The sequence below is a fragment of the Mobula hypostoma genome, chromosome 18 (genome assembly GCF_963921235.1).
Source record: "Mobula hypostoma chromosome 18, sMobHyp1.1, whole genome shotgun sequence".
Classification (NCBI taxonomy): domain Eukaryota; kingdom Metazoa; phylum Chordata; class Chondrichthyes; order Myliobatiformes; family Myliobatidae; genus Mobula; species Mobula hypostoma.
The window spans coordinates 34,211,665-34,323,756 of record NC_086114.1 but is presented as its reverse complement, the minus strand read 5'-3'; the positions used below and the strand labels follow the sequence as shown (position 1 = coordinate 34,323,756).

Genomic DNA, 112,092 nt, shown 5'->3' with positions numbered 1-112,092 from the left:
CTGTGCAATGGGATTTGCAATTTTAGTGGCATTAATTGAGCTGCTTTCAAAAATAACTCAAATTAAAAGAGGTTTGAAAAGTTGAATTTTTTGATTTGTTTTAGTTCATTCTGCTTATAACGTACCTCATATAACTTGGTTGAAATAAAGAATGAACATTGCAAACTCAATAATTTGGCTTGTTATTTTTCTCAGGAATAAAAATGACTCATGCACAGAATTAGTTGGAGTAATAACTGATTTTAATAATGCTAAGCATGGTTTAATAATCAATATCACTCAGGTGTCACATGAGCAACAGAAAGAAGTTTCTACAAATTCATAGTTATTCCTGCTGAACTATGAGGCAAAACTGGTAAAGATGATTTCCTCTGCATGACAATAGTCTTCCTTGACTTAATGTAGACACTTGAAAATTTAATACACATAGTAATTGAATTTGCCTACTTTCCTCAAGATTGTTCTACTGTCTAATTCCACACTGGATGGCCTAGCTGTCAAGTAATTTCCATTTTCATAGGTGGAGATGGGATAAGGAAGGGAGGCAGAGTTTCCATCAGCGATCCGAGAAAGTTGTGTTTCCTTGTATATTGCAGGCTTTGACATTCAATATAGTTTTATTTTCCAGGGTTCCTGATTACGTAGACTTAAAGTGCTTGTTTTTGATAGGAAGAATTATAGAATGGCCATGGCCAGAAGAAATATCCTGCAGCTGCTAGTGCCAATACAAATATGGGTTAAAGGTCAGTCCCAAACCTTGTGTCAGAATCTGAAAATGTCTGAGGCCTAGGGGATTTGACAACTGTTGCCAAGAGCACTGGATATATCTTTGAAGTCTGGATGGGGAAGAATGATGGAGAGTCCCAGTCTCTGATTCAGGGCTAATTCTTGATTGGGGAACTTATTGGATGGGACAGGATGCAAAGTTGAAATTCGGCCTGAATCACTGCTCATCGTCCTTCGGATGCCAGATATCCTAAGGCACTTAGTATATGGCTCACTAGAGTAAAATCAATATATTTAATTGGTCAACGTCCCATTACTAATAAATATTAAATTGTGAGAGAGTTGGAGATCAGTTTGGTTCGGAGATCACTTTAAAATTTCTATTATCGCATCCATTTTTAGTTACATACACTCCAGAATCAATGTCACCCAAACTTTAGAGGTTGAGGTACAGTATGCAGACAATGTCTCCACTTGCCCATGCTCAAGTACCAGACTCCAAGACATTGTTGAGCAAAGCATGCAAGGGGATAGACTTATACTCATGTACAGGGTCCTTTATCTGTATCTCTCTGCCCACTGACAATAAAGGTTTATAATGTAGACGGCATCCCTTATCTCAAGAACCATCTCTCAGCAAAGTCACATATCAATAATAAAATTCACTGTACCTTTAATGCACCAGAACTACCTTAGACAATCGAGGAAAATTGTATCTTGTGGTTTAATAGATAACACCTCTGCTCTCTTTTATGCTTCTGATTTCTGGACTATATACAGCAGGCATCTCAGTACACTGGAAAAATTCATTGAACTGATAAGTAAACGATGTCAACATCTCTCCAAGGCCATTGACCCTAGGACTGAGACACTTCTAATCTGGAATGGCCATGTCATTAACAAGGTTGACACCAGACTCCCAAAACGGATACTCTAATCTGAGCTCTATCATGGGAAGAGGTTATGAAACAACAGAGGGGAAAATTAAATGTATGCTCAAAACGACCTTGAAATACAACATTCCTCAGTGGGATTGGGAGCACAGAAGCCATGTATAAGTGGTGGAATGAACACAACACCTCACAATTTACCCACCTGCCTGCACCATCAACTATCCCTTGCCCAAGCAGTGGAGGACTTTGGAGTTCCAACCAGTTCTGAATTCATTAAATTGTAGCAGATCAAATAATCCTTTATTCCAAATGAATGCAGAAGAAGAGGTACTTTCTCTATCCTAACAAGGCACTTTTTCTCAACTTAAGAAGTATAATTCTTATGCCATCAAAGTGGTTTCATAATTATTGCCCATAATGGATATTTGAGGAAAACTGCCAGTTTTGCTAACCTTTGAATTAATCTGCTTTTACCCTCAGTGAGCACACTGAGAAATCTACTTTTACTCAATTTGCTCATTTCATCTATTAGTGCCAAGTTCAACCTTTGCAGTGATAGACTGTGTGAAATCATATTTTCATCATTTTAGAAGTTACGAATTCAAAACATCTTGTCTGAAGTGCACACAATGCAATCATACGATGTTTTACAAATATTCATTAACATCCAGAAATATTCCGCTATATTGTTCACAGAATTACAAGTATAGCCATGATCAAAATGTATTAATTTACAACTAACAACTAATAGGAAGTAGATTAACACGGTAGGTAAAGGGTAATTTTCATGAAAGAAAAGAAACATTCATTTATATTTGCTTTCTTTCCTCAAATTGGTCTTGCCTAAAGTCCTTCACACGAACACTACACTTTCAGTACAGGGAAAAGTGACATCCAATTTGTGAACAATAATATATATTTTTTAATGTCTGACAAATAGAAATTCTAGTCAGATTGTCATTAAACAACAATCAATCTTTATGTTACTTATATTGTAAAGAATTAATTTGAAAAAAGAATAAATTGTGGGATTTTGTTCAATGAATGTCAATATTTCAACTTACCCATTTAAATGTTGGTTGCCCTAAGTTAACAGACACTGATGGGGATCAATTTCCTGAACACTTGGAAAAACAGAATACAAACTACAACCATTAACCTTAAATAGAATGTCTGGCAATCAAATGCATACTTTGCATAATTGCAGTTTAACTCACAATGTTGATCAGTGAAACATTGGAGATAATAGGTTATTTGTGCTTTACATTTAATAGCCTAAAAGCCTCTTATGCAATGAAATCAGCTAAATTTAACTGAAAACTTGGATCTGCCTCTTTAAAACATGTCAGTAATATAATTGTCTTTTCATGTTACATTTTCGACGTGTTTCTACTCAGACTTCAGTCATTAAGACAAATGCTTTACTTATCCCGGATACTTTCATTTAGATTCAGGATCCTTGCATTCTTCTGCGATTTCCTCTCTTCCGCTACTTTTTGTCACAGGAGACTTGCTTCTATGAATCAGAAGAACTTCTGCACTTCCTATGCGATCTAAGAAATGGATAAATATTCCTTATAATTATATAATTGAGAGATATAATCATATAATTTATGCATGTCAAACATTTTTATGGTTTGCAACATTCTACTCCAGACAGGTGTCAAGCAAGATCACAATTGATCTAATTGGGTGGCACTCTGCCTTTTTGTCTAATGTTCATTTCCCAAGTTCAGCAGTAGAATCACTCAGTGTATTGTGGCACCATCATAAATAATTTGAAAAATGCACAAGTTTAGTTAATAATTAGGAGTTGATAAATTTATGTTTGTTATAATAAAAACATGCGGTTGAAGTAATTCAGTGGGTTAAACAGCATCTGCAGGGAAAATATGAACAGTGGATGTTTCAGTTTAAGGCTGTTCATCTGGTCTGAGAGAATAGAGGGGAGACAGTCAGCATAAAGGGGTGAGGACCCCTTTGTGGTGACTATCTCCCCTGCAACCACTTGTTTCTTTGCTCCAGATTCCAATACATATCTTCAGTGTGTTTTGTCTCCTTATATTTGTTATACATTTGGTGACTATTTTATCAGGTCCAGGAAGTATTTAACAGAGCGTCCTCTGAGTGTTTGTGGATTATGTAATATTGGATGTGTATCAAGAATTGACCTTCCTAGCTAATCCCTCAGAAGGAGGACGGCTTGCTTCCATTCCAGGTTTGTGAATTCTGAGATGGCTAATTAGGCCAACATAGGAGCTCCAGATTCTTCCACAGATGGGGCAGAGGTGGCCATGGGACAGGTAGGTGGTTTGTGAAATTGTGCTCCTTCTGTTGCTTACTGACGTCTTCTGTGTTTTCCCAATTCAAGGCCCCAATATCATCCCAAATGCTTTTTCTCTACTCTGAGTAATCATTGTCAAGAGATTCCTGGGATTTGTTGAGTATGTTGCTCTTTTTTAAAGAAGGTTTAAGCATAACTTTGAATTTTTTTCTCTCCAGCCGCTTGGTAACCTCTTCTGATGCCTGGAGTAGCCTGACAATTTTGGGATTCTGGTGAGAGGATACTGAATACATGGGCTGTCGAAATACCCAGTTGATCACTATTCAGGGTGTCGGTCTGGGAGAAGTCGAGACTTAAGATTCAATGTTATTTCTGGTACACAAGTGAAAAGGAGAAAAAAACAATTGTTACTCCAAATCTGGTGCAGCACCAAAAAAAATCACAATAAGGTAAAGAATATAATAACAAAAAACACAATAAATATAAATACATAAGATAGCTTAAATACATAGATTGATTGTATGCCCATAAAGTGACATTAGGCATAAGGGGTATCTGTTTATAAGGTGACTGACAGGAAATGATAAAGTAGTGGTGGTGGGGGGAGTGAAAAGGTGGATTAGTGGATGGAGGTGTTGATCAGCCCTACTGCTTTGGGAAAGTAACCATCTTTGAGTCTGGCAGCCCTTTTATGGATCTACATAGCCTCCTCCCTGTTAGGAAAAGTCCATGAGCAGGGTGGGTAGGATCCTTCATGATGTTACTGGCCCTTTTCCAGCACCTTTCCGTATATATGCCCATGATGGTGAGTGGACTGGTGCTGGTGATACATTGGGCAGGTTAGACCACCCATTGTCAATGAGATGATAAAAACACATACTGTAAGAAATGCTACTTAATGAAAGATTATACTACATGTCAGATACCAGGACTGCTCCCTCCCAAAGAAGAAAACATATGGACCCGTACAAGAAAAAGAACAATAAATTCAGAAATTAACAGGACAAAATTAATAGGGCAGACATCATCGGTGGAAAGGAAAACAGTTAATATTCAGATCCAAGTCTTTTCATCAGAAGTGAATTCTCTCTCCACAGATGTTGGCTGATCTGTTGTATGTTTCCAGTTTGTCTATTTTTATACATTGAGGAGTTCTGGTGACTAAACCAGAACAGACAGGAGAATCTGTGAAGTGGATTACATTTAATTGGATTGTTGATTAGTCAGGGCAGCTACTTACTTGGGACAACTTGTACAGAACGGAAAGAAATAGAGAAAATAGCTGGTATTCCCTTCATTTATTTGGGATGCTATGTCTCTTAGTTAGTATCAAGACTATTGATGAACAGTTCCCAACTAGTGTCAGTCATGTGCCGTAACGTGGCCATTAGACACAACATCATGCTTCAAGCAAGCAGTTTTTAAATAGCCTGAATTTCATGTGCTTCTGTTCAAAAAGCAATGGTTTTCTCACTGATAGTTGGCAAGAAAGAAACTGCAAGACAATTCAGAACCGTTTTGTTCACTGTGGTTTCAAGCATTTAGGCTTGGAGATGTCAGAAATGACTGGGAGTGAAAATGAAACAATATCATTACTTCAACAAGTTAGGAATTGTGAAGAATTTGAAGATATCGGCAAAAGGAAAGACAGGGAAAGTGCCATCAAGCTAATATAGGTGTTGAAAATTTTTATCAAAGGCAATGTGAAAAACTGTTAAATATCCTGCAATAGTGGGGGAGGGGGGAAGAGTGAGATTTAAAAACTAAATGTCTGGAGGGAGTGTTCTGTGAGTGGAAATTCAGAAAACTGAAGAGAAAGGACAATTATTAGCATAGTGTGACAAAATGAGTGGCAATAAATGGAGTCTCAGACAGGGACAATATGGACAAACATAAGAGTACAACTCTTTCCCAGGTTTCACCCCTGTGAATGGTTTGCAACACAAACAGTCTATAAGTCAGAAATTCAGCTGAAAGTCAGGTATTCATAAGCTGGTAAGGATCTGTATACGTAATTAGAATCAATGTAGGGAAAAAAGTATAAAAAATTGAAAGCACTGTTTAATGTGCAAAATATTTGCAAACAAAATAGATGAATTAATGGCACAAAAAGAATTAAATGATCGTGAAGTAATAAACATTGTGGTTATGGAAGGATGGGAATTAAGTATTCTAGACTACTTAACTTTCAGAAAGGATAGGCAAAATAGAAAATGAAGTAATATTACAGAATGTTATAACACAAGAGAGAGGAAGAGCCTTAGCTTAGAAAATCAAAAAGAGGAATAAGTTTGGCTAGAACAAGGCACAAACCGCATTGATGGAAGTTGTATGTACAATGAACTCCAAAGAGTGGTCATATTGCAGGCACAGAAAAAGACAGGAAATCTGAGGAGCCTGTAATAAAGGTCATGCAATAATTGTAAACTTCATATAGTCTGAGTAAATGAAGATGAAGAGTATAGGCAGTGAATTCATGGAGCACACATGAGATGGTTTTCTAGATCAGGAAAGTGAGAAACAAATAGATTATTTCAGATCTAGTATTGTGTTATGAAAAGGGGGTAGTGGAGACTCTGGCAGTTAAAGAGCATTAAGGGGACAGGGATCACAATATATGCATTGGAAATAATTTAGTTCTAGTGGTAACTGGTCTGATTTAGTTTAATCTGCATACATTGAAATATAAAGACAGGGGATGTGAGTTAACTATGATGGTTTGCAAAACTACATGAAGGATATAACAATAAACAAGCATCAAGCAATATTTGAGGAATTAGTACCTTGCTTCAAGATTAATTGATACTTTAAGGTAAAATATTCCATCCTCTTGTGGAATGAAGTCTGTTTAATGGACTGAAAACAATGTGGAAATGAATGGGCAATTTTTGGAATAGGAGGGTGCGTGTAGATGGGTGTGATAGTGTTCTGTGCTATTAAAACTGGAAGTAGGTAGCTTGAATGCTTGTTTTGTGTGGGCTTTCAGAATCAGTGCTTCTAACCACCTATTCTGTCCTTTCACAGTCATTCTGTTTGTTCTCCCACCCTTTCCCTCACTCTGCAGCAAATTTGATATTAACTTTCCTAGTTCTGATTAACACTGTGTCACTAGCTTCTTTTTGAGATAATAGCCAAATAATCAAAGCACAGAAGATGCACTTAGAATTAGCAATGAAGTGTAAATTTTGAATAATATTTTTGTCCAGCATTTGTTGCAGGAGAAATCAATCCTCTTGAATTCAGGTCACATTTATTTTCTTTACATCATCAAGTTTAATCTCCTGGGGATCTAAGAGAGTTATAAGGAAATATGATGGAATTCTTAGGTTACACTGACAACAGACTGGGCCGACAGAATTCTTTTGCCTGGACCGCACTTCCCAGCACTTTTTTATTCCAAATTTCCAGCATTTGCAGTGTTTTGTTTTTTGTTCGTTAAACTTCTTAAATATATCATAGCATGGCAAATACGAAATAAACTGAAAAAAACTGTCACTCTTTATTTTCCTCTTCTCACACTCTCATATTACCTTTTCTTCTTTTCTCCCTTATCCAATTCAGCCTGGAAAATAAATCTGCCTGTTTTATTGTGGTTGATTACCTCCTTTATGTTGTTCAGTACCTCTCTGATGGTGATTTGAATACATGAGTCAGTACAAAGGAGAGCTACATGCTCCTTCAGCATGCCAATAAATGCTCTCAACACTAAGTCTTTATAATGGAATCGAATAGTAATCAGCGTTTTACCAAACACAAAAAGAGTTAAAAGTTCAAATAATGTCAAGTATTAAAACTTGCACTTAAATGCAGAGCACATGATACCTGCAGTACAGTACTGCACAAGATAAGGGCAGTGAAGTTACTATGCCCACAAAAGGAGATTCAGTTTATTTAAACTTGCAAAATTGTTAAACCCTCGTGTTTAAAGAAGCTGATGCTCACCTGGTTGGTCTTCTTCAATATTTTCAGGCTTCTTTTTCAGATAATACCTGAATAAACAAAACACAAAGAATGCTTTTGCAGTCACAACAATGTGCATATTTTGATGACATTTTTGCCAGCACGTGTTACAGAAGAAATCCAGTCCTCTGGAAATTTTGTCACAAGTTTATTTTCTTTACATCATCAATTTTAATCCCTTGGGGAGTGGAGCTTGAGGAACACCACTAGTCACTGGCAGCCAACCAGAAAAAGGCCTCCTTTATTCCCACTCACTGCCACCTGCCTGTCAGCCATTCCTCTAACAATGCCTGTATCTTTCCTGTAACGCCATAGGGTTTTATTTTGTTAAGCAGCATCATGTGAGGCACCATATCAAATGCCTCCTGAAAATCCCAGTAAATGACATTCAATGCCTCTCCATTGTCCACCCTGCTTGTTACTTCCTCGAAGAATTCTAACAGATTTGTCAGGCAAGATTTTCCTTCACAGAAACCATGCTGACATTGACTTATTTTATCACTAGTCTCCAAACCTTGTCCTTAATAATGGACTCCAACACTTTCCCAACCACTGAGGTTAGGCTAACTTGCCTATAATTTCCTCTCTTTTGTCTTCTTCCCTTCTTAAAGAGTGGAGTGACATTTGCAATTTTCCAGTCCTCCAGGACCATGCCAGAATCAGGTGATTCTTGAAAGATCATGACCAATGCATCTGTTATCTCTTCAGCAACTTCTTTCAGGACTCTGGGATGTAGTCCATCTGGTCCAGGTGACTTACCCACCTTGAGACCTTTGAGTTTGCCTGGCACTTTTCCCTTTATAATAGCAGTAGCACTCACTCCTGCTCCCTGACACTTATGGACCTTTGGCACACTGCTAGTGTCTTCCACAATAAAGACTGAAGCAAACTATAACATCTGCAATTTCTTTGTCCCCCATTACTACCTCACCAGCATCATTTTCCAGTGGTCTAATATCAACTCTCACCTTTTTATTCCTTATATAGCTGAAAGAATTTCTCGTATCCTGCTTTATACTATCAGCTAGTTACATATTACATCTTTTCTCTTCTCATAGCTTTTTAGTTGCCTTTTGTTGGGTTTTAAAAGCTTCCTAATCATCCAAATTCCCACTCATTTAGGAGTGGGATTTAAGGACACTTAAGAGTTATTATTCTAAATGTAGAACTGACATATTGTGCTCAAGAACTAGCTTGTCTCTGCCAACTATGGGATTATCTGTCAATGTACAAAATTGCCCAGGTATTAATTGTTCACCAAAACTACAACAAGTGCAATCAGGCAAATTACTGCTCCACCAGTCTCACCTTGATTATCGGCCACATGATGGAAAACCAAGTTTAATTCTCATTCAACCATACATAAGTACCCATGAATACAGCCAAGTGAAACAACGTTAATCTGGGGCCAAGGTACAAAACACAATACCAACAATCAGACACAGAACAAGGCACAAATAGCATATACAAGGTAGCAAGTAAACATGCAGTCACACAAGTATGTGTGTGTGTGTGTGTGTGTGTGTGTGTGTGTGTGTGTGTGTGTGTGTGTGTGTGTGTGTGTATATACATACATACACACACATACAAAGTCCCTGGCAGCAGTGGAAGGAGGGTTCAGCCCCCAACCCAGCATGGATGCCGTGCTGCATTGCCTCCTGCATCTCGTCTGCTGGACTGCTGCAACAGGCAAGCCCAAGGCTTGAGGCCTAGACCTCACTAAAACTGAGGCTATGCAACTCTCCTGCTATCTCTCCCACCAACAAACAAGGGAAATGGACTTGGTGTATTTTAAATAACTAATATCCAACAGGGTCTTGTGATTACAAGAGAAACTTCCAGGATAATCACTTGCTGTTAGACTGCCTACTGCTTTCGTGCACTGACTCCGATGCCTCTCTGTAGCAAGCAGTAACATGGTCCACATCAAGTCCCGCTCTTTCAGCTACCCGGCCATTGAGCAGGATACTGATGCGGTGGACCTGCAGTGCTTGAAGTTCTTAATGTCCAGCGTTGTCTCACAATCATAAAAAAGACATTTCAAAAAGACGAAAGCACCTTTGGCTGGCCCCCAAGAGGCCAGAGAATCTGAACATGCCACCATCTTACCAGAAGTATACCGGAAAAATGATGTTCACTATACTGTGAAGTGGCACTTAGTCACCTATAGCCTATCAGGATTTTCAAGGGACCAAGGAACTGAATTTCAGAGGTGAGTTAGGAGTGACCGCCCTGAAGACTCAGCATTTGACAAAGTACGGCATTGAGGAGTTTTCGTAAAAAAGAAACTACTGGGCATCAAGGGAAAAAAGAGTACAAAAGTTGGAGAAGATTATGGTTATCAAAAATAAATTATCCAAGCCTCAAGAGATCACTGCAGGGATTCCTCATGGCAGTGTCATAAGCAGATCTCTCTTCAACTGCTTCAGCAGTGACCCTGCTTCCTTCATAAGGTCCTGAGTTCAGATGGTTGCAGATGCTCAGTTCCATTCTGCCTTCTCTGATAATGAAGAAGGGTGTGAATAACATTTGGGCATGGGACTGTAGATGGTAAATAATATACATAAAAATATAACAAGGACAAGCAGGTTTAAGGCATTTGGCCTTCGATCCAATTCCCCCATTGAACTGTATCATGGCTATTCTTCTAACTCATTTTCAAGTCCTTGCCGCATATACTTTGACATTCAGAAGACAATTACTGTTTAAAATGCCAGCAACAACTAAGCCTCCAGGATCCTACTGTTTAAAGAATTCCAAAAATTCATTACCCTCTGTAATTTCTCCTCTTTCTAGCCATAAATCAACACCCTAAATATTTTTAGGTGCTAAAGGACCTTTGAGAAACAAAAATATTAAACAATTACCATTTCCTTTCATTTCTGAGGCTCGCACTGTCAATATTCTGAGAGTGGACATTGACCAGAAGGCCAACTGAACCTTCATCCAAAACATGTTACAAAAGTGGTCATAGAGTATCTTGCAATGAATGACTTGTCTATTCAAATTCCAAAGCCTTTTTAGCAAATAAAAGGCACAAATCAGATGCATAATAGAGAACTTCAAAATGTTTCAACAACTCCTCAACCTCACCATCTTTCCAGTCAAAGTAGCCTGTTTGATTAGCATCCCATTCACCATGTTAATATATTATTTCTGTTACTTGTACATTGTGTTATAAAGGATTGCTTTTATATTTATTGGTTTTTCTCTTTGCTTTATTGTGTTCTTTATGCTTATTGTATTTTTTAAGTTGCATGGGATCCTGAGTAATAATCATTTTGTTCTTTACACTCACATACTGAAGTATGACAATACACAACCTAGAATAAATAAAGTTCAAAGTAAATTTATTATCAAAATACATATATGTCACCATATACAAACCTGAGATTCATTTTCTTATGTGCATACCCAAAAAATCTATAGAATAATAGGCACAAAAGGTTAATGATAGGGGTTTATGGCATTAAAAAAGTTGGGAACCTCTGACTTAGACAGCACGGTAACACATCCTTCATGCCTAACGAGCTCATGCTAGCTAATTACACCCATGTGATCAATTAACCTACTAACCCATGCATCTTTGGACTGTGGGAGGTAACCAGATCACCCAGAGGAAACCCACACAGTCATGGAGAGAATGTTCAATCTCCTTGCAGTTGGGCAAAGACATTCAGAAAGCATAGCACTGGAAGTACAAATGTTAAAGGGATGCGAGAAAAGGCAAAGCCACAGAGCGAATTTGAAAAATTATATTTTTTATTTATTTATTGGTTCATTGTCCCATATACCAAGGTGCAGTGGAAAAATATTGTTAGCAACTCATCCAGCCAGATCATTCCATACGTACACTGAGGTAGAAAAAGGAAACAAAAATGCAGAATGTGGTATTGTAGCTACAGAAAAAAATGTGGTGCAAGGAAACAAACGAAGAGAAGGACTGTGATGAGGTAGATTGGGAAATCAAGAAATCATCCTCGGCAAGACTTTGGTAACAGTGGGATAGAAGCTGTCTTTGAGTCTAGCAATACTACATGATTTGATTTGAACTATCCTTCTCACTTAGAATTATTTATCATTTTTATGGGACTGAGAAACTCATTAAGTAGGCAGGTTTATGTTCCACACAATCAATACTAGCTGTTTTTTCCCTTCAGTTGCATTTGTCTCATATATAATCAATGCTAATCACTTCAATAACTCTGAAATGGTTCCAGGTTCTCTGAGTAAGGAAATTCACTATAATTTTGATCCATTAGTAACTCACAGCTGTTAACTGCTTAAAACATGAGGGTAAATGGAGAATATTTTCTAAAAATTAATTAAAAGCATCAGAGAAAAATAAACAGAAATTACTAGAAATTCATTGCCAATTGGCAGTGCTAATCATGCTATATGGTAACAAAATCCATCGTACTATCCCTCTGAAATTCATTCCCTTGACTATATAGTGATTTTATCACTACAGACAGTAATGAATTTCTAGATAAAGCAACTGATAATAGACAAGATTGTTCTCTGTAATGGAATGTCCTCATTACCGAAGAGAACAATTTTAACATGTTTCAGTTAGGGTAATTCAGACCACCATTTTAAATCCAAAGTTTCACAAAAAAATATAGTTCTCTAATATACGTGATTGAACGTTTTTAAATTAGTTTATACATAGAGTTCTTAGATTAATGCAATCATCTATCATTCATACCTCTTATGTCTTTTTGTAGTAGAGGTTGACCTTCTGGAAAGCGAGGCTGAAGGACTGTGGTCTATTTGGGGTGTCAGTCGCACCTTTGTACTTTCAGCACATTGCTGGTATTCAGGGTAGCTACTTCCGAGAACCGACTGAACCATTCCCAGTACAAAATCTTTCTCTGTAAATAAATACTGCTCATAGAATCTTTGGCTTTATGCAGAAGCACACATCAATGAAAATAATTTCTCTCTCATACACAGATATTAAGGCCCCAAAATTCATGCTGTGGTAAAGCTTATTCAGATCAGTGGGAAGAGAAATGAAGACAGGATCATAATGCAAGACATGAAAAATGCTGGAGGAACTCAGCAGGCCAGGCAGCATCTGCGGAAAAGAGTACAGTTGATATTTCGGGCTGAGACCCTTCATCAGGACTGGATAAAAAGATGAGGAGTCAGAGTAAGAAAGTGGGGAGGGGGGAAGAAGAACCACAAGGTGATAGGTGAAACCAGGAGGGGGAAGGGGTGAAGAGAAGACCTGGGGAGTTGACTGGTGAAAGAGATACAGGGCTGGAGAAGGGAGGATCTGATAGGAGAGGACAGAAGGCCATGGAAGAAGAAAAAGGGGGAGCACCAGGGGGAGGTAGGGAGGTGAAGAACAGGTAAGGAGATAACGTGAGAAAGAGAAATGGGAATGGGGAATGATGGGGAGGGGGGAGCATTACCAGAGGTTTGAAAAATTGATGTTCATGCCATCAGGTTCCAGCATCTGCAGATTTTCTCTTGTTTATCATAATGTGAGATCCAGTTCTACAGTTTATGTACTTCTGTCATTTTAGCGAACCCTTTAAAATTCCAATGTTTGGGGCATGGGTAGATATCCAATGTTTGGGGCATGGGTAGATATTCCAATGTTTGGGGCATGAGTAGATATTCCACCTACTCCTTTGCATGTTTGACAAGCTCCTGAGCTTCCCTGTGAGTTTTCTGATAGACTCTTTCAAACCTTACACCACTGGAGAGTGGTCATAGGCTCCTGAAATTAATAGGTTTAATATGGTCCAGGTAATCAATCCTGAATTATTTAATTTCATGTTTACTATTTGTTGTGACATAATTTTCATCCAGCTCCAGGTTTGGCAAATAATTGAACAATAAAACTGAACTGAATAGTTGGGGACAGAAAATGACCAAAATGTTTCCAGCGATTTATTAAAATACTTAATGGAAAGGAATCTAATGCCTCAACCTGATATGGCATAGTTGTTACTCCAGTATTATATCCTAACAGAGAAACTGGCCCTTCAGCCCAAATGGCCCACATTGAATATGTTGCTCAGAAAGTTAGTCTCATCTGCCCGTATTTGGCCCATAACACTCTAAACACCTCCTCTCCATGTACTTATCTAGATGGCTTTTAAATGTTGATAATATTCCCACCTCAACCACTATTTCTAGCAGCTTATTCCAAATGTGCACCTCTCTTTGCGTAAAGAAGCTGCCCTGATATCTCTTTTGAATCTCTTACCTCTGGTCTTAAACCTATGCCCTCTTGTTTTTAGCACATCTCCCTGTGGAAAATTCTATGCGCTTTCTTTCTCTCTATGCCAATCAAGATCTAACATACCTCTATCAGGTCACTCCTTAATTTATTATGCGAAAGAGAGTTATATTCTAATCTACACCACCTCTCCTTGTAGTTCAAGCTTGCAAGTCCAGGAAACAACCTCCGAAATCTTTTCTGCACTCTTTCTAGTTTAATAACATCTTTCCTATAAAAGGGTGGTCAAAACTATGCACAATACTCATGCAGCCTCACTGACATCACAACTGCAACATAACTTCCCAACTCCTGTACTCATTGCCTTGACTGATAAAGGCCAGTGTACCAAATGCCTTCTTTATCACCTTATCTACTTGTGACACCACTGTGTAAGTCCTGTCCTGGTTTGATCATCCAAAATGCAACACTGCACACTTATGGGGATTGAAATCCATTTGCTGATCCTCAGCCCACATACCTAGATGATCAACATTTGCCTGCAATTTTTATAATGTTCTACACTATCTACAATGGCACCTATTTTGTGTGATCTGTAAACTTACTAACAATGCCTTGTGCACTCACATCCCAATTATTTTAATAAATTACAATCAAAAAAGTCTCAGCACCAACTCCTGCGGCACACCACTAGACATAGGGCTCCAATCTGAGGAAAAAACACCCTGACTATCACCCTCTGCTTCCTACTGCTGAGCCAATTATGAATCCACCCCACTATCTCTTTCTGGATCCCATGTAATCGAACCTTCCAGGCTAGCCTGCCATGAGGGAGCTTAGGACCATCAGACATAGGAGCAGAATTAGGCCATTCAGCCCATTGAGTCCTCGCTACCATTTCATCACGGCTGATGCTGGATCCCATTCAACCCCTCTCACAATATTACTTGATGCCCCGACCAATCAGGAATCTATCAGCTTCCACTCTGAATATGCCCACAGACTTGGTCACCACAGTCTGTGGCAGAGCATTCCACAGATTCACCACTCGTTGGCTAAAAAAGTCCTTTCTTACCTCTGTTCTAAAAGGTAAACAACCTTATCAATGACCTTGCTAAATCCCATATGGACAACAGCCACTGTGCTACCCTTATCTATCCTCTTGGTTACCTCTTTGAAGAACTCCAGGAGGTTTGACAAGTATGACTTCCTAAGCACAACGCAGTACAGACTGTGCTGAATCAGATCTTGTCTCTCCAAATGTTGAAAGGTCCAGTCACTCAAAATCCCCTTGAAAAACTTGCCCTCCACAGATGTTAGAATCATTGGCCTGTAGTTTCCTGGCTTGCTTTGCTACATTTTTTTAAACAATGGTACCACATCAGCATTCATCAGTCCCCTAGAACCTCACTGAACTCAAGTGAATCTTAAAGCCCCTGAACATGAGATTGGCAAGCTACAGTATTACTCTCTTAAAATGAGATTGATATAATATTATTCCCTTGTTAGTACTGTCCCCATCATAAAAGCAAGTTATATAAAAAAAAGTCCCAAACAGTCAATAAATAGCATCAATGATACAACAGGAGTAAAATTATACTTCTAACAAACATTTAAAAATGTCTAAGGAAGTGAGAAACAGAATGAAAGCAGTATGAGTTAATTGAAACTATGTTCCAGTCGCTCACGTACCTGAACACAGTGTGTGAGTAAATGATTCACAAAGGCTAAAGTTTTCCTCACCTCTTTGCCCTGCACAAAGCAACCACTGCTGGATGGCAGAGAATGAGTCAGTTTGTAGAAGCTGGCAAAGTAATTCCAGAACCTGAGTAGGAAAACAAATATCAGGGTCAGAGTGACATGATATTATCATGATAGATAAGGATGATAGTGAGAATCAATCCTTGGCAACATCTACAAGCACAAGTGAATTCACAGCCTTGTATATTGTGTCTTATAATTGACCAAAAATGCTTAAAGAAGTAGGGAGAATGTTGGAAAATCTTAATGCTCTTTTTTTAATCCAAGATTCCCTGCTGTGAAAGTAGCACACACACCAACACGAGACATGTACGCAGGAATGGGTAAACAGACATGCAGATTGAAGAGATGAGCTTGTTTACACACGCGATGCAGATCTAGTGCCATGCAACACTGGAACAGGAGAGCTAATGTATGCATGCGCAAATATACATGGATGCAAAGACATGCACGGTGGTAACAACAGACAACAACATTCTAGCCTGTCTCCGATCACATACCATCCAAAATGTAATCTTTAAGTGAAGTGCAGCTGTTGGGAGGCAAAACTGGACTGAACTGTATGCATACTTAGCTGCACAATTGTGGGAGTAGAGAGAGAGTAAAGCAGTGGGCTAAGTACACGTACTTGCGGTGTGCCAGTGGTGATTGTCAACAAGAAGGAGATGTTATTTCCTATCTGCATTGACTATCGTCTCCCAATGAGGAAGTCAAGGATCCACTTGCAGAGGGAAATACAGAGGCACAGAGGGAGGTGCATGTGCAGTATGTTGTTTTATCCTCAGAGTTATTTTGCTTGACGTTCTTCTATCTGAAATATGAATAAACTAATTGTTAGATTTTGTTCCTTAAAAAAGTTGAACTTACCAGTAACTCTTGGTCCTGGTAGGGTCCATTGTGTTTATTTCTCTCCTGGGTACCATTTTTAGATGATCGGTGACCCAGTGCAGGAGTACAGCTTGGAATTATCCGACCAGTCTGTGCAGAATATTGAGTCATTCTCCGTTCTTCTGTCTGACGAAATGAATGGGAACATTATCATTAATTCTCCTTCAGCGAAGAATACCTAGCTCTGTACCTTCCAAAAGCTGAGGCATATTTGTAAAACTCAAATGTTATTTCTATCTTTTGTATCCATTCTGCTTTAAGGTAAGTACGCATCCCTTTGAAATGGAACCAGCATACTCTGGCTATCAGAACATATGCCCCAATCATGCAAGCTATGAAGGAGCCATTGAAGATTTCTCCTCTTACCCTGGTCAGCATTCCAGACAGAGATCCTACTGGAAGACTTCAATACCAGTTGTGGAACAACATAATCTTATAGAAAGACATGATTGGCCAGGAGTGTGTAGACAATGCTGACACCCAAGGTGGGGGTTGGTGTTCCATGATAAACTCTCTGTGATGCTCCAATGTGGCAGTTTTGTCATATTCTTACACACGTTCCCCCAACCTGGAACACCGAACAATCGTGTGCCGACTATTAACATAACATAAAAAATAGGAGCAGGCGCGTAGACCATCTGGCCTTTCGAGCCTAATCATGATCCTGACCACAGTTCACATGTCACCATCTGCCAGCTGTAATCAGGCACCAAATAAGGAACAGTCGACCCCCATGCATATCAAATCATCGTCAGGGATGTCAATCAGACTTGTTTAACAAAATCTCGGCCCAATTACCATCAGCATATAGCTAATAACGCCAGTGAGAAGTGTAGAGGGCAGGCTGTTTTCTATAAAGTGTTGAGCTGTGTCTACAACTCTCTGCAGTTTCTTGCAGCACAGGCAGGGCAGTTGCCACATCAAGCTGTGATGCTTTTGGATAGGATGTTTTCTATGGTGCAATGATAAAAATTGGTGAGGGTTAAAGAGAATATTCTAAACCTCTTTTACCTCCTGAGGAAATGGAGGTGCTGGCAAGCTTCCATGGCATCTACACGGCAAGGTCTGATAAGCAGTAAGGCTTTTGATAGTGTTCCGTATGGTAAGCTCATCTGGAAGGGGAGCGAGCAAACTGGATACAAAATTGGTTATATAGTAGGAAACAGGGCATGACGATGGAAAAATGTTTCTCAGAGTGGAGATCTGTGCCTTGCGCTCTGGCCCAGTGATTGAAGCTGGGCCTGTCGTTGTCATCTACATTAGATATTTGGATGAGGATATATAAGGCACAGTTGGTACATTTACAAAGTAGACTAAAATAGGGGGTGTTGTGGACATCGAAGAAGAGTATTAAGAATTACAGCGGAATCTTGAGTGGCTGGGTGGATAAGAAAAGAAATGGCAAATGGAATTTAATTCAGTTCAGTGCAAAGTGTTACATTTTGGAAGGACGAATCAGAACTTGTGCCTCTTGTCTTCACCCTACCACCTCATGAGCCTCCACATTCAACACATCATTCTCCACACATTCTGCCAGCTACAACAGGATACTACCACCAAACACATCTTTACCTCCCCACCCCCTCACTGTTTTCCACAGGGATCACTCTCCTTGTGTTTCTCTTGTCCATTCGTCCATCCTAACTAATCTCTCTCCTGGCACATATCCCTGCAAATGTCTAAAATGATACGTTGCCCGTTTACCTCCTCTCTCACAGCCATTCAAGGCCCCAAACAGTCCTTCCAGGTGAGGCAGTACTTCACCTGCAAATTTCCTATCTCCATCTCGTTCCAAATGTCCATCCATGGCCTCCTCTTTTGCCATGATGAGGCCACTCTCAGGGTGGAGGATCAACATTTCCTATTGCATCTAGATAACCTCCAACTTGATAACATGAACATCAATTTCTCCTTCCAGTAACTTTTACCCTTCCCCTTCCCTCTTTCTCTATTTCCCAATCTGGCCTCTTATTTCTTCTCCTCACCTGCCTAGCACCTCTCACTGGTGCCCCTCCTTCTTCCCTGTCTCCCATGGTCCTCTCTTCTCTACTATCAGATTCCTTCTTCTCCAGCCCTTTACCTTTCCAATCACTTGGCCTCACCTATCACATTCTAGCTATCCTCCTTCCCCTCGCCCCACCTTTTCATTCTGACATCTTCCCCCTTCTTGTCCAGTCCTGAAGAAGGGTCTCGGTCCGAAACATTGACTGTTTATTCATTTTCACTGATGCTGCCTGACATGCTGAGTTCCTCCAGCATTTTGTGTGTGTTGCTCAAAGTTTATTATAACTGTTTTATACGATGTGAAATTTGTTGTTTTGTGGCTGATGTACAGTGCCATAACATAGGATTACTATAAATTACAAAAATAAAATTAATATTACAAAAAAAAAGAGGAATAATAAGGTAATGTTCATGGGTTCAGAAATCTGATGGCAGAGGGGAAGAAGTTGCTTCTAAATCATTGATTGTGTGTCTTCAGGCTCTTGTATTTCCTCCTTGATGGTAGCAATGAGAAGAGGGCATGTCCTGGACGGTGAGAGTTCTCAATGAGAGCACTTAAGGCACTGCCTGTTGAAGAAGTCCTTGATGGTGAGAATTTTTGAAGACCCTGCCCTGGAGTTAAACTCAGACTTTGGTGCTTTGCGGTGTTGGGACCTGCTCCTGGGAGCTCACGACTGGCCACTGTTCGATATCCCAAGGACATGGTCGAGAAAACGAGTGCATCTTCCGGGTTCCAAGGTTTTGCGGCCCTGGGGATGGGCTGATTCTAAGCCGGTGCCGCCAACTGAAGCATCATGAGAGAAAACGGAACATCGGGAACAGCCGATCAGCTGTTGGAGGGTCTCTCTCTCTCTCTCTCTCTTTCTCTCTCATTTGTTACCGATTCTCCAGGCGGAGAACTTCGAAAAAAAGTGGTGCAATAGACTTCTAACACCGTAAATCACCGAGTTGTTTTGTTATGTCTCCCCTCTTGCTGTGTAAGGGGACACCTCTTTTTTCCCTTTCTTAGGGAGAGAGAGAGCCCGATGTATGTCGAATTGTCAGGTAAGTGATTAGTTTTTGTTGTACACCAGATCATGGGCTTTACTGGGGGTCTTACTCTTGCATACTTGGTGGGTGGAGGGTGCTGATACTTTTTTGTGGAAGTGGGTGGGGGAGGGTTGTTGCTTTCCTACTGCTTATGCGTGGGAGGGGAGTGGGGGGGCTTTGGGGTTGTAACATTTTTACTGTCACTCATTCTGTGGACCACTCTTCTGTTTTCATGGATGTCAGTGAAAAAGAAGAATTTCAGGATATATTTTGCATCTGTTTCTCTGATATTAAATAGAACTATTGAACCATTGAACTATTGAATTGTGAGCATGATCGACCTGGCCGAGGTGACATCTCTCTGCAGCCTCTTGTGATCCTAACCATTGGTGCTTCAATACTGTTATGCAGCCAGCCAGACTTCTTTCCATGCACACAAGGTAGGATTTTTTTATTGAATAAAAGGGCACTGGGTACTGTTGCAGTACAGATGGGTCTTGGAGTACAGGTGCATAACTCCTTTAAAGGGCTTCACAGCTATATAAGGCTTTTTGCATGCTGACCTTAATTAGGCAGGGCAAAGAATTTAGAAACTTATAGGTTATGTTACAATTGTACAAGATATTGGTGGGGCCATCCCTGGAGCAATGTGTTCAGCCTTTGTCACATAATTATAGGAAGGATTTTATTAAACTGCGAAGAATGTAGAAAAAGACTTATAAAAGTATCACCAGGATCTCCAAGTTTGCGGATGACACGAAGCTGGGTGGCAGTGTTAGCTGTGAGGAGGATGCTAAGAGGATGCAGGATGACTTGGATAGGTTACGTGAGTGGCAAATTCATGGCAGATGCAATTTAATGTGGATAAATGTGAAGTTATCCACTTTGGTGGCAAAAATAGGAAAACAGATTATTATCTGAATGGTGGCCGATTAGGAAAAGGGGAGGTGCAACAAGACCTGGGTGTCATTATACACCAGTCATTGAAAGTGGGCATGCAGGTACAGCAGGCGGTGAAAAAGGCGAATGGTATGTTGGCATTTATAGCGAGAGGATTCAAGTACAGGAGCAGGGAGGTACTACTGCAGTTGTACAAGGCCTTGGTGAGACCACACCTGGAGTATTGTGTGCAGTTTTGGTCCCCTAATCTGAGGAAAGACATCTTTGCCATAGAGGGAGTACAAAGAAGGTTCACCAGATTGATTCCTGGGATGGCAGGACTTTCATATGAAGAAAGACTGGATGAATTGGGCTTGTACTCGTTGGAATTTAGAAGATTGAGGGGGGATCTGATTGAAACGTATAAGATCCTAAAGGGATTGGACAGGCTAGATGCAGGAAGATTGTTCCCGATGTTGGGGAAGTCCAGAACGAGGGGTCACAGTTTGAGGATAGAGGGGAAGCCTTTTAGGACCGAGATTAGGAAAAACTTCTTCACACAGAGAGTGGTGAATCTGTGGAATTCTCTGCCACAGGAAACTGTTGAGGCCAGTTCATTGGCTATATTTAAGAGGGAGTTAGATATGGCCCTTGTGGCTACGGGGGTCAGGGGGTATGGAGGGAAGGCTGGGGCGGGGTTCTGAGTTGGATGATCAGCCATGATCATAATAAATGGCGGTGCAGGCTCGAAGGGCCGAATGGCCTACTCCTGCACCTATTTTCTATGTTTCTATGTTTCTATTCAAGGGACTAAATTAGAGGGATAGACAAGTTGGGCCTTTAGTTTGGAGTGTAGGAGACTGAGGGCTAATCTCACAGAGGTATATAGAATCCGGAAGGGAATAGATAGGGTGAGCAGTCTTTTATCCAATGTCAGGGAATTCAAAACCAGAGGACATAATATTAAGGTTAGAGATGATAGACAAAAGGTTGAGGTGCAACCTTTTTACACAGAAAGTGGTAGATATAAGGAGCCAGCTGCCAGAAGAAGTGGTGGAGGCAGGTACATTAGATACATGTAAGAAGCACATGGACAGGTAAATGGATGACAAGAGTTTAAAGGGATTGGGGCTAAGCACTGAAAAATGGGATTATCTTGAATATAGATATTGGTTGGCATGGATATGTATTTGTTGGCATGGATATGGAAAGGCATTTTACTGTTCTGTAGATGGATCTCCTTAACTCAAACTATGAAAAGTGGAGAGAGGGAGAGAGAGAGAACTCTAGTTTTGCTGCTCATGGAAACAAACACACACACACACATATATATCAGACTTCTAAATTTAAAAATATTATGAGAGCTTATTCATATGTAGGGGGGGACTTGGAACTGGGAGAGCTGTATAGCCGGTGCCTGAAATCAATTAATGTTCAGGCGAAATTTGTGATAGTGGTATGCTGAGATCTTGTGAGAAGGTTTCTTCCAAGTCAGTTGCAAGCACCATCCTTTCTCTGTAATTGTGTCAAAATAATTAAAGCAATATATAGTTTAATCCTGATCTTAGAAGATTACTAGGCATTGAAATATTATCTATTAATTGAAAAGAAAAATATTCATTGATGTCTGCGCCTTACTCGGTAAATTAAATTATCTGATTTTCACATTGATAACTTGTAGTAAGTCTGACTGATCCTAGAACATTTTTCTTCCTTTACATTTGACCATCATCTCATATAATTATTTCCATAAAGTTGGTTTGTCAAACTGAATCTCTTCATTTCATTCAGAATGCAGTCCTTTAAAATATATAGGGCAATACTTGAAAGCTTTAAACACATGTTGAGAGCAGCAACTTGAAATGTCTTTCAGAAGTTTTATGCATATGCATTGAGATACAGTAACTGTTAAGTAGATTTCTTTTTATCAAGTAAAATCCTGGAAGAATGCAGCGGGTCAGGAATCAACCTATGGAACAAAATAAAGAGGATTGGGCCAATGGTTTCTGGATCAAATTAACACCTTTGAGGAGGAGTAAAAATTGCAATTTAAATCCCCAAATCTCTTCCTCACTGACTGTGCATCTCATAATTAATTGATAGGGAATAAAGTAATAAGGAACAAGCTTCATTATTTGGTATCACCCATGTGGGCTTCTCATTATGAAGACAAGAAGGTACCACAGGAGCTTTGTTGAAATTACCAGCTTGGGCCAACATAGAACTTCTCTTCCTTTTTAAAGATTTGAGCATATGAAGCTAATGTAATCTCTATAAGAACAATAAAATGTAACCATATTGCAAAGCTATTTAGCTAATGAAAGTTGTGCTGACCTTTTTTTGTTCAGGCGGTTCAGGTAGAAGGAAGCAAGCCTTAGAGGCAAATTCTCTCAGTTCTTCCCGCCAAGCTTCAGACAGTGGTGCTGGAAAAAAAAGGTCATTCTTACTACACTGACATGTGATAATCTCTGAATAAGTACTGCCAAGCTTATCTGAACATTGACAGATTTCCTAAAATTGAGATTTATTCAAAAGTATCCATACAAGATGATGAACTGGAGGAATACTTTAATCATTAAAGTGTGTTTTAAAAGCAGTGCTGAATATCTAATAACAGGCATTGAGGAATAATTGTAAATTACTGCAACAAATATTTTTAACACTTATTTGAAAGTAGTATAGCATCAAGACCAATAATACAAGTACAAAATCGGAACAAGCTTCCCTGCTGATATATGAGGCTACAATGACAATTTGAATTCGTGTCATTGTTCACTTGTCAAAGTGTTCTGCAAGAATGTCATCAAACAAAATTTGATGCTGAACTTAAAAAGATAATATTTTACCCAGTTATTGGAAGGTTAGTTAAAGAGGTGAGGTCAAGGACTTTTTTTAAAGAATGGAGGGTAGGGATGCTTATCATAGAATGGTTACAGCACAGAAGACCAATCTTTCTATCAAAGCAACTCTCTAGTTCCACCCTCTGGCCTTTCCTCCACGGTCTTTCAAAAATTTCTCCACTAGATAGCTATTCAATTCTCTTTCAAATCTGCCTCCACCACATCTGCAGGTAGGGCATTTCTGTTCCTACCACATGATATCTCACAATTCTCTCCTCTTGTTCTCAACCTCTCCAATAAAGGAAGTAATATCCTCCTTTCCACTCTGTCCAAAGCCACATCATTTTATCCAATTTTTTTCATCTGCCTTCTCTTCAAAAATACAGCCACTGTTTCTCTACTCTAGGCTTTTAATTTGTTCAGGGAAACATTCCGATAAATTTTTCTCTTAAGGCATTCACATCCTTTGTCATGAAGTGTGACAACCAGAATTGAACAGAATAATTCATCTGGGAATTGACCAGAGTTTGATTAAGATTTGGCATAACTTCACTACTTTTATATACTATGCCTCTATTGAAAAACCCCTGAAATGTGTAAACCCTACTAACCAAATATGATTAGTGTCCCTGTAATTTCCTTATTTATTTTCCTCAAAAAAATTACTCTCATCCTGTCCTGTTGACTTACTGTAAATTCAGTTAACTTTTTCAATCCCTCTATCCTGTTTATTTTTGATAGTCTTAACTATCTCCTCTTTCACCATTAATTCGAAAGTTCCCTTTTCCCTAAAGAAGATAGATGCAAAATATTCAGTTAACATTCCCTTTAGTCTCCATCTGTAAGTTTCCAATTATGTCCTAAAACGGCCCCACTCCTCCACGAATTCTCCATTTGCTATTTATATGCTGAAAAAAAAACTTATAGATTTCTCAATTACTTTGACAGCTAATCACTTCTCATACATCACCTTTGCCTGTTTTGGTTTTCACTTTCTGCTCAGATTCTTCTGCAATGGATCTGTTTTTGCTGTGATTGACAAATTTAACTCCTGTCATAAGTGGCCTTATACTAGTTTTATTTTTTGTTATGTATCAGATTTAGTTATTCTTCCCTTACACCTACCTGCTCAACTGGGACTGTGTGGACCTGAGCCAACCTTTAATTCATGATCCTCTCCACCTCAAAGATTATTACTAAACCAGTTTATATGATGGTAATTAACATCTCCCATATAGTTTGTGCACTTCTGTAACTTCCTACCATGTTTTCTCCTCTAGTTCTCTCCTGGTGGTCTAGTGAATATGCCCAGAAGTTCAATATTTTTGTCAACTGTTTCTTAGCTCTAAACATGTTTTGTCTTTGCTCTCTTTCCAATATCGTCCCTTTCAGATACTGTATTATTCTCTTGAATTAGTACTCTCCTTTTCGATCCATATTCTTCCTGACCACATTGCATCCTGAAATATTTAGCACCCAGTTATAGAAACAGAGCCACATAGAAAATGGGAGTAGAAATAGGCCATTTGGTCTTAAAGTGCTGCTGCATTATTCAGCATAATCAGAGATGATCATTCCCTGTCATACAGTGGATGATCATCTCACCCTTCTTTTCCAGTCGATGGTTTATTCATTTCTATAGATGCTGCCTGACCTGCTGAGTTCCCACAGCATTTTGTGTGTGTTGCTCTGGATTTCCATCTCCTACAGAGTTTCTTTTGTTTATCACCCACTCCTGCCTTCTTCCCCTGTCTCTTAAAGCCTTTGGCATTTAGAAATGTATCTTTCTAGAATACCTGAAATGTACTGTATTCTATGAGTGGAGAATTCTACTGATTCCTCATTCATGAGTGAAGAAATTTCTCCCAATTTATTTTCTAAATGACACATCCTGAATCATGAGGCTGATTCTGAATTCTCCCACCTTCGTGAATGTTCTACCTGTATTTCGTCTGTCTGGCGCTGTTAGAATGTTATAATTTTCTATGCCATCCTGGGTCATTCTTCTATACTACTGTGAATACTGGCCTAACAAACCCAGTCTCTCCTCATAGTGTTTGTCTAGCTATCCCAAGAATCAGTCTGTAAAAGCTTGCTGTACTTGCTCATTGGCAGAACATCTTTCCTCAGATAAGAAGAGAAAAAAGAAAGAGATCTCACGGGGCTCTGTTTAATCACAACAAGACATCTTTACTCTTAGACTTGAAAACCTTTTCAATAAAGGTCAGCATGCCTGTTGCCCTTCTAACTACTTTCTGTATCTGTACATTTGCTTTTAATGACTGCAGTAAGAGGAAAATCAGGTATCATTGCTCCTTATTGTATCTCAATCGATCATCATTTCGATCATTAATCTTTCTCTTCTGAGGACCAAAGTTGAATATCGCATATTATTTGCCCACTGTCTAAACTTGCTTAGTTTATTTTGCAGCCACTTTGCACACTTGTCACAGCTTGCATTCGCATCCAGTTCTACCAGTCTTTGAATCGAGTTTCTAGCTGCAAAGTGCAGAACTGTGAGTAATTCCCAGCAGTGCTAATGGAGTGAAAATGAGCCAATATTACAATTGACTGACCTGTGGCAGGAATGGCCACTTCTAATGGAAATAGAGGAAATAAGTTAGCTGCAGTTGTAGAATGTGATATGGTGTTTGCAAAGCTTAAATATTTTCAACAGAAGATAACATCCATCTACATTTGGCTTTTTTGCTCATCGGGAAGGCTGGTTCTGTTCTGGGGGTGGAACTGGATTCCCTGGTGGTTGTGCGTGACAGAAAGATGCTGCAGGAGCTACGGAGCATTATGGACAATCCCTCTCACCCCCTCCATGACATACCGGACAAACAGAGGAGCACCTTTAGTAACAAACTGATTCCACCGAGGGGCGCCACTGAGCACCACAGGAGATCCTTTCTCCCTATTGGCTACAAGACTCTACAACTCCTCCTCCCTAAGTATATAAGTATGTGGTTTCATTGCACACCTGTATTTTGCACTATTAGTTTTTAATGCATATTTTAGACTTCTTTCACACCTCAATGCTTATATTTTGTATTTTAAAGTATATATTTCTGACTGAGCAACCTTGCAAGAATAGTTTCCTTTGGGATAAATAAAGTTTTATCTTATCTTGTATAAAGGGAATGAAGCCATGGACAGATGTGAGAATGGGACTGAGAATTAAAGTGGTAAATAACAGGGAACTCAGGATTACCCTAGCAGACTGAATGTGGATGCTTTGCAAAGTAGTTCATCAATCTGTATTGACATATGTACCCAATGTTAAGCCATCCTCTGATAAATGCATTTAGCTTTAGGAATTGTACAATATTACCTTTTATCATGGCTTTGAATGAGGAGTCCTCCATCTCACTTCCAGAATATCAGCTCTATGGGTGCCTTGTTATAGGATTTAGCTATCCTTTTCTTTTAATTAGTCCATTATCCCCACATTAAATGAGCATTCCTGGAATCTCACTAAAGGTTTTGAGACATCTTAATTATGTTCTTCACAGCTCTTGCACTTGCCTGTCTATTTACGGGCTCATTATCTGGACCTATTAGATAGTTACAAATCTTGCATGCCTTAATGGATCATACCATAACACCTTTATGAAAGTTAAGAGTAAGCCTTTTAAAAATACTCAGGTCCATTAGTCTCCATGGTGCTACTTATGGAATTCAAATATCCCCCATACCGCAGCAATGAACCCTTTACTGTACTCCAGGTAGAGAACCACAGTTTTCAGAATGATGCTTAGAATTTGATTTTCAATAATTTTAATTTTCAATGATGTTCTTCATAACAAAGCATCCATGCTCTCATATCTTCTATAAGCCATTTAGATACATATGTGATAAGCCCATAGTCCAAGCTGGGATGCAAGTCCATAATTCCCTGAAATTGGCAACACAAGAGGGTAGGGTACACGATGCTTGCCTTCATCAGTCAGGGCACTGAGTATAAAAGGGAACAAATCATGTTGTGGCTGTGTAAAGCTTTAGTTAGACTGCATTTGGAGCATTGTGTGCAGTTTTGGTTCTCACGCTGCTGAAGAATGTGAAGACTTTGGAGAGGGTGCAGAAGAGTTTCAGCAGGTTACTGTATTAGTTAAATGAAGAGCTTGGATAAAGTTGGAATACTTTCTCTGGAGCACAAAGGCTGAGGGACAACCTGGTAAAAGTATATAAAATTATGATAGATATAGATGGGGTGGATAATCAGAGTCTTATTGGAGATCTGTGAGGCAGGTGTATTTCGCAAAGAGAGTGGTAGGTACCTGAAAAATACTGCCAGGGGAGGTAGTAAAAGAAACGATGATGCTATCACTTAAGAGACGTTTAGACAGACACATGAATAGGCAGGGAAGAAAGGGATATGTACCAGTGCAGGCAAATGGGATTAGTTTAACAGGCAATCTGCGAGAGGAACTCAGCAATTTGTGCAGCATCTATGGATGGAAAGGAATTATGTTTTGGGGCAAAACTGAGCAGCAGTACCTGGTGCAAGGATTTGACCCAAAACATCGACAATTTCTTTTCTCCCATTGATGCAGCTTGATCCACTGAATTCCTTCTGCAGTTTATTTGTTGCTCCAAGTTCTCTTGTGTTTCCTGGGAATCACGGTCAGTGCAGACATGGTGGGCCAAAGGGCATGGTTACATCCGTACCTCACTATCTTCTGAGTTCGAAGGTAAACCGTCATAGATCCCTTTCCATTTGTGGCAAGTTCCACTCCACAAAAGGCTTACAAATGCTTTCTATTTTTTATTTCAAATTTGCAGAGCTGTCGAGCTTTCATTGCCCCTCCCAGAATGTATTAATTTGTCAGTAACAATACAAACCTATGGTAGGCTTTGGGATACTTCCATCTCCGAAGGCATTACAATGGAAAATACTGATAGGCAATCCAAGTCTTCCCAGGACTGTGGTTGGAAATTGGCTCTTTATCAATGGGTGTGGAGAAAGTGGAGTGCTGACATGCCAGTCATCATTTACTGTGCAAACAGGCATTCCGTTGAGTCCTATGAAAAAAAATGAAAAGCACACATCCTGAATCTTTTTCCTGTAGTTTGTTTCAGAGATAAGGTATACCATTCCTTAGACAATAATGAGCAATATGTTTTGCATATAAACTGTGACATCAACAATTTTAACTTCTAGATCAAATTTTTTCTCTACCACAATACTGTAAATTAAAATAAAAGAGGTAATTTGGATCAAGCAACCCACAAGGAAATTAAACATAATTTAGAATGTTTTTACTGTTTCTGTGGAAACAACTAATAAAGTCTCTCTCTTTCCTAGAGGTCTAAATCACCAAACTTTCCAAGTCTATGCTCTGTCTGCCAGAAAAAGCGGGATCGCCAGTGACCGCCCATTTTAATTCCATTTTCCTTTCCCATTCCGACATGTCAGTCCATGGCCTCCTCTACTGCCGCGATAAGACCACACTCAGGTTGGAGGAGCAACACCTTATATTCTGTCTGGGTAACCTGCAACCTGATGGCAGAACATCACACTACCAGTAATGGCCTCCGCTTCACTATTCTCCATTCTCATTTGCCTCTCTCACCTGATCTCCTTACTTGCCCTTCACCTCCCCTTGGTGCTCCTTCCCCTTCCCTTTCTTCTATGGCCTTCTGTCCACTCCTGTCAGATTCCCCCTTCACATTCACCAATCAACTTCCCAGCTCTTTACTTGACCACTTCCCCATTGGTTTCACCTACCACCTACTACCTCGTACGTCTTTCTCCCCTCCACTCCACCCCACCGCCTTCTTACTCTGACTTCTGATCTTTTTTCTCCAGTTCTGATGAAGTGTCTGAGCCCAAAATGTCGACTGTTGCAGTGATATGAGGTTCATACTTGGCATAGAATAAATTGGAGGGACATGATAAAAAATAATCATAAAGACAAGACTGATTTAAATTAAATCTCTGCTGGTAACTAATAAATAATAAATTTAGAATAATTTCTGTTCTGTACCCGTCCGTTGGTTCTTGAATTGACAACTAAGTATGAAAAATGTTGGAAATAGAGCCTACTTAACATACTGAGCATTTCCAAACTTTTCTATTCTTTGTTTCACATTTCCATCAACTATGTACAGTATATTACTTTTAGAAACATAGATGGAAACATAGAAAACCTACAGCACAATACAGGCCCTTTGGCCCACAAAGCCGTGCCAAACATGTCCTCACCTGAGAAATTACCTAGGGTTACCCATAGCTCTCTGATTTTCTGAGCTCCATGTACCTGTCCAGGAGTCTCTTAAAAGACCCTATTGTATCCGCCTCCACCACCATCACCGGCAGCCCATTCCACGCACTCACCACTCTCTGCATTAAAAACTTACCCCTGACATCTCCTCTGTACCTACTTTGGTGATGGAAGCTTATTTTACTGAACAACAAACTTCCATCAAGTATTCAGCTGTGATCGGTTCATTTCATTTCATTTGCAATCAAACATGGTGTCTGAGAAATTAATTGAAAATCTTACATCTCCACAAGCAAAAGTTCACTGGAAGAGGACCTGCTCCAATCCAAAATGTGACTCACTATATACCTAGTTGCAAATATTGAACTTGAGAGAGGTGGATGAGGGTTCGGGAGATTGTGAAATAGATGGCAGGTCTCTGATATTTGGTTATTCTATGTTCACATGCTCCCAGACAGAGTGGGAATCTTTTATGTGCTTCTCTCATATTGTGACTTCTTTGGCATTTGAACATTAAATACCTTTCAGGATTGTACAACCTGGCCCAAGTTCAAATCAGCCATGTATGCCAGAATGAAAGGAAAATCCATCTATGACTTATGTCTTACAATATTTCCACTGTCTGAATAATATCTAATTATAACAATTTTAACAAACATCTCATCCACTCCCCATCCATTCAGTCATCAGGGTCGATCCTGAGTTCCTGTTGCCTGCCACGTAATTCACCATCCCACTTCCATTCTTACCTATCAGACTGTGACCTCCTGTACATTACAGTGAGGCCCAGCTCATCTCCTATCCGAGCACATTGTAGCCTTCTGACCTAATATTGAATTCTACAAATTCAGTTAACTTGATTTCTCTACCTGTATTAATCATCCATAGGTGACATTGACTTAGCATGATTGTTTTTTCCTCTTTCTTTACCCTGCTAGCCATATCTCACTGCAACTCCTAGGTTCTTTTATCTACATTCTCTCTTACTGATCCCATTTACAAAAACCTTGTTTACAGTTTATCCCCATGGTCACCTTGGACATCCTCACCTCCCTCCCCCACACCCTCCATGTAGTTTTACAAATTTCTTTTCCCACCTTCCCAGTTCTAATGAATAGTCTTTGACCTGAAACATAAATCTGTTTAATGCAGCCTGGCAGTTGAAGGTATTTCTAGCATTTTCTATTTTTATTTTAGATTTCCAGAATCTGCAGATTTGTTTACCTTCAATTATTTTCTATTAATCTACAAACTTACTATTCATTGTTACATTCTTCTAGTACCATTGTATTGGCCTTCTTCTCAGAATTGTCATTGTTCTAGATATTCTAGATAAAGTAGAGAAACAGGCCCTTCAGCCTCCAAATCCATGTTGATCATCAAGAATTGATTTACGCCAATCTTACATTAATCCATTTTTTATTCTATCCTCATTCTCATGAACTTCCCCAAAATTCCAACACTCACCTATAGGAGTAATTTATCATAGCCAATGAACCTACCAACCCATGTGTCTTTGAGATATGGGAGGGAACTATAACACTCAGATGAAATCTACACTGTCACAGGAAAAACATGACAACTCTTTACAAGAAACATCTGAGATGTGGAACAGACACAGGGGACTAGCACTGTGAGGGAACATCTCTAATCAAATAAAATCCAAAAATTAACATATTTTTATATTTGTCATATTTCCCTTATGTAGTCATTTGGAGTCATGGCTCAACTTCTACCTCTCAATCTAAGCACTATATGGCAAATACCACTCCATGTATTGGCTCACCAACTCCTAGGCTGACACTACAGTGACACTGAATGAATAAAGAAAAAGAATTTCAGGATGTATATTGTATATATTTCTCTGCCATTAAATGCACCTATTGAATGGTTGATTGCCTGAACTACAACCTCTCAGGGATTAATTGCTTTCTTAGTTTGATGTAAATAATTACAAGGGCTGCTTTAACGAAGACAAATAGATTAATCCCATGTTCTGTGAACAATGGTTATTCTTCAAACATTATCAAATCAGAAAATCTGGTTATGGTTACATTGCTGATGACCGGAGTTTGTTGTTAACAAATTGGCTGTTGAATGTAGAATATTAATTGATCCACTGGTCACTTTATTATACAGATTAACTGCAATTAACTTCCATTCTCTTTAACTAGATCTCCCTCTCTCAACTCTTAGTTTTCATATTTTGAGAAAATATTGCCAATCAATTGTATATCACCATTTAGTTCTTCTGTGTTTTTGCCTTTTTTTGTATTATTTATCAACAGTAGTTAGCCCTGGCTTTATTTGTTTACCTTTATTGAATTTTGCTTTTATTTTCCACAATATCTCCTAGTTTTCCATATTGTTTATTTTGATGCATACATTTTTGACTATTGAGCAAAGTTTTGGTTTTGTACTGAAGATTCTCCACTGTTGTTCAGTCTGTGACTTTAATCCCCTGTCATTTGGACCAACCCCATTTTAATTATTCTCAAATTTGCTTTCTCCAGCTTACCACGCTGATTCTTTGCTCTGCAATCCTCCTTTCATGTCTGGAACCTAATTTTGATATGATTCTGATTTCCCAATTGTTGTACAGCAATCATAACTCCATTTAATTTTCCAAATCTTAATAACATAATAGTTTTTTCTTGTTAGACCAGAAAGATTCTGAACTTATTTATTTAGAGATACAGCACAGTAACAGGCTCTTCTGGCCCATGAGCCATGCAGCCCAATTACACCCATGTGACTGATTAATCCATATGTCTTTGGAATGTGGGAGGAAATCAAAGCACCCAGAGGAAGCCCACATGGGCACAGGGAGAACATTCAAACTCCTTACGGACAGCGGTGAATTGAATCTAGGTCACTGGAGCTGCAATGGTACCATGCTAACCACTACTCTACCATATTCTGGCCTAGTAGAGATTATTGGAGAAAATGCTCTTCAATAGAAGTTCACTGTTTGATCACTGGGTTTGACTGTTGGCTACAGATACAAGACAAATATGGCACACTTCATTTAATATAAATCATAAAAATACTGCATAAATTGACAATTATACTAAATCAGAATAGACTATCCATCTGAAGGTACATCAGAGTGATAAAAATAAGCTTTTGTCAGTTTATGTTCTCTGATGTATGATAGGTATAAGTCGTATCATTAAGAATGCTTTTGAAGCATTTGTGTAAACTGAGCAATGAAAAAAAGTCTACAGTGCTACATGAAAATTGAAAGTGGAGCACACCAGCAATTTGAAAGTCAAAGCTAAGAAGATTTTCTTCAAGTAAGTTGTATAAAAACAAATAAAGTTCTACGTAGGTAGAGGAAAATTCTGAAATCACCTAAAATATTTATGATGATTACTTCGTGGTAAATGAAATACAAGGGATGAAGTACATCCTTCAACCATATCTGCCTGTTGAAAGAAGGCATATAACTGTTTAATCTAAGGTCTTACCATTGATATGTGTTACTCGATGAGGGTGAGGATTATGCCTTGAGAAAAAGGAGTGATGGCTCAGCTTTCCAAAACGAGTACTACTATTTGATTGTGGCCTCTCAGCACCAAGACTGAAGCGTAGTAGTGAATTACGAGGCATTGAGCCCAATTTTCTCATCATCGTCGGCTCTTGGTTGTTTTTGAATGGATCAAGCACTGGTTGACCCAATTTCTCCATTGTTTCCTTCACGAATGACTTCCTGAAGTTTTCAGAAGGATGTAAAAACATTAAGATACTATCTTAGAAATGTCTGAAGAAGAATCAAACCACCAGCATATATTAACTGTTTATTGTTTATGAGACACGGTGTTGAATTGGCCCTTCCGGCACTTCAAGCCACACCACCCAGCAACTCCTGATTGAGCCTTAGCCTAATCATGGGAGAATTTACAATAACCCACCACCAGTATGCCTTTGGACTGTGGGAGGAAACCAGAGCACCCGAAGAAAACCCACGCATTTCACGGGGAGGACACACAGACTCCTTACAGAATACACTGGAATTGAACTCTGAACTCCGAGGCCCCAAGTTGTAATAGTGTAGCGCCAACTGCTGCACTACCATGGCGCACACTAGTTTTCTATAAAACCGGCTTGGGTGTCTCTGTGATCAGTGAATTATCCCTAGTTTTCATTGCCGTGTCATTAGTTGCTATTCTTTCACTTGCCTAAGATCTAAATTTTAAACTTCCCTGTCTCTCTACTCCTTACCTTTCTATTACAATGCATTTTAAAATTTTCCCCATTGACCAAGCTTTTGGCTTCATGTCTTAATATTTCCTTCCAATGCTTTTTAAGACAGTAAGAAGTTGTGCACACAAAATGCTGGAGGAACTCAACCAGTTAGGCAGCATCTATGAAAGGACATATACAGTCAACATATCAGGCCGAGGCCCTTCATCAGGACTGGAAACGAAGGGGGCAGAGCTAGAGAGAGAAGACGGGAGGCGGGAGGTGGAGGACTACAAGCTGGCAGGTGATAGATAAGGGTGAAGGTGGGTGAGTGGGCGAGGGGAGGGGATGAAAGCCTCTTTTTTTTGCACTTTCTTTCTAGTTTATAGTCATTTTATGTCTTTGCATTGTACTTCTGCTGCTAAAAAACAGATTTCACATCAAATATGAGATGACAATAAATCCAATTCCAATCTCCAGTTGGAGTGAATATTTAAGATTGTGAATCCAGAAACATGCAAACAATTATATCCTGTCATCAAACTTCTAGAACATTGTTGAATACTTACCTTCCAATGTGCTCTTAAGGCCACAGTACTTACGTAGCTAGTCCAGTTAACTCTCTAGTCAGTGGGGATCACAGGATGTTGACAGTGGGGTGTTCAGTGATGGCAGTTGCATTCAAGGTTGATGGTTAAACTTTCTTGCACTTGTGCCAAACAAATGTTACTTTACACCGACAAGCTGATGCCTGAATCTTGATGAACATAGGCTTGGATTTATGGAGAATTCTGAATGAAATTGAGCAATGTGCAAGGACCATCAAATATCTTGATATCTGGTTTTATGATCGAAGACTGATCATTGATGAAGCAGTTGAAGGTATATGTGACTAGGACTTTGATTGAGGAACTCCTGCCGGGATGTCTTGGGGCTTGGATGGTTGACATCCAGTAACTAAAAGCGTTTCCTTTGTGTAATAAATGACTGCAGCCAGTGGTGAGTTTTAAAGGAAAAACTTCAATGTGAACCGCCCATTAACTTCAGTTTTACCAAGTGTCCTCACTGCCAAATGTGGCACCGATGTTACTAGTAGTTACTGTCATCTCACCTTGCAGATGGTGCAGTACAGTAGTCTGGCTAGTGGAACCATTGTTTCACAATGCCAGGGACTCTAGTTCGATCCTGACCTTGGATGCTGTCTGTGTGGGGTTTGCATTTTCTCCCTGTGACGAAATTTACAGATTGGAAGATTAATTGGCCACTGAAGCTAAGGGAATTGAGAAGAATGGGGGGTGAATTCCAAAGGTGATTAACATAGGATTAGTGTAAATGATCATACGATGGCTAAAGGTAGATAAATCTCCTGGACCAGATGGAATGCACCCTCGTGTTCTGAAGGAAGTAGCTGTGGAGATTGCGGAGGCATTAGCGATGATCTTTCAAAAGTTGATAGATTCTGGCGTGGTTCCGGAGGACTGGAAGATTGCAAATGTCACTCCGCTATTTAAGAAGGGGGCAAGGAAGCAAAAAGGAAATTATAGACCTGTTAGCTTAACATCCGTGGTTGGGAAGTTGTTGGAGTCGATTGTCAAGGATGAGGTTACAGAGTACCTGGAGGCATATGACAAGATAGGCAGAACTCAGCATGGATTCCTTAAAGGAAAATCCTGCCTGACAAACCTATTACAATTTTTTGAGGAAATTACCAGTAGGCTAGACAAGGGAGATGCAGTGGATGTTGTATATTTGGATTTTCAGAAGGCCTTTGACAAGGTGCCACACATGAGGCTACTTAACAAGATAAGAGCCCATGGAATTACGGGAAAGTTACATACCTGGATAGAACGTTGGCTGATTGGCAGGAAACAGAGAGTGGGAATAAAGGGATCCTATTCTGGTTGGCTGCCGGTTACCAGTGGTGTTCCGCAGGGATCAGTGTTGGGGCCGCTTCTTTTTACATTGTACATCAACGATTTAGATTATGGAATAGATGGCTTTGTGGCTAAGTTTGCTGATGATACGAAGATAGGTGGAGGGGCCAGTAGTGCTGAGGAAATGGAGAGTCTGCAGAGAGACTTGGATAGATTGGAAGAATGGGCAGAGAAGTGGCAAATGAAGTACAATGTTGGAAAGTGTATGGTTATGCACTTTGGCAGAAAAAATAAACGGGCAGACTATTATTTAAATGGGGAAAGAATTCAAAGTTCTGAGATGCAACGGGACTTGGGAGTCCTCGTACAGGATACCCTTAAAGTTAACCTCCTGGTTGAGTCAGTAGTGAAGAAGGCAAATGCAATGTTGGCATTCATTTCTAGAGGAATAGAGTATAGGAGCAGGGATGTGATGTTGACGCTCTATAAGGCACTGGTGAGACCTCACTTGGAGTATTGTGGGCAGTTTTGGTCTCCTTATTTAAGAAAGGATGTGCTAACGTTGGAGAGGGTACAGAGAAGATTCACTAGAATGATTCCGGGAATGAGAGGGTTAACATATGAGGAACGTTTGTCCGCTCTTGGACTGTATTCCTTGGAGCTTAGAAGAATGAGGGGAGACCTCATAGAAACATTTCAAATGTTAAAAGGCATGGACAGAGTGGATGTGGCAAAGTTGTTTCCCATGATGGGGGAGTCTAGTACGAGAGGGCATGACTTTAGGATTGAAGGGCGCCCTTTCAGAACAGAAATGCGAAGAAATTTTTTTAGTCAGAGGGTGGTGAATCTATGGAATTTTTTGCCACGGGCAGCAGTGGAGGCCAAGTCATTGGGTGTATTTAAGGCAGAGATTGATAGGTATCTGAGTAGCCAGGGCATCAAAGGTTATGGTGAGAAGGCAGGGGAGTGGGACTAAATAGGAGAAAATGGATCAGCTCATGATAAAATGGCAGAGCAGACTTGATAGTCTGAATGGCCGACTTCTGCTCCTTTGTCTTATGGTCTTATGGTCTTATGGTCACTGCAGACTCGCTTGTTCCTGGCACCTATTTCTGTGTTGTATGTCTCTTTAACCTCCTGAATCCAGCTCTATTGCTTATGTATGTGCTAAGGCTATAATGAGGTTTGCTGACATCCCATCCTGCAAAAACTGATTTCAGGGAGGTAGCACCATCAATTTGCGGGAGACTTCCGGGAGAGGTGGGATGTCTGCAATAGAGTAGCTCCTTAGCAGCCAGCCAGCTAGTTTAAATAATGTTAGCTATGCTAATGAATGAATGACACCTGTTAAACTCACCTCAACATGTCTTTTACAGTCTTAACCCACCATGGGCGATAGAAAAGTCACTGTTGCAAACAGCGCAGTGAGCAACACTGTCATTATTTTTGACCCCTATTAGGCAGGGGTGCACTATAGTGTAGTCTGGGGTGATGTACGTTTTATATTTTCTTTTTTTTTGGAACACTCTGCCATGGCTCACTCTCGCTCTCTCTCTCATGGTCTCTCGTGCTCTTGCTTGCTTTCTCTCACTCTCGCTCTCTCGCTTGTTTGCTCTCGTGCTCTCTCTCGCTCGCTTTTCCGTGACATTGCATATAATTTGCGGGCATCAGGGAGCCACTATTCATATGTGGGAGGCTCCTGGAACTTCCGGGAGAGTTGGGATGTCTGGGTTTGGAGCTTGTGTCCCTGGAGAAACTCAAACTGAGGAATGCTGTGTAATGGTGAGATGACACTTGATAACACTAATATTATCTTCCAACAGTTTCCTTACACCTAATTTGATAATAATTAGCCACGATGTTTTGGTTACTAGTGTACGGTGTCTTTCTTTTTTTGTATGTTAAATCTAAAATGGCTTCTTTGTTATGTTATACTGGGGAATGCTTCTTTGTTATGTTAAATGCTGTGAAAGTCTCTAGCTAGATAGTTTCTTGGGTTAATACAGACAGCAGGGTGCTATTAGCCAATGGGTGGTCATGTATCATTTTGTTTTCGGATGATAATGCTGTATCATACGACTGGGGACAGGGTTTTTGGCAGGGAGTCAGAGGAGAGACGGGGAGGACGGTGGACGGGGTTTTGGTGGGGAGTCGGAGGAGAGACGGGGAGGACGGCGGACGTGCGGAAAGGCTCCGGTCAATCACTCCGGGTGGTCCCGAGCCGTGAGTCGACAGGATTCGGGTGGTCGTCAGGAATCGATTGAGTTCCAACGGTTGCGCGCAAAGAACTTGGACTTTGATAAGTCTTGGCGCCTTTTTTTTTCATTACTTCCTTTTCTGTATCAAATTTATATTAATGTCATAGAATTAGTAATATCTATAAAGTGTACTTGGTAAAACGTACTGGGTGTGCTGGCTGATGATTGATGTTTGGGATTGATTCGGGCAGCAACCGACTCCATGGGAAGCGTTGTGGCAGGTTCTGGGTGGGATTTCCCCTAGACATATATGAGCCAATATAACTGAGCGTTACAAGTGGGGGATACCATCCGGGATTTGGATTTTCAGTAAAGCTGTATAGTCGTAGTATTAAGTAGTGCAAAGATGGATCGAGATAAGATTGTTAGTTGGGTGAATTCGAGGATGTTCCAGTGAATTATGCATGCATGCTAAGTGGGGTCGATTTCCACATTTCGGCAGATGTACTAGTGGGAGGGTTGAGTTTGATTAAAGGTATCGGGCAGGTAGAACTTATAGCTAGAAGGGGTGGGAAAGAACTGGAGTCCAGCAGGATGTTGGTGCGGACGAGTGCCGACGTCATGACGTTGGAACTACCAGCGACAATCCACGTCCAGGGGGAGGCAGGGCCGTGGGGTCTCCACACCCTCCCAGAGGACGAAAGTGAGGAGGTGCTGGAGGAGGAGCTAGATGGAGTCTGCGAGGGTGTAGGGCGAGGGCAGAGCCCGCTGCAAAAGAGACGGGGCTGGTCCCCACCCCGGAGGAGGAGCTAGATGAGGCCCCAGGGGAGGTGCCAGTAGCCAGGGGTGGAGGCGTGGAGTGGGAAGGCTTGGCCAGGCCTCGTCCCCCAGTTCGGGGTGAGACCTCCGAGTTAGCGGCTGCCATTACCTCCCTGTTTACCGGGTGAGACCCGAGGATGGGAAGGGGTCTGTCAAAGTACTCCATCGGAACCACATGTTGCCTCTGGGTCGAGAGGTGAAGGTAGACCCAGAGCCCGAATGCCACATTGTTTAACTGTCCACCAGCATTCACAACTGGAAGTTGTGGGGCTTAAAGCTTTGATCTGATGTAACGGTCATTGAATTGCCTTACTGCTGATTGTGCTGTTTAGAATGCATGCAGACCCATGTTGCAGCTATGCCAGTTTGACACCTTATCTTTATTGCTGTCCCCAGCATGTCATTCTGCACTCTTCAAAGAAGAAGATAGTAATGGTGATGTGTGGGCCAAATGATTGCATGAGGTATGGAAGTACAATTCTTCTGCTGGTGATACCCCACAACATTGCATGGATGCCCAGGCATAAGCTTCCATGCTTCCACAGAATGCAATGGAGAGTGATTTAGGTGTAAAGACAACTTAATTATCTCCTATTGTATTTCCAATGTCAGTTGTGGCTTTCCGGACCCGATAAGCTCAATAGGTTGCTATATTGTCATAAAGAAGCTCAGTTGTCTTGTTTTTTTAAATATTAAACATGAAGGAGCACTGATTGATCATATTTGGGAAGATAGCAGGTGTTAATCAGGATAAGTTTTGCTTGTCCATATTTCACATAATGCTATGAAAGATTCTAAATTGAATTATATCACAGTGTTGCTACCTTTGGTAAAGACAGGGTAGGCTGAAGGATTGCTAAAGAGAGACTGCGATGCTGGCCCAAAGGTTTGGTTCCATGTATATGATTATGCCAGAATCTCACTTTACTAATCTGTATATCGCTCTTCCAGTTTAGATATTAGTTCCCAAATGTTCGTTTGCGCAGCTTTACAAGTTCATGAACTCAACTGAAAGCTTGTTTAGATATGCAGATTTTAAGCAGTCTTGAAGGAGAGAAGATGGGTAGAAAAGGGGGAAGATTTAGGAAGGAATGGAGCTAAAGCATGAATAAATCCAGAATTAAGTGACCATTATTTGAGGAATGTAAATATCCTAGAAGGATACCTCTGCTGCAGATGACAGAAAAAAGGGCAAGCATAATCATAAAGCGATTTACAATCAAGAGCCATTTTAAAAACAGAATCATAGCTTAACCAAAGGCAAGCCAGGTTAGTAGCGAGTGAGTTAGGAGAAAGGCAACAACATTTTGATGATCTTAGTTTTATGAAGTTGATTGAGAGAGGCCAGACAGAAATAGTCAGTTAGTAATGGTGTACATAAGGATGAGCATAGACAAGGAAAGAGTCGGACAATGATGGAACCAGACAAATTTTTAGCTGATTTGGTAATTTAAGTCACAGTGAATTAATTAATTTCATTTTCAAATAACTATCTATAGTTCAATTTATTTGGGCTTTGCTGAATTTAATCTTTTTGATAAATTACACCTAGCGGATGGTAGGTGCAGGCTAGAGGAGGAAGGGAGCACCTTACAGGTCCTTTGGTAGAGACCTGTACCAAAGGACCTGTAAAGTGCCCCTTCCCTCCTCTAGCCTGCAGGTCAAGGAATAGCTCGTGCTTAGCCCCACAGTCAGAGTCACATGAAGCTATGGGAGCAGGAAGTGAATGGTCGTATGACCACAGGTCCTGGTTATGCGACCATTGACGCCAGGCAGACAATCTCTGAAGTGTATTGATAATGGCTGGGGTCACCCGTCTTGTAAAGACACTGTCCAAAAAATGGCAATGGCAAACCACTTTTGCAGAAATAATTGCCAAGAACAGTTGTTGGCCCCCAACCAACACATATTCCACTCTCCCCTCCTACCCCTCCTCACAGTCCCCCACCCTGCTCTCATGACTATACCCCTTCCCCACACGAAACCACCATGGTGGGCTTCACAGCTGAACAGGTGAGAAGTTAGCTGAAACGTCTCAACCCAAGCAAGGCTGCAGGACCAGATGGTGTCAGTACCAGGGTGCTCAAAGCCTGTGCCCCTCAGCTATGTGGAGTACTTCGCCATGTCTTCAACCTGAGCCTGAGGCTCCGGAGGGTTCCTGTGCTGTGGAAGACGTCCTGCCTCGTCCCCGTACCGAAGGCGCCGCGCCCCAGCGGCCTCAATGACTACAGACCGGTGGCATTGACCTCCCACATCATGAAGACCCTGGGGAGACTTGTTCTGGAGCTGCTCCGGCCTATGGTCAAAGCACACTTAGATCCCCTCCAGTTCGCCTACCAGCCCCGACTAGGAGTTGAGGATGCCATCGTCTACCTGCTGAACCGTGACTACACCCACCTGGACAAGCCAGCAAGCACTGTGAGGGTCATGTTTTTTGACTTCTCCAGTACGTTCAACACCATCCGCCCTGCTCTGCTGGGGGAGAAGCTGACAGCGATGCAGGTGGATGCTTCCCTGGTGTCATGGATTCTTGATTACCTGACTGGCAGACCACAGTACATGTGCTTGCAACACTGTGTGTCCGACAGAGTGATCAGCAGCACTGGGGCTCCACAGGGGACTGTCTTGTCTCCCTTTCTCTTCACCATTTACACCTCGGACTTCAACTACTGCACAGAGTCTTGTCATCTTCAGAAGTTTTCGGATGACTCTGCCATAGTTGGATGCATCAGCAAGGGAGATGAGGCTGAGTATAGGGCTACGGTAGGAAATTTTGTCACATGGTGTGAGCAGAATTATCTGCAGTTTAATGTGAAAAAGACTAAGGAGCTGGTGGTAGACCTGAGGAGAGCTAAGGTACCGGTGACCCCTGTTTCCATCCAGGGGGTCAGTGTGGACATGGTGGAGGATTACAAGTACCTGGGGATACAAATTGACAATAAACTGGACTGGTCAAAGAACACTGAGGCTGTCTACAAGAAGGGTCAGAGCCGTCTCTACTTCCTGAGGAGACTGAGGTCCTTTAACATCTGTCGGACAATGCTGAGGATGTTCTACGAGTCTGTGGTGGCCAGTGCTACCATGTTTGCTGTTGTGTGCTGGGGCAGCAGGCTGAGGTAGCAGACACCAGCAGAATCCACAAACTCTTTCGTAAGGCCAGTGATGTTGTGGGGATGGAACTGGACTCTCTGACGGTGGTGTCTGAAAAGAGGATGCTGTCCAAGTTGCATGCCATCTTGGTCAATGTCTCCCATCCACTACATAATGTACTGGTTGGGCACAGGAGTACATTCAGCCAGAGACTCAATCCACCAAGATGCAACACAGAGCATCATAGGAAGTCATTCCTGCCTGTGGCCATCAAACTTTACAACTCCTCCCTTGGAGGGTCAGACACCCTGAGCCGATAGGCTGGTCCTGGACTTATTTCATAATTTACTGGCATAATTTACATATTACTATTTAACTATTTATGGTTTTATTACTATTTATTATTTATGGTGCAACTGTAACAAAAACCAGTTTCCCCCGGGATCAATGAAGTATGACTATGACTATGACTAACAATCATAGTCATGAGACCATGATCACCTATGTCACATAATAATGCTGATGATCATACCTAGCTAAAAAAGGGTAGGGCAGTGTGATCAAAAGCTTGATCAGAGGCTGTATTTCAACAAGGAACTTGGAATAGGAGGAATGGAATGATATATTGATGTAAATTTCAGAGCTGATAGGCCAGACCACCAGAGGAGCAGGAATCTGGGGTTTTATGTGATAACCAATTAAAACTAAATCCAAGTATTTGAAAGAAATAATTAATTTGGACTAGAAAAGCCATGAAAAGTACAACATCATAGATGAGAAATTCATATTTGGAGTCAGTCAAGAAACTGTCATTTTGATCAGCATCTTTGGAAATCAAATATTTTTCTTACTTAGAACTCCCGCAATCCAACTGACAATTCTGACTAAATTCATCAGGCATTGATGAGTTGTTTGAAATATCAATTTACTAAAATACATGGCAATTAAAACACATGAGAAGAAGAAGGTTGAGTTGTGTAATTATATTGCATCATACTCACTCCTGCTCTGATCTGAATACTGGAACTTCACTCATTGCCGTCGTCATTATGTAACTTCTGCACACACAAGGAGACGCACAAAGAAAGAGAAACCGTACGTAAAAATTGTATGCTCCACTCAAAACAATTTAAACAGCAACCTTTCGACAATAGACTGTTACACGTGTACTCACTTTTGCAAGATGAAATTAAGTTTGATGACCTCACTTTGAATACAGAAACTATTTCAGTCCGTTTGTTTTGAATATGGTGCTTCATGAGCAGGAGGGATAGGAAAGAGGGCAGTAATTTAGAACCGACCAGCTAAGACAACAATTTTGTTTAGCAAATCACAGGTTGCAATCTTACCATTATTACAGCCAGCACAATATTCACCTGTGCTTTGAAATACAGATCAAAATTGTTATATATTATTGCTTCAGGCACCTTTCCAGGCTGGAAGTGTAATGTCTTTGTTAATGCTCAAGCCTTGCCAGACATTCCAGACTCTTTCTATCTAAACACTCCATGGGCTTCAATAAAAACATCAAGCTTAAAGACAGAACTTAGGAATTACATTCTTTCTATAATGAGTCAACCTATCGCCGGGGAAGTGATAACCCCTCCTGTTAGACTGTTTGAGGTAAATTATTTTTTATTCTTTCTTACTTCTCTTCTAATATTTGTATATATGTGCACTTGTAATGCTACTTTCTCACTGTAATTTCCCATAGGATCAATAAACTACCTATCTATCTGTGCTTCACAGTAAAGCTTAATGTTACTCCTGGGGATATGTCCATATATTTTAGTATACCAAAGCAAATATTTATTTCAAATATGGTATTTTGCTCAATGTTAAAATGGATGGCCTAAACATTTAGAGACTACATACATCAACCCAGTTATAACCAAAACCAGTATAACTCAATGTAATATTGATGTTCAATGCAATTATTATTATTTTGCATGCTTGTAAACAAAGGGAATAAAAACATTAAGAAATAGGAGCAGGAGTAGGCTATCTGGTCCATCGAGACTGCTCCACCATTCAATATGATCTTGACTGATCTGGCCATGGACTCACCTCCACCTACCTGCCTTTTCCCCATAACCATTAATTCTCCTACTGTACAAAAATCTATCCAACCTTTTCTTAAATATATTTACTGAGGTAGCCTCCACTACTTCATTGGACAGAGAATTCCACAGATTCACCACTCTCTGGGAAAAGCAGTTCCTCCTCATCGCCATCCTACCTCTACTCCCCTGAATCTTGAGGCTATGTCTCCTAGTTCTAGTCTCATCTACCAGTGGAAACAACTTCCCTGCCTCTATCTTATCTATCCCTTTCATAATTTTATATGTTTCTATAAGATCTCCTCTCATTCTTCTGAATTCCAGCAAGTACAATCCCTGGTCACTCAATCTCTCCTCATAGTCTAACCCCCTCATCTCTGGAGTCAATCTGGTGAACCTCCTGTGCACCGCCTCCAAAGCCAGCATATCCTTCCTCAAGTAAGGAGACCAGAACAGCACCCAGTACTCCAGGTGCGGCCTCACCAGTACCCTCTACAGTTGCAGCATGACCTCCCTGCTCTTCAATTCAACCCCTTTAGCAATGAAGGCCAACATTCCATTTATCTTTTTGATAGACTGCTGCATCTGCAAACCAACCTTTTGTGATTCATGCTCAAGCACTCCCAAGTCCCTCTGCACAGCAGCAAGCTGCAGTTTTTTATCATTTAAATGCTAATCTGCACTTTCATTTTTCCTTCCAAAATGGATGACCTCACATTTGTCACACTTGTGACAACTTTGTCACATGGTGTGAGCAGAATTATCTGCAGCTTAATGTGAAAAAGACTAAGGAGCTGGTGGTAGACCTGAGGAGAGCTAAGGTACCGGTGACCCCTGTTTCCATCCAGGGCGTCAGTGTGGACATGGTGGAGGATTACAAGTACCTGGGGATACGAATTGACAATAAACTGGACTGGTCAAAGAACACTGAGGCCGTCTACAAGAAGGGTCAGAGCCGTCTCTATTTCCTGAGGAGACTGAGGTCCTTTAACATCTGCCGGACGATACTGAGGATGTTCTACAAGTCTGTGGTGGCCAGTGCTACCATGTTTGCTGTTGTGTGCTGGGGCAGCAGGCTGAGGGTAGCAGACACCAACAGAATCCACAAACTCTTTCGTAAGGCCAGTGATGTTGTGGGGATGGAACTAGACTCTCTGACGGTGGTGTCTGAAAAGAGGATGCTGTCTAAGTTGCATGCCATCTTGGTCAATGTCTCCCATCCACTACATAATGTACTGGGTGGGCACAGGAGTACATTCAGCCAGAGACTCAATCCACCAAGATGCCACACAGAGTGTCATAGGAAGTCATTCCTGCCTGTGGCCATCAAACTTTACAACTCCTCTCTTGGAGAGTCAGATACCCTGAGCCAATAGGCTGGTCCTGGACTTATTTCATAATTTACTGGCATAACTTACATAGTACTATTTAACTATTTATGGTTTTATTACTATTTATTATTTATGGTGCAACTGTAACGAAAACCAATTTCCCCCGGGATCAATAAAGTATGACTATGACTATTTACCAACACTGTACTCCATCTGCTAGACCCTTGCCCACTCACTTAACCTATCTATATCTCTCAGCAATGTTGCCAATTTTTTTAATATAAAGGTGATGTTCCTTTAATGAGAAGAGCAGCTTTGGTAGGCTCATTGCTTATTGCCTTCAGTAAATGAAAGGAACCCCCGTGGAAGGTAAAATGAGTAGGAAATAAGACTTGAAGAGAAACTAAAAGTAAATCAGGTTCGTTCTTTAAGTTCACTAAAAAGAAAAAAGGGCATGACATAAATTGGGTCAGCTGATGTATTAAGAATGTTTAATAAGGGTGAAAGTTAGTAAACCATTAAATGACTCTTTACTTTTGTTCGATATACATTTTCAAATGGACATTTTCATTGACATGGGTCACATTCTGGGAGGTGTAGACAGATTAATGACAAAAATATGCTGTAAATCTTCCCATTTATAGCTTAAAGTGATGTGCTAATCATGAACCATTCCTTTATCTTTGGTGAAGTATCACAGATGAAATACTCCACATTTAGAAAATATTTGCCTCTGTTGTTGATCTATAAAATCCTGATGACATGAAGTGGATGGCTATCAATCACAGTGAGGTGACAAAGAATCATTAAGAAACCTGGAATACAATTTTATATGCTTTTCCATCCTTCTTTTTATTTGCCTTCTCTAAGTTTATATTTTTTATATACTCACAGTGACTAATGTACCTACCTTTCTAAAGCTGTTCTGTTTGTTTATCAATTCTTAACCGGCTTTTTGAAGGAGATATACAGTTGGTTCTGCTTTTCACGTGTCTGCACTGTGCTGTTATCACTTCAGACTCCCAGCAAGTTAAACCATCAATTATATTCAAGCTGAAGGATAAAAAGTTCAATAACAAAAAAAACATTATGAAGTTTGTCTCTCCAGGGGAGGATTTAGTCTAATAATCTTTAAACAGTTTTCCTTTAGCAAAAAGGATTTAGCAAGCTAGAGAAAAAAAAATCCAAATTCACTCTTACACACTGTTTTTACCTTCACATTTGTTGATTTACTAGTTAACTGGTGATTTCTGCCTTTAAACACTTTGGAATTACACTGGCATTAATCTCAAATCAGAAATGTAATGATTCCTTTATGTTACAGTCCTTCAAATCAAATGTTGTAATTGATACATTACAAATTCCATGACAAAAAATGAAACTATTGTTAGACATATCTGTAACAGCCTTAATTTGCTTGAAACCTGGTATTACTCTGTAACCCTATTTTATTATGTATGAATATGTCTGTGCCTAACAATAGTGATTTTCAGGCAAATCAAAATTTGAAAGGAAACGTTATTCCAATCCCTTTCCAATGTTCCCAATGGTATGGGAATTTGAAGAAATCTCAAATGTACTACATGTTTCTAGGATCAGATGCAATTAGTTAGAAACCCAGCACACTTAATGAATCTACATTTCCTGCATCTAAAAAAATGTCACTGCCCTTTAATTTTATCAGTTTAATTTCTGCATTGAGGATATTCTACTTGCTCTGCTTCTCTCTGGCATCATGCTTTTATCTTCTGTAGCTTGTCAGTTTCTTTGCAAAAAATTTCTGTGCATGCATTTACAAGCCATTGATGTGCATAAATGTTCAAGCACTGGTTTAGATGGAGAGATCCTCACCCTCTCAGATAAGTAAGTCAACTTTCTTTAAGCAAGGTACAAGGTCCTATTAGGGACTTCAGACAAGTTGTAGCAAACAATGTAAGTAACTGGATCAGTTATCGTTTATTCACAAGTTACAATCAGTCCAGGTAGACCAGCCAAGCAGGTTTTGAGGGATCATCAATTACCCTTTGCAATTTTCAAATAATCAATTGCAATTATAATCTCCCTTGTAATGTACCTTGTCCTTGGTAGTGATTGGTGTGTGGGATGTTCGCAGTTTCTGTATGGGTTTTGTGCAGAAGGTGTCTATCAGAGGCAATACCTGGTTCCTGGGCTCAGCTGAAGGATGACACAGGGTGCTGAGTAAGGGCATCTCTGGAAGCCACTGCCTTCCTGCTGCTCCTCTTGATGCTCTCCAGTCTCTGCCTCCTGGCTCCCAGATTCTGGGTATCCTTGCTGCCTCTCCTCCAGCAGAAGCTGTTGTATTCAATTAACAGGATTGTGCAGCAGGGAGCACATGATGTAAATTAGGCTGTTTCGCCCATTTTGTCTTCTCTGCCATTCAATCATGGCTGATTTTTTTTTTCAACTCCATTCTCCTGTCTTCTCCTTGTAATCCTTAACCCCCTTACCAACCAGAACCTATCAATCTCTGCCTTCAACTCACCCAGTGACATGGCCTCTACAGTCCTCTGCCAGTGAGCTCCACAGTTATGGAACTTCCTCCTCATAATATACATGATAATGAAGTCTCCATAACTGTTTGTTGCGTACAACAAGCAATTAAATCTTAGCTTCGGGAGGCCTTGGAGTTTTTCCACTCTCATTCTGGTATTTTGATGGCTTTCACTGTTCTTGTGTTCAACTGCTGTAGTAATTAACGAACACACTGACTTGATCAGTCATGGACAAAGCTGATCATTACACCAAGAACCATCCCTCTGGGCTTTGGAAACTCTTAGAATGACCAAGTCATGTGGTTCCCAGAAACATGTTCTTCACTAGGAGGCAATTTTTTCATATGATGCCAACCTACCCATACATTTCAACAAGCAGAAACCATTTTTTGAAGAAAAGGTAGATATGCTTCAAGGAAATCCTTAGAAGCATATGACTCAATGCCATATCTTCCTTACTGAAATCAAAATAATGTAATCATTTCTTTGCAAGTACAATACATCAATGATCCTTCTCCTGACTCAGTGAGCAGCAGATTGAGAAACGTGCTGCGGCCATTTGGAGTGATCCTGTGGAGAGGAAGAGCAAAGTCAGTATGACTTTGCGAGAGCAGCCCATGTACAAGAGTGTGCCAAACACTGCCGTTTATAACCAACGGCTGCAGACTACCATATATTTCTGTAATGACAGCCTCGGAAATATTAAGCATCCTAACATTATTTATCAGAGAGCTTCAGGAAAAAACATGGTTCTTTTAAGACTCTGTAGAGTTACTCAGTGTAAGTCTTTGGAATTACACTGAGTAGCCAGTCATTCCAAAACGGTACCTCTGATAATAGAGAAGGATTGTTTCCTGTTAGTTCTGGCAAACCATATGAACTTTGGAAATTATTTACCCAGTTTGGAGTTCTGAAATCAGCATCCTAGCCCTTTAACTATTGAAAAGAGCAGTATACAGGGAGGGTTATGTGCTCTTAGTTTGATGTCTTGTCCCACGATGGTCACAGTGTGGAACTTTTAATTTCAAGTTATGTCTGTGCAGGCATAAACAGGCGTGGTGCAAATAGTTATACCTACTTGGTGCATGTCTGAGCTAGGAAAAAAAATAAATACACTACCACTGGTCTCAATAGAAAGTGTTTGGTTCAATCCAATATCCCTCAGGGGGGAGGAGAAGATGGCAGCGCGACGCAGTGCGCGCGGCCGTTCTGAATGATATCGTATCTGTGAAATAGTATGCCGTGCATAATCCTGATTTGATAGGGACAGACATGAAGAAGCACGGAGGAACATCTGGAGAAACTTCTGAAATGCCTGCTTCACTGCCGCTGCTACTGTGCGATCGAGAATCTCCGGAGGGGAAGGCCCCAAATCCTCAGCCTTGCCTATTGCCTATTGCCAGGGCCGGGGTCGAAGCGCTCGGCAGAGATGGTGCTCAGTGCTCGGTGTCGAAGAGCTGGTCAGAGGCTCGGAGTTTTTGGACGGACTCGGAGTCGGACTGTGGTCGGATGCTTCCGGGATGCTGCATTGGCAAGTTTGCGGCGCTGGAGGTTCACCATCTGCGTGAGATGATGGGACTTTCAAGAGACTTTGAGACTTTACCGTGCCCATGGTCTGTTCTTATCAAATTACGGTATTGTTTGCACTGTTGTAACTATATGTTATAATTACGTGGTTTTTGTCAGTTTTTCAGTCTTGGTTTGTCATGTGTTTCTGTGATATCATTCTGGAAAAACATTGTATCATTTCTTAATACATGCATTACTAGATGACAATAAAAGAAGACTGTGTGTCCTCATAATCTAAAAAAAATGTAGCCGCTAAGGAACATAACGTTCCAGAATTAAGGATGTTTGTACCTAATACACTGCAAAGCATAACGCATCAGTTAATTTTTGACAGGACAATACTTAACTGTGTTGAGGGAGAATGAAGAAAGTGGACCTAATCATAGACTAGGTCCTTTCATAAGACAACTAAGAATTTTGGCTGAAAATTCCTAACTGGGAGAATCGACAAATGTTTGTATATCAGTTTATTAATGAACTGATTTTTCTTTCCTGCCAGCACTTGAATTAGTGCCTGTTAATGAGTTATGGGGGGCAGAGCAAGCAAAAAAGAAATACACTCAGTGGCCATTTTATTAGCTACAACTGTACACCTCGTTAATGCAAATATCTAATCAGCCAAACATGAAACAGCAACTCAATGTATAAAAGCATGCATACATGGTCAAGAGGTTCAGTTGTAGTTCAGACCAAACATCAAAATGGGGAAGAAATGTCATCTAAGTGACTTTGACCGTGGAATGATTGTTGGTGCCAGACAGGGTGGTTTGAGTACCTCAGACACTGTTGATCACCCAGGATTTTCATGCAGAATAGTCTCTAGAGTTTATAGAGAATGGTGCAAAGAACAAAAAAACATGTAGTGAGTGGTAGTTCTGTAGGTGAAAATACCTTGTTAATGAGAGAGGTCAGAGGAAAATGACCAGACAGATTCAAGTTGACAGGAAGGGGGCAGTAGCTCAAATAGACATGCATAACAACAGTGGTGTGCAGAAGATCATCCCTGTACGCACATCACATCGAACCTTGAAGTGGATGGGCTACAGCAGCAGAAACTGCAAATATATACTCTGGAAGTCATGCAAACAAAAACCTGAATGAATAACTCTAAATTTTGCAATAGGAGGTATAAGGCACTCCTTCCCTCTGCTAACCTGCAGGTCAGCCTTGGACAAGGTGTAGCACCTGCTTAGTGCCCCCCACCCCCATGCCACTCGATCAGGGTCACGTGAAGGCATGGGAGCACCTGTTTTGTAAAGACACTGCCCAGAAGAAGGCAATGGCAAATCACTTCTGTAGAAAAATTTGCCAAGAGTAATCATGGTCTTGATCATGATCACCCATGCATGCGACACAGTACATAATGATGATGAAGGTGAGTAAAGTATATGTTTGAAGCCAGAATAAAGGATCATAAATCAAAAAAAAACTATTAATCAATCAAATTTTAAAAATCACAGCATATTATTCTAAGCAGTGGTATCAAGACTGCAGAACTGACAGACAGAGCAGGCAATATAGATACAATGATACGTGTAAGAGAAATATTGCATAATAGTAGATAAATAAATAGAAAAACCTTACCAGTATGAGAGACGGCAAGAATGGTGGGTGGGTCCTAATAGTATAAATATAATAACAGACCAGCTGAGCTTTTCTGAAGTTTACACTATTGAGCCCCTATAATCCATAAAATATTTATAACTAATTTATATTCAAATCACATATGAAGTGCTTATGAAGGAATTAATTTGGGCTATTTCCTACTGTATCTTAATATGTTGTTTCTCTAAATTATTTTCTTTTCTTCGATATTCCAACAATGATTTCAAAAAGAACAAATTTCCTCACAAATGCAGAAATCATCCTATCAATTCATTCTATGTCCATATGTTTGTTCTATTTAATACAATATAAATTTAGTAAATAAAATTTACATTGTAGATGACTGCAAACTTAGCAAAAATACCAGAAGTATAGTACTTCAAAATGTACTACATCAATCATATTATTTGACACAATTTACTAATGCTAGTGATCATTTGCCACACATTTAAAATATTCTATTTCGTCTGAAGTACTTACTATACGAATTCTCAGGGAACTGTTCTATTACGAGCAAGATAAGAAATGGTAAGGTGTTGTACATAAGCTATAGCACCAACTGGAAATGACTCACCATCTACAACTACAATTTCAATATTTTTTCGGTATTCTCTTAACTTTGGACTACTTCAGGCACATTGGTGTTAGTTCAGTCCAGTTTGTTGGTTTGTTTGCCTTGTGACTGAATCTAGCTGTAGTTGCTAGGATACACTAATCTGAAAACATCGTGTACAGTCAAGTTATATGGCACTAGATGTATAATTATTATTTCCTCTTCTTTTTGAAGTTTCTCATTGGAATGTGCAGCATTCCCATGAAAGCTTGCCATTCCAGTAAGATCAAATCTTCTGAGTGAAGAGCAATGCATCTTTTTTATTTCCATGCAAGCCAAAACTAGAATGAATAACTGTAAATTTTGCACTAGAGAGGTGCATGGAAACAGAATATTGTAAAATATCTAACAAACAAAATATGAAAAAGTTATTTTAAATTATTCTATCAACATAATAGCATAGAAATTCCTTGTGATTTCTTAATTTATTCATAACTCAGAAAGTGTGATGCCAATCTGCACTTCCAGTCTGCCAGAAACAGCACTTAAGGTGAAAACACCTACCAAATTTGCATCATAGATTTTAAAGTATTGTTATTATTACTTCCATAAAACTGCATGAATGTAAGAATTAAATTCAATTTCATTGAGAGTACAGATTGAATAATATCACAGAAATAGAAACATAGAATTTACAGCACAGAAGGTCATTCCACCTGCTGAGTTCATGCTGGCTCACTGTAAAGAAATCAGTAACTCCCATGGATTTACAGCTCCACACTTAACCTCTCTACTACCTATGTAATGTCATTTTGCAAGCACCAGGTGACTTGTTTTTCATCATTCTAATAGCAGCAAGTTACAAGTTATTACTTTTTTCCACCTGATAAAGCTTTTTCCTCACTCACAAACATTAGGTTTGCCCAGAAATGTAAGTAGTTCACGAATCACTCATCTATGCGACCAACTTCTCTTTCCTCTCTCTAAATGACCCTGTTCTTGTACAATTCTATGAAGTCTCCTCTCCATCTTCTTTTCCTCGAGCAGAACAAATCCAGATTCAATAAATGCAGTATAAGACCATCAAAAAAAAGGTACTAATGCACCACTGGCCTCGCATACCTACTCTGCCATTCCATAATATCATGGCTGACATTTTACCTCAGACAGTTCCTTGGGATCAAGGATGATTTGCTTCCCCTCTGCTTGTGTGGGTCCTGGAGTGATTGATGATGTTAAAGTGGGAACCATAGATTCTTTTACAGCTGGGGCGGGAGCTGCCTACTGGTACATTTGGATGTAGAAACATAGAAACATAGAATAGTATAGCACAGTACAGGCCCTTCGGCCCACAATGTTGTGCCGACCCTCAAACCCTGCCTCCCATATTACCCCCCACCTTAAATTCCTCCTGTCTAGTAGTCTCTTAAACTTTACTAGTGTATCTGCCTCCACCACCGATTCAGGCAGTGTATTCCACGCACCAACCACTCTCTGAGTAAAAAACCTTCCTCTAATATCCCCCCTGAACTTCCCACCCCTTACCTTAAAGCCATGTCCTCTTGTATTGAGCAGTGGTGCCCTGGGGAAGAGGCGATGGCTATCCACTCTATCTATTGCTCTTATTATCTTGTACACCTCTATCATGTCTCCTCTCATCCTCCTTCTCTCCAAAGAGTAAAGCTCTAGCTTCCTTAATCTCTGATCATAATGCATACTCTCTAAACCAGGCAGCATCCTGTTAAATCTCCTCTGATCCCTTTCCAATTCTTCAACATCCTTCCTATAGTGAGGCGACCAGAACTGGACACAGTACTCCAAGTGTGGCCTAACCAGAGTTTTATAGAGCTGCATCAATACATCGTGACTCTTAAACTCTATCCCTCGACTTATGAAAGCTAACGCCCCATAAACTTTCTTAACTACCCTATCCACCTGTGAGGCAACTTTCAGGGATCTGTGGACATGTACCCCCAGATCCTTCTGCTCCTCCACACTACCAAGTATCCTGCCAATGTGTAGGTTGTGAAGTGCTGCACTTCCCCCTCCTGCATTTGCAGAGTCCTGATGCATGGATTTGAAGTTTCACTGCAATGTCAAATGTTCCTCTCCCTCTCTGACTGGACCATTGAGTCCCAATAGATGGATTGCATTCTTCGATGCTAACTTATTTGCACTTCTGGAGTCCAAGCTCCAAGCTATCACCAATTCATTCATTGAAGCATCGTAAAAGCCAGGTCTCACATTCAGTATCTACAATACAAAAGTTATCTACCAACTTGCCACCACTGGTCCACACTCCACTACAACATTAGAAGTTCATAATGACATCTTGGAAACTGTGGACCTAAGATCCACAGATCATGTAGAATAAAGATCAATTTAGTCATTCAATTATTTATTTAGCAATACAGTGCAGAAGCAGCCCATCTGTCCCTTCAAGCTATGCCAACCCAGCAATCCCCAACTAACCCGATTAACCCTAACCTAATAACAGGACAATTGACAATGACCAATTAACCTACCCGGTACGCACTTGGACTGTGGTAGGAAACTGGAGCACCTGGGGAGAAAAGCCAGGTATTCCACAGGGAGGATATACAGAGACTCCAACGGAATGGTGCCAGAACTGAGCTCCAAACTCCAGATCGCCACAAGCTGTAACAGCCAATTTCAGTAGCTGTCTGCAGTATGAAGACAATGCTTACGTTTGTTTGCATTTTGAAGCTGAGCTCCAAGCCATCACTAACTCCTTCACTTAAGCGTATGAAAGCACTTCAGTTCAACATTCCCAAGGCAGAGGTCCTCCATCAATGTGCCGGAATGCACCTCACTGCCCTCCAACAAGAATCAGTGATGCTGAGATTGCGGGAAATGTGGTCCACCTTTCTATCTTGAGAGCCAGCTCTCGATGAAATTGATGATGAAATTCACCATCTCATTCAATGTGTCTGCTCAGCTTTGAGCATTTGATGAAAAGGGCACTTGAAGATCTGAAACCCCAGCCCTGACATGGAATGCATGGTCTACTGGTCAGTAGAAACCCCTGCTCTCCTGTGTGTGTCTGGAATCATAAGTGTAAATCTTCCATACAAAGTTGAAACTACTCAGAATAATTGGAAAAAAATGTTTTCTTTTTCTGTAAAAATAATAATTGGTTTCTCGTAGCTTCAAGAGACATTTGCAGTAAAACTAGTGTGCATCATGGTTATTATCTTAACTCCATAAAATAATAATTTATACATCATAGCTGCCATGAAGGATTAAGAGAGCTGAAAAGAGGAAAGAGTAATCCATAAACTATTCTAGCAAATGAGCTACTTTCCAGGAGTGATAATCCACAGACAATGAAACAATCCTGTAAAACCAACATGACCTCAATAGATATGTTCGGATGCAGGATTTCAACCAGAAACATTGACAGTTCCTTTCCTCCCACAAATGAGTCGACCTGTGCTGTATTTGCCCGACGCCAGCTCCCTAGGCCTGATTTGATATAGCAGTAGTAGTGGTGCGCTGCATGCTTCCAACAGGGTTACTTGTTGAAGTAGGTATGTTAAGCAACTTCCAGAGCACTCTAAATACTCACCTTTAACCATGATAATTCTCCACCTGCACATCTCCACACAACCATATCCCCACATGTGCACACGCGCACACAGCCTCCTCCCGACGCAGAAAACTGATCAAAGTGATGATCCTATTGAAGACAAGTTCCCCATGCAGTCACTAATTAATCCTATTTTGTTTTGCAATACTGTACTCGGAATTCTGATTGGCTCTACAACGTGCTATCCAGAGAAACGATTCCAAAAACACAGGGCATCATCTCTCCCTATTGTGTTAAGCTCAACGGTAACTTAAACTACTCTTCCAGCTTTGAACAGCTCTCTGACGCACCTAAATCTTTTACCTCCTTCAATATTGAGGACCCATTTATGCCATGTCTCTGTAGCTTCTCAGATCATCCTCGTATCTGTGGTGCCTCTTCATATGTTTTGTTTTAAATGCTATGTGCATTCAGATGACTCTCTGATCTACGGGCTGTTCCCGGGGTCACACACGGAGACCAACATCTGGTGCTGCTGGCAGATCATCAACTCAGTGAAAGACGCTCTTTGGTTGGCCCGAAACTTGATGATCTTCCAGTACATGGAGATGTCTGTGGCAGAATGCTGCCGACTGGCACATTCTCGGCTGCAGGAGTACGTGCGGAGGGACGCACTGAAACTTGGTGCAGCCACCGCCAGGGGCCGGTGGGGAAGGACCACAATTTAGGGTTCTTCTCCCGCTGGAGTGGGAGGGGTCGTGTGGTGGGGAGTATACCCCTCAACAATGGTGTGGGAAGGTGAACCAATGGATTGCCACGTGGGTGGTCAAAGTATGGATATCTAGAGACCATCAGGGAAATGTATGTAAAGGATTGAGAGTCATTGAATGGTTTATTGTATATAATTTTATTTCTGAATAAAGTATATTTGAAATTTTTAAAATGTGCATTCAGATACAATACCTTTGGGTACTTCATTGCCTTATCATTATTTTTGTAATGTATAGTCTTTCCACTAATTTAGTCTTAAACTTATATTGTTTATACTAATAACACACACAAAATGCTGGTGGAACGCAGCAGGCCAGGCAACATCTATAGAAAGAAGTACAGTCGATGTTTCGGGTCGAGACCCTTTCTCAGGACTAACAGAAAAAAGAGATAGTAAGAGATTTGAAAGTGGGAGGGGGAGGGGGAGACCCGAAATGATAGGAGAAGACAGGAGGGGGAGGGATGAAGCTAAGAGCTGGGAAGTTGATTGGCAAAAGGGATAAGGCTGGAGAAGGGGGAGTATTATAGGACAGAAGGCCTTGGAAGAAAGAAAGGGGGAGGGGAGCACTATATATTGGTGAGACCCGACGCAGATTGGGAGACCACTTCGCTGAACACCTATGGTCTGTCCACTAGAGGAAGCAGGATCTCCCAGTGGCCACACATATTAATTCCATGTCCCATTCCCATTCCGATATGTCAATCCATGGCCTCCTCTGATGGCATGAACATTGATTTCTCTAACTTCCGTTAATGCCCCTCCTCCCCTTCTTACTCTATTCCTAATTTTTTTTCTCTCTTTCCCTCGCACAGTAACTCCTTGCCTGTTCTCCATCTTCCTCTGGTGCTCCCCTCCCCCTTTCTTTCTTCCAAGGCCTTCTGTCCCATGATACTCCCCCTTCTCCAGCCTTGTATCCTTTTTGCCAAACAACTTCCCAGCTCTTAGCTTCATCCCTCCCCCTCCTGTCTTCTCTTATCATTTCAGGTCTCCCCCTCCCCCTTCCACTTTCAAAGCTCTTACGATCTCTTTTTTTCCATTAGTCCTGAGAAAGGGTCTCGACCCAAAACATTGACTGTACTTCTTCCTATAGATGCTGCCTGGCCTGCTGTGCTCCACCAGTATTTTGTGTGTGTTGCTTGAATTTCCAGCATCTGCAGATTTTCTCGTGTTTGCGTTATTTATACTAATGTTTATTTTTCTCAAGTTAATACATTTCTCTCTGGTCCTGTGTCTATACTTTCATTTACCACACCTTTCTAATTTTAGACTGAAACTCAAGTGATTTTTTTCCCCAGGGCAGAAGTAGTTAATATGATAGGCATAATATGAGACGATTAGAGGAAAGTATAGGCAGGTTGTCAGAGTAAGTTTTTTACAGAGTGGTGGGTGTGCAAAAGGCACTGCCAAGGGTGGTGATAGAGGCAGATACATTAGCTGCATTTAAGAGACTCTTAAATAGGCACATGTATGAAAGAAAAAAATGGAGGGCTATATGAGAGGGAATGGTAAGATTGATCTTGGAGTAGGTTAAAAAGTCGGTACAACATCATGGGCTGAAGGGCTGAAGGGCCTGAGATGTGCTGTACTCTTCTTTGTTTACCAAAATTCTCTCGGTTTTGCATTTATGTCTGTCACTACATAGTGGTTGTAGCATGATTCAGCCATACGCCATGCCAACAGTACTTGCCCAGTAACAGTAACACCCCAGTTGGGCAGTCTTTTATTGATCCTGTTATAGTTACTATTCTATAGATTTGCTGAGTATGCCCACAAGAAAATGATTCTCAAGATTGTATATGGTGGCATATATGTACTCCGATAATAAAATGTACTTTGAACTTAAGAATAGAATTTGCTTCTACCACATTTGTGTTTTTGCCACTCATCTTTCTAACTTTATTTACCCCTTACTAATTTGCACATGGTTGTGGTAATATTCCAGTGATTATAACCTTTAAGGTTTTGTGTCCTAATTCGGTGCCTGTTCTTCAAACTGGTTATACAGAACCTCTTTCTGTGTCATACCTTCCTCTCAAACCCTGACACCTTTAACCTTGGATGGATATTGACCCTTTCAGCACTCTCAAGAATAGTGTTAGTAGAAGTATTAGGCCAAGGCCAACAGAAGTTATTCTATGAAAATTTCACTCCAGAGTTCTGAAGAAGATTCTCAGCCTGAAACATCGACTGTTTATTCATTTCCATAAATGCTGCCTGACCTGCTGATTTCCTCCAGCATTTTGTGTGTGTCATCCCAGACAAACATTACCTGTTGATATAGAGCATTTATTGCTTGCGGGCATATGCATTTATTCCTGCAACAAACTGATTTTTTGTATATGGTGATATATGGTTGTATACAGTGACATAGATGTACTTTGTATATGGTATATATTTGGTTGTATATGGTGACATATATGTTCTTTGATAATAAATTTACTTTGAACTTCGAACATGCTGTTCATAGCTATTATATACCACTATTTTACTTGTCATGAATAGTCTTTGACTCACTTTGTACTAAGATTCTGCTTTTGCACTGTCTTTTAGCAGGTATTCTTTGTGTCGTTTGTATCTACGTGCCTGTGATGCTGCTGCAGTATTAATTCTCGTGTACATCACTGTACTTGTGCATATGAAAATAAACTCAACTTGGCACCATTTGGAGGAAAACATAGAAACATAGAAACATAGAAAATAGGTGCAGGAGTAGGCCATTCGACCCTTCGAGCCTGCACCGCCATTTATTATGATCATGGCTGATCATCCAACTCAGAACCCAGCCTTCCCTCCATACCCCCTGACCCCTGTAGCCACAAGGGCCATATCTAACTTCCTTTTAAACATAGCTAATGAACTGGCCTCAACAGTTTGCTGTGGCAGAGAATTCCACAGATTCACCACTCTCTGTGTGAAGAAGTTTTTCCTAACCTCGGTCCTAAAAGGCTTCCCCTCTATCCTCAAACTGTGACCCCTCGTTCTAGACCTCCCCAACATCGGGAACAATCTTCCCGCATCTAGCCTGTCCAATCCCTTTAGGATCTTATACGTTTCAATCAGATCCCCCCTCAATCTTCTAAATTCCAACGAGTACAAGCCCAGTTCATCCAGTCTTTCTTCATATGAAAGACCTGCCATCCCAGGAATCAATCTGGTGAACCTTCTTTGTACTCCCTCTATGGCAAAGATGTCTTTCCTCAGATTAGGGGACCAAAACTGCACACAATACTCCAGGTGTGGTCTCACCAAGGCCTTGTACAACTGCAGTAGTACCTCCCTGCTCCTGTACTCGAATCCTCTCGCTATAAATGCCAGCATACCGTTCGCCTTTTTCACCGCCTGCTGTACCTGCATGCCCACTTTCAATGACTGGTGTATAATGACACCCAGGTCTCGTTGCACCTCCCCTTTTCCTAATCGGCCACCATTCAGATAATAATCTGTTTTCCTATTTTTGCCACCAAAGTGGATAACTTCACATTTATCCATATTAAATTGCATCTGCCATGAGTTTGCCCACTCACCCAACCTATCCAAGTCACCCTGCATCCTCTTAGCATCCTCCTCACTGCTAACACTGCCACCCAGCTTCGTGTCATCCGCAAACTTGGAGATGCTGCATTTAATTCCCTCATCCAAGTCATTAATATATATTGTAAACAACTGGGGTCCCAGCACTGAGCCTTGCGGTACCCCACTAGTCACCGCCTGCCATTCTGAAAAGGTCCCATTTATTCCCACTCTTTGCTTCCTGTCTGCTAACCAATTCTCCACCCACACCAATACCTTACCCCCAATACCGTGTGCTTTAAGTTTGCACACTAATCTCCTGTGTGGGACCTTGTCAAAAGCCTTTTGAAAATCCAAAAAACGGTGCAATCCCAGCAAAAAATAGGACTGAGGACATGAATTTCCTGATGGGCATTGTAACTCCTGAAATCATCCACAGTATTACTCCACTCTGAGTTAACCAGATTTTCAAAAGTGCAACATTGTTTTTGTAGTTGTATGAACAAATCCCTTTCCCTCCCCTGCCACTCTTTGCCTCATGGTTTTTCTGAGACAGACACCACATCCTTTCTTGGGGTTTCATTGATGCAGAAGACTATATCCTCCTGCGTTTCCGATACACAAACTCAGCATGACACCACCCGAGTTGCTGGGAAGGAAGCCACCATGCAGGAACTGGGGGTCTGAGCTTTAAGTTGACCTCATTCCTAAAAATGCAAAGCAAATGGAGGAACTCAGCAGGCCAGGCAACGTCGATGGAGGGAAATGGACGGTTGGCATTTCGGGTTGAGACACTTCATCTGAACTGGATGGGTCCACTCCACTGCGGGGGTGGGGGGGCTGAGCTTAAAGGAGGACTCAGTTTTGCAGCCACTTCTCCACTGGATTGATGTAAGGCTAACTGAAAAATGGGCAAATGAGTGCTTATGGCTATTTGCCCACCTCCTAAAAAGTCCTTATGTGCGATGGTAAGATGGCAATTAATATGGAGGGGTAAACAGATCTTGGTGCAATCCAGAGACCCTAAAAGGTAGAAACAGCTTTTCTAACCACACCACATACATCACCATCTGGTATGGAAGGGCCACAGCACAGGATCAGAAAAAGCAGCAGAAATTTATACATGAAGCTGGCTCCATAATAGGCATGAGGCTCCTTAGCAACCAGGACACCTTCAAAAGGTGAAGCCTCAAAAACACTGCGTTCATCATTAAGGAAGCCCCCATCACTACCACCAAGAAGGATGTACAGGAGCCTAACAACACACACTCAAAATCTGCCATCAGATTTCTGAATGGACAATGAACCCACGAACACTACCTCAGTATTTTGCACTACTTATTTACTTTAGTTAATCTATAAAAGGATATACTCTTCTTACTGTAATTTGTAGTTTTATTATAATGTATTGCAGTTGTGACGAAAGTACATATAGACTAAGATGTTGACTGTCCTGTGCTATCACCAGTGGGATCAACAGTTGATCTGCCACCTGTCTTCAGGAGAGAGATAAGTAAGACAATGGAGCAGCATTTGGAAATGTTAATGAAGAGACGAGAGAGATTAACGGAAGGAGACACCGGTCTGGGTATTGTCAAGACTGGTTTACTTTGAATCTGAACTGTTTGAAGTGATGGACAGGCGATACCCCAACAGGGGGATAAAAAGGGACGGGTTTGCTAAGGCAACAGACACCACACGAGACACCACTCACGACAACACGAGGTATCGATACCCTGGAAGCGGTGCGCCCCCACAAGTCGGTGGGAGTTTTGGAGGGCTGGTCACGGGACCAGCCATAGACGCACAAGGTGGAAAGATTCGGTCGGCGGGAATCTGGTGTGTGTGTCCACCCTTGCCTGGGTGCTGGGTTCACCGCAGAGGAACAATCGTATCTGAAAACGGAGGGGTCACAGTCGGTGACCTCAGAAGACATTACAAAGGGCTTGCCCGAAAGCTAACTGCGAGAAATATCAAAGGTCTGTTGAATCCGATTTTGAATATCAGCATTCGCTCTCTTTCTCTCTCTCTCTCTCTTCAACGGCACAACAACGATTGCTGCGAACTGAACTAAACTGAACTCTGTCACTTGTGATTGAACATTTTATCCCTAGACTGCGATAGAGCTTGATTGATCCTATTATCCTAGTTCTGCGTACCTGTGTGTTTATTCAGTGCTAACCTGTTGCATTTATATCCTTACTATTAGAGTACTGTGTTGCTTATTTCTTTAATAAAACTTTCTTAGTTCCAGTAATCCAGACTCCAACTGAGTGATCCATTTCTGCTGGTTTGGCAACCCAGTTACGGGGTACGTAACACAGTGTACTGCTGTCTCAAAGCACCATATTTCATGACATGTGCCAGTGATAGTAAACCGGATTTTGATTCCGAGTCCTGGATTTCTGTTACTCTAGAGTCCTCCTAGTGGAGACAATCAGTCCACTGCAGAGATAGTTTTGCATTTGTGTCTTCAGGGACCAACTCCTAGAGACAGTAGGCAAGTCAGCACCAACATCTTCCTTGTTGGTATATCCGGAATTTCAGCCCTACGAGACAATAGGTCACTTCTCAGCATCCAATATCCTGAACAACTCCTGACAAGAATGTGCAAGTAATCATCTTGAACTTTACTTTTCAGTCCAGTTTAGATTCCTGTTGTAACTGAATTAGAAATAGTAAAAAGCTACTATTAACTGTTTGGCCACCTTGGAGAACTTTTTTTCTTCTCTCCAGATGGAAAACTGCTCATGTATCCAAGGAAAAATTGTCAATATAGTCGAGCACCTCCGCTCCGTCTGCCACAACAGACAGGATCTCCCAGTAGCCACCCACTTCAACTCTGCTTCCCACTCCCATTCAGATATGTCCATACATGGTCTCCTCTACTGTCATGATGAGGCTAAACTCAGGTTGGAGGAGCAACACCTCATATACCGTCTAGGTAGTCTCCAGCCCCTTGGTATGAACATAGAATTCTCCAACTTCCAGTAATTCCCTCCTCCTCCCTTCCACTATCCCTATGTCACTCTGCCCCCTCCCCCAGCTGCTTATCACCTCCCTCATAGATCTGCCTCCTTCTACTACCCATTGTGTTTTCCCCTATTCCTTCTTCACCTTTCCTGCCTATCACCTCCCTGATTCCCCTCCCCCACCCCTTTATCTTTCCCCTTACTGGTTTTTCACCTGGAACCTTCCAGCCTTCTCCTTCCCACCCTCCCCCACCTTCTTTATAGGGCCTCTGCCCCTTCCCTCTACAGTCCTGACGAAGGAGTCTGGCCCGAAACGTTGACTGATCCTTTCCACGGATGCTGTCCGACCTGCTGAGTTCCTCCAGCGTGTTGTGAGTGTTGCTTTGACCCAAGCATCTGCAGATTATTTTGTGTTTTCAATATAGTTCTCAGTTGACTGTAGCCCAGGATATAAAATATGGTGAAATTAAGGTACACATACAACTGTAACATAAAACTCAATTATAGTTTATTTTCTAATGGACAAAAGCATAAGCAGTTAACTGGACAAACCACCTTTTACAACTGTAAAATCAAAATGAGAGTCTTCAGTGTCTGAAATGTGAGAATTTTGTACATTTCTATTTTGCAAGATTAATAGACTTCCCAATCCATATTGCAGTGATCTATAAACATGGCTATCAAAAACATTTGATGAATTTATAAGTGGTGAAAATTAATTCAATTTAAAATTCATTTAATTTGGTAATTCAAAAAACATCAGAAGTTTATTATTAAATTATTGGTTACAGTAAACAGTTTACAGGAGTGGATGTAGAGTTCAGACCAAGTCTGACATAGAATTCTCCCTATGACACTCTACTCTGCTTAGCTCTGCCATGTAGGGTGCTGAGAACGCTCTTGGTACAGGAGTATGAACACACACTGGTGTTTCACATCAGACCGGGAACTTCAAAGCTCAGTGTTTCACATGGCAATAAAATGTTTTTTTCATTGCCACAAGCTTGGTGTGTAGTGAGGACATAGGCATATGAAGAGGTCACCTATGAGAGCTAATGCTGGGTGCATGTATTTTGCTGCTCAGCACTGAGATAAACTGCATGATGAGTGTGATGAGACCATGCTGGCATGATGAGTGCAGGCCGCTACGCCACGTGTTGACAGATCCCATGGTTTCTCTCATTGCCTCCTGTTGGATGTGTTGGAAGCTACTTTCTCTCCCTCTTTGATTGGCTGCGTTGACCCCCGCACCCCGGAGATTCAGCTATGGTAACACGCTCTGCACAGGTGCAGCCAAGAGGGAGGAGACGGCAAGTTCCATCGTGCACGAGAGGAGGAGATGAGAGACGCCATAAGATCCAGCAAGCTTTAAATTCAAGGATCAGGTTTTGCCAGTCCCCAGTATTCATGCTGCCAATATGCAGCACTGAGTGACCACGCTGCCTGTCCCAGCCCACCTCACACCAGTTCTCACAGGCAGCCATTACAAATTACCTCAGTTGCTCACTGCACACAGAACCATGTGGCTGTAAGTTCACTTTAGCTAAAGGAGCACTAGCAGAGCCACAGACATGCTCCCGGCACAGCAGCGAGAAAGGGAGAGTTTGCACCAAGTATTTGGCACGGTGTCAGGGTCAGTAATGTATTGCTCCATATATAATGCATAGTAATCCCTTTTACTGCTGATTCCAGTCTTGCTCTCCAAAGGGGAAGCACCCTGAGCTCTAAAAGAGGTGCTGGTGTGTGAGGAGGATGAGAGGTAGTTTGATAGAGGTGTATAAGATGATCAGATTAAGTGGACAGACAGAAACCATTCCCCTGGGTGGAAATAGCTAATACGATGTGGGGGGGGGGGCATAATTTTATGGCAATTAGAGGAAAGTATAGGGGGGATATTGGAGATGGTTTAGTTTTACACAGGGAGTAGTGAGTGTGTGGAACGCCCTGCCAGGGGAGTTGGTGGAGGCAGATACATTACGGGCATTTAAGAGACTCTTAGATAGGCACATGGATGAAAGAAAAATGAAGGTTATGTTGGAGGGAAGTGATAGATTGATCTTAGAGTAAGTTTAAAGTTCAGCTCAAAATTGTGGCCCAAAGGGCCTGTACTAAACTGTAATGGTCTATGTTCTGTGTTCAGTGAGAATCTGGAGTCCATCCTTTGTGGTCATGAACAAGCCACCGAAAAGCTTACCATCTCTCAAGTTACTATCTAGCCTGTCGACACCTCATCAGAGCCTGCCTCATCAGAATTACCTTCATCTGCCACCTCAGGACCAGTAGAACTGGATTTAACCAGGTCATATTTGATCCCAAAAGAAAGAAAAGGAATTTGTCATGACTACTTTATTTTAAATTACAAATTGAAAAGAAAAATACAGCATAACAAGACGTAACACACACAAAAAGCTGGAGGAACACAGCAGGTCAGGCAGCATCTATGAAAAAGAGTAAAGTCGAACTTTCAGGCCGAGACCCTTCACCAGGACTGGAGAAAGAAAGATGAGGAGTCAAAGTTAGATGGTGGGGGGAGGGGATGAAGAAACACAAGGTGATAGGTGAAACCAGGAGGGGGAAGGTTTAAGTTGATTGGTGAAAGAGATACAGGGCTGGAGAAGGGGCAATCTGATAGGAGAGGATGGAAGGCCATGGAAGAAAGAAAAGGAGGAGGACCACCAGAGGGAGGTGATGGGCAGGTGAGGAGATAAGCTGAGAGGGAAATGGGAATGAGGAATGGTGAAGGCGGGCAGGGACATTACTGGAAGTTGGAGAAATCGATGTTCATTCCATCAGCTTGGACGCTACCCAAACGGAATATAAGGTGTTGCTCCTCCAAACTGAGTATAGTCTCATCGCAACAGTAGAGGAGGCCATGGATTGACACGTTGGAATGGGAACAGGAAGTAGAATTAAAAAGTAGGTGTTATTGCAGAAATGGTCAACTGAAATTCCTGAATACTTGTGGTTTGTTCTCATCAATTTAATGTGATTTAGAGTTAAGAAAGAACAACAATTCTTTCAAAATCTATCAGGTTATAGAACTTTAGTACATATGCAATATGACTAAGATTTATATTGGGATATCAATTCAGACTGCTGGTTGGTCATCTATTTGAATAGGCAATAAACCTACTATATATTCCAGATGGAATCTCACTTGAACAGGAGCCAAGCCTGAGCTTAACAGGGGGTGTAATTCCAGCAATTGATCAAGCAGTGGCAGGGTTCTGAATTGCCTATGTAGTCACTAAATTAATTCTATACCACATAGCAATGAGGCAAGACGACCAAATTAATCAGTAGTAAGAAAGAGCAATTCACACCAAAGAACAATTCAGTTGCTTTGCCATTTTCTATTAGGACATGAAAAATAGAATGATTTGTATTTTTAAAAAAAGATGGTCAGCTATAAGCCAGCACAACCTAGGGATGCTGGGTGGATGGGAAGGTGCAAATTAGAATGTGAGCAGCAAAGTTTTAGGGAAAATAGAAAGCCTAGCAGGACTGCTGGGAAAGGCAAATTTGGAGGAAATAAAGGGGTAGCTCCTCCAAAAGGACCACAACCTTGTCAAGGTTTGGAGGTTTGTGTGCCTCAATAATCTGGAGAACTCTGCTGTCTGGAGCAACACACACAAAACACTGGAGAAACTCAGCGGGCCAAGCAGCATCTATGGAAAAGAGTAGAGTCAACATTTCAGGCTGAAACCCTTTGGCAGGCCTGAAACGTTGAATGGACTCTTTAGTCATAGTAGTCATAGTCATAGTCATACTTTATTGATCCCAGGGGAAACTGGCTTTCGTTACAGTTGCACCATACATAATAAATAGTAATAAAACCATAAATAGTTAAATAGCAATATGTAAATTATGCCAGGAAATAAGTCCAGGACCAGCCTATTGGCTCAGGGTGTCTGACCCTCCAAGGGAGGAGTTGTAAAGTTTGATGGCCACAGGCAGGAATGACTTCCTATGACGCTCTGTGTAGCATCTCAGTGGAATGAGTCTCTGGCTGAATGTACTCCTGTGCCCACCCAGTACATTATGTAGTGGATGGGAGACATTGTCCAAGATGGCATGCAACTTAGACAGCATCCTCTTTGCAGACACCACCGTCAGAGAGTCCAGTTCCATCCCCACAACATCACTGGCCTTACGAATGAGTTTGTTGATTCTGTTGGTGTCTGCTACCCTCAGCCTGCTGCCCCAGCACACAACAGCAAACATGATAGCACTGGCCACCACAGACTCGTAGAACATCCTCAGCATCGTCCGGCAGATGTTAAAGGACCTCAGTCTCCTCAGGAAATAGAGACGGCTCTGACCCTTCTTGTAGACAGCCTCAGTGTTCTTTGACCAGTCCAGTTTATTGTCAATTCGTATCCCCAGGTATTTGTAATCTTCCACCATGTGCACACTGACCCCCTGGATGGAAACATAGATGCTGCCTGGTCTGCTGAGTTCCTCTAGCGTTTTTGTGTGTTGCTCGGATTTCCAGCATCTGCAGATTTTCTCTTGTTTATGTTGCTGGAGTCAGGGCTTTATGCTTCAGCTCTTGGTAGGGTCACCCATGTCAAACAGGTCAAAGGGTAGAGGCCAGGCTAAGAGTGGTCCATTGGTTCCTTCAGGTTCGGGGATCCAGCTCAGGGCTAACAACCCTGACTGGCAAAACAAAATTGTTATGGAAACAGCAATGAAGAATCTTTCTACATCTGAGTGCAAAGGTGTTCCTGGGTCTCCATCCAAGACTTGGTCTCTTGGTTCCTTGGTCTCCAAATTTGAGGAAAGACATTCTTGCTATTGAGGGACTGCAGCGTAGGTTCACAAGGTTAATTCCTGGGATGGCGGGACTGTCATATGTCGAAAGATTGGAGCGACTGGGCTTGTATACACTGGAATTTAGAAGGCTGAGAGGGGATCTTATTGAAACATATAAGATTATTAAGAGACTGGACACGCTGCAGGCAGGAAGCGTGTTCCCACTAATGGGTGAGTCCAGAACCAGAGGCCACAGTTTAAGAATTAGGGGTAGGCCATTTAGAACAGAGTTGAGGAAAAACTTTTTCACCCGGAGAGTGGTGGATATATGGAATGCTCTGCCCCAGAAGGCTGTGGAGGCCAAGTCTCTGGATGCTTTCAAAAAAGAGATGGATAGAGCTCTTAAAGATAGCAGAATCAAAGGTTATGGGGATAAGGCAGGAACTGGATACCGATTGTGGATGATCAGCCATGATCACAGTGAATGGCGGTGCTGGCTTGAAGGGCCGAATGGCCTACTCCTGCACCTATTGTCTATTGTCTATTGTCTATTGTCTATTGACTTGCACAACTGGTAGTAGTGAAAACCAGGGAGGGGGTTTATGGGTCTGCTGACATGATGGAGGAAGCTCTGAATGCTGCCAAAGATGGAGGACCTTCATTGCTGCCCTAAGCACCAGTAAGCGAGTAAAGGGGTGGGTAAGACATCTCATCAGAAGAAGAATTAGGCATGGTGCAGATATAATCAGAAGTCCACTTCACAGCCAAATATGAATGCAAGTTTTGTGAATAGCCAAAATTCAAATCTAGATCATCGCTAGGGAAAAGAATGGCTATCAACTTGTAAGGAATGAGTTTGCGGTGGAGATCAAAGTAAATGGCTTCTGTCTTATCAATAGTTAGTCAGGGAACATTTCAGCTCATGTATCACTAGATGTAAGACAAACGACTGAACAACTTCGAAACATCTGAGAATGGTGATGGTGAGGTGGAACTGAGCGCACCTGGAACATGATGCATTTTTGGATGACATCGTGCCGGGCAGCACGATGTAGATGAAAAATAAGAGTGAAAGATTTTAGAGATAGGGATTCAGTTGTGTGACTTGTTAGCCATCACTGAATAAACAAGGCTAAAGTGCAGTATAGGCAACTAGGTAGTGGAGGGTGAAGTCAGAGTTTTCAAAGGCTCCAAAGAAGGGTTAAGTGCTCTAGCAGAAAGCCAAATTGAGGAACTCACATATGAAATTATTGCAACAACACTAATTAATGCAAGAGCCTAGAAGAGAAGATGGCTGACTAATAATTTATTGGAAACGGGTCAAGGAATGATAGATCCTAGAGAAAGGTGCATGCTTTGGGACAGATAATGAAGAAAATTGGCTTGTGGCAGAAAAAGGCTGATTGGTATTTCAAGCTGAAAATGGGAGTCCATGCTTTTTGTCACAATTAAAATTTAAATCTTGAAGTTTATTTAATACATCTTAATCTTACCAGCTGCTGGCTCATTTTTATTTTGAAGGAGCTATACACTTTGAGTGGTTTATAAACCATTTACCACCTGCAGAGAGAGACTGCAACAAATGCACTTGCAATCAAAGCAGAGATGGTTGCTAGGAGGGCAATTAGTTGTTTCTTGTATCATCAGGCAACAAAGATAGTACTGCATTTCAAAGCACTGGCATATATTTGCAAAAACACCATTTGAACATCTGGAATTGAGAAGATAAGTGTGATACTAATGACTGTTGTACAAAAAGTTTCTTTCTGGTATTTCCAAAGCCATCAGTATTTTTAAAAAATCACTGTTTCATTCACTGGCTAAGTGTGAAATTTCTCAAATAATTAGCTCAAAAGTACTGTGCCTAATTCCACTTTCTAGAATCTATAAATTAGACAAGTAGTTGCTAGATAATAGGAACTTCATATGAAAGCCACTCTGCTGTTTCTCTTTTGTCACTAACCAACACTCCAAAATAAATACCTGAAATTAGCAGATTGGACAGACCCCCTACTTGGGATCTTCTGGTATGAGATTAATGTATTCAGGAGAATTTAGTCAACATTGTTACCAAGTAAAATTATACTGTAAGTACAAATGTCAAATTCAGGGGACAATGAAAGCTGTTAATGAGTTATTATTCTGAAAACATATTTAATTAATTTACAGCTTCCTAGCTGTTAGATAGTTGTGGGGTAGTTAGATTTATGTGACTTGCTATTATTTATTCCAAGATTTTAAAGCTGGATTATTTACATTGAATGATTTATATTCTGTAGTTTTGAGAAACAAAGCACTTACTTGTTCAGAATGAATTATACTTTTATTCACATGCATAATATAATGCCATAGATATTTGATGCCTGCTTGTTCCACAAAGGCAGAAACCAGTTCCAGAATTTGTATAGGGTGATTATTTTCTGTCTACTTACTATTCTGAATTAGGTTTATTATCACTGACCTCACATTGCAGAATATTAAATATTCAGATAATTTGAGAATTATGCGCAAGTGGTTTTATCTCTAGTATTGGCCTTTTGAAGCACGTGCCCATATAAATTGCTAAGAAAGCATTACCTTCAAGTATATATTTTTTTTCTCTCTGGTATTTAGTTGTTGTCAGTAGTACTACTTCTCTGGGTTTGTTACAGCCAGACAGATTCACATCAGTTCTGCTTGAATAAAAAGAAATTATGCTATATTCTCAATATCTCAACTCCAAGAATTACCTTAAAGTCAAAAATAAAGCTCAAAAGTTCAAAGTAAATTTATTACCAAAGTACATATATAGGTCACCATATACTGTACATCTCTGAGATTCATTTTCTCGTGGGCATACTCAATAAATCTATAGAATAATAACCATAACAGAGTCAATGAAAGACTGCCCAACTTGGCATTCAACCAGAGTGCAGAAGATAACAAGTTGTGCAAATACAGAAAGAAAGAAGTCATAATAATAAATAAACAAGCAATAAATAACAAGAACATGAGATGAAGAGTTCTTGTAATTGAGTCAATTGGTTGTGGGAACATTTTATTAATGGGGCAAGTGAAACTAGCCCCTTCGGTTCAAGAGCCTGATAGTTGAGGGTAGTAATTGTTCCTGAACCTGGTGGTGCAAGTCCTGAGTCTCCTGTACCTTCTTCCTGATGACAGCAGTGAGAAGAGAGCATGTTCTGAGTAGTGGGAGGTCCCTGATAATGGATGCTGCTTTCCTGCGACAGCATTCCGTGTAGTTGTGCTCAGTGGTTGGGACGGCTTAACCCATAATGGACTGGGCCATACCCATTACTTTTGTAGGATTTCCCATTCAGAAGGACATTGGAGTTTCCATACCAGGCTGGGATGCAGCCATTCCACATACTCTCCGTAGAAGTTTCTCAACGAAGTTTCTCTAGAAGTATGTCATGCCAAATCTCCATAAACTCCTAAGGAAGTAGAAGTGCTGCCTTGTTTTCTTCATAATTGCACTTATGTGCTGGGTCAAGGACAAATCCTCAAAAATATCAAGACTGAGGATCCTCCAATGAGGACTGGTTCATGGACCTCTGGTTTCCTTCTCCTGAAGTCAATAATCAGCTCCTGGTCTTGCTGACATTGAGTAAGAGGTTGTTGTTATGGCACCACTCAGCCAGATTTTCAATCTCCCTCCTATATTCTGGTTCATCACTATCTTTGATTCAGCGTATGTCAGTGGTGTCATCAGCAAACTTCAATATGACATTGGAGCTGTGCTCAGCCGCACAGTCATAAGTGTGAAGTGAGCAGAGCAGAGGGCTAAGCTCACAGCCTTGTCATGCACCTATGCTGATGGAGGTCATGGAGGAGATGTTGTTGTCAATCCAAATGGGCTGGGGTCTGCAAGTGAGGAAATTGAGAACCAATTGCATAAGGAGGTACTGAGGCCAAGGTAATGGATGTTAAGCTGTAGTCAATAAAAAGCATCATGATGAATGCATCTTTGCTGTCCAGATGTTCCAGGGTTGAGTGAAGAGCCAATGAAATGGCGTCTGCTGTGGACCTGTTGTGCCAGTAAGCAAATTGGAGCAGATCCTAGTTGCTACTCAAGCAGGAGTTTATATGTTTCATCACCAACCTCTCAAAACACTTCAGCAGTGTTAGATTAAATTAGATTATGAGGACACACAGTCCTCTTTTATTGTCATTTAGTAATGCATGCATTAAGAAATGATGCAATGTTTTTCCAGAATGATATGGGCACGGGCACGGTAAGAGTCTCAAAGTCTCTCGAAAGTCCCATCATCTCATGTAGATGGTGAACCTCCAGCGCCGCAAACTTGCCGATGCAGCATCCTGGAAGCATCCGACCACAGTCCGACTCCGAGTCCATCCGAAAACTCCGAGCCTCCGACCAGCTCTCCAACATTGAGCACCGAGCACAATCTCTGCCGAGCGCTTGCTCCTCCTCCTCAGTCCAGGGGCAGACACTCAGCGTGGAGGTCACATGTTACTGCGAATAAAAGCCTTTCAGTATTTACCCTACTTCCAGTCTTTTGGAGTAATTGAAGGTGCATCAATTTTATTCGCAGTAATTTTAAAGCATGGAACGTTTTCTGAGACCCGACAAGTTAGACTTTGACCCGCAAACTCCTGAAGCTGGAAATGCTTTCGAACTCTGGCTGGCTTGCTTCGAATCATACCTAGAGGCGATTGAAGTGACCGACTCCACTGCGAAGCGCAGAGTTCTACTCTTCAGGGTCAGTCCACGGGTCTGCTCGATGATCAGAGACCAGCTGAGCTACGAGGGCGCGATGAGCTCACTCAAAGGACAGTACCTGCAGTTGGTAAACACTGTCTACGTGCTGCATCGCTTAACGACTCGGCACCAGCGGCCCGGGGAATCAAATGCTAAGTTTGTCCAGGCACTACAGACGCTTGTGCGGGCCTGCGATTGCCAGGGGCTGACGGCAGGACAGCATGCAGAGCTCCTAGTGAGCGACACCTTCGTCACAGGGACCAGGTCAGTGTATGTGCGCCAGTGGCTGTTGGAAAAAGCTGATCTTGCCTTAAGTTCGGCGATCGAGCTGGCCAACACTCTGGAGGCCGCTCTGCACAACTCTGAGGCTTTCCAGGCACGCGATCCCCTGATGGCCTTGTGTGCGCCACAGACCTCGCAACCCGCCGGCGAATCGACCTCGGCTGCTGCCAGTCACGAGTCCACGAAGTGCTACTTCTGCGGCTCGAGAAGCACCCTCGGAAACGCTGCCCGGCCTGAGAAGCTACTTGCTCCAGCTGTGGAAAGAAGGGCCACTTCACCAAGGTCTGTAAGTCCAAACCACCAGCGGGATCGAGCAGTGCTGCATGTGAGACATGGGGGCGGCCATCTTGGTCGGCGCCACCTCCCATTGCCTACGACCAACGGGTGCTCACAGGGCACCCCAACGTGCTGGACCAAGACAGCGACTCAACCCTGGCCTACGTGACCCTCAACCAAAGCGCTCCCCACCAGCTCACAAGGTCAATGATGGACATCCTGGTGGAGAGGCACAGGACAAGCTGCCTGTTTGACACGGGCAGCACGGAGAGCTTTATCCACTCAAACACGGTGCAGCATTGCGAACTTGCGATACGGCCGGTAACTCAGAGGGTCGTCATGGCTTCCAGGTCACATACAACAGACATCCGGGGGTGGGGGAGGGACGGTTGTGTAGTGACGCTAGTGGTGCAGGGCACAGAATATCGAGATTTTACGTTACTGGTCATGCCTCAACTGTGTGCCCCTGTGCTATTGGGGCTCGACTTCCAGAGCCACCTGAAAAGCGTGACAATGGAGTATGATGGGCCCCTCCCACCAATCACTGTTGTAAATCCCCAGTTTTGTGGGAATACGTCACATACCCCGCTACTGACCACCCACACACACCAACCCACACATCCCACCCAACACCATGCCAACTGCCACTCTACCAACACCACTTGCGGCCTCTCCACCCTCAGGATCCCTCCCCCACCGCTGTTCGCCAACCTGACCCCCGACTGTAAACCTGTGGCAACTAAAAGCAGGAGGTACAGCACGGGGGACAGAGCCTTCTTTAAGTCGGAGGTGCAGCGGCTGCTCAGGGAGGGGTTCACTGAGGCAAGCACAAGTCCTTGGAGGGCGCAGGTGGTCGTTGTTCGGAACGGGGAGAAGAATAGGATGGTCATGGACTATAGCCAGACCATCAATAGGTTCACGTAGCTCGACGCGTACCCTCTACCCCGCATCGCGGATATGGTCAATCAGATAGCACAGTACAAGGTGTACTCGACCATAGACCTAAAATCCGTTTACCATCAGCTCCCCATCCACCGGGAGGACCGCCCTTACACCGCCTTCGAGGCGGACAGCAGGCTTTATCAATTCCTGTGCATCCCCTTCGGTGTCACGAATGGCGTATCTGTCTTCCAGAGGGCAATGGACCGGATGGTGGACCAGTGCCAACTGAAGACCACGTTCCCATATCTGGATAACATCACCATCTGTGGTCACAACCAGCAGGATCACGACAACAACCTCCAAATTTTCTCCAAGTGGCCAAAGCTTTCAAACTCACCTATAACAAGGACACGTGTGTATTCGGGACCACCCGACTTGCTATCCTTGGGTGTGTCGTGGAGAATGGAGTCATTGGCCCTGACCCCGACAGTATGCGCCCCTTGTTGGCACTCCCTCTTGCCAACACCCTCAGAGCCCTCAAAAGGTGCCTGGGCTTCTTTTCATATTACGCCCAATGGGTCTCTAACTATGCAGACAAGGCCCGCCCCCTGGTCAAGTCCACCACATTCCCCCTCTCTGCCGAGGCCCACGCGGCCTTCAGCCGCATAAAAGGGGACATTGCCAAAGCAGCAATGCATGCGGTGGATAAGGCCATTCCCTTCCAAGTAGAGAGTGACACCTCCGACTTTGCACTGGCTGCTACCCTCAACCAGGCAGAAAGACCAGTGGCGTTCTTCTCCCGTACCCTTCAAGGCCCTGAAATTCGGCACTCTGCGGTAGAGAAAGAGGCCCAGGCCATAGTGGAAGCTATACTGGAGGCACTATCTCGCCGGCAAAAAATTCACCCTGCTAATTTACCAGCGCTCAGTCGCATTCGTGTTTAATAACCAACAGCAGGGCAAAATCAAAAATGATAAAATTCTGAGGTGGAAATTGAACTCTCCACCTTCAACTATGATATCATTTACAGGCCTGGGAAGCTCAACGAGGCCTCCGATGCCCTATCCCGGGGAACGTGCGCCAGCGCGCAGATCAACCGGCTATACGCCCTACATGTAGATCTTTGCCACCCAGGAGTCACCGGGCTTTTCCACTTCGTGAAAGCCCAGAACCTGCCTTACTCCCTTGAGGAAATCAGGATGATGACCAGGGTCTGCCAAGTCTGCGCAGCGTGCAAACCGCACTTCTACCGATCCGAAAAGGCACAACTCATCAAGGCAACCTGCCCCTTTGAGCGACTGAGTGTTGACTTTAAGGGCCCCCTTCCCTCCACCGACCGCAATGTGTACTTTCTTAACATTATCGACGAGTACTCGCGGTTCCCCTTCAACATCCCCTGCCCTGACACCACTGCCACGTCAGTTATAAAAGCCCTGCGCAAGCCCTTCGCTCTGTTCAGATACCCATGCTATATCCACAGTGACAGAGGGTCCTCGTTTATGAGTGATGAGCTGCGCCAATACCTGCTGGCTAGGGGAATTGCAACTAGTAGGGCCAAGAGCTATAATCCCCGGGGGAATGGACAGGTGGAGAAGGAGAATGCCACGGTTTGGAAAGCCACGCTCTTAGCCCTCAGGTCAAAGGGACTGCCGGTCTCCCGCTGGCAGGAGGTCCTTCCGGAGGCACTCCACTCCATCCGCTCCCTGTTATGCACGGCCACCAATGCCACCCCTCATGAGCGACTCTTTTCTTTTCCCAGAAAGTTGACCACTGGGACCACCCTACCAACTTGACTGACGTCCCCGGGGCCAGTGCTGCTCCAGAAACATGCGAGGAGCAATAAATACTCCCCGATGGTCCAGAGGGTTCATTTACTCCATGCGAACCCCCAGTATGCCTATGTGGTTTTACCTGATGAGCGGGAGGACACGGTCTCCATCCGCGACCTGACGCCCACAGGAGCACCAAACCCCTACCCTGAACACTGCATGGTGACTATTAACCCTGTATCCACTGATATATATACCTACCAGACGCCGCGCACTCCAAGCCCTACACAGACATCCCACAACACTCCCATACCAGGCGCGATGCACACGCACGAGGGATTACCGACGCCTAACGTGCTGACACCTCAATTCAGGCCGGAGCCAGCACAACCGCCGTCGCCAGTACAATCACCACCGGTGCTACGTAGATGACAGCGACGGAATCAACCGCCTGATAGACTTGACCCGTAAATATACTTGTTTTAAATATTGTCAGTCACTTCACCCCGCGAGACTCTTTTTAAAAAAAAGCATATATATATATGTTGAAACTGGGTTACCTGTCTGGACACACCCCTCTGTTGACTGCCCGTGTGGCTCCTCCCACAGACCCCTGAATAAAGGCGATTTTGCCATTGCTTCTCCTCTCAGTCCAGGGGCAGACACTCAGCATGGAGGTCACATTTTACTGCGAATAAAAGCCTTTCAGTATTTACCCTACTTCCAGTCTTTTGGAGTAATTGAAGGTGCATCACATGGTGTATTCATTCAGATCTACAGATGATTCCTTGAACACAGCCCAATCCATTGACTCAAAGTAATCTCATAGCCACCCCTCTGCCTCCCGCAACCATCTTTTTGATGTCCTAATCGCCGGAGCTTTGCTCTTTAGCCTCAGCCTGTATGCAGGTAGAAGGAGAGCCAAGTGATCCAATTTACCAAAACCTGGTCTGGTTATCGAACAATCAGCATTTCTTATCTTAATATAACAATGGTCTATTGTGTTGGGACCCTTGGTGCTACAGGTTATATGTTGATAGTAATTAGGCAGGGTTTTTCTTCAACTTATTAATGCACTTTCTTTTGGTTAAGACTTCGATATTCTGCATCAAATCAGCCATTATCATAGATATAAAGTAATCTTCCAATCAACTACTGTCTTCATAAAAGATTGTTCATTGGTTTTGCAAAGACACTTCTGTTTGATGTCTGCCACTAATTAACAAATTGCCTCCATGAAGCTGTCAAAGGACAATACTAGACTTTACAAAACATAAGGTCTGGGCACATAGATTGTGTGAAAATTATGAAACAGCTAACAAAAGATGTTATACTCCAATTGTTACAGTTTTTGTGCTGTTTTTATATGCCGTCTAAAAACTACTAATTTGTTGATTTACAGAGAACTCAGTTTCAAGGATTAATGGAAAATTGAGTAATTTTTCTAGAGGCAGGGGTTAATGGAAAGATGTGAAATTGCAATTTATGCAGAGATTAAACCAGTTGAAGTCAAATAAAGTATTCCATTTTTATCCCAAAGGATATAAAAAACTAGTCCTTAAATATAGAAATATGACCATATCTACAAAATAAAAAATGGTGGTAATTTCAAAGTATGCCTTAAGAATACAGATATATTCATCTTGAGAATTTGGCTCAAAAAGTTATTTGGCAATATAACAATTACATAAACACCATGTGTTACAGTTGATGTACATCTGGAAAAGTGAAGAGTAAAAAACATCTTTTTGCAGACAAAAAAATTAGTTGGATTTATTTTTTAAAGATATCCTCTACGAAGCTTTATGAGAAAATCAAATATCAAACATTTGGACTTTAGTAGATTCTGCCACTGAATCTGGGTGGCAATTCTATGGCACGTATGCCAAACATGACATGTGCAAAAATCTTTTCGGTACATGGCATGCAGTGCTGCCCCTCGACTCGTTAAACCCCACCCATAATGAAATGATGATCTTTACTGCCAAATGAAGCAGCAAATGATTTTTTTTACAACCTGAGAACAGTGAGTTGCTGTCATAGGAAACATTTTACATCAGTTTGGCACCAGCTGGATGGTTGCAAGAACATGTGAGATTGAATGATACGGTTTGAAATCCTTGGAGACCAGATTTGGAGAGTAAGCAGTTACAATAACAACACTGTTTAGAAATGATTTTATTTTTCAATTGTCCTTTAAAAAGATTAATATTATTAATATCATTAATATTAATGATTTATGAATAGTTTATGTTCTCACTCTAACTGCTCCCATTGACCAGATAACACGTTTACAGTTTACCCTTATGTTCACCTTGGTTTCAATTGAGCGGCTATCAAGACATCCCTCTCCCCAGCACTCACTGTCTCCGCCTCCTTTACATTTCTGACTCCCTCAGAAGTTGGCACAATGAAAGCATTAGCTTGTAGCAAATTAAGAGATCATGTTTGCATTAAAAATTAAAAATTGCACATTTTTAAAAATAGTATTTGTGGCAAAGTCTCAGACAGGTTCAATGAAGTTGTAGACAATTTCAGATCTGCACAAATCAGTTTATTAACACATTACCATAAGAACATAAGAAATAGGAGCAGGAGTAGGCCTTGTGGCCTATTGAGCCTGGTCTGCCATTCAATATGGCCGTGAACTCATCTCCACCTACCTGCCTTTTCCCCATAATCCTTACTTCCCCTATTATGCAAAAATCTATCCAACCTTGTTTTAAGTATATTTACTGTAATAGCCTCCACTGCTTCATTCAGTAGAGAATTCCACTCTCTGGGAAAAGCAGTTCCTCCTCATCTCCATCCTAACTCTACTCCCCCGAATCTTGCGGCTATGTCCCCTAGTTCTAGTCTCATCTACCAGTGGACACAACTTCCCTGCCTCTATCTTATCTATCCCTTTCATAATTTTATATATTTCTATAAGATTTTTTTTCATTCTTCTGAATTCTAGGGAGTACAGTCCCTGGCGACTCAATCTCTCCTCATAGTCTAAACCACCCCTCATCTCTGGAGTCAACCTGGTGAACCTCCTCTGCACCACCTCCAAAGTCAGTACTCAGGATGTGCGCAGCACAACTGGCAGGAGTGTTTACAGACATTTTAAATTTCTCCCTCTCCCAGTGCAGAGTGCCCTCATGCCACAAATCACCCACCATTGTCCCTGTACCAAGAAAGACCAAGGTAACATGTCTGAACGACTGGCGTCCTGTCACACTCACCTCAATAATAAGCAAATGCTCTGAGGGGCTGGTCAAGACCACATCTGCAGCATGCTACCACCCAAATTGGACCCCCTACAATTCACCTACTGACACAACTGATCGTCAGACGACACTAAAGCCACTGCTCTACATGCAGTCCTTACACATATGGAGAAGAAGGATGCTTATGTGAGAATGCTGTTCTTGGACTACAGTTCAGCACTGAACACCATAATTCCCTTCAGGCTAGACAGGAAGCTCAGAGATCTCAGCCTTGACCCTGCCTTGTGCAGCTGGATCCTGGACTTCCTGTCAGGTTGCTGGCAGGTGGTAAGAGTGAGCTCCCTCACCTCCACCCCTCTGACTCTCAACACAGGAGCCCCTCAGGGCTGTGTACTAAAGGCCCTCCTTTACTCCCTGTGTACCCATGACTGTGTCAGCTCTAATCTGCTAATTAAATTTGCCGACGACACTACATTAATTGACCTAATCTTTAAACAATAACGAGATGGCCTACAGGGAAGAAGTCATCTCCTTGACACAGTGGTGTCAAGAAAATAACCGCTCCCTCAGTGCCGCAAAAACAAAGCAGCTGGTTGTGGATTACAGGAGGAATGGAGATGGGCTAACCCCTATTGACATCAATGTAACTGGGGTTGAGAGGGTAAACAGCTTCAAGTTCCTCGGCATCCACATCATCGAGGACTTCATGTGGTCTGTACACACCAGCTGTACACAACAGCACCTTTTTCACCTCAGACGGTTGAGGGTGTTTAGTGTGGGCCCCCAAATCCTAAGAACTTTCTATAGGGGCACAATTGAGATCATCCTGACCAGCTGCATTACCGCCTGGTCTGGGAACTGTACCTCCCTTAATCGCAGGACTCTGCAGAGAGTGGAACGGACAGCCCAGCACATCTGTAGATGTAAACTTCCCACTATTCAGGACATTTACAAAGACAGGTGTGAAAAAAGGGGCCCAAAGGATTATTGGGGACCTGGGTCACCCCAACTACAAACTGTTCCAACTGCTACCATCTGGGAAATGGCATAAAAACCAGGACCACAGGCTCTGGGACTGCTTCCTCCACCAGGCCATCAGACTGATTAACTCACGCTGATTTGAGTGTATTTCTATGTTACAGTGACTGTTCTATTTATTATAAATTATTATAAATTACTATGATTGCTCATTTAGACATAGACGTAATGTAAAGGTTTTTATCCCCATGTATGTGAAGGATGTAAGAAATAAAGTCAATTCAATTCAATTCACCCTGGGGAAGGTTTCTCTGCTAACATAATGGTCTTTCTGTAGAAGCAGTGTTTGGGTTATGGTTAGAGATAACGTGTGCTTTGGAATGTGAGCCGGCCAAGGACGGGAGTGTGTTTTCTTGTTGTGTGCCTGACACCGGTGTGAGCTGGGTCTTTTGTTCAGCAGGAGATGAAGGAGGAAGATGCCAGAGAGAAGAGGTCATAGAACTCGACCCGGAGCAGGGCCATGATTCGACAATGCCGGCAGAGGTTGAAGGAGGATCTGGGTCAAGTCCTACGACCTCTTCTCTCTGGCATCTTCTCCCTTCATCTCCCGCCGAACAAAAGACCCGGCTCACACCGGTGTCTGGCACACAACACAAAAACACACTCCCTTCCTTGGGCGGTTCACATTCCAAAGCATCCGTTATCTCTAACCATAACCCAAACACTGCTTCTACAGAAAGACCATACATTAGCAGAGAAGCCTTCCCCAGGGCGGTACAGATGTTTTAAAAATTATATCAGCTTTATTTTTTACATTTGAAAAACCACTTGGTAAAGACATCACCTACTAGAAACAGGAGTCTGAAGAAGATGTTCTTTCTGTCAGTTGCATTGTCTGCTATTTCTATTGGGATTTGAAACTGCACAATTGAAATTATTCGGACTGTGAGAAGCATTGCTATGTTTCTGGATAAGTAAATAATTGCATAACATCCATCTGGAATTTGGACTTGACATTTCCTGTCCCAGAGTGTGACGAAGTGACAGGGCCCAGGTCCTAGAATGCTTTCCATGCTACGTCAGTAGAATTTTGTGGGAGTCTTTGGTGACATACTGTCTTGTCAAACTCCTAATAAAATAAGGCTGCTCTCGTGCCTTCTTTGTAATTACATCAATATGTTGGACTCAAGATAGATCCTCAGAGCTGTTGAAACCCAGAAACTTGAAACTTCTCACCCTTTCCACAGATGATCCCTCGATGAGGACTGGTGTGTTTTCCCTCGACTGCCCTTTCCTGAAGTCCACAATTAGTTCCTTAGTCTTACTGACTTTGAGTGCACGGTTGTTGTTGTGACACCACTCAGCCAGCTGATCTCTCTCACTCTTGAACGCCTCCTCGTCATCATCTGAAATTTTGCCAACAATAGACTGCCATTGGCAAATTTATAGATGGCATTTGAGCTGTGCCTTGCCACACAGTCATTGGTGTAGAGAGAGTAGAGCAGTGGGCTAAGCAAGCATTTTACGGTGTGCCATGTTGATTGTCAGCAAGGAGAAGATGTCATTTCTGATCCTTACTGACTGTGGTCTCCTGATGAGAAAATCTTGGATCCAGTTGCAGAGGGAGGTACAGAGGCCCAGGTTTTGGAGCTTGTTGATTAGTACTGATAGTACAATGGTGTTGAACACTGAGCTGCAATCAATAAAAGGTATTGCTGTTGTCCAGGTGATCGAAGGCCGAGTGGAGAGCCAGTGAGATAGCATTTGCTGTAGACTTATAGCAGCAATAACCAAACTGTAGTGGGTTCATGTCCTTGCTGAAGCAGGAGTTGATTCTGAGCATTGTGTTGTGGAAGTTGTTTAGGTGCAGTATGAGCTGAAGTAATACCACAGATGAATGACTGATATAATCAAGCTATTGAAGACCTGAAACTAATTTAGCTTGACTTGCTGTGTATTTTCAGTATTTTATGGTTTGTTGTGATTTGAAGTAGTTTATCTTTTTATTTTTACTTGACATTTATAGATGATGACTGAAGCTGGCGTGTTGGGAATTACTTGGCTTGCTTAGGGGTTAGGGATGATTTTGTTGATTTGATTCTGACTGAGTGAACAAAACTCATAGCTGGAGAAAGAAAGAAGTTAATTCCAAAGCAATGAGATTTAGCTTTGCCTTTACATTTTGGATTTTATTTCTTATGTCTTGCATATCTGTAATTTTAACTTTTTAAGTTTCAGTTTGGCCCATAACTCCAAACAGTTAAATCAATAGTTGTTTGAGATTCACAAACAAGAGAAAATCTGCAGATGCTGGAAATCCGAGCAACACTCACAAAATCCTGGAGGAACTCAGCAGGCCAGGCAGAATCTATGGAAAACAGTACCATCGACATATCAGGCCGAAACCCCTCAGCAGGACTCATGTTTGAGATTATCGCTTTTGAAAAAACAATCTAAACAAGCTAGATAATTAAGAGTTATGTGTTTTAACCAGAACACAGTTGGTATAATTGAGGACTATAAATTTAGAAAGATTAGATGATGGAGAAAGGACTGATTTCATGATAATCAAAGCTGTTTTGAAGGACATGATGAGGAATTCTATTGAAGTATAGAAAAACATTTGAAAAATAAAAAACTAATGGGACTTCCGGTATGGCGCAGATACAGCCAGCAGCATAATCAGTAACAGCTCCCAGATGGTCTTATTTCCCCCTAAATAAGAAACGGGTATTTAAATAGAAAAGTGGGTCTTGTAGCATGAAAGGGGAAAACAAAAGAAAGACAAGAGGAAAATCGCAACAAAACCCGAAGACAAGCAATAAAATACCCACTGACGATGAGGACACTGACAACGGCGCTAGCAACCAGGCTGAACACGAGGAAATGGTGGCTGTTCATGCAAATGTCATGGCCAAAATACAGACGCTTCGTTCAGACATGAAAAAAGAACTGAGTGATACCTTGGGTTTTCTAAAGAAGGAACTGGCGGATTTCAGAGAAGAAATTAACCAGAAGCTGAATGCTATTGTTGGCGATTTAAAAGAAATAAGGGGCAGAATTGAGGATATGGAGCAAAGGGTGGCAGGAGTGGAGGAATGGAATGCCGAAGCCAGGGAGGTTCTTTCCCACACACTGGAACTTCAGGAGATCATTGAAGCTCGACTAACGGACCTGGAGGTGTGTTCACGCAGGAATAACATATGTATCCATGGAATTTCCAGGGGGGCGGAAGAAGACAACATACAGGAATTTCTGGAAAAACTTATTAAAACAGCGTTATCCCTTCCTGATGTCACCCTCGGTATACAACGCTGTCATCGATCTCTTGGATCCAAACCATCACAAGGTTCCAACCCAAGATCCGTGGTCATCTACTTTCTGGAGTATAAAATTAAGGAGTTGGTGCTTCACTCTGCTTGGAAAAAACGAGAGAATTATTACGATGAGAAGAGAGTATTTTTTGATCAAGACTACCTGACCGAAATACTTATGGAAAGAAAGGCCTACTCCGCCATCAGAAAGATGTTGAAAGAAAAGGGGCTGCAGTTCCAGGCTCTTCACCCAGCTAAACTTAGAGTGTTTTCTGACACTGGACAAGTCATCTACAATAACACATCGGAGGCGACGGAAGACCTGAAGAACAGGGGATTTTTCCCAGACTGTCCCAGAATCGTGGCCCCCACAGAAGGCCAAACTGAGACAACCTTCTTGGGAGGCAGCTGGTGCAAAATCCCGCTGGGACCAAGAGACATATCTGACACGCATCCAGGACAAGCTAAAGAAATTTCGACTCAACAAAGATATTGCATGAGAGCTCTCAAACGTATAGTGATAAAATATCCTTCAGCCAGGTCGGTAAAATCACATGTCCCCTAACACCAAACTATAATTGACTTTGTATCAAGAACTTAAAAATAGAACATGAACGATTTTTCCTCTGTAAGCTTTTATTACTATAACTGACCACAAACCTGGGAGCTGATGTTTGATTTTGGGTTTTTTTTGTGCACTGTCCTGATTTCAATTATTCGGAGGCATCAGCCTGCACTAGGAGGGGCCCCTTCGGGTTTAAGGGCTTCACCCCCAGAACTTAAAAGTTTAGTTTAAACTTCAAAGATGGAAGTCACAGATGTTATATGTTAAATGTTAGTTTGTTGTACAGACAGAAGTTCATTTGTTTAGATCATCTCGGGATATTTAGCTATTTATATGAACCCTTTTTTATTGGTGTGGAATGCCGTTTCAAGAATACAGAGTAATCATCCTTAATGTTACAGAACCCAATGAAAAGGAGTAAGGTTATAGCTAAAATGAAGAGAGAAAAACAAGATACAATTTTTTGGCAAGAAACTCACCTTTCAGAGATTGAACATGAGAAGTTATGCAAAATGGGATTTAAAAATTGCTATTATTCTTCTTTTGAAAGGGGAAACACAAGGGAAATTGCAATATTAATCTCAAGTAAAGTAAATTTCTGGTTTTCCTCGCAGATTATAGACAAAGAAGGGTAACACGCACAACACGCTGGAGGAACTCAGCAGGTTGGGCAGCATCCATGGAAACAAACAGTCAACATTTCAGGCTGAGACCCTTCGTCAGGACTGAAGAGGGAAGGGGCAGAGGCCCTATAAAGAAGGTGGGGGGAGGGTGGGAAGGAGAAGGCTGGGAGGTTCCAGGTGAAAAACCAGTAAGGGGAAAGATAAAGGGGTGGGGGAGGGGAAGCAAGGAGGGCATAAGCAGGAAAGGTGAAGAACGAATAGGGGGAAGCACAATGGGTAGTAGAAGGAGGCTGAACCATGAGGGAGGTGATAAGCAGCTGGGGGAGGGGGCAGAGTGACATAGCGATAGAGGAAGGGAGGGGGAGGGAATTACCAGAAGTTGGAGAATTCAAAGTTCATGCCAAGGGGCTGGAGACTACCCAGACGGTATATGAGGTGTTGCTCCTCCAACCTGAGTTCAGCCTCATCATGGCAGTAGCGGAGGTCATGTATGGACGTATCCGAATGGGAATGTGAAGCAGAGTTGAAGTGGGTGGCAACCAGGAGATCCTGTCTGTTGTGGCGGACAAAGTGGAGGTGCTCGACGAAGCGGTCCCCCAATCTGCGTCGGGTCGGCCGGACCGGGAGCAATAGATGACCCCAAAACACTCACAAGTGAAGTATTGCCTCACCTGGAAGGACTGTTTGGGGCCCTGAACGGTGGTGAGGGAGGAGGTGTAGGGACAGGTGTAGCACTAACGCTTACAGGGATAAGTGCCGGGTGGGAGATCCATGAGGAGGGACGTGTGGACTAGGGAATCACGGAGGGAACGATCCCTGTGGAAAGCGGAGAGGGGTAGAACGGGAAAGATGTACTTAGTGGTGGGGTCCTGTTGAAGGTGACGGAAGTTGCGGAGGATAATGTGCTGGATCCGGAGGCTGGTGGGGTGGTAGGTGAGGACAAGGGGAACTCTGTCCCTGTTGTGGTGGCAGGAGGATGGGGTGAGGGCCGAAGTGCGAGAAATGGAGGAGATGCGGGTGAGGCCATCATTGATGATGGCAGAGGGGAAACCATGATCCTTAAAGAAAGAGGACATTTGAGATGCCTTGGAACAGAAAGCCTCATCCTGGGAGCAGGTGCGGCGGAGATGGAGGAACTGGGAATAGGGAATAGCATTTCTGCATGTGGCAGGGTGGGGTAACTCTGCTTCACATTCCCATTTGGATATGTCCATACATGGCCTCCTCTACTGTCATGATGAGGCCAAACTCAGGTTGGAGGAGCAACACCTCATATACCGTCTGGGTAGTCTCCAGCCCCTTTGCATGAACATTGAATTCTCCAACTTCCGGTAATTCCCTCCCCCTCCCTTCCCCCATCCCAGTTTCACTCTGCCCTCTCCTCCAGCTGCCTATCACCTCCTTCATGGTTCCGCCTCCTTCTATTACCCATTGTGCTTCCCCCAATTCTTTCTTCACCTTTCCTGCCTATCCCCTTCCTGCTTCCCCTCCCCCACCCCTTTATCTTTCCCCTTACTGGCGTTTCACATGGCACCTACCAGCCTTCTCCTTCCCACCCTCCCCCCACCTTCTTTATAGGGCCCCCTGCGCCCTCCCTCTTCAGTCCTGACGAAGGGTCTCGGCCCGAAACATTGACTGTTCATTTCCACGGATGCTACCCAACCTGCTGAATTCCTCCAGCGTGTTGTGCGTGTTGCTTTGACCCCAGCACCTGCAGAGTATTTTGGTTTTAGACAAAGAAGGGTGTTATTTACTGGTGAAGGGTTTTATTGATTATAAAGAAGTTACACTACTGTATGTTTACAGACCACCAGGAAATGATAAACAGCTGATTAAGAAGGTTTTTAATATGACATCTATGGAAACATCCGGTGTGGTAATATGTGGGGGGGAGGGAGTGGAATATTCAATTACATCCTTCCCTGGACTCCTCAAATAGAACAAAAAAGATAAACCCGGAAGCATTACATGTCAAGAACCTGCTCAAAGAAATAGGCATGATAGATATATGGAGAGAGTTACACCCACTTGATAGATGGTTCACCTTTTTTTCTCACCCCCACTCAGTGTACGCGATAATAGGTTTTTTTTAATGTTTAATTCAGAGAGACATAGAATTATAAAATGCGATATAGGGGTAAGAGACATCTCTGACCATTCATTACATTTAGACAACAAACCCAAAGATACTTTTTTGAGACTTAATACCAGTCTTTTGAATGATCCCCTATGTTTAAAATACCTAAAGAAAGAGTTTGAAGATTATATGATATATAATGATAATGGAACGGTGTCCCACAGCACTCTGTGGGATGCTGCAAAAGCTGTTATTGGGGGTAAACTCATAAAGTGATCAGCTCAGAAGAAAAAGGAAAAAGAGAAACAAATCAAGGACCTTATTGAAAAATTACAATTTTTGGTGAGTTAACATATGGAGTATAATCACAGTAATGTCTAGAATCAAATTTTGGATACAAAACGAACTCTAAGTAATATTTACGAAAGTGAAGTTGAGAAGCGAGCTAAGTTTGTTAAACAAAATTTCTAAGAGAATGGTCCCAAATCTAAGAAATTACTTGCATGGAGAATACATAAACAACAAGCTGAGCGATCTATACATGGTGTGAAAGACCCCCAGACTAATAAGATACTTCACAAATTGGAAGACATCAAAAATCTTTTGAAACATACTACACAATTTCATACGCTCAACCCAAAGCTGCAGAGTTAGCAGACATATCTAATTTCTTAACGTCCTTAGATCTACCATCTGTAGGAATGGAGCAAAATAAACTAATAACTCAGGAGATAACAGGAGAAGAAATAAGCAAGGCTATATCAGCATTAAAAACAGATAAAATCTCAGGTGCTGATGGCTATCCAGCGGAATGGCACAAAACTTTCAGAGAGGTAATAATACCAATACTTAAAAAATGTTTTAATTATGTTCTTGGAGGAGGGGAGACTCCGTTGTCATGGAATCAAGCAATAATTTCAGTAGTTCCTAAAAGTTGGAAGGATCAGACTGAATGCAGTTCCTATAGGCCCATATCTGTTATAAACATAGATTATAGATTATTTGCATCAATATTAGTAAAAAGATTGGAAAATATAATTCCAGATCTAATTGACACAGATCAAACAGGTTTTGTAAAAAGTAGGCAAATCCAGGACAATATGAGATGGGCCCTTCATCTCATTGACCATATAAGCAAAAATAACCTGGAATCTGTAGTTATTAGCCTTGATGCTGAAAAGGCCTTTGACTCGGTACGATGGGAATATCTCTACTTGGTACTTAAGCGGTTTGGCTTTACTAATCAGGTAGCTGGATGTCTGAAATCTTTATATTCTTCCCCTACAGCCAGAATTAAAATAAATGGGAATTTATCTAAAACAATATTTCTTGAAAGGAGATGTTGACAAGGGTGCCCCTTAAGCCCCACACTTTTCGCTCTTTTTATCGAGCCATTGGCCCAGGCAATTAGAGAAGACAAGATTATAACAGGGGTACTGATCAGTGATACAGAATAGAAGATTTGTCTATATGCAGATGACATTCTCATGACTCTTACCAGTCCCAATGCAGGTTTGCTTAAATTATTATCCCTGCTGAAAGAATTTGGTTCCTCCTCTGGCTATAAAATGTATGTGCTGGTGTCTACAGTAATACAGTAGCACCATGGACTGCATTAACTAAAGCTTTGAAAAAATCAGTGACACTGAAAGTACTCAACAGGTTAAGCAGCATGTGCAGGGAAAGAGAGAGAGGAGGATTTTCATCCTGAATCACTTGCTCTTTCTCTTTCTATGGATGTTTTTGTTTCAGATTGGCAATTGACGATTTATTGCCTTCTGGTAACTGAAGCTAAATGCTCAGGTCCAGGGGCTCATTTTCTTTTTCAAATAGCTGAGATCTGGGCACTCGAAGAGGACATAAGAGGACATTTTATATGGTGATTTTGAAAGACAGAGGCTAAAAATTAATTTTCATTTTATAGTATTTCTGAGTTCAACGCAATTACATTTTGAATAAACTCTTCTCGGGTTTTTTTTGCAATTACATTTAATTAATGATTTCTGTTTTGTTTTCATTCTATTCATTGTATTTTCTGTTTTCATTTTCATAGCTTCTAAATATCTCCAGTATGACGAGCTGTTACATATATATATATATATATATATATATATATATATCACATATTTTACAAATAGCTAAGGTCTAATGGCCAGAGTACTGTTTTGTGTGGTCTGAACTGTATGATTCAAGGCTAATATAATTCAGCTATAGCCATTTATTGCTAATCATGACAGATCTCCACATAAAAGCTGTGAGCAGCTTGCAAGAAGCGGAGAGATGTGTGAACATGTTTCACAAAAGGTGTAACCATCCCTCAGGGGTCTGTGGAATAGTGAGAAAGCACAAATTTATTTTTCGACCTTGAGAAAGGATTCTCTGCTGTAAGCAGTTCAGTTGAGCACTAGTTGACAAAGCACGAAAAGGAATCAAATTTACCAGCAATATCTGTCTCATGCCGCCTTGTCTGCATACCCAGAAGGATTATGAGATGCATGCTAGCTTCATTACAGGCCCTTGGACATAAGATGAATTAGTTAAAGTTTCAATGCCTTCAGATAGAAACATAGAAAACCTACAGCACAATATAGGCCCTTCGGCCCACAAAGCTGTGCGGAACATGTCCATACCTTAAAACTACCTAGGCTTTACCCATAGCCCTCTATTTTTCTAAGCTCCATGTAGCCATCCAGGAATCTCTTAAAAGACCCTGTCATTTCTGCTTCCACCACCGCTGCCGGCACCCCATTCCACGCACTCACCACTCTCTGCATAAAACACTTACCACTGACAACTCCTCTGTACCTACTTCCAAGCACCATAAAACTATGTCCTCTCGTGTTGGCCATTTCAGCCCTGGGGAAAGGCCTCTGACTATCCACACAATCAATGCCCCTCATTATCTTATACACCTCTATCAGGTCACATCTCATCCTCCATCTCTCCATGGAGAAAAGGCCGAGTTCACTCAACTTATTCTCATAAGGCATACTCCCCAATCCAGGCACCATTCTTGTAAGTCTCCTCTGCACCCTTTCTATGGTTTCCACGTCCTTCCTGTAATGAGGCAACCAGAATTGAACACAGTACTCCGTGGGGTCTGACCAGGGTCCTATATAGTCCTATATAAATGTACTACTTCTGTATCTTATCCCTTTGTAGTGATTGCAGTATAAACTTTGTCACTGGCTTTTTCAACCATTAGCTGCCAATAATGTGGTTACTTCTACTTTGAAAAAGGCACACTCTACAACTTCATGCCCAAAGAAACAACTTTATCTCGGACGTCAAAACCAATATGTATATACAGAGCTTTTCTCAACCTGTACGGCATGGCAGGAACACTATATACAAAGCACACCGGAAGTGAAAAGAACAGAAGTAAAGTCCACCCATTATTCTAATTCGTATTAACTTACTTTTAATAATGCTCACATTACCACACTTATCCCCCTTTAAGATCCAACGTTCCCCAAATGTAAAAAACTAGGAAATAAAAACAGTGGTGTTACTAACTTGCGTACCTATGAAAACTTACACTAGTATCTCAGCAACAGTTTACCAATACAAAACATCTGGAAAACATGACAGATTCAACATTCAATCTAACAACAACAAAAAAACTGTTCTGTCAAAGATTCAGTCTGTCAGGAAGTTTACGAGTGCGCTGTGATCTGCGCACTACCCCCGGTGACCCAGCAGGCACTGCTGGTGAGGGTGTTTTGGGGGGGTCTAGTGTTGGGGGCATGAAAGGGGTCTGTGTGTCTGTGTGAGAATGTCCATCCTCCTCAGGGGACCCCGACCCCTCTGCCAGTGTCTCACCCTCTGGCAAGGTCACTGGTGGACATGCTTCCATCATAGTCTGTCTCACAAATGGAAACTCCATGAAACTGTCTGCCTCTGAGCCAGTATCATGATGCAGGTGTACATGATCCTGATGTCTGTGGAAAACACGCCCATCAGTCAGCTTAACAACATAGGAGACAGGACCACTCTGCTTAAGAATAACCCCAGGCAGCCATTGCTGATTGTTTCTCACATAGACATTGTCATCCGGTTTTAACTGTCTCTCTCACGCATGTTGATCATGTCCCTCCTTCTGCTTTTCCTGCTTTCTCTGCACTTTTGCCTTCATGTCCGGGCACAGCAGGTCCAATCTTGACTTAGGCCTACGTCCCATCAACATCTCTGCTGGAGTGCAGGCACTCGTAGTCTGTGGCGTGAGGCGGTATTTAAACAGGAAATGTGAAAGCCAAATGCTAAGTGAGTCTCCTGTCATCCACTTCAGGCCTGCCTTCACTGTCTGAACAGCCCGCTGGTGAACGTCGAGCCATTATCAGTGACCAGAGTGTCAGGCAACCCGTGGACTGCAAACACTTGCCTGAGTTTGTCTATGGTTGAGGGGGCTGTGCTGTTGTTCATGATGTGAGCTTCAATCCATTTAGAATGCGCATCTACCATTACAAGAAACATCTGCCCCATAAAAGGGCCGGCAAAGTCCAAATGTAGCCTAGACCAGGGGTGGTCTGGCCACTCCCATGGATGCAAAGGAGCTGGTGGTGGCATACTCTGATTAGTCTGACATTGCGTGCATGATTTTACCTTGTTCTCCAGATCCTGATCCATTCTTGGCCACCAAATGTAGGATCTTGCAAGGCTTTTCATTCGAGACACCCCTGGATGAGTCTCATAAATTTCCTCCGCAATCTGTGAATGGTCAGGGGCAGGCACGATGACCCTCACCCTCCAGAAAATGCAGCCATCCTGCAGACTGAGTTCTGTCTTGTGTATGGCATAAGGCCTCAGTTCCTCACCTTCCACGACACTGGGCCAACCTTGTAAAAGGAAAGTCTTGACTTGGGACAGGACTGGGTCCCTCTCTGTCCATTGCTTGATCTGGGTCACCTTTACAGGTGTCTCTGACAGCCTCTCCAATGAAATCACAGTCTCTGGAGGCACATATGTAGTAACAGGTGTCTCAGGTAAAGGTAGCTGACTCAGTGCATCGACATTTGCATTATCCCCACCCGCTCTGTACACTAGAGTATACTGGTAGGCTGACAATGTAAGAGCCCAACGCTGTATCCTGGCTGAGGATAGCGGTGGGATGCATCTAATCTCACTCAACATGCTCATCAGTGGTTTATGGTCCATATAAATTGTAAATACGCGTCCATAAGGGTACTGGTGAAAGCGTTTGACCACAAAAACAATGGCCAGACCTTCTTTGTCTAGCTGTGAATAACCCTTCTCAGCAGCTGTCAGGGTACGCGAAGCAAAACCAACAGGCTTCTCTGAACGGTCCTCCATTACATGTGAGAGAACTGCCCCGACTCCATAGGGCGAGGCATCACATGCAAGGGTGATCTCCTTGTCTGGGTCATAGTGAACAAGCAGCTTCGCTGAGTGGTGGAGTTCTTTCACTTCCTTGAAAGCTTTCTCCTGCTCTTCACCCCACTGCCACTTAGTGTCATTGTGAAGCAGCTTATACAGTGGAGTCAAAACCCGTGAGAGGTCAGGAAGAAACTTGCCATAATAATTCACCATGCCCAAAAATGATCTGAGTTCCGTGATGATCTTGGGGCTTGGGGCCTCCTTAATAGCTCTCACTTTGTCCTCCACAGGGCAAAGCCCCTCAGCTGTGATCTTGTGTCCCAGGTAAGTCACACTCGATGCCAGGAACACACATTTTCCACATTTCAACCACAGCCCTGCGTCTGAGAGCCTCTTCAGCACCCGTTCTAAATTAGCCAGATGCTCCACCTCCGTAGCCCCCGTGATCAAAATATCATCAAGGTACACTGCTACATGTGGAATCCCCTGCAGCAAAGTGTCCATTGTCCTTTGGAAAATGGCAGGGCTGGACGACACTCCAAACACCAGGCGATTGTACTTGAATAATCCCTTGTGCGTATTAATTGTGACGTACACCTTTGAATTCTCATCGAGCAGCAGCTGTTGGTAGGCATGGCTCATGTCCAGCTTTGCGAACAGCTTACCCCCTGAGAGGGTCACAAACAGGTCATCCACCCATGGCAATGGGTACTCCTCCAGCTTAGAGACCTGATTCACCATAAGCTTATAATCCCCACATATCCTCACCATTTTGTCTGCCTTCAAAACTGGAACAATGGGAGCCGCCCACCTTGAAAACTGGACGGGCTCAATAATGCCCAGCCTCTGTAAGCGATCCAGCTCCTCCTCAACTTTGCCTTTCATGGCATAGGGCACCAACCTGGGCTTAAAATAACGTGGTGTAGCCTCAGGGTTGACATGGAGTTTCACCGTCACGCCCTTCAGTGTTCCCAACTCGTCCCCGAAAACGTCACTGTACAGCTGCAGAATGTCCTCCGTCATGTGTGCATACTTAATTTCATGCCAGTTTAGCCGGATTTTGCGAAGCCAATCACGACCCAAAAGACTGGGCCCCCTGCCCTTAGCTATCATTAGCCTGGCTTCAGCCTTCTGACCCCCAGCTGAAATGTCCACATATAACACCCCTAAATGAGGTATGGGCTGCCCCACATAGGTCCTGAGTTTGAGCTTTGACGGTCTGATGGGAGGCAGGTTGGACCCCCATGTCCTCCTGTAGGTCTCTTCACTAATGACCGATGCAGTAGCCCCTGAATCAATCTCAAACTTAATGTCCTTTCCCCTGACAGTGACTGTGGAATAATATGGTTCAGGCGGTTCCTCATCTGTTTCCTCTCCAAACATGTTGTAGGCACTCGCTGCCTCTTCATCTGCTTCCTCTAGATGGTGTGTGGCTGCCTGAGCCTGTAGAGCTTTCCCCTGCCCAGGCTTAATCTTACCCTTTGAACTTCTGCACTTTTTAGCTAAGTGTCCCTTTTTCCTACAAGCATGGCAGGCAGTGTCCTTGAATTTGCAATCATTTGCATAGTGCGTCCCTCCACACCGGAAACATTTCACCCACTTTGCCTGTTTACCAGTCTCCCTCCTGACTTGGTGCACTGCCGCCGACTGTGACCACCCCCCCCCCCCATGTCCTTTCTGGATATCCAAGACATTATTAGCAGCCATCTCCATGCCTTGGGCAATGTCTAAGGTTTTCCTGAAAGTCAACGGTGGGGTTTCCCCTAACAGGCGGAGTTGTATGCCATCATTGTTAATGCCACATACCAATCGATCACGGAGCATGTCTTCCAACACCGCTCCAAAATCACAATGTTCTGACAGCTGCCGAAGCTCGCCCATAAAATTGGCCACAGACTGACCTGGCTTCCTGAAACAGCTGTGAAACTTACACCGTTGGACTATCACAGAAGGTTTCGGATTGTAGTGGTTCCGCAAGAGCTTGACCAGTTCGTCATATGGAATGTCCCCCTGTTTCTGCGGTGTGACTAAATTCCTTATTAGCTTGTAAGTCTTCACCCCACACACATTCAGGAGAATAGAGCACTTCTTAGCCTCCTCAGTAATTCCATTAGCACAGAAAAATTGTCCCAACCTTTCCTCATGCTCCAGCCAGTCCTCCATTAACTCCACAAAATCAACAATAGTCCAAAACGTAGCCATCCGAACGTGAGGCCCTTTATCAGCACTGCAGCTCCCGTTCGAAACATGCCGACACGTCCACAAAACCAGTTTACCTCATCGCCAAAAATATGTGGTAACTTCTACTTTGAAAAAGGTACACTTGACAACCTCATGCCCAAAGAAACAACTTTATCTCGAACGTCAAACCCGATATGTATATACAGAGGTTTTCACAACCCGTATGGCATGGCAGGAATGCTATATACAAAGCACACCGAAAGTAAAAAGAATGGAAGTAAAACCCCCCATTATCCTAATTAGTATTAACTTACTTTTAATAATGCTCACATTACAACAAATAGTAATCTAATTCCTAAATCAGATGGAATGCAATAGGCATTAACAAAAGGGTAAAGGACAGTGAATTACAATTTTCAGATAATATTCCTCTTACTTTGAAGTGCACTTGAAACTCTGGGCAATTTTGGACTCCATCAAAACAACGTTGGACAGTTCATTGACCCTCATCCACACAAAGAATAAAGTTGATGGAAACCACAAACAACTAGACACAGTTGGGCTCTTACCTGCTCCTCTAGCAGCAATATGTACATGTGTTTGTTGTTTGTGTTCAGTAATGCCCAGGATTATGTGATTTAAGGATGGTATTGTTATTGAAATGTAGGCTTCGTCTTTAGACTCTTGGTCATTGAAAATAGTGATTGAGCAAACACGTGCCACTTAACAGTCTAAACTTAATTGTTATCCAGGCTGTCCTGAATGTGAGCATGGACTGAAGTACTAACTCAGCCCTGCAAATGGAACTGTATGTTTACAAATATCCTGAATTCTGATCCTATGTTTGAGGGAAGGTCATTCATGCTGAAACAGCTAAGGAATATGGGGACATGAATATTATCCTGCAGATCTCCAGCAATATTGCTCTGTAGCTGTCATGGTCCGGTCCATGAAATCTACATTCCGGTTCACAGTCTGGTCTGCCGACTTATTATTCCAGGTTTTCCTGTTTTCCCTTGTTCCATTGGGTGCCTTAATTGAGTCACCTGATTCTCGTTTTCGGCTGGTACATAAATATCTCTCAAGCCAAGGGTTCCTGGCTGGACTGTTCCCTTCTCCTTCCTTCTGAATCCTTGCCTGCAACTTCTGTCTGCCACTTTGTCAGTATCCCTGTCAAGTTCAACCACTGGAGTGAGACTGGAGCCTTGTTATGCCAAGATAAGGAACAATCTATTATTGAGCTTGGAACTGCCTCTTTGTGTCCCCGTGTTTAGTGTCTGTGTTCTGTGAATGAGTCCCGGCCCTACGTCCTGTTCCCAAGGAGGGGTCCTGACCCTGTAGAGCCCTGGCCCTAAGTCCTGTCCCCAAGGAGGAATCCTGGCTCTGTGTTCCATGTATGAGTCCTGACCCTATGTCCTGTTCCCAAGGAGAGGTCCCTGTTCTGTGTTCCTGTGCTCAAGTCCAAGGCTCTGTGTTTCTGTGTTCCTGTGTTCCAAGACCAAGTCCCGGTGCAGTGTTCCAGCCCTGTCCTAATCTGAGCTTCGTGTCCTCATCCATTTCTGGTTCCTTGCCCAGCCCAGGAGTTTCTCGTCCTGTGCTGGATCATCCCCATCCGAATCCTAGGCAGTTTACCTCGGCAGTTCCCTCGGCAAGTGTCCTCGGCAGTCATCCTGGCCCTGCGTCCTAGAAAGCGTCCCGGCCCTGTGCTCCAAGGAGGAGTCCTGGCTCCGTACCCAAGAGCCTAACCAAGCCGAGTCCAAGAGCCAAGTCAACCTAGTCTAAGAGCCACGTTCCTGCCCTAGAGTCCCTCGTCCTGCCCAAGCCACGTCCAAGAACTTCGTCCAGTCCCAGTCCAGGCTTCGTATTCCCAGTACTATCTAGTGTCTAGTCTGTTCCTAGCCCTGAGTCCTCGCTTGGATCTGGGTTCCGAGCCAGACTCAAGACCCATGTTCCGGGTCCCTGTCCGGTCTCTGGCTTGGAGTCCTAGTCCAGGATCCTAATTCCTAGTTCCTCGTCCAGGTCCCGCTCTCCTAGTCTTAGTCCTAGCCCAGCCCCAGAGTCCTTGTCTCGTCCAGGGCCTGTGTCCATGTCCAGCGCCGTTCCTTCCGTTGCTTCCTTGACAAACCTAGTCCAGATCCTAGAACTTCAGTGTCTGTGTCTTGCATTTGGGTCTGCTCCCAGCGCAACCCCGCGCCCCCCCCCCTTGTAACAGCAGCATTTTCTGCATGTTCATGATTGCACCCAGACAAACTTGTCTCTTCATTGTAATTGCTGTTTCAATGGTGCAGAGATCACTCAAATACTACAACTTTTAATTGAACTTGCCAACTCCGAGTTGTTTTTGAGGCATGGGGGAATCTGTGTTCCATTCCTACATGGAATGTGCAATACTGCAGCTTTAGGGCAAACATTGAAGGATTTCTTTTCAACTTCTGACAGCAAAGTAGCCCTCATGTTATGATTTTGGACACCCACTAGAAAGAGAGCAAGTCAAGATTGAGCAAAGTGGTCATTACTACATCACGACAACCAGTCACCATTTTAGTCCAGTTTTCTGCCGTGATCATAGCTGCGTTCAGAATATCCTGGAGAATGAGAATGTAGCTTCCAATGATACACGTGCAGTCTTGCACAAAGTGTATTGTAGATAATATGAACTTAATTAGTTTTAATGGGATAAATTTTATTTTGTTTATTATCCAGAAATTTGAATTTATTATCTTTTGTCTTTTGTTGATTTTAAATGGATTGATCAAAACTAGTAACAGAAAAAATTTCAATAGGAATAGCAATGTATTTTCTTCTCTATTATTTGCATCCATAGTTAATTTCAAATTAATTTGTACTTAAAAGAGAAATGAGAACAACCAACACAAACAATAGAAAATCTGCAGATGCTGAAAATCCAAGCAACACATACAAAATGCTGGAGGAACTCAGCAGGTCAGGCAGCATCTATGGGGAAAAAAGCACAGTCAACATTTCGGACCAAAATTCTTTGGCAGGACTGGAGGGAAAAAAAAGCTGAGGAGTAGATTTGAAAGCTGGGGGAGGGGAGAGGTAACCACCAGGCAATAGGTGAAACTTGGAGGGGGAGGGACGTAGCAAAGAGCTAGGATTCCATTCTACCATTCAGGGCCACAAACAGTCCTTCCAGGTGAGGCGACGCTTCATATGTGAGTCTGTTGGGGTCATATAGTGTGTTTGGTGCTCCCGGTGTGGCCTCCTGTATATCAGTGAGACCCGATGTAGATTGGGACACCACTTTGCCGAGCATCTACGCTCCATCCACCAGAACAAGCGGGATCTCCCAGCGGCCACCCATTTTAATTCCACTTCCCATACCCATTCCAATATGTCCATCCATGGCCTCCTCCACTATTGTGATAAGGCCATACTTAGGTTGGAGGAACAACCCCTTGTATTCCATTCAGGTAGCCTGCAACCTGATGGCATGAACATCGACTTCTCTAACTTCCATTAATGCCTCCCCCCGCCTTCAACGTTTCCCACTCTTTTCCCTCTTTCATGTTATCTCCTTCCCCAGCCATCACCTCCCTCTAGTGCCCCTCACCTCTTTTTTTCTTTCTTCCACGGCCTTCGGTCTCTTTTACCAATCAACTTTCTAGCTCTTTGCTTCATTCCTCCCCCCTCCAAGTTTTACCTATCATCTGTGTTTCTCTCTCCCCTCCCCTCACCTTTCACATTTACTCCTCAGCTTTTTTTTTCTCCTGTCCTGCCGAAGGGTTCTGGCCCGAAACATCGACTGTACTTTTCTCCATAGATGCTGCCTGGCCTGCTGAGTTCCTCCAGCATTTTGTGTGTGTTGCTGAGAACAACTAAAGCAGCATAACAACATATATATGGAGTTAGGCTATGGTCTCTGAGAACTACAAATACACAACTCCATTTCATTTCTGAGCAGAGCATCATTAAACAGGGCTGCTCATCAGATTGTCCTAGCGCATGTAATTTTACTTGTATTTTACTTACCATATGCAGTTAGTCATAAAGAGCAAGGAATTATAACATACTTCCAGTAGCTGAGTTAACAAAGTGGCCTCAGATAACTTCTAGTGGTTTACCCTAGTGCCTCCACCACAACTTAGCTAAAAAAAGAATCAGATCCTGATAATATTTCATAATGAACCATCTTGAAATTTATTTTCAAACAGTGGAGGTTTCTGAGTGAAGAGGCACAAATATTACTTGCCACTTATCAATCTACACCTGAATGATGTCTGGGTCTTGCAGGTGCAGACTGCTTTATTTGCAAGTCAGAAACGGAATTGTCAGCAAACCACCACGTGTATGCATCTAAAATGGAAGGAGGCTCATTGATAAAGCAGTTGAAGATGGTTGGGCTTAGAGCACTGTCCTGTGGATCCTCCTGCAGTAATATCATGGGCAAAAATTATCGATCTCCCACAGTTACAGCTTTCTTCCTTTGTCTGAGATACGATTCCAACTATTGGAGTGGCTTTCTCTTGCTGTCCATTGATTTCAAGATTGCCAGTGCTCCTTGATGCTACATTTGGGTTAATTCAACCTTGATGTCAAGGCCACCTGAAATTTGGAGCCAAGTGATCCTGGCAATTGCCATACTGAGCACTGGTGAGTAATTCTCGAGGCACTAATGGGAGAAGTGACTTACTGCAAGGTCCTTATGTAGAGAAAATCCTGTTTTCACATCAAGAACACTGTCCTGCCTGTTACTCTCAGCAAGCCCCTTCTTTCCTCATTCAACAACACCCGGTTATGGCAACTAAGAGGTTAAGATTGTGGTGCTGTTCCTGCTGCTGTTGATGTTCCAACGGTGCCTTCTGCATGTGCATGTTTGAGCTGTCAAATCTGTTCAGCCTGCTTATGCAATGGTTTGGGGTTTGCTGATCGTGAAGTTCTAAACTTAAACGAAGACTTTAAGCCCTGTCTGAGCATTAGTAGCCACCTACTCTTCAAAGGCTAGTTCACTTCCCTGTTTATCCTCCACAGCAAGGTTAGCTGCTAATTCCCACTATCTGAGTGGTGGGTCCCCCCTCCATACCAAGAAGGCGATACTTCCAGCTAACAAAGTAGTTGAAACACAGTTCATTTGTTTTTAGTGATAACAGGTTTAAATTTAGATAAAATTCTTAAAATACATTTAAAACTCTCAGAGGATGTCTATCTTATAAAAGGTTTCAAATTACAAACAATTTCTAAAACACAAAGGATTTTCAAAACACAGGTACAATTCCTATAAGCTAATAAGACATGCCAACAAATTACAGAAAAAATGAAGCATTTGTTGCAGAAGAGGAAGGCAGAGGAATGGATTCTGGTTTACCTTGTCTTTCTGTCATTCTTTCTGAGGAATGGATTCTAGTTTACCTTGTCTTTCTGTCATTCTTCCTGACCGTTCCTAATAAGTCTGACTGCTCTCTCACATTTATGCTGTGTTTTTGCCACATAGGTGACATCACACACATGATATTTTTTCAGGTATCTTTTCATGTAGGTGGTCTAAATGCTTCTGGGTGCAGAGTTCCCTAGCACCCACAATTAATGTTGTGAAGCTGACTCTTTAAATACAAAATACACACTTCACTTCACTTCTACCGTTCATTGTATGTGACAGGACTGCACCTAAACAATAAGATGAGGTATCACAGGCAAGCTTCACTGGATGATCTCAATTATAATGTCTGCCATCACCATTTTCTTGGCCATTTGGAAAGGCACCTCATACTGCTTTGTCCATTGCCAATTCTTCCTGCTTTGTAGTAATGAGTTCAAGGAGTGGAGTACATTAACTAAGTTTGGCAGGAACGTATTATAGTAATTGACAAATCCTAAAAAGTACCATGACTATGACACCTTTTGGTCTTGGGGGATCCACCAATGCTTGAATTTTCTCAGCACTATTGCGTAAATCCTTGTGCATTGATAGTGTGACCACAGTAATTGATGCTTGGCTTAAAGGATTCACACTTGTGTCCTGCTCTGAGCCCACAATCTTCTAATCTTTCTCACACTGTTTTGAGATGTTGCAGATGTTCCTTGTCATCCTCACCAGTAAAAGTGATGTCATCCAGGTAACATTGAGTGCCTGGGAAGGCTTGAAGCACCTGGTCTGTAGCTTTCTGTGCATGTACAGATGCTACTCCAAAAATAGAGTCTATTATAGCGATAAAGCCCTTTGTGAGTGTGTATGGTGAGAAACACTTTGGACTCTTCCTCCATCTCCATCTGTAGATAGGCCTCAGCTGTCCACTTTAATGAAATGTTTCCCTCCAGAAAGGTTTGCAAAGATATCCTTCATCCTAGGCAGAGGGTATTGATCTACTTTCAGTACTGTGTTGATGGTTACCTTAAAATCACCACAGATCCTCACAGACCCATCCTTCTTTGCTACTGGGATCACTGGTATTGCCCATGGGCTCCACTCAACCTTGGAAATAATTCCTTCAGCCTCCATGCGAACTAACTCACTGGTTATTTTATCATAGATGGTATAAGGAACTGGACAGGCATTGTAAAACTTGGGTGTGGCATTTTCATTTAACATAATTTTATCCTTGATATATTTGAGTTTTCCAATGCCATCCCTGAATGCTGTTGTGGCATCATCCAGTACCTTTCTTAATTTGCTTTCAATTGACTCTTTTGCAGGGATTGTGACATGCAAATGGTGGATGGATTTCCAATTGATTCAGCCAATCATGGCTCCACAAATGCTGGCCCTCCTGTTTCTACCACATACAAGCCCAATGTGGCATTTTGATTGTTATATTGCACTGTTATGAATGCCATTCCCACAAGAGTTATCTTTTCTCCAGTATAAGCTCTGGAGAAAATAAATTTAATGCACAAGGAAGAGAAAAAGATATCAGCATTACATCCTTGCTTTAAATTTTAGTCTTCTTGAAATGAATGTTACATTGTATTTGCCTTCATTACCACAAAATCAACCTGCAAGTTAACCTCTAGGGAACCCTGCATGAGGACTCCCAAGTCCCTTTGACCCTCTGCTTTCTGAACTTTCTCCACATTTATAAAATATTCCACCCCTTTATTCCTGCTACCAAAGTGCATGACCATACATTTCCTTATGCTATATTCCATCTTCCACTTCTTTGCCCATTCTCCTAATCTATCTAAGTCCTGCAGTAGATTTCCTGCTTCCTCAACACTACCTGCCCCTCCACCTATCTTCATATCATCCGCAAACTTGGCCATGAAGGCATCAATTCCATTATCCAAATCATTAGCATATAAAGTGAAAAGCAGTCCCAACACTGGATCCCTGTGGAACACCACTAGTCATTGGCAGCCAACAAGAAAAGACCCCCTTTAAGTTCAAATTTAATTATCCCCAACCATACATGGATAGAAATGTTTACAGACAAACAAAACAGTACTACTCTGGGGCTAAGGTGCAAAACACAGTACCAGCAGTCATACACAGACTCCAACATCTCCAGCTCTCCTGGGCGGCTGTCAACAGGTGACACTGCAGCTTGAGGCCTAGTTCTCACTATGCAGCTCCCCCACTGTTCGTCAATAAATTAGTGAATCAGACTTGCAGCATTCCACATTAACAATGTCTAGCAGTGTCTTGCAATCACAAGAAATGTGACTAAGACGATCACTTGCTGTTGGACTGCCCACCGCCTTTGCACACCGACTCCTTTGACACCCCTCTAGCACCAAGTCCAATTCCTTCAGTTTCTCCACCAACGAGCAACTCAGTGATGGGGTAGACCTGCAGTGATTTAAGTTCTTAATGTCCACCAGGATCTTGCAATCATAAAAATGTTTTAAAAAGTCAATAGCAATACATATTAATAGCATTACAATAACATCTTTATTCTCACTCTTTGCCTTCTGCCAGTGGCCTAATCTTTTATCTGTGCTAGTATCTTTCATGTAATGCCATATGTTCTAATTTTGTTTAACAGCCTCACGTGCAGCACCTTGTCAAAGACCTACTGAAAATCCAAGTAAACAACATCCACTGACTCTTCTTTGTCGGTCCTGCCTGTTATTTCCTCAAAAAAATTCCAACAGATTTGTCAGACAAGATTTCCCTTGAAGGAAATCAGGCTGACTTTGGCCTATTTTGTGATGTGCTACCTAGTACCCTGAAAGCTTATCCTTAATCATGGACTCCAACATCTTGCCAACCACTGAAGTTAGGCTAAATGGCTGAAAACTTCCAGTCTTCTGCCTCCCTCCCTTCTTAAAGAGTGCAGTGACATTTGCATATTTTCCATTTCTCTGGAACCATTCCAGAATCTAGTGATTCTTGAAAAATCATTAATGATGCCTCCACAATCTCTTCAGCCACCACCTTCAGGAACCTGGGGGGTAGTCCATTTGGTCCAGGTGACTTATCTTCAGACCTGTCAGTCTCCCAAGCACCTTCTTGGTAATAGCAAAGACACTTAATTTTGACTCCTGACACTCTTGAATTTCTGGCATACTGCTGGTGGTCTTCCACAATGAAGACCAGCATAAAGTACTTACTGCCATTTCTTTGTCCTGCATTACTACTTTTCAGCATCATTTCCCAGCTGTCCAGATGGTGCTTCTCTTTTATTCTCTATATATCTTTATAATATAGGTAGACAGAGTGAGTGGAAGAAATCTTGACAAATGAAGTTTAAGGTGGGAAAGTGAAAGGTTATGCCCTATGGTGAGAGGAATCAAAAGGCAGATTATTATTTAAATAGAGATTGAAAAATGAGTAAAGTGCAGTGGGATCTACTCCAAGTTTTGATTATAAATCACAAAACATCATCAGGCAAGTGCAGCAAGCAGTTAAGTCAAATGATACTTTGGACCTTATAATAAAGGAGGTGGAGTTTAGAAACATCGTGATGGTGAGGCCATGTCTGGAGGATTGCACTCAGGTTTGGTCCTCATGCCTAAGAAAGGATTTAGTAGCAGTGAAAAGATTCACTAAGCTAATTCCTAGATAAGAGGATTATCCTATCAAAGAGGGTAATCAGGTTTGGTCTGTATTCATTGAAATGTGTGCAGTTCAGGTCCCAATGTTGAAGTGACTGTTGTCACCAGTAAAAAAATAAAATAATGAAAATAATGGCCCAGAACACATACACTCTTACCTCTCAAGCATTCCTTTTATTTTACTTGTGCACAAGAAGAACAGATCGACACTATAGGAAGGATGTGAATGCACTGGACAGTACGGAGGACATATACCAGGAAGTTGTCTGGGATGAAACGCTTCCATGAAAGGGAAAGGCTCAATATACTGTGTTTAGTTACCTAGGAGCAGAAGAGGCTGAGAGGGTACACAACAGAGAAATGAAAAATTATGAGAGGCATAGTTAGGATGATAGTGTTAAGCTTTTCTCCATCATGGAAGTATCTAAAACTGGGGGCATGGATTTAGGGTGAGAAGTAAGTGGGTTGAAATGGATCTGAAGATCCATTTCAGTCAGAAACCCATTCAAGCTGGAACTGTCTGAGAAGATGGTGGAGGATAGTACCTCCACGGAGTTTAAGAACTATCTGTATGATCTCTTGAATCACTAAGGGACAGAAAGCTGTATATCAAGTACTATTAAATGATGGTCAAATTGGATACTGATGGCCAGCATGAAGATGTGGGCCAAAGGCCCTATTTCTATGCTGTACATTATAACATTGTGACTGCATGTCAAATTACGTGGTGCTAAGGAAGAGAGAAGAATACTGACCTAGTCTTATGGATGGATGACCTGAAATTGTAGCATTCAGTCTCCAGTTCAAAAAGCTTCAATGTGCTCAGGCATTTAGTTTCAGACTTCCAACATCTGCAGTTCTTTGATTTGCAACTAACATTTATGGGTTATTTCACATCATTTTTTAAATTCTTCTGGTACAATTTGCCAAGATTCACTTTTTAAATCAATCAGGTGCATAGCAAGGAAATGAAGAGTTGAACTTGGGAGACCAGTCTTTATGCACTTCCAGAATAATTGTGAAGCACAAGGGCCAGTGACCTTTTAGGTATGTGAGTTGGCGAGTCAGAAGTTTGGAGCCCAGAGTTCATGGTCCTGCCATCGGCAAGTCTGGAGTACGAGGTCTAGCATTCAGGGGCCTATCATCAGCGAATGCTGAGGCTGATACCAAAGATTGATGCTTGTAGTCGATCTGATGTCCGCAAGCTGAGGTCCAGTGGCCGAGGCTCTGGCTCTGTGAGTCTGAGTTCACTGGGGAAGTCGGAGAAGGCCTGCTACCTGCAAGCCGGTGAATCCAGTGGAGGTGGGAGACCCAGGGTGGTCTGACCTGGGATTTGAGGACTGTCTGTCTGTGTGAGTGTGTGGGTAGGTGAGTGGATGGGAGGGAGGAAGGAGTTTCGTTTTGCTGCTGTTCTACTGAACACTATGAGGATGCTTGATTGGTGCTGGAATGTGTGACAACACTTGCAGACTGCACACAGCACATTGTTAGATTGTGTTGGTTGTCAATCCAAACAATGCATTTCATAGAACATAGAATAGTACAGCACAGTACAGGCCCTTCGGCCCACAATGTTGTGCCAACCCTCAAACCCTGCCTCCCATATAAGCCCCCACCTTAGATTCCTCCATATACCTGTCTAGTAGTCTCTTAAACTTCACTAGTGTAACTGCCTCCACCACTGACTCAGGCAGTGCATTCCACACACCAACCACTCTCTGAGTAAAAAACCTTCCTCTAATATCCCCCTTGAACTTCCCACCCCTTACCTTAAAGCCATGTCCTCTTGTATTGAGCAGTGGTGCCCTGGGGAAGAGGCGCTGGCTATCCACTCTATCTATTCCTCTTATTATCTTGTACACCTCTATCATGTCTCCTCTCATCCTCCTTCTCTCCAAAGAGTAAAGCCCTAGCTCCCTTAATCTCTGATCATAATGCATTCTTTCTAAACCAGGCAGCATCCTGGTAAATCTCCTCTGATCCCTTTCCAATGCTTCCACATCCTTCCTATAGTGAGGTGACCAGAACTGGACACAGTACTCCAAGTGTGGCCTAACCAGAGTTTTATAGAGCTGCATCATTACATCGCGACTCTTAAACTCTATCCCTCGACTTTTGAAAGCTAACACCCCATAAGCTTTCTTAACTACCCTATCCACCTGTATGTTGTGATGTGTGTGTATCTCTGCTAGATAGATGAATCTGAATCTAAGACTGCAGCTTAACCTGTCAGGAACTTAATACATGCTTGCCCTTCCTATTCCTGAATTTAAACTACCCACCAAAATTCCCCAAACTCCGGGCAGCAGTCCAACCCACCTTCACCCACCACCTCACTAGGCATAACTTTTTGGCCTTCAATTGCACCAAATCCCAGACTCTGATCTGATTTCCCCATTGCATCCCACAGCTGGAGAGGCTGCCCTTCCATTCACCTTAGCTTTAGTTCACCTTTTGTTGCCATTTTCCCTTTATGTTTGAGGGGCGAGAAACTTGTTAACAATTTTGCCAGATTTACTGAAACTTAAACTGCTGTATTTCATTGAAGTTGTTAATTGTCATCGTTGTTTTGTATAAAGTAATCAAAATTTATATTTATAGAAAATGACAACTTAATAATCAAACAGCATCTCTAAAAATACAATGAAGAAAATACCAATTGTTAGAAGAAAAATGCAATGAAAATCCATCAGTGAGATCTTTTGTTTTGTTCAATTTTGTTTTAATTGTTTATTGAAAATATAAAAGATACAAAACTAATAAATCTGAGAGCAGTTACCTTGTAAGATGGTGATCAAAAGAAAATCACAAGCAATCTAAGTCACCAGACAACACCAAAAACAATGTAAGGGAGGGTACACCTTCTCTTGGGTGGGAAGATGGAAAATTAATACAGTATTTATAAATTTTCATCAAGTAATGCTCCCCAACCCCACACCCCCAATACTTCTTTGGTAAAACTTTAGTGCAAAAGTGTACTAGGACCTTTAACTCCAAAGATAATAAAGTAAATAATTTACTTTAAACTTCAAATTCCACGCAAAACATGCTATTCTTCCATCGCAGATCTGTTTTTCTCAGTCACTTATATGTAACCACTATAAAGTTATGCAGTCCCCAAAAATAGGAAGGATAATGAGAGATATTTTGAAAGTAGCAAGTTGGTGCATTCAGGAATCCACTAGCTGAAAAGCTAGTGGGAGCATTCAGAGGAACTTGTGCAAGTACATAAATAATGTTATGAGTATTGGGATAGCAAGGTAATAATTTCCTGCAAGGGACTAGAATGGGCATAGTGAGTTGGAAGGCTTCCTGTTGGCTTTAAAAATATTTTTGTATTTTCTTGGTATCGTATTAACCACACAGAATCCTGTTACCAAAACAACATAGAACATAGAAAACCTACAGCACAATACAGGTCCTTCAGCCCACAAAGCTGTGCCAAACATGTCCTTACCCTAGAAATTACCTAGGGTTATCCATAGCCTCTATTTTTCTAAGCTCCATGTACCTATCCAGGAGTATCTTAAAATACCCTATCATATCCGCCTCCACCACAGTCGCCGGCAGCCCATTCCACGCACTCTCCACTCTCTGCGTAAAAAAAACTTACCCCTAACATCTCCTCTGTACCTTCTTCCAAGCACATTAAAACTGTGCCCTCTCGTGCTAACCATTTCAGCCCTAGGAAAAAGCCTCTGACTATCCACACAATCAATGCCTCTCATCATCTTATACACCTTTATCAGGTCACCTCTCATCCTTCGTCGCTCCAAGGAGAAAAGGCCAAGATTACTCAACCTATTCTCATAAGGCATGCTCCCCAATCTAGGCAACATCCTTGTAAATTCCTTGACATCCACATTCCTTCATGCCTTCTGCAAGCTCACTCTGTCCATGATCATCATTCCCAAATCGTATAACTCTATTTTCAATCATATTGCTTTCTTCCTTTTTTTTTGATGTTGTAAATGATTCTGTTTTATAAGATGCTTTTCACTCCATTCTAACAAAACGCTGAATCCTCATTTGTTCCAACATATCATCTAGCCTCCAACCGTCCTTTAATTCAAAAGTTCATGACTCTCATTATTGCTCCCCAAATCTAAGCTCAGTTTCCTCATATTCTTTCCAATCATCCCTGATCCAACACAGAGATGGCCCAAGTTTTAGGACATGAGTGATTATGACTATTTGCATTGTTTCTCGTTGCTTCTCCTGCTGCCTTTAACACAATGTCCCATTATCACACTTTTAATGTGCCATTGATTAATTCAGTTGATTTTCTTTAGACAGCAAAGCAGACCATCATCACAGAGAGTCCCCTATCACCTCCTGTGGCAGTTATCCATAGAGTCCAAAAGTTGTATCATTGGTCTCTTCGTCTCGATGATATCATCCTCAACACGTGGTCAGTGTGTGCATGTAAAACGAAGACACATCTTTTCATCAGTATCAGATCTCCTTACATTTCCACTACGCATGTTGTCAGACAAGATGTAATTTCCTGAGCTAATTATGATTATTTTAAATGTATCCTAATTATTTAGATATGGCTTTGCATGGCAAAATTTCCAAAGTTAAGGATGACACAAAGCTTAAAAGTGGTAAAAATAGTGAAAAGAATGTTAATAATAGACTGCAGGGAACAAAAGTAGTGTGGAGCCTGTGTAAAAATAGTTGTTAGGCCACACCTAGAGAATAGCATCCAATTTTAGTCTTCATACTTTAAGGAGGATGTGTAAATCTGAAAGAAATAGATTCGCCAGACTGGTTGACTGATGTGGAATTTCAGGTCTTGGTATTAGTCTATGTTACATATGCGTGGAACAAGAACCACAATAAAGCCGTAGAATTAAACACTATTTTTGAGTTATGTTGGCCACTATACCTGTTGGGCAACTTACAGCGCAGGAGTGACACACCGGGGCCGCCAAAACAAAAGCATGCAGACTTGGAAGCCTGCACGGAAAAAGAGAGCCTTCCACATGTAAGAGGTCCAATCGATTCACCGCGCAATCAAAAGGTCCCATGCACAATTGTCACATTCTCACAATCGATCCAATACAGCTCAGGTTAGAAGAGCTGTGGCTGACCTTTTTGAAACAATGAATGTTAAGGGAAAATTTGATAGCAAATAGTAACATAATAAGGAGTTTAGAAAGAGTTGAAAGAGGGAAACTATACTGTGATGGTATTGGGTTTGCTGACTGCAGAGTTCTAAACTCAGGTGAAGACCTTAAGCCCCATCAGATATAAATAGCCAAGAAGTTATACTGTAACTACCTTCAAAGACTAGTTCACTTCCCAGTTTTCCCTCCATGGTGAGTTTAGCTGCCAATATCCACTATCTGAGCAGTGTGTCACTCTCATTCCCTACTGAGAAGATACTTCCAGCTAACAAAGTAGTTTCAAACACGGTTCATTTATTTTCAGTGATACATGTTTAAACCCAAACAACATTTTTAAAACACATTTAAATCACACAGAAATTTTCTATTTTATAAAGGACTTATAAATTACAAACCATTTCTAATATACAAACAATTTCCAAACACAGGTACCATTCCTATAAACCACAAAGACATACCCCCTAGTTGCAGATGAACCAGAAATCGAAGGCAGAGGAATGGACTCTGGTTCAACCATGTTTCTTTCATGCTTCTTGATATTCCTTGTCCATTCTTAATAAGCCTGAACTCTTTATATTTATACAGTTTCTTTGCTGCTTGGGTTACTTCACATATATTTGATATTCTTTTAAATAGCTTTTCACACAAACAGTCTAAAAGCTTCTTGGGGACACAGATCCCAGCTAGCCACAATTAATGCTGTAAAGTTAACTTCAGCAAGTATATAAATCTTCCAACATTAAAAAAAGTCAATTATTGATGAGATTGTCTCCAAATGGCCTGCAAACTTCCAGCATTGCCTATTTCTAAACAAACCAAATTAAATAACCCATTGTCTTATACTGCACTTCTTCAGCAATAAGACAGGTGCTATGGTATGGAAGTCTGTTCTGTAGACAGAGATTGTTTGCAAAGCTGTGATTTCAAACTTCAAACTGATTACTGCTTCTCATTTATATTTTAAGAAATGAAGACTGAAACCTGCTAATGACCAGCATATAAACAATGAATATTAGTTGGAAGTTCAAATTACAGCTGTTTGATCTTTACAAGTGTCAGCTGCTGTGTTCAGAAAGCTAAGATTGAAAAAAACAACCATAAGGCCCCCTGGCCCAGGAAGCAAATATCTATAACAATGCCCATTAGCAAACAGGTCAAGATCCAGATGGCATAGCTTCAAATTTTTGGGCATAAGGGATGAGATTTGGTTTTTTAAAATTTTTTTCTCCCTTCTCTCCGGGCATAAGGGATGTAAGGAATAATAATGTGGTAAGTTATGGTTTGAAATTTATTGCCTGCAGAAGGGAACTGGATGGGCACTTGAGAAGAATAGTCTGGAGAAAAAATAGGGCTGGTAAAATTGCTCTGCAAGGTGGCAACAAGGTCTCGATGGGCAGAACGATCTGCTGATTCCAAATACTGTGATCTTTTTGCAAAATGTTTACCCTTAAAGTTAACTTAAATACCTCCAGTCTTTTAATCTGGTTCAGACTGCTTGATAATGTTATATTCTACCTCAAGTTAAATTTCAAACCTCACATTCTTCAACAATGGTCAACTACTTCCATTCATTTTACCTCAATTCATCTACAACTAAATGGATAAGAGAGTTCATGGATTATTTACTTTTAATTGAGTAAATGCATCTAAGGACTTTCTGGATAAGTTTTAAGGAAGAAAGGAACAGTTAATATCAGTGGTGGCTCAGTTGACAGTTTCAGATTCATCACATGTACATAGAAACATACAGGGAAAGGCGATGTGTGCATGAACAAACAATGCACTGAAGTTTGTGCTGGGGGCAGCCTGCAAGAGTCGCCACACATTCTGGCACTGGCATAGAATCCCACCAGACGTGGCACAACAACACAGAACAGAACCTGCCAAGTGACAAAGCAACAACAGCAAAACAAGCCATAAACAAGAGAAAATCTGCAGATGCTGGAAATCTGAGCAACACACACAAAATGGTGGAGCAACTCAGCAGGCAAGGCAGCATCTATGGAAAAAAATACAGTCGGCGTTTCGGGCCGAGACCCTTCAGCAGGACTGGAGAAAAAAAAGCTGATGAATAGATTTTAAAGGTGGGGGGAGGGGAGAGAGAACCACCAGGTGATAGGTGATACCTGGAGGGGGAGGGATGAAGTAAAGAACTGGGAAGTGATTGGTGCGATGAGGTGAGAGAGGGAAGAGGGGATAGGAAATAGAGAAGGAATAGGGGTGGGGTGTTGGGGGACATTACTGGAAGTTTGAGAAATTGATGTTCATGCCATCAGGTTGGAGGCTACCCAAACGGAATACAAGATGTTGCTCCTCCAACCTAAGTGTGGCTTTATCACAACAGTGGAGGAGGCCATGGATGGACATATCGGAATAGGAATGGGAATGGGAAATCCTGCTTGTTCTGATGGATGCAGCACAGATGCTCGGCAAAGCGGTCTCCCAATCTACATCAGGTCTCACCAATATACAGGCCACACTGGCAGCACCGAACACAGTAAATGACCCCACGAGACTCACAGGTGAAGTGTCACCTCACCTGGAAGGACTGTTTAAGGCCCTGGATAGTAGTGAAGGAGGAGGTGTAGGGGCAGGTGTATCACTTGTTCTGCTTGCAAGGATAAGTGACAGAAGGGAGATCAGTGGGGAGGGATGAATGGACAAGGGAGTCGTGTAGGGAGCAATCCCTGCGGAAAGCAGAAAATGGTGGGGGAGGGAAAGATGTGCTTGGTGGTGGGATACTGTTGGAGGTGGTGGAAGTTTCAGAGAATTATTACCTGCTGTTTCTACCTCCTACCAAGATCCACAAACCCACTTGTCCAGGTAGACCCATTGTTTCAGCTTGTTCCTGCCCCACTGAACTCATATCGGCTACCTCGACTGTGTTTTATCCCCTTCCCCCCAGTTCAGTCCCTTCCTACCTACATCTGTGACACCTCACACCCTCTTGAACTTTTCAAGGATTTCAAGTTCCCTGGCTCCCATCATGTCATTTTTACAATAGATGTCCAGTCCCTATACAACTCTATCTCCCACCAGGATGCCCTCAAAGCTCTCCGTTTTTTTCTGGACACAAGACCCAACCAATTCCCCTCCCCCACCACTCTCCTCTGCCTAGCAGAACTTGTCCTCACTCTCAATAATTTCCCCTTTGGCTCCTCCCGCTTCCTTCAAACAAAAGGGGTAGCCATGGGCACTCGCATGGGTCTCAGCTATGTCTGCCTGTTTGTCAGCTACCCAGAACACTCTATGGTCCAAGCCTGCATTAGTGACCATTCTGCACTTTTCCTATGCTTCACTGACGAGTGCATTAGTGCTGAACTCGTCGACTTCATCCACTTTGCCTCCAACTTCCACCCTGTCGTCAAATTCACCTGGTCCATTTCCAACACCTCCCTTCCCTTTCTTGACCTCACTCTCTCTATCTCTGGAGACAGCTTATCCACTGATATCTATTATAAACCCATGGACTCTCACATCTACCTAGACTACACCTCGTCCCACCCTATACTTGTAAAAATTCCATCCTCTTTTCTTAATTCCTCCGTCTCTGCTTCATCTGCTCTCAGGATGAACCCTTCATTCCAGAACGAGGGGGATGTCCTCCTTTTTCAAAGAAAGGGGCTTCCCTTCCTTCGCCATCAATGCTGCCTTCAACCGCATCTCTTCCATTTCATGCGCATCTGCTCTCACCCCATCCTCCTGCCACCTCTTGTCCTCACCTACCACCCTACCAGCCTCCACATCCAGCACATAATTCTCCTAAACTTCTGCTACCTCCAACAGGATCCCACCACCAAGCACATCTTTCCCTCCCCCTCACTTTCTGCTTTCCACAGGGATCACTCCCTACGCAACTCCATGGTCCATTCATCCCTCCCCACTGATCTCCTTCCTGCACTTATACTTAGAAGCGGAACAAGTGCTACACCTGCCCCTACACCTCCTCCCTCATGACTATCCAGGGCCCTAAACAGTCTTTCCAGGTAAGGTGACACTTCACCTGTGAGTCTTTTGGGGTCATTTACTGTGTTTGGTGCTGCCGGTTGGCTTCCTGTACATTGGTGAGACCCGACGTAAATTGGGAGACCGCTCCGCCAAGCATCTATACTCCATCCGCCAGAACAAGTGGGATCTCCCAATGGCCACCTATTCTAATTCCACATTCCTTTTCAAATCTTTTTTTTATTATTATTATCCAAAATTAACACGAGCACATTGAAGTAAGCAGCACTTATAATGTCTCAAGAAAAAAACCATTATTTTAAAGATTGAAAAAATTTTAGTGATTAAAAAAAGACCCTACTAATTCCACTTTCCATTCTCATTCTGATACATCCATCCATGGCCTCCTCTATTGTCGTGATGAGGCCATATTTAGGTTGGAGGAACAACACCTTATATTCCATCTGGGTAGCCTCCAACCTGATGACATGAACATTGATTTCTCAAACTTCCAGTAATGTCCCCCAACACCCCAACCCTATTCCTTCTCCATTTCCCATGCCTTTTTCCCTCTCTCACCTCAGCTCACCAATCACTTCCCAGCTCTTTACTTCATCCCTACCCCTCCAGGTTTCACCTATCACCTGGTGGTTCTCTCTCCCCTACCCCACCTCTTAAATTTACTCCTCAGCTTTTTTCTCTCCAGTCCTGCCAAAGGATTTCAGCCCGAAACATTGACTGTATTTTTTTCCATAAATGCTGCCTGGCCTGCTGAGTTCCTCCAGCATTTTGTGTGTGTTACAGTAA

The 112,092-nt window shown here is 42.2% G+C and overlaps 1 protein-coding gene across 1 annotated transcript; it reads right to left on the bottom strand.

Moving 5' to 3' along the window:
* Positions 1–245: 245 nt before the first annotated feature.
* Positions 246–46,267, bottom strand: LOC134358191 (protein TBATA-like). Its single transcript, XM_063070184.1, has 10 exons — positions 46,155–46,267; positions 42,855–42,911; positions 33,158–33,399; positions 28,306–28,485; positions 22,955–23,043; positions 16,688–16,834; positions 15,803–15,884; positions 12,572–12,737; positions 7,846–7,892; positions 246–3,172 (listed from the first exon to the last, which is right to left on the bottom strand). Exons 2-10 carry the CDS (start codon positions 42,899–42,901, stop codon positions 3,060–3,062), a joined length of 1,113 nt encoding a protein of 370 aa, XP_062926254.1. The 5' UTR covers positions 42,902–42,911; positions 46,155–46,267; the 3' UTR covers positions 246–3,059.
* Positions 46,268–112,092: the final 65,825 nt, after the last annotated feature.

Excerpts from the sequence above, each read along its gene's own strand:
- LOC134358191 (XM_063070184.1), bottom strand. The coding sequence starts at position 42,901 with ATGACGACGGCAATGAGTGAAGTTCCAGTATTCAGATCAGAGCAGGA. Across the intron at positions 33,400-42,854 it reads GTATTCAGATCAGAGCAGGA|GAAGTCATTCGTGAAGGAAA; the intron begins GTGAGTATGATG and ends TGAAAACTTCAG. Across the intron at positions 16,835-22,954 it reads AACCGCCTGAACAAAAAAAG|ACAGAAGAACGGAGAATGAC; the intron begins GTCAGCACAACT and ends TCATTTCGTCAG.